The sequence below is a fragment of the Amblyraja radiata genome, chromosome 29 (genome assembly GCF_010909765.2).
Source record: "Amblyraja radiata isolate CabotCenter1 chromosome 29, sAmbRad1.1.pri, whole genome shotgun sequence".
NCBI classification, from domain to species: domain Eukaryota; kingdom Metazoa; phylum Chordata; class Chondrichthyes; order Rajiformes; family Rajidae; genus Amblyraja; species Amblyraja radiata.
Genome location: NC_045984.1, coordinates 29,778,799 through 29,922,977, shown reverse-complemented (window position 1 = coordinate 29,922,977; position 144,179 = coordinate 29,778,799). Strand labels below are relative to the sequence as shown.

Below are 144,179 nucleotides of genomic sequence, written 5' to 3'. Positions count from 1 at the left end.
AGCTCCCGACATCGGTCTCTACCAGAAACTGCGAGCTCCTCGATGGTGAAATCCGCAGGCCGTGGTTGGAGCGTCGATCCCAGGCAAGGGATCGAAGGCTCCGATGGTAAGTCCACGGCCCCGCGATGGGGCTCAAAGGCAGTCCCAAGCAAGGCCTCCAGCTCCATGATGTTAGGCCGCAGGGCGACTGGAGATACTATCAAATTAGAAGATAGACAGACTGTTGGCGAGGCTGCTATCGCTGATGGAGCAAACCCGCTGGTATATAAACAGCATGTCTGATTCTACTTCTGAAATGGAGTGATAAGTCACAAAGTTAAAGAGGTCGAATGAATAGTAAGCAGCTTCCTCTGGAAGTGAATTGAGAGGTCACTCAATGGTTCAGGCATCATCTGTTTTAGTTTAAGAAAGAACTGCAGATGCTGGAAAAATCGAAGGTAGACAAAAATGCTGGAGAAACTCAGCGGGTGAGGCAGCATCTATGGAGCAAAGGAATAGGTGACGTTTCGGGTTGAGACCCTTCTTCAGACTGTTTTAGTTTAGTTTAGAGATACAGCTGGAAACAGGCCCTTCGGCTCACCGGGTCTGCGCCGACCAGCGATCCCCGCATATTAACACTATCCCACACACACACCAGGGACAATTTTTACATTTACCAAGCCAATTAACCTACAGTACATACCTGTACGTCTTTGGAGTGTGTGAGGAAACCGAAGATCTCTGCGAAAACCCACACAGGTCACGGGGAGAACGTACAAACTCCGTTCAGACAGCACCCGTAGTCGAGATCAAACCCGGGTCTCCAGCGCTGCATTTGTTGTAAGGCAGCAACTCTGCCATTGTGCCACCATGACATTTCTACTTTCTTCCTTAATTTCTAATGTTTTATTGCAACAATTCTATAATAACATACAAAGCAAATAGGAAATTCATGTGATGTAACAAAACCAACTTTCACTCTAAATTACCTTTTTTTTACCCGAAATACCACACTGACAAATACTGCATAAATGAATCTTACTGGAGCTTTATTGAACTCTGCTTCACATGGGTAAGAATTGAATTGTTTCTTGTGCACATGGTTTCTTCAGTTCCTCTGTTCTCTTTTGATGTAGAAAAGAATTCACTTTCATTTATTGAAACATCTGCCTTGGACTCAACTAATGTGGAGGAGGCTTTCCAAAATATTTTAACAGGTAAAACCCAAAAGGCATCTGAATAAATGTATCTATGCTGTGAACTAGAAATAGGATAAAATAGGACACTGTAAATCTGAAATCGAAACAGAAAATGTCAGAAGTAAACAGGAGGTCAATTGGTTTGGAGGTTAAAATAGAAAAAGCAAGCTATTCCCTACACTGCTTTGTACCATCAATGTCTCCTTAACCAGATTATTGAGGGTCCATGATGTTGCTGTTGCCAATTTTCTAGATCAAAATTTCAGTCTTAACTTAAATTATCAATCAGCAATGTCTAGAAATTTTGTTTGAAGTCACATCACATCTTTGTGGACCACTCAATCCAATCTCATTGAGAAATTAAGTATAATCGAGAAGCAGGAAGATACTCAAACCCCAAGCATCTCTGTGGGTTACAGCTTGGAACCTCTTGTCTTACTGTCACAATTTAAAACTTTTGCATCACCGCATGTGGTCAAGATGTTCAAGAAACAAACTGATTTTGTTTATTTTCTGTAGATTACCAAAGATTACATAGTGTTATGGAATGAACCGGATTTGATAAAGGAACTTGAGGTTAAGGAGCCATTAGGAGGTAGTGACCATAATATGGTCAGGTTTAATCTACAATTGGAGAGGGAGAAGGATAGATCGGAGGTGGCAGTGTTACAGTTGAATAAAGGGGACTATGGGGCCATGAGGGAGGAGCTGGCCAAAGTTGACTGGAAAGATACCCTAGCAGGGATGACAGTGGACCAACAATGGCAGGTATTTCTATGAATAATACAGAAGGTGCAGGATCAGTTTATTCCGAGGAGGAAGAAAGATTCCAAGGGGAGTAAGGGGCGACCGTGGCTGACAAGGGACGTCAGGGACAGTATAAAAATAAAAGAAGTACAACGTAGCAAAGATGAGCGGGAAGCAAGAGGATTGGGTAATGTTTAAAGAGCAACAGAAGATAACTAAAAAGACAATATGGGGAGAAAAGATGAGGTACGAAGGTAAGCTTGCCAAGAATATAAAGCAGGATAGTAAAAGCTTCTTTAGGTATGTGAAGAGGGAAAAAAAATAGTTAAGACCAAAGTTGGACCTTTGAAGACTGAAAAAGCTGAATTTATTATGGGGAACAAGGAAATGGCAGATGAGTTGAACAGGTACTTTGGATCCGTCTTCACTAAGGAGGACACAAACAATCTTCCTGATATAGTAGTGACCAGAGGATCTGGGGTGACGGAGGAACTGAAGGAAATCCACATTAGGCAGGAAATGGTGTTGGGTAGACTGATGGGACTGAAGGCGGATAAATCCCCAGGGCCTGATGATCTGCATCCCAGGATACTTAAGGAAGTGGCTCTAGAAATCGTGGATGCATTGGTGATAATTTTCTAATGTTCTATAGACTCAGGATCAGTTCCTGTGGATTGGAGGGTAGCTAATGTTATCCCACTTTTTAAGAAAGGCGGGAGAGAGAAAACAGGGAACTATAGACCAGTTAGCCTGACATCGGTGGTGGGGAAGATGCTGGAGCCAATTATAAAAGATTAAATAGCCGCACATTTGGATAGCATTAACAGGATTGGTCTGAGTCAGCATGGATTTACGAAGGGGAAATCATGTAACTAGGAAAATGGACAAGGGAGAGCCAGTGGATGTAGTATACCTGGACTATCAGAAAGCATTTGATAAGGTCCCACATAGGAGATTAGTGGGCAAAATTAGGGCACATGGTATTGGGGGTAGAGTGCTGACATGGATAGAAAATTGGTTGGCAGACAGGAAACAAAGAGTAGGGATTAACAGATCCCTTTCAGAATGACAGGCAGTGACTAGTGGGGTACCGCAAGGCTCGGTGCTGGGACCGCAGCTATTTACAATATACATCAATGATTTGGATGAAGGGATTCAAAGTAACATTAGCAAATTTGCAGATGACACAAAGCTGGGTGGCAGTGTGAACTGTGAGGAGGATGCTATGAGAATGCAGGGTGACTTGGATAGGTTGGGGGAGTGGGCAGATGCATGGCAGATGAAGTTTAATGTGGATAAATGTCAGGTTATCCACTTTGGTATAAAAAAACAGGAAGGCAGATTACTATCTAAATGGCGTCAAGTTGGGAAAAGGGAAAGTACAACAGGATCTGGCGGTCCTTGTTCATCAGTCTATGAAAGTAAGCATGCAGGTACAGCAGGCAGTGAAGAAAGGGAATGGCATGTTGGCCTTTATAACAAGAGGAGTCGACTATAGGAGCAAAGAGGTCCTTCTGCAGTTGTACAGGGCCCTAGTGAAACCACATTGTATTGTGTGCAATTTTGGTCCCCTAATTTGAGGAAGAACATTCTTGCTATTGAGGGAGTGCAGCGTAGGTTTACAAGGTTAATTCCCGGGATGGCGGGACTGTCATATGCTGATAGAATGGAGCGGCTGGGCTTGTACACTCTGGAGTTTAGAAGGATGAGAGGATATCCTATTGAAACATATAAGATTGTTAAGGTTTGGACACGTTAGAGGCAGGAAACATGTTCCCGATGTTGGGGGAGTCCAGAACCAGGGGCCACAGTTTAAGAATAAGGGGTAAGCCATTTAGAACAGAGATGAGGAAACTTTTTCTCACAGAGAGTTGTGAGTCTGTGGAATCCTCTGCCTCTGAGGTCAGTGAAAGCCGGTTCTCTGGATACTTTCAAGAGAGAGCTAGATAGGGCTCTTAAAGATAACAGAGTCAGGGGATATGGGGAGAAGGCAGGAACGGGGTACTGATTGGGGATGATCAGCCATGATCACATTGAATGGCGTTGCTAGCTCGAAGGGCCGAATGGCCTACTCCTGCACCTATTGTCTATTAGTTTACCACCTTCCAGCAGCTGAATGGCAAACTTTGATTGATGTATGTTGGAGATGTCAAGCCAGAAACAAAAAGCAAAGAAAGGAAATGCAGTGAAGTAAAGAATTTTGCATAACCTGCAGACTATTGAGCCCATTAAATTAGTTGGTGGTTTTCCCCACAAAAGCCTATTCACAAGTGCATTCTTGAGCTTTAGCAGATTAGTTAAATCATAAACCAATGAAAAACAGACAATCCCAACAGTGTTAGTGAGGCTACAATGTTCTGTGTTATAGCACAGAGGAGAGGAATTTAAACAATGAACGGGCCTTGTGTGAAAATGTTCTTCACCAGGGAATGTAGTGCCGGGTAGTTTTCTTTACCCTTAGACACAAAATGCTGGAGTAACTCAGCGGGACAGGCAGCATCTCTGGAGAGAAGGAATAGGTGATGTTTCAGATCAAGGCACTTCTTCAGACTTAGAGTCATGGGAGAAGAAAACTAGAGATATGGAAGGGTGACCGTGTAAGGTGTGAAAAGGACAGATCGGAGCAGACGATGTTCAAGGAAATGGACAATGATTCGAGTCTGGGTTAAAATGTGGTTATAGAGCTGGAGAGCAGGCGGGATCGCAGATGGGAAGCAGCGAGAGAGCGTGTTGCAGAATTATACCCTGATCAACTCAGAGTTGATCTTGGCTGGATATATATGGAGGTGTTATAATTGGGCTCAGGATCAGAGAAGTGATAAAAACTGCAGTGATCATGGGATTAAGTTGTGAAAAGAATGGTGTGAATTTGGCTAAAGGGACCAACATTTTGGAAGAGTTAAGTTTCTGTGATGTGAAATGGGAGGTCTGGCTCCATGTGTGAATGTGACTTATTATTATACAGGCACAATTATAAGGTGACAGTATCTTTGGAGGGACCAGAAAATAATTATATGGAGAGTTGGGATCAGTGTAACTTTGATTTATTTATTTTCCAGAAATTTATCGCATTGTTTCTCAGAAACAAATCTCAGACCGGATGGCACATGAGACACCTGGCAGTGACGTAGTTGAGATTGATGTTCCCCCAACAAGTGATGGGCAGAAATCAAGTAAACTGGCATGTTGCCAGAACATGTAACCACCTGATTTTGTTCTGCTGTGATTCTCACCCATGTCTGTCCATTATTTTAAGTGGAATACTTCAGTCCAATGCACTGAATGATTTAACCTTTTGTTGGATTTTTTTTTTTGCTGTTACCATAGGCAGCAAATAATTGCTTAAAACATACAGGTAAAATCACAAGCTCCCTTTGCTCAAGGCCTAAAGACAAGCTGCCACTAATTCAATCCCAGTTTTAACTAACCTCTCATTCTCGGCTGAGAATAAAGACCGAGGCAAACTGATAAGGATATCCTTGGCATTCCAGGGCCTGGGTGATGGAAGGAAAACCTTGCAAATCTGCTGTTTCCAAAGGCCTCGCAGATGTGACCTTCATATAATCTCATTCCAGTTCCAAATAGATCTGAATGCACAGCACAAACCTGCACCAATTTGGGACAAATTCAATTCCAGTCCAAAGTGATTCAAGAGAAAATATTTAACTGGAGATGAAATATTTGTTCTACAAAAGAATACCTGCCATTTTATAGTAAATATAATTAAAAAATAAATGTGGTTAAATTCTAGCAATGTCTTTCAGCCTGTTCCTGTATTTATTTATTAATAAACAACCTGCTTTACGAGAGACTAAATCACGCATTGGGATTATATTTGTACAGGCAGTGTCGTTGTAGGACAACGGGTTTCAAAGTGGAAGAGGACGACTAGGGGCAGCACAGCGGTAGAGTTGCTGCCTCACAGCACCAAAGACCAAGGTTCAATCCTGACTGTGGGTGCTTTCTGCACAGAGTATGCACGTTCTACCTGTGACCATGTGGGTTTCCTCCAGGAGCTCCGGTTGCCTCTCACTTCCCAAAAATTGTGCAGATTTGTAGGTTAATTGGCCTCTGTAGATTGTCCCCAGTGTAGGATTGAACTAGTGTACGGGTTATTGCTGTGTACGGGCATGGACTCGGTGGGCCGAAGGGTTTGTTTCCATGCTGTATCTCCAAGACTAGGAGAGGATGGAAGCACATCTGAAGAGAAGGATGTTTAATTAAAAAAAGATTGGAGAGATATTACAAGACAGGATGTGTAAGAGGGAACTGCAGATGCTGGTTTAAACCAAAGAAAGACTCAAAAGCTGGAGTAACTCAGCAGGACAGGCAGCATCTCGAGAGAAGGAATGGGTGATGTTTCAGGTCGAGACCCTCTGTTGAGTAACAAATTCAGGGAGATTTGTGTGACTATAAAATTGTTACTGGTCATAAGTGGAGTAAAAAGTGGGCTAGTACCAGTGAAGTAGGTGCACAATGATACCCTTGGGAAATGATGGAAACCAGCATGTGCATTAAGCCCAACATTATCTTTCCCCAGCCTCAGAGGCTTTCTCTTATTAAATACTCCACATTTGAATATCTCTATTGCAGAGAAGCCCAGGTTATACTTGCATTGCAAGACGAGTGTGTGAAGGGGAGTAGTTTTGGTTAAAGAGTACCAAGAGAACGAAACCATGAACAATGGTTGGGGTTCAGCAGGCAAGTGCGAAAAAAAAGAGGTATTCCCACCAGTGTTCACCCAGAGATCTCCACTTTCAAACAAACCAGTCTTCAGCCAATTTGATTCACTCTGTGATAAAGAAGTTGATGTGAACAGTAGATACTGCAAAGCCTCTGGGCCCAGGAAACATTCTGGCATCATTATTGAAGACTTGTACTCCATTGTGTGCTGCAAACCATGCTTCTCCAATATTGTTATAATCTACCTGACAATATGGAAAACTACCCAGGTGTGCCCTCCCTAATAAAAAAAGGACAAATCCAATTTGCCGATTACCACCCAATCAATCTCAATCTATTCTGTTCATCACCAAAAATGGACCCAAAAATGATGTCACCAGTCCATTCCGTGCAGCCTGACCAGCTGAGTTCCATCAGCACTTTGTGTTTCCCACAGAATGTTTGCTCTCTGACAGGTGAACCAAATGGGCAGTTTACAAATGCACTCCCAGACAGGCCAAGTAAACAGGAGTCAGTGCCAAACCCAACAATATCTTTTTTTAGAAACGAGGAACTGCAGATGCAGGTTTATACCAAAGATAGAAACAAAGTCCAAGAGTAATTCAACAGGTCTGGCAACATGTCTGGAGAAAAAGGCTGGGTGACGTTTCAGGTCGGGACTGATTAAGGGCCTGACCTTCTAAGTCACTCCAGCACTTTGTGTCTATCCAGCAAATTTTTTGCCAGTTAGTAGCCGCGTGTACTCTATCCAGGCAGAGACAGAACAAATCAGGAGAATTACTCTCACCCAATTCTAATTCAGTTATCTCAGGAATATCCAGCATTTTAACTATTGATCGAGCTGGCAACAATGCATGTCAAGTTTAAAACCACTTTTGGTTTACAGGAGGTAGACAAAAATGCAGGAGAAACTCAGCAGGTGCAGAAGCATCTATGGAGCGAAGGAAATAGGCAACGTTTCGGGCCGAAACCCTTCTTCAGACTGATGCGAGGGTTTACAGGACTTTGTTGTGTACTTTATATATGTTTGTGTAGCTTTAATAACAAAATATATAAATTTGATATATGTTTTAACAAAGTTACAGTAAGAAACTCATCAACAGAATGGTGTCTGGATAAGGTTTATTCAATGTTCTAAATTGAATTGCGAGTACAAGTATCTTATTTATAAAATGGAATGAAGACAAATCAGCCAAAGGTATATAATAATTGAGATAAGAGAATACAATGACTGGATATATATTTACAATATAAAGCAACTGCAAACAAGATAGTTAAAACATTATACATTCAAAGAATAATGACATTAGCAATGTATAGAGCAATTAACTACCATTTGGACAAAAAAAAACACAGGAACTTTACACTCGATGAGGTGTTGAAAACCTCAATCCATTTCCATGCAAAACATCCTTTCAGTAAAGAGCTTGGTACAGTATTTTCAAAAACATAGCTCAAAATCAAACATCTTGAAATAAATGGATGAACCACTATTGCATAAGTTAGTGTGTTGTTATAGTACGTTTTTCCCCCCAACTTTTTCAAGAGATGGTCCAAAGAGGAAGAAACAATTACTGAACAGTTTCAATTCTTAACTGGAATTTACTCCACAATGACAAAATGTTATCCACCACTAAATCAGTACACACAAGAGCTGTTCAAGTCATTTTAGAGTGTCATCATAAAACACTTCAGGTTTAGGGAGGATTTTTAGGCACCCTCCAATTGCCAGTCTTGTTCCTCATACAACGGAACTAACAAAAGCCCACTTAAGTACTGAATTAAAAAATGCCTTCAGTTTCCTAAAATATGACAGGTACTATTTTGATACATCAAAATGATACATACATTATAGAAGAGGGAACTAGTTTGATACATCATAGATTGATATAAGCGGGATTTCTTTCAAGGATTAATGACCAAAACTTTGTATTGGGAGTTAAAATTCAGTGCATCATGGCAATTGGGCTAAAATACAAACAACTCCCCAATGAGAGATTCTAACTAATGATTTCTTCTCTTTGTGCAAATTCAAAGGTGCTTTAAAGGTAAAAGATCTTATTAAAAATTTCACCTCATCAATTATTTCTCTGTGATTTAACTTGCTGTTTGTATAATGTTCTTCCATTTTATTAAATTAGCCATTATTTATTAGACACAAGAGCCCTACAGTGGCTTTTAGTCGATTGTTTGATCATTACATAACTGAGCCAGCCAATGTTTATACTTGTGCAACAGCAGCAGGGACAGTGTTAAGAAGCAAGAAACTCAGTAACTGCTCTTTTTCAATTTAGACATTGAGACTTAAAATGCAGCGCCGCTAGAAGCCGATAACAAAAACAGCAATGCTAGAAACAGTCAGGCAGCATCTGTGGAATGAAAAATGTTTTAGGTCGATAACCCTTTGCCAGTACTGCTGATTGTTCCTAGGCATTTCGGTTTTTATTTCAGGTATTGGCAGTTCTTAATATCGCACAAGTGATCCAGCAAGTGGTGGGACCTAAAGGTCTTGGTTCAGCCAGATGCCGAGTCCTTTTAGAAATAAATCCTATTTTTTGGGATACTAAGAAATTAAAAACATACACAGATAAATCAATTAGGTGCACATAATAGAATTAATTTAGAATCCAAAGTTGCCAAAATAGCACATGGCTCCATTAATCTGTGTTTGTAATCTTGCTCTCGACAACATAGAATATTTTAACAAAGGTATATATAACTGTTGTAAACATGTTACATATCCTATTCTAGTCCTTGGAAATGTCGAGTTTTAAGAAATATTCAAATAGCCAAGTTCACAAAACGGTATCACTTTACAGTACATTATATAACATTCATAAAATTAAATCCAGACCTTCCTCCAATGAGTGAATATTAGCACAGATTAGAGAGGCAAATTGACATATCAAAATAAAGAATCATACCAAGATCAAGAGCGGAAACTGTTTTTTGGATTTTGGATTGACAACCAATCAATAAGTGGAAGTAATCTAGAAAGAGCGAATGGAACAACGGTGTGCATTAATATTACCCATTTAACAGTATAATGACCAGGGGATAAAAGTAGAGTTTTAAAAATAGTGGCATAAACATCTGTGCATCAATTATGCTTTAAATCTTTGAATAAATAATCAAAAAGATATTAGATAAGGAGGATCTTAAAAGTAAAAAGGTTATTTATTTCTGTAAAATTAGAAAAAGTTATGTTCCATTCTCACAAAGAAACTACTTTAGTTTTTAACAACTGTCAGTCTTCTGTTGTTTTTCTCAAATTTATCAACCGAAACTTTGTGCAAAACCTATGACCACATCTCAACCAGATTGCTACAATTTTGAACGTGATTTTTGCCACAAAGCCACTTTGGTCATTAGTTATTACATTTTTGAAATTCTTGATAATTGATCAGAATAGATCAGTTTCTTCAAAGGTTAGTATTTAAACAATGGAAAACTAAACTCTCCCCAACTCTCCTGCGGCTAAACCTGGCTGGGGTAAGGGCTCCAAGCTTGGTGGTCAACCTCTGATGCTATGTCGCACATCTATCTTTCATAAAGTGAATATGAGATTATCTTGTTGTAAGGTTGCACTGTAAAAAAACCCATCTCTTTTTTCACATGAGATATCAATAAATGTGCACTCATCAACAGCAGTCAGGACACACTGATCAGGAGCCTTAATTGAGACCACTTCCTTCTTGGTGTACGATCACTAGCCACCTTTCTAAAAACATTGTTGCTACTTTCATAGTATCAGGGCACAAAATTATTCATCATTTTCACCTTAATTTCCCCACACTGTTACACAGTTCTTACATTTCTGCCAACTTCACTTTCAACCAGTTATATTAAGTCAGACCATCGAACTCACTACACCTCCAAACACAATACAAAAATCAAACTTAATTCATTTGTTAATTCTATGAATAAGAAAGGGAACGAGAACACTGATTCATGCAAATATATATTTTGCAAACTGGCTTTGGACAGGGATTAGCTATTTTTAAAAAGTGCAGATCAAATGTAGATAAACTGCATCTGAAACAAAATTCCTTTCCACTTCTAGGGTTAACAATTAGAAGATTCAATGGGGACCTACATGGTCATATTTTGCAATTTTCTGCATTAAATTTAAAAAAAAGTTTTCCCTCTGTAGTACATATGGATGCAATTTTATAAAAATTATGAAGTAAACCAGGTTTGATCAATTCATAGCAATTACTGAGAAAAGGGAATTAAAGTAAGCAAATTAAAGCACATGGTCGCAAGTGTATCACTAAGTAATGCAATATGTGAAAATAAAAATAAACTCAAGTTAATTCTACAGTTTAAAACAAAGTCTAAACTCAGTCAGATGCTTATAAATAGAGTACCTACAACAAGATAGTCACGTTACACCAGTCAGCAAAATTCATTGAGCCAGCAGGCAAAATAAACAACAGCTTTTCAAGCCTGAAATGTACAAAATAAACCCATTAACAGATTACAATGCTAGGATTCTGTACATGAGCGGAGAAAAGGCTGCTGCACACCACTGCATCTTTCACGGTTGATATTTCATTCAACAGGGCAGGTTTCTACTCATACTTCAAATTCGTTCACAAAACAAAATAATGGATTAGTTCTTTTTCAAAGTTGATAGCTTGATTTTATTCATATATGCTATATTAGTTCAGATTAAAAGGATTAGTTCGAAAAAGCAGAAGATTGCAAAATTCTTACGGAAATATTTAAGACAGGTGTTATATCTCAACTCAAGAGTCAAGTTTAAAGGGTGAAGTATTCCCCAACCCACCCCCCTCCCTAACCCTTGACTTGAATCTACATTCTAGTCTGCCACTTCAAATGCAATACTGACTGAATGCTATACAGTTAGTGGTGTTTTTGCTTAGATGATAAAGTAAATCAAGACTTTAACTATCGGTTCTAGTAGACATAAAAATTTAAAGAAACAGGTAGCATTCACAATCTTTTATCCAATACTTTCTTTTCTATTTCGCCTAAATGCTTGTCTTTTTTTTCCCAGGTTTCTGTTTATACATCCCGTTGAGCAAAATTGCCATTCACTTTGATAATAAGAGTAGTAAATCTCCGCCACAAAAAAATAATCCAATGGTTGTGGCTGTGAAGTGGTTTAGGATAGCAATATAATATGAGAGGACCTACTTTAAAAAATCTTAGTTATCGGGCCAATTAAATTTAATTAGCCACATTTTCTGAAGCTATAAATAGGCGCACAAACAGAAGTTCAAAATCAAAAATCTTTTTTTTTTGTAGGCCCACGTTACATTCTAACATAAACTCTCAAAACAATGACGACCATAGGAACAATACATAATTTGCCAAATTGCATTAAAATAAAAGCAGGCTTGTGTTTTAGATAGGTTGCAAGATTACATGTTAGAAACGTAGTAAGACCATAATGCTAAAAACCTGAAAGTGCATTTTCAACAGCACTGATAGTTTTTCCACTTATTTAATACTTTCTCTTATTTAACACTTTCTCTTGTGCAAGTGCTTTAAGCTGATAGGTTCTTAAATGCATATACTTATATATATTATTTAGGGAGGGTGATCAGCAAGTTGGCTGAGATAACCAGAAGGTGGGATGTGGGGTCTGTAATGAGGATTCACCAGTTCATATAGAATGTGTTTTATGCCGGATGCTTACATGCTGGGCCGAAGACAGTTTACTTTTCTACATGTTGCTCTAAATACAGATAATTCACAAACACAGGAACAAACATGAAATGGGATACACAGAATACAGGTGACTCTCGTGTTTCGCTCATTCACGTTGTGGAAATTAGACCTTGCAGAGTTTACAACTCGCTTCCCAAAAAATTGGGATTTATTTTTGGTGCATGCGCAGATAGCACGGATTCAGGTAACGGAATATTGTGATACAGCCCCTTGCTAGGAATGTTAATAACCTTATCCCACCCCACTGTATTTAAGGGTCGCCTCTATTATGTTGCTGTGCATAAACTAATAGGGTTTACTAGTACGCTGCCATCAATTTCAGTTCCGAGATCAAAGAGAGAATAAATGACATAACTAAATTAATATTTTTCAGTCTCTCCAAATATTTAAACTTTAGATAATTTTGGAATTGCATTAAAATATTCAAAATGTGCATCAAATATTCTATGAAAAACCCACATTAAAATAATAAGTGGTATGTTTGTTAACTTTTTATAGACAAGCCTCTAATAATCATTCATAAACTATATAGTGTTCTTTCGCCATCTGATTCACCATTGTGGAAGAGCATAAGGGAGATGCAGAAAACACGATTATGGCCCGGTTTCAATATACAGAGCACTAAAAAGCCCTGTAGTTCATCCATGAAACAGAAAGGGAAATCAGCGGGTGAAATCTATTTGTTTCCTAACTCATTCTGTACCAAAACCCAAGCCAAATAAAATTAATTTGTAACCCAATGTTCAAATGTTCTATTATACAAAAAGTGTGTCTTGAACAACTGTCCTGCACACCTTCCTCCCTTGAGGCCATTCATGAGTACCGTAGGTCCAAATCTCCACTATGAACTGCTTTACTTCCTCTACTCACATATGGAAAACATTATTCTGCTTGAATATTGCAAAGTTGACCTCAAAAGTTATACCATCAAGTGAGCTTTTCTGCTGATGCACTGTGCCCAAGAGCGTAGGAAGCTGACTGCGTTGTTACTAAATGCATCACAAAATGTGATTTTAAAAACATGCAGATTTTTTTGGTATTCAATAGTGTCATTTGCCAAAGCAAGAAAAAGCTTCCCAAAATCCAATGCCATTTTAGTGTTAATATGCACCAAATCTGTGACATCAGTTCTACACAACTCACTGATGTACAAGATGAGCATTAGATCCTGTATACGTAAAAGAACACTTCACTTTGCATTTTCTTCAGACATGGAAATCTCAAATACATATAATTCACCTTTGCATCTGCATTTAACTTTCCCAATTTCTTCCAGGGCTTGATCACAGTACTGGAGTAACTCAGCAGGACAATTTCCTCCAGGGCTTGGATCACTGCTTTGTCGTTTTATTCATAAACAATTTTTACAAGAAATAGATCTCCAGACCCATGCAGGTTAGTGCTGATCGACCCAATATCTGGTTACTGTGCATTGATGAGGGCACATCTTTTTGTTGCCTCCAGTTCATAACAAATGCAGATCAACACATTTTAACACAAGTCATTTTTATACATGTTACCACAATTGATTGTCGCATTTCAAACTTCAACTGTTCCATTCCATAAATTTTAACCTTACAATGGGATAATAGTTACTGTCCAATTGAGTAGAGATAAAGTCTCTGAACCCTACTCTTCATTGGGATTGCATTTAGATGCTAGGTGCATATATACTGGCTCCTGAGAGTGTCGCAAATTAAATTAGCCTCTTGCATGTATTTGTCTAAATTGAACGTTGTTCTGTCATTCCTTGCCGGAGTTAAGCGCATTTCAAGGACGTGTGGATTTAATGAATTTTCATTTCATTATGGTTCGTTGTGTCGGTGAATTCACACAATTGTTTCACTGGAATCTTTCCTCACAAGCTTTGAAGAGAGGAGAGAGTGTTGAGTGATATTCCTATGGTCTGCAGTCACCAGTTGGACTTTTTGGTTTGTCCTTCGCCATTCTGAGTAAAGCTGGCAATGATAGCGGAATGAAACCTTTGGACAAAAATCAACATGTATCAATCTCACAAATATCGCTTTTGTTTCCCTTTCATGCTCCACTACTCTCCATAGCCTGCACTTTTTCTTCGCAGACACTTCTGCTTTGTATTCTTAGTGCAAATCAGACATTTAGAAATGGTGCACAGACAATGGTTATATCCGTAGGATATTGACAAATATCCCCGAACTCTACCCCTGCTACATTAACGACTGCATTGGTGCTACCTCCTGCACCCATGCAGAACTCACTGACTTTGTCAACCTCACCACTAATTTCTATCATGCACTCAAATTCACTTGGACCATCTCCGACATCTCCCTAACATTTCTAGATCTCACCGTTTCTATCACAGGAAAAATACTATTGACCAACAAACCTACTACTACAAACCTACTGTCTCCCATAGCTATCTTGAGTACACTTCTTCCCACCCTGCTTCCTGTAAAGACTCTATCCCCCATCTCCCAATTCCTCTGTCTACGCCGTATCTGCGCCTAGGATGAAGTGTTCTATACCAGGTCATTGGAGATGTCCTCATTCTTTAGGAAACAGGGGTTCCCCTCTTCCATTATAGATGAGGCTCTCACTAGGGTCTCCTCGATATCCCGCAGCTCAGCTCTTACTCTCTCTCCCTCCCCCCCCCCCCCCCCCCCCCCCCCCCCCCCCCCCCCATTCGTAACAAGGACAGAATCTGAGGAAAGACATTCTTGCCATAGAGGGAGTACAGAGAAGGTTCACCAGACTGATTCCTGGGATGGCAGGACTTTCATATGAAGAAAGACTGGATAGACTTGGCTTGTACACACTAGAATTTAGAAGATTGAGGGGGGATCTTATAGAAACTTACAAAATTCTTAAGGGGTTGGACAGGGTAGATGCAGGAAGATTATTCCCGATGTTGGGGAAGTCCAGAACTAGGGGTCACAGTTTAAGGATAAGAGGGTAGTCTTTTAGGACCGAGATGAGAAAATCATTTTTTATACAGAGAGTGGTGAATCTGTGGAATTCTCTGCCACAGAAGGTAGTTGAGGCCAGTTCATTGGCTATATTTAAGAGGGAGTTAGATGTGGCCCTTGTGGCTAAAGGGATCAGGGGGTATGGAGAGAAGGCAGGGATGGGATACTGAGTTGGATGATCAGCCATGATCATATTGAATGGCGGTGCAGGCTCGAAGGGCCGAATGGCCTACTCCTGCACCTATTTTCTATGTTTCTATGTCCCCCATGTCCTCACCTTCCACCCCATCAGCCGTCGCATACAGCATATAATCCTCCAACATTTTCACCACCTCCAACGGGATCCCACTACTGGCCACATCTTCCCATCTCCACCCCTTTCTGCTTTCCGCAGAGACCGTTCCCTTCCGAAACTCCCTGGTCAACTCGTCCCTTCCCACCCAAACCACCCCTTCCCCAGGTACTTTCCCCTGCAACCGCAGGAGATGCAACACCTACCCCTTTACCTCCCCCCTCGATTCCATCCAAGCACCCAAACAGTCTTTCCAGGTGAGGCAGAGGTTCACTTGCACCTCCTCCAACCTCATCTACTGTATCCGCTGTTCCAGGTGTCAACTTCTCTACATCGGTGAGACCAAGCGCAGGCTCGGCATTCGTTGCACTAAACCCCTCCGCTCAGTCCGTCTTCATCAACCTGATCTCCCGGTGGCTCAGCACTTCAACTCCCCCTCCCATTCCCAATCTGAACTTTCTGCCCTGGGCCTCCTCCATTGTTAGAGTGAGGCCCAGCGCAAATTGGAGGAACAGCATCTTATATTTCGCATGAGTAGTTTACACCCCAGCAGTATGAACATTGACTTCTCTAACTTCAGATAACCCTTGCTTTCTCTTCCCCTTCCCCTTCCCATTCCCAGTTCTCCCACTGGTCTTACTGTCTCCGACTACATTCTATCTTTGTCCCGCCCACTCCCCTGACTTCAGTCTGAAGAAGGGTCTCGACCCGAAACGTCACCCATTCCTTCTCTCCAGAGCTGCCTCACCCGCTGAGTTACTCCAGCATTTTGTGTCTACCTTCGATTTAAACCAGCATCTGCAGCTGTTTCTTACACATGGTTATGCCCGTGATTGTCAACAAGATTAACCCGATTAATTTTATAATTAAAATTTTTGTTTGAATCAATCCATCAAAGGATGCACTTCTAAGTTTGTCTGTGCTGATCTAGATCCATTAGGTTAACATACAAAAATAAATTAGAGATGCTGGAAATCTAAAATAAGAATAAAATGTTGGAAATTCTTTCCTGGTCAGACAGCATCTGAGGATGAAGCAGAGTTAACATTTCAGGTCAATGACCTTTCATTACTTTTCCACGGGTGCTGCCTGATCCACCGAGTATTTTCAGCACTTATCAGCCCGTGTCTGTCAATGTATTTTATGAGTGTCATTAAATATGCACTTTGCTCTCAAGAGTCACCTCAGCAATTTAGAAGTCTCATTTAATTTATAGAATTCAGAAGGGATCACTAAGTTACAGAGAAAGGTTGAACAAGTTAGGGCTTTATTCTTTGGAGCGCAGAAGGTTAAGGGGGGACTTGATAGAGATCTTTAAAATGATGAGAGGAATAGACAGAGTTGATGTGGATAAGCTTTTCCCCCACTGAGAGTAGGGAAGATTCAAACAAGGGGACATGACTTGAGAATTAAGGGACAGAAGTTTAGGGGTAACATGAGGGGGATCTTCTTTACTCAGAGAGTGGTGGCTGTGTGGAATGAGCTTCCAGTGAAGGTGGTGGAGGCAGGTTCGTTTTTATCATTTAAAAATAAATTGGATAGTTATATGGACGGGAAAGGAATGGAGGGTTATGGTCTGAGCGCAGGTATATGAGACTAGGGGAGAATACGTGTTCGGCACGGACTAGAAGGGTCGAGATGGCCTGTTTCCGTGCTGTAATTGTTATATGGTTATATTATATGCCATTAATCCTCACTATCGCAACTATAATTTTATTTTTCCCCTCCCCAAAAATTAGGTTAAAAGAATACTAATATGAAAATCGCTGATTAGGCTTGAAGTGGTGACCCAAGCTAGATTTTCAAAGTAAACATACTGAAAGTAAAGCCGATTCAAGATATAAATTGCTCGTTGAACCGGGTCTACTGCTGCTTGGGTCGTTTCTCAGTGACTGGTGCTGCTTTGTTATTTTTACTCTGCAGCAGATCCTCAATTTAAAAACATGGTGTCATCTTGATTTTCAGATTTCTTCCAGCATATTTCCCAGCTTTCCATCAGATCATTCAGAGACAAATGACCACAGAACGCTTGATCTGATCACAGAGCGGGTGATCTAAGGTCTCCCTGGACTCAGTGGGCTGAAGGGCCCATTTCCATACATTATCTTTCAACGTAGAGGGTAGTGGTCAAGGGTGTTTTTTACTAAATGGATTCTGTAACCAAGAGTGCACCACAGGGATCAGTGCTGGGATCATTGTTGTTTTATCATTCATTTACACAACTTGGATGAGAATGTAGGTAGGCTACTTACTAACTCTGCTGATGACACAAAAATTGGTAGAGTGATAGACAGCAAAGGCATCTGTGAAAGGATGCAGAGGTAGAAAGATCAGTTGGAAAGTTGGGCAGAGTTGTGACAGGTGTGACTTGTCAGGTTATGCACTTTGGAACGTCAGATACGAACAGGACAACTATATAGTAAACAGTTGGTGCTTCAGGAGTGTTGGTTTACAGAGGGAACTTGGGATGCAAGCTCAGAGCCCTCTGAAAATGGCGACTCAGATGGACAGGGTAGCGAAGAGAGCATTTGGCATGGTTAGTCCTTGTAGGCCAAGATACTGACTTGGGATGTCATTTTTAGAGTTTCACAAAACATTAGTCAGGCTGCACGGAGTATTGTTTACAGTTCTGGCTGCCACACTACGGAAAGGATGTCTGGATAGAAGGAATGGGTGACGTTTCGGGCCGAGACCCATTCAGTCTGAAGAAGGGTCTCGGCCCGAAACGTCACCCATTCCTTCTATCCAGAGATGCTGCCTGTCCTGCTGAGTTACTCCGGCATTTTGTTTCTATCTTCGGTGTAAACCAATATCTGCAGTTCCTTTCTACACAGGAAGTAAGTGGTAGCATTAGAAAAAATGCAAAAGTGATTCACCAGGATGTTACCTAGAATTACAAGCAGCGACAGATAGGCTGGGTTTATTCTCAATGGAATATAATAACGGTAACATGGACGTTAGTATGGGGATATGGGTCAAATGCAGGAAAAAGAAGATTTAGCATAGATTGGCATCACAGTCAACATGGACGAGTTGGGCTAACGGGCCAATCTCTGTGCTGTACAACTCGATGGCTCTAAAGAGACTTATATTCTGTCCAACCATTTGGTATTTTTATAGGACACTGCATTTTGAAATGTTGAATTTTTGCAACTGGAATTTATTCTTTAAAAGATTTCCTGTTGATTCTCTCACCAAAATGTGGTACATGGGAAAGGAAAACAGACTTAAAAATATAAACAAAAATGGGCATTAAGTTCAGTAAGAAAGATGTTAAAATAATGAATGAATGATAGTTTATGAATGATACTTCATAATCATAGAAACATATAAAATAGGTGCAGGAGTAGGCCATTCGGCCCTTCGAGCCTGCACCACCATTCAATATGATCATGGCAGATCCTCCAACTCAGTATCCTGTACCTGCCTTCTCTCCATACCCTCTGATCCCTTTAGCCACAAGGGCCACATCTAACTCCCTTTTAAATATAGCCAATGAACTGGTCTCAACTACCTTCTGTGGCAGAGAGTTCCAGAGATTCACCACTCTCTGTGTGAAAAATGTTTTTCTCATCTCGGTCCTAAAGGATTTCCCCTTTATCTTTAAACTGTGACCCCTTGTCCTGGACTTCCCCAACATCGGGAACAATCTTCCTACATCTAGCCTGTCCAACCCCTTAAGAATTTTAGGTTGAGTATTTTGAATAAACACACAAAGCTGAGAAAGGGAGAAATTATTTCCTCTAACCTGGCAGGAGTCTAAAGATTAAAGCGGATGAAATGAAGCGAGCTACTGTGGAATGACTCAGTAATGTTTCACCTTATCTAACTCCTGCTTACCAGTGTCCACAGGACATAGATGGTAAAAAGTGCCACAGTGAGTGCAATAAGGCCAACTGCTTCTAGGCGGCTGTTGAATTGTAGATGATCCTGTGCCCCTCGCAAGCAGAGCCAGCCAGAGATTGCTGCCAACGGAGTGATGAACAGAAAGCAAATCATGTCACAAAATAATGTCCTCTTCTCATTCCTTGGACCTGGATCTCTCAGCCACTGAAAAACACAAGAAAACCATTACCTGTCAAATATGGGTAAACCCAAGTCACATACAAAATTTTTGGTTTGTTAAACACCTTTCATAGAAACATAGAAAATAGGTGCAGGAGTAGGTCATTCGGCCCTTCGAGCCTGCACCACCATTCAATATGATCATGGCTGATCATCCAAAATCAGTACCCAATTCCTACTTTTCCCCCCATATCCCTTTAACCCCAAGAGCTAAATCTAACTCTGTTGAAAACATCCAGTGAATTGGCCCCAATGCCTTCTGTGGGAGAGAATTCCACAGATTCACACCTCTTCGGTCATTACTGACGGCAAAAGCATTTTTCTAATTTTTTTTTAAAAAGCTCTTGGGTAATAATTAGGATGGATGAAGGAAAGCTTCAATGGGTGTTCCGAAAGAAAAACATAAACCTGTTGTTTATGAGTTAATGATTTTGCCATGGGTAAATAGCTGAAGAAGCCTTCTTTGAAATATCTTAAAACTTGTATTACTGATAGCAGGTACACAAAAATGCTGGAGAAACTCAGCGGGTGCAGCAGCATCTATGGAGCAAAGGAAATAGGTGACGTTTCGGGCCGAAACCCTTCTTCAGACTTCAGCCCGAAACGTCACCTATTTCCTTCGCTCCATAGATGCTGCTGCACCCGCTGAGTTTCTCCAGCATTTTTGTGTATCTTCGATCTTCCAGCATCTGCAGTTCCTTCTTGAACATTACTGATAGCAGTCTGCTTTCAATGAACACAATTCATTTTAAAATGAGCATCGTAGCCACATATCTGAAACATGCATTTCAAGAGGACCGAGTAATTTTTCAGTGGTTTAGACAATGTAGTCAAAGTCAAAGTATCCTTTATTGTAAGGAGGAGATAAACGATAGAATTTCAACTTGTCCATGAAACACCCTTGCACCATTTTAATTAAATGTAATGCATACAGATTGCTGTTGTGGACTTATAAAAATTCCTCCACCTCAAGTAGTATTGTTGGAGTAGACTATACATTGGTCCTTTCCCTTTTAGTTTAGTTTATTGTCACGTGTGCTGAGGTACAGTGAAAAGCTTGTGTTGTATGCTATCTAGTCAGCAGAAAGATTATACATGCAATTGAGCCATTTACAGTGTACAGATACATAAGGGAATAACGATTAGTGCAAGGTAAAGCCAACAAAGTCCGATCAAGAATAGTCCGATGATCACCAAAGAGGTAGATAGTAGTTCAGCACTGCTCTCTGGTTGTGGTACGATGATACAGTTTCCATCCAAACAAGATAATTAAATCATCACCTCTAAACTGAGACCTTGCTAATTGAGTTTAATGAGTGGGGAATGTGTTAAACCACTGCCCTACCTGCTACCATCATTTTTATTTAGTCCTTTCAAGTCTGATATACTTCATAAAACCTCTCAAAAATGTAATGTACAATCAAATTTGAATCTGCAGTAAAATCAGCAATAAAAACATTTGAAATGTTGGTACAATAATGCATCATATTATCATTTTCCTACACCTACCTCCCTCAAAGGTCTAGGCTTACGCTCAATCAGAAACTCAGTCTGGCACAGTTCACAGTAGCTGGTATTAGAAGATGAGAGCCATCGTTCCAGGCAGGTTTTGTGAACGGCCCCGAGTGTTCCCGTGCACCCACAAGGTGACAGTAAACATTCCAGGTTGTTGCCCTCATGACATATCCGGCAAATTGGTCCATCACTGAAAGTAAACAGATACATTTCGCTAAGACCTGCTGCATTGCATGCTTTTTATTAAGGCAATTTGTCTTCTAATGCACAAATGGCAGTAATGTACAAAAGAGTTAAGCAAGGGGCGGCATGGTGGTGAAGTGGTAGAGTTGCTGCCTTACAGCACCAGAGACCCGTGTTTGATCCTGACTGGGGGTGCTGTCTGTACAATAGTTTGTACGTTCTCCCCGTGACCACATGGGCTTTCACCGGGTGCTCCGGTTTCCTCCCATACTCCAAAGATGTACAGCTATATAGGTTCATTTGCTTTGGTAAGAACGGTAAATTGTCCCTAGTGTGTAGGATAGTGTTGGTGATCACTGGGTTTTCTCTGGGAGCTCTGGTCCCACACTCCAAAGACGTACAGGTTTTCAGGCTAATTGGCTAGTGTGTAGGATAGTGTTAGTGTACGGGGTGATCACTGATGGGCCGGTGGGCCGAAGGGCCTGTTTCCACACTGTATTTCTAAACTAAAATATAAAATACCTAATACCTGAAACATTCCCATTGTAATGAAAGGTTTTGAACCTCAATATTCACTATTTGTATTCCTTTAATGCTGCCCGACTTGCAGAGTGATTCCAGACTTTTAGCTTTTACTGGACCAAGTGGGACCCGTTGGGCCCCGTCCCCAATGCAATAATCCACCACTCACCCGTTACCCCAACGCAACCAGATTCCACCACTTACCTGTTCCCCCAACGCAATATTTCACCACTCACCCATAGCCTGGTCCCGCAACGCAACCCATCAATGGTGGATTAGACTCAGTGGAATGAATGGCCTCCTCCGTGCCATCACTACTAAATTACCCGTTGAATTTTCAGTAGTGGCTTTTAGTTTAGTGATACAGCACGGAAACTGGCCCTTGGGCCCACCGAGTCCGCGCCAACCAGTGATCACCCCATAACACTATAGAAAACATAGAAAATAGGTGCAGGAGTAGGCCATTCGGCCCTTCGAGCCTGCACCGCCATTCAATATGATCATGGCTGATCATCCAGCTCAGTATCCTGTACCTGCCTTCTCTCCATACCCCCTGATCCCTTTAGCCACAAGGGCCACATCTAACTCCCTCTTAAATACAGCCAATGAACAGGCCTCAACTACCTTCTGTGGCAGAGAGTTCCAGAGATTCACCAAGGATTTCCCCTCTATCCTCAAACTGTGACCCCTTGTCCTGGACTTCCCCAACATCGGGAACAATCTTCCTGCATCTAGCCTGTCCAACCCCTTAAGAATTTTGTAAGTTCTGTATCCTACACACTAGCCAACTAGACTGCAAACCTGTACGTCTTTGGAGTGTGGGAGGAAATCGGAGCTCCCAGAGAAAACCCACATGGTCACGGGGAGAACGTACAAACTCTGTACAGACAGCATCCATAGTTAGGATCAAACTCGGGACTCTGGCGCTGTGAGGCAGCAACTTTACCGCTGCGCCACAATGCCGTCTGTTACACTTTTAATTATAAAAGTGATACAGTTGTTAAATTTGAGTGTGAACGGTTGATCCCCCACTCCATTCAGGGCTCAGTATGAGCTGCAGCAAGTTTGTACAAGCCAAAATAAATTCATGACATTTTCATAAAATTATGCTGTTTAATATTAAACACCTCCCACTAGCCAGCTACAAAATGCACCCGATGGAGACTGAGCCAGTGCCTGTCCAGCGCTTTAATTGGAATGATAACTTCTTAACACACAAATTTTGGTCTTGTTTTACTTACAAAAAAAAAAAACGTGCCTTCTGCAAGGACTCCATTCCATTCTCTCAGTTCTACTCTCTCCATTGTATTTGATCCAACAATGAGGCTTTCCACAAGGGGCCTCTGTAATGTCTTTTTTCCCCCCAAACATCGCTTCCCCCTCAGCCATTGTGCACGGAGGCATTGACCTTATCTTATCTATTTCCTGCCTGTCCTCTCACCCACTGTTCTCATCATCTTCTGTATTCAACAGAACATCCTTTGTAATTTGTCAGCTCCAACAAAGATTCCCCCGCCAGACTTCCTCTCCTGGCCTCTTTTGGCATTTTAATGGAACTGTTCCTTTTGCCACTTTTTGGTACATTATTATCCCCATCAATCACTCCATGTCCAACTGCATTTTCCCCATGCAACCACAGGAGATACAACGCCTGTTCTTTCACCTCCTCCATTCCCGCCATTCAGGCACCCTCAAAGTCTTGTCAGATAAAACAAGTTATTCATTAGTTATTCCACTATTCTAGTGTACCTCTAACTCTTTTTTTTCTTCTATTGAAGATAGACACAAAAACATGGAGTAACTCAGTGGGCCAGGCAGTATCTCTGGAGAAAAGGAATAGATTTCGGGTGAAGGCCCTTCTTCAGATTCGGTTCCAAAGATCTTCAATTTGAAACTTAACTCTATTTTTCCCTTCCACAGACACTGCCTGACCTGTTGAGAGTTTCCAGCATGTTTTGTTTTTATAGCACAGTTATCGGTTTGCCATAAAATCTCAGCAGGCATATTGATGTAAACTGCAGAGAAAGATGTTTTAGGCAGAAAAGGACAATGCCTATGATATCGATAATGCTGCTTCTGTCATGCCTTGAAATGGCAAGAACAAACAGAAATACACTCCCGTTTACTGGCGGCTCACTATCACTTACCTTTGTGTACCGAGGGCCTTCACGACACTTGACAGGAGACGGCCATTTTTTGCTGTCACTTGCGTGATGTACTGAGGCCGACCAGCGTCAGCTGGTGCTACCGTCTTGGAAAAGGCAGAGGTGGCGGTACAATCACAGAGAGATCCAGGGAGATGACAGCAGTCACCTGTTGTCATGGCAACGAGTTAATACTACCAGCGACACAGACTCCCACATTCATGCGTCTGAAAAACAAAAATTGAAAATTGATTGAAGGCACATGCTTCTTACCCCAATCACAAACGTCGTTAGCATTAATAGCGCAGACTTCAATAACAGGTCATCATTACCATTATGAAAATGAAAATAAATCTCTTGGAACATCCATATTGGCCCTGTTGGTTTGAGAGTCTTTTGAGCCCTCCATCTGAGAAAGAGTAAGTGTGTGGCTATTAGAGGCAGAACCACACAAGATAAAACAACTTTTATTTGGAAATACCCTTGGAAATGACTTGACTTCCTTAATGCTGACTGGAGTAGAGGAGAATGTTGTCAATGCATTATTAGATTTGAGTTTTCAATTCTGTCTTATTACTGGGTGGCACAGCGGTAGAGTTGCTGCATTTTGCGCCATAGACCCAGGTTTGATCCTGCCTACTGACGCTCTCTGTACTGAGTATGCACATTCTCTTTGTGACAACACGGGTTTTCTCCAGGTTCCCAAGTTTCCTCCCACATTCTAAAGATGTGTGGGCTTGCACAGTAAATGAATTGACTTCTGTAAATTGTCCCTAGAGTGTAGGATAGAACTAGTGTACTAGTTGGTCGGCGTGGACTTGGTGGGCCAAAGAGCCTGTTTCCACTCTGTATCTCTAAAGTAAACACTGTGTAATCATTAATAAGTCAAAGACTAAATTCCTTTCTCGAATATATGTTCCACTCCACATAACACACTCCCCCACCTACTCACCTGTTCTCATCCTGAGCAACTCCTCTTTTGATTTCTCTCACTTTCTACACTACATTTGCACCAAATTTGTCTACTGTCAAAGGTCAAGCACACCATTCTATTTCTCTCATTCCATTCAATAGCTTTGTTTACCGATATATTAACTGGCAATGATTGTTATCTTTGAAGACGATGAGTTTTCCCCACACACTTTTCCATCTCCTATATTATATTTGTACAGTACACTTACCTAGTCCAGCCTTGAAACCATGTCAAACTCTAGTTCATATTAACAGTACTAAACGTCATTTTAGAATTCAGTTGATCTCCTTTCCTTCAGCACATTATAGACAATAGACGACAGGTGCAGGAGTAGGCCATTCAGCCCTTCGAGCCAGCATCGCCATTCAATATGATCATGGATGATCATCCACAATCAGTACCCCATTCCTGCCTTTTCACCATATCCCCTGACTTCGCCAGCTTTAAGAGCTCTATCTAACTCTCTTTTGAAAGCATCCAGAGAATTGGCCTCCACTGCCTTCTGAGGCAGAGAACATTAAATATTGTAAATCCGTATCTTGCTATAAAGGCAAATATAAAATTGACTGATGGAAAGTTAAATTTCAACAATCTTCTAAAATTGATTAGATTAAACAAGAGTTCAATGAGGGCAATGCAATATTATTAGGAGAATGAAAGGTTTTAACATTGTTATATTCTGAAACACTAAAGTGGCAAGAGTAATAAAATGCACAAGATTCTTCTAGAAAAATGTGTCAAAGATCACCGAGGAACAACTATTTTAGATCTTGTCCTGTGTAGCAAGACAGTGTTAATAAATCATGTTAAAAGATCATTTTAAAATAAGCAATCAGAATTTCACAGAGTGTCATAAAGTTTCAAGAGCATTGTTACTGGGTCTTAAATTAAAACATTTAAATAGGAGCAAGACGACCGAGGTGAATTGGGAAATTAGAATAAAAGGCAGGACTCCAATAATTACATTAAAAAATTAATCATAAACTGGAGACTAGACTTCTGTTTAAATTGCGTGTATGTAAGTTTTATATATACAAGTTGCTCCAGTTTCTATCCACAAGAATGTGGAATTTGGCTTTATTTTTAATTATTTATGGGATATAAGGCACCAGTTACAAGACCTACATTTATTGCCCCTCCTGACAGTGCACTAAACTAAATGCCTTGCTAGCCTATTTTGGTCAGCAGTTAAGAGTCAACCGTAATGCTGTTGGGTCTGCAACACACGGACCAGACAGGGGAAGGATGGCCAAAATGTTCTCCCTAGGAGATTAATGAACCAGATGTGTGTTTATACTAATACGCAGCTTTATAATTACTATTACAGATATTGGGTTTTTTTTATCTAGATTTTATTGAATGAACCGAATTAAATTTCCATGATTGCCATTGTGGGTTTTGAACTCTCGTTCTTCTGATTACTAGCAGAGTACCTTTTTTCAGTTTATAATTTGCCAGAAAATGTATAACTACTAATGAATCTGACTGAAATGAATAGTTCTTCATTTCCTTGCCGTATACATATCTGATGCATTACAAATCCTTTAGGTAATCAGAGGGGCAAACTTTGTATGAGCAACACTGAGGAAGACTGTGATTATCTGTTAGGCATAGGGAACAAATATACACATAGGACACTGATTCTTAAGTCTTTCAACACAGTGCCTCATGTGGCCTCATGATTGGAAAGTCCACAAATACGTGGCTGATTTAACAATGACTTTAACATCTGTGTAGAGATATACTCCCAGACAGAGGAGGAATGAGACAAGATTGCCAATGATTACTCAATGCCCGAAAATTCCAATCACATTGCAAGTTCCTGCCAGCATGAGTCATCCAGAGTTGGAAACATCACACATGTGAAGTTGAAGATGTAATCCTCGTTTTTCAGCAGATTGACCAAGCAAATTCAGTGACCTTATGCAAAACTCACCAGGTGTTGCTCACTCATAAACGTTTAATGTAACGCTTTTTGCTGCACAACGTACAGAGCAACTCACTCTCACCTGCAACTGTTGCACTCTGCTGCGGCTCACTTTGCAAGGTGGATGTTCATTCTATTACTAATCATCGCAGATTTCTCTCTGGATCTCCACTGCCATTTCAGAATTTTGAAACTCTTTTTAATGAACACAGTAACGCATTGCCTCTACCTCAGTCTACAGGGAAACCACATGAACATGACAATGGTGCAGTTAGTAAGTCTGCTGCTTCACGGTGTGAGAGATTCGGCCTCAATTTTGACTTTGAGTGTCGTCTGTGAGGAGCTTGCAGGTTCTCCCTGCGCGCATGAACATTGAATTTCCCAATTTTGTTAGCCCTTGCTCTCTCCTCCCCTTCCTCAGCCCTCGAGCTGTCTCCTCCTCCTTTTTCCTTCCTTCTCCCCGCCACCCCCTATCAGTCTGAAGAAGGGTTTCGGCCCGAAACGTTGCCTATTTCCTTCGCTCCATAGATGCTGCTGCACCCGCTGAGTTTTTCCAGCATTTTTGTGTACCTCCCTGTGATTATGTTAGTTTTCTCTGGTTTCTCAGGTTCCTGTCACATGCCAAAAGATGGTAGGTTATTTCACCACTGTACCTTGGCCCTAGCATGTGGGCGAGTCTGGGGAGAATGAATGTGTGGTAAAATGAAACATGGAATTAATGTAGGACTTGGGTAAATGTATGATTAATGGTCAGACGGACTAAGTGGGCAAAAGATCTGTTTCTCTTGTGCATGTCTTTATGACTAACCTTTGCTGATCTTTTTCTTTTTCAACTGGATATGAAAGCTCTTTCAATCTGCATTTGTGTTTCTTGCAATATTATTGCTGTAATCTACTTCTCCTTTCCTTACCACTTTCATGGTCCACTTTTGCTGAATTCTGAAATTTATGTTCTCAAATTTATTACACTTCTTGGAAACAGTGTGACACAATCTTTAACTTTTCTTGTTACGCAGTTGAACCACTTTTTTCAAATAGGCTTGTGCTTTAAAGGGATATGTAGTTGTTGCCAACTATGCAAATATTACATAAGTGTTGGTCATTGCTTCTCTACTCTTGCATTTGTTAATATAAATGTCCTAATCCATCTTCCCCAATGGCATTTTAATTACATAGAACATATAACAGCACATTAATAAGCCCTTCTGCCCATGTCTATGCTGACCATGATATCAAATTTAATTAATACCCATCTAGCTACATATAATCCACATCCCTCCATTCCTTGCACTTTCATATGCATGTCTAAATGCCCATTAAATGTCACTATCATATCTGCTCCCACCACCACAACTGACCAGTAAGTTCCAGGTGTATAAAGTTTATCTACTACCCCGAGTAAATAAACTTGCCTCATACATCTCTTTTAAACTTTTCCTCTCTCACCTATTAGCCATGCAATCTAACATTTGACATTTCTACTCTGGGGAAAAAGGACTGACTATCTACCGTACATCTGCCATAATTTTTATAAACATCTATCACTTCTCCCCTTGGGCTCCGATGATCCACAGAAAACAATCCAAGTTTGTTCAACCTCTCCTTATAACGAATACTCTCACACCAGGCAACATCTTGGTGAACCACTACTGCACCCTCTCCAAAGCACCACATCCTTCCTGTAACACAACACCAGAATTGCATACAGTATTCAAAGTGTGGCTTAACCAACATTTTATACAGCTCCAACTGGGCAAAATAATGAATGTGTCCTTTTTTTTTTTTAAGTACAATGCTATATAATCAGATAGTCCATTTACCATTTGATTCCTCAACATACCACATGGTTTTCTGGATCGGTACAAGTCTACAAATTGTTCTTCACACTGGAGAACACCAGCAGAATAACTCCCCAATTCCAGACCGCAAGGTCGAGATGCCCCATGAATTGAGATCCATTACTCCAATCTAACTATTTGCCATGCATTCAACACTTTAATGTTACTACCTCTGTCAGTTTGGAAATGGCTCCCTGTTGCTTTAGGACTCCTGTACCACAGGATAAGCAACATAATAATAATAATAATAATAAATTTTATTTATGGGCGCCTTTCAAGAGTCTCAAGGACACCTTACAAAAATTGAGCATGGAGAGGAAAAACATGTAAGGGGAATGAAATAAATAGTAGAGACATGACTAGTACACAAAGTAAAGGCAGAATTCAATACAAAACACAGTATGAGACAATTAATGCACAGATGAAAAGGGACGGGGATGTGGGGCTAAGGATAGGCAGAGGTGAAGAGATGGGTCTTGAGGCGGGACTGGAAGATGGTGAGGGACACGGAATTGCGGATCAGACTTCTGCCAACATGACCCAGACTGTACCGGATCAGACTTCTGCCAACTCCAATAAACAATTCACGCAAAACAGCTGTCTGCTCACATGACAGCAATCGAGCCATCTCTCTCCATTGTAGAACAGCAATCTGCTTGTACTGGAGATTGACCTGCAACTGGATTACTGATCGCAGAGCTATGATGACCTCAAGCCTGTGCTTGCATGGAAGCGAAAACCAAGTACTTTTAGTTTAGAGATACAGCGCGGAATAGGCCTTTCAGTCCACCGCGTCCGTGCCGACCAGCAATCCCCACACACTAGGGACAATTTACAAACTTACCAAAGCTAATTAACCTGAGGGGGCTGTCCCACTGTACGAGCTAATTCAAGAGTTCTCCCTAGTTTCTACTGATTCGAACTCTGAGAATTACGGTAATAGCTGCTCGTAGGTACTCGGGGCTCTTGTGGACATTTTTCAACATGTTAAAAAATCTTCACGAGTCTTCACGAGCTTACCGTGTTTCCCGCGTACCTGCCGTTTGCGTTACGAGCCGCTAAGAGGCGTCCCGCTAGGTACATTCTACGTGCTTACCACGAGTTTGATTTTATTTTAAACTCGGGAGAGCTCTTGAATTAGCTCGTACAGTGGGACAGCCCCTTAAAAACCCGTAACTCTTTGGAATGTAGGAGGCAACCGGAGCACCCTGGGAAAACCCATGTGGTCAAGGGCAAAGATCCTATAGGATCTTTGGTCAAGGGGAGAACTTACAAACTCCATTCAGACGGCACCTGTAGTCAGGATCGAACCTGGGTCTCTGGCGCTGTAAGGCAGCAACTCTACCTCTGCGCCACCATGCCATCCTTGAGTACGTATATATCTGCTGTAATATCAATGAAGGCTGGTGCACCTCAACTCCAGTGCAAAAATGATGACCTCCTGCAAGATGTAAAAGGGTTGAATTCTACCATGTCTTTAATAATCATAAATATTTGCTCTGACAGGCTGGAAGATCTCTAAGCATTTCACTGTACAAACCTCAAAACAGTGCCATACATCTCTCCTCGAAAACTACCTTCTGCCTTCATTGTATCCGAGCTGCACTTACCATGGATTGAAGCAATAAGCAGGGTGCCCTTTTGACACCACATCATCCAGAGGCTCATCATTTTTAAGCTCCTGCTCCTCCACAGCATTTATTTCTTATTGTCGTGGTGGTGATCTTCCCTCTAGGGAACCTACAAAGGTAACGCCAAAAAGAAAAGCATATCAATAATAACTATACAAATCCTTTGTAGAAAATGTCCAGCTCATATGCAGAATCATTTAGAGAATGATTTCAAGAAGGGAATCAGAGAAGTGGAAGGACAGGAGGATACTTGCATACCACAAATATTGCATATCTTCTCAGGTGATCTTGGTGCGTCAGTTTACCACCCAATACCTTTCAGGCAGGTGAGCCTTGCATGTTTGTAGGTTAATTGTCTTGGTAAATGGAAAAAATTGTCCATAGTGGGTGTTGGATAGTGTTAATGTGCAGGGATCGCTGGTCGGCGCGGACCCGGTGAGCAGACGGGCCTGTTTCCGTGCTGTATCTCTAAACTAAACTCAACTAAATAGGCAGTGTCTGGGCCCAAGAGGATCCCTACTCTCTGGAGGGATGGGTACCATTTCCTTGCAATCTTGGCTTGCGAGATAAAGTTAGTAAGGTGGACTCCTGGCATGGTTGGCTTACAATAAATATCCAGGTCTTTGAGAGTGTAGGAATATGTATATAGAACATGGAACAGTACAGCACAAGGACGTGACGCCGAGCCTAATTCTTACACATAATCAATATCCTTTCAATCCCTACATTATCCAAAATTTCCTGAAATCCTATCATATCTGCCAAAATCACTAGCCAGGTAGCATTTTCCAGGCACTCACCTGCCCTGCACATCTCCTTTAAACTTTGCTCCTCTCCCCTTAAAGCCATGCCCTTTAGTATTTGATTTTTCCATCCTGGGAAATAGGTTCTGCCTCTCATAATTTTATCTACTTTATTAGGTCTCCCCGCAACCCCTGGCTTTCCAGAGAAAACAATCCAAGTCTGTCCAAACGTTCCCTGTTGTCAATACTCCCTAATCCAGGCATCATTCTGGTAAACCTCCTCTGCAACCTTTCCAAAGCCTCCACATCCTTCCTGTAATTGGATAATCAGAACTGCACGTAATACTCCAGATGTGGCCCAACCAAGGTTCTATAAAGCTTCATAACTTCCTGACTCTTAAACTCAATGCTCTGACCTATGAAGGCAAGCATACCAAATCCTTTGTTTACCACTATATACTTGCTTTGCCACTATCAGGGAGTTTTGGACTTGGGTCCTGAGATCCCTCTTTACATCAATGTTGATACAGGTAATACCATTAATTGTATATATTCTCTTTACATTTGATCTCCCACATGGCAATACCTCAGCTGGGATTAAACTCCATCTGCGATTTCTCTGCCCATTTCTGTAGCCAACCCATATTCTCCTGTATACATTGACAGCCTTCCCCACAGTCCATGGCCTCAGCATTCTTGGTATCATCTGCACCAATCACTCCAGCCTGGATGTTGTCCTTCCACCTTATCCCTCTGTCTTCTATAAGTAAGCCAGTTCTGAATCCATTCAACCATGTCACTGTTAATCCCGTGCATCTTAATCTTCTGGATCAGCCTACCATGGGGGACTTCATTAAATGCCTTACTGAAATCCATGTAGACAACATCCACATTGATCACATTTGTCACCTCCTCAAAAAACTAAATCAAATTAGTGAGACACAACCTGGCGTATGCAAAGCCATGCCGACTATCCTTAATTGACCTCCTCCGTTCAAATGCGAGTAGACCTAATGTTCAAGAATCTCTGCATATTAGTATTCTCCATGCCAATCTCACTGTCCTCCATGTTGTTTTCCTTGGTGAAAACAGTTACAAAAATACTAATTTAGTGCTTCTCACCTTTCAAAATGGCTGCTCACAAACTCTCTGCTCGACTTTTCAAGATCTATGAAAACCAGGGAGGAGGAGAAAGAGTGGAGATGGAGCGGAAAAAAAATAGGTGTGTCTCTTAAGTGTGTGTATGAGTGTTATGGAATCTCAGTGAACATAGCGCTGCAAAAGACGACATCGTCTCTTATTAGTGAGCAGAAGCTGTCGAGCGCTTAACTTCATAGTATTTCTTTCTGCATTGCTCCATATTTCAATCTGGAATTGAGCTCAACGTGCATCTGGCTGTAGCTTGAGATGCCTTTTGGGCACTCCCAGCAAAAAACACCTCACCTCCTCAATCTCCTCATCTACAATCTTTAGATTGTGAGCAATAAGGGGAGGAAATAGTTCTATAACTAACCTACCTCCCCATATACTTTTGCATAAATGACCAACCCTGTACCTTTTTGCTTGAGCTGTGCATGCAAATGACACAGGCTCCTTCAAAGGTTTACGTTCTAATGCCGCAGCTGAGTGACTCAGTGCCAAGAGCTGTGCAAAATCCAATACGCCTTTTACTTTGGGTTCACCACTTCTCATAAAAGGAAGAATTTGGAAAAACAAATGTCTCCTCTTTTTTGCTGAGCCAATAGCCGACATTTAGGAGCAAATGATTTTCAAGGCCAGTCTCAGTTTGTTAAATTACACCTGCATCCTACACATGGTTGAGAGTCCCCAAGCTCTCCAAGTTTAGACAAATGGGTTATTTCCAATTTTGTATCCAGCATTTCAAAGCTCTGCATACATTTATCAGCAGCTTAGTCTGGCACTACCTCGATATAATCACAACAGTCGGCCAAAAAAAATTTCACAAATATTGCATTCTGCTCAGATCCAACTAATTGTCAGTCATTCTAGGCCAAGATTTTAACAACCCTAAAGCAATACAAACCAATCACTTGGTATGTGATAACATCCATACTGAATTTATGTTCCAATTCATCTCATCTTTAAGATTACCAGAGACATTAATTTCTCCAGATGCCAACCTGATATTTTTTTTGCGACTGTTATATAAACTAACATTACAACAAGGGACTTTTTAAAAACCAAAACAGATTTCATCTGGAATCTTGAACAATAGCAGAGTGCTGGCATCATAAAGAGAACTTTACACTGGGGAAAACACCCAGTTGGATACTGTGGATAAATTGTTCAGCCACTTACACATATGGAGGAGATTGCAATACATGCTTAAAAAGCCCAGAGAGGGATTTTGAAAAAGTCAACTCAACATCAGTGTAATCTGTGTGAACAATGGCATGTAGGCTTCTCAAAAGTGAGGAGTTACTACAGCATTGGAGGCAGAATGGAAAACTTAAAAAATAGCTGCATTTTATACTACATCGTAGGTGCTGATGCATAATTAAGAAGTCAGCTGTACTTACACTATCTACTTAGTGTGGCTGTGATCCAGCCTCACTACCAATTCAACTTAATCTCTTTCAAGCAATGAGGGGTGACCTTGTAGAGGTGTGTACAATCATGAGGAGAATAGTTAGGCTGAATGCACAGAATCTTTTACCCAGAGTACGAGTTGGAGAAATCAACCAGAGGACATTGGTGTAGGTGAGAAGGTAAAGATTTAATGGGAACCTGAGGGGCAACTGTTTCACACAGAGGGTGATGGGTATATGGAAAAGCTGCCAGTGGAGGTAGTTGAAGCAGGTACTAGAACATTTAAAAGACATTTGGACAGATACATAAATAGATTGTGGGCAGTTGGGACTTAAACAGTGTTTTTTCCAATTTCTCTGCATCGGTCGCATGGACTAGTTGGCCTGAAGGGCCTGTTTCTTTGCCGTATGACTATGACTCATTTCATTTCTATCGCTGCTTGAAACTCCATCATCTGCGAGAAATCAAGTCCAAATTTTTCTCTGGAACTTTCATCTATTCCGTCTTCCCACAGTTCTTCATATTTGTTATTTTGATCTTATCCTATTCTGATTTCCCACTCTTCTGAATTCAGTCTTTCTAATCTCTGCTCATAAAGCCCTACTTACATTTGTGGTTGACCTCTTAACATTCGCTTCTACGTCTTATGATTCTGATCTGTCTCTGACCAGTCACATCATCAAAACCTACTTACATGCCGATAGAACTTCCTTTCATTACAACTTCATTCAAATTCCAGCTGATCAGCCTTTTGCCAGAATACATCCAAAATTGAATAATTCATGGTACATGAATAGTCAGAATTTACTGGTTTTCCACAAAGGCCCTGAACACAAGTGGCTTGCTTGGTCATTCAGGGTCAGTTACAAGTCAACCACATTGCAATGGTTTCAGAGTCACAAATAGCTAGATCTAATAAAAATTCACAATTTATTTTCTTGAAAGATGTTAGTAAACTAAATGAGATTTTTAAACAAAGCAGATGTTTCTTAGTCGCCATTATTATAAGGTGCTTGTTAAATCAACCATTTAAATTTTAGGATTGTTGGCAGAAAAACCAGATCAATTTCTCAAGACATGGATACCCTTCACCGAATTCTTACAAGGATAGTATAGCGCAACACAAATCTAAATTTAAATCCGATTCTGGGTTGGGTGAGGTGGGCGGGGGGGGTGGGAGGGGGGGGGGGGGGGGGGGGGGGGGGTCGAGGGCCAGGTATATATCCACTTTACTTTTTTCTTTTTCTTTTCTCTCTTATATCTTTATTCACTTTTGGCCACACTACGTTGGTCAAAGATCTTATAGCAGAGCTCCGCTATAAGATCTTTGACGTTGGTAGTCTAGGGGTCTTTTCTATCTGCTTTTTCGAACTATCTTTTCACTTCTCACTTTTTCCCTCTCTTGTTCTCTTTTCTTTTCTCTCATTTTCAGGTTAAAAGGTTAAAATTGAAGCTGTACAATAATTGTATAATTTTAGATGCCGAATGTTTTATCCTTGTACAATTGCTTTTAATAAAAATAATAATAATAATTTTATTTTTTTAAATTAAAATTTTGGGATTGGCAATCATTTTGTCAGATCAAAAGTTCTAATCCGTGGGGACATATCCAGTATGCTTATTTGCTCAATTGCTATCCAATTTCCATGCACAATCTCTTCACTCACAGCAAAACTTCACTGTATCTGGTCACTATCCTCTCTGCCCGCCTCCCACCTAGATCCCTCATCTATGGAGCACAAAGTTAAAATTCCTGCCATGCTTCAATTCTTTAATGATTCCACCACGATATTGAACCTCCTCCAGCCTCAATTTCCATCACTACCACCACAAAATAAATATCAGCCCTTTTCCTTCAACCACTCACTAGGTTTTCTAATAACTTGGCTGCAATTCTGTGGAAATTTCTTGCTAAGCAGATGTTTTTTCCATTTTCTCCACCTCCCTTATTAAACATACTGTTTCTGATTTAGTCAAAATTCAATAAACTCCATTCCTGCTTGATTTGGACATTTTAAACCATCTCTGAAAACATATTTACACCAGCCCCTATTCAAAAACCAGTGATCTGGAACTTAAACTTTCTCTTTGGCTCTTCAGTATCAATCCACAGTCACAATAAAAAAGGAGAAAATATATCAATAATCAAACTATGAATCCTGTTTAAAAAAACAAATATGCATTCATCTGACTGGCCAGCAGGTTATTTTTTTAACTTTACCATCTCAAAAAATGACTGATTCTTTACAGCCTCATCAGTGAGTAATAGTAAATGATTCATTCATGGGATGCCATCCACTCTATGGTCTTTGCATCTGACTGTATTCTTATCCCTCCAAACAAAGAAAAGCAGACTTGCACCAGGAGACGCAGAATAATAATCAAAAAGATGAAGCTGGGCAATCTCATGACAGACAAAGAAAAACTGCGGCACATTATCTGTGTCTGAAAGTATCTGATTCAAAGACCAATGAATAAACTGATCTATCTGGTACCACAGTGCAACTCAGAAAACACCCACTCCATTTATTTTAAAAAAAGCAATAAACATATACAGGTTTATTTATTTGATCAAATGTGTGCTCATATTCAACCAGTATTCATCACAAAGAAAATCTAGGAGCAACCTTCTTCTAGAATGTTAATAATTCACTTGAAGATACATTGATCTTATTTAAAAAGACTGGAAATGTCAGACGCGAGTTCCTAAGATTAGGGAACAGAACACATGACTGCTCCCTGTCGACTGTTTGATATTCTACTTATGTTTATTTTTGTTGTCATTTGAACGTTATTTTCTTCTACACTGTACTCCCTGAACATTTAGCACATCACCATACACTGGTAGTTAACCATACCTTTTCCGCTGTGTATTAATTCAAAAAAGGGGGCAAAACCCCCTCCTCCCTCCTTCCCCACAAAAATATATAAATAATTGAAGAACAATGCCAGATATCAATAGCTCAGTAGCTAAATTTCTTCAGATTCCTTTAAGGTATTTATTGAACCCTCTGATCCCCAAATGAGATCAGATGCAATAGGTTTAAGGCGTAATTGAAATGTGCACAGATTAGTATAAATTATTCATTGTAAATTACTGTACTAAAATTATACCACATCCACTTTGCCAAGCACAGTATTGCCTGATAGAAACCACAGTTGCAGGCATATAGTGGTCTTAAAACATTAGATTGAAAAAGCTGTACCACAATTCAGGTAAATATATTCTACTCACATATTTATTTAAACATAACCACAATCTATGGCAGATATTTGTAGAACCTTCATCCTGAATCATAAAATCCATGGATTAAACCCATTGGATTTATGCTCTGATTTCTGGGTTTGTCTGCAGTTCATTGTTAATGGGCATTACCCCCCTCCCCTCATTGCATTGTCCACAGATCCCTCTCAATAGATCAGGGATACTATCATATTGATTAGGATAAAGACATCTAATCATGAAAGCTGCTGTCACATTCATCTGCTTAATCATATTGTAAAGCCTTCAATTACTTCATACTATTTCTCAAAATGATTCATTTGAAGATATGAAAATACCAGTTAAGTTTGGTATCCTGAACTTACCAAACACATCACATTTTAACACATCTTCTCAGGCTTCATCCAGAAATTGCAAATAACAATTTTGATGCCCAGAGTAATTGCTGAGAACAGTGACTCACGCAAGAAAACATGCACTGTTCTCCACCCAAAACTTGGTAAGTTGCTGTCTTTTATTTTCCATGATTCTGTTGGTGCTTGTGTGTAGTAGTTACTTATCAGGAGTACGAGTTGTTTTGATCTGCTGGCCTGGAGCACATATTCCAATCGGTTGAGCTCCTGTAGGACTGCCAGCATTTGTCAATAGTGATGGAAAATGTTGGGACTACTGCATGAACATAGATGTCCCACACTTACTGGTTGGGCACTGCCAGACAAGGAGTCCAACTAAGAACAAGACCTTGCTGGGATTCCCCACTCCATTTACATTTTGGAATCCGCCTTGGATTTTGCACCAAGGCTCATCTTAGATGGTGCTGAATCCTAGAGTCAACCAAGTTCCTTGTGAACTGTTTTGAGACTAACTCGAAATAAGTAATAAAAACACAACATAAAACAGTTCCAAAATCAAAGTGTTTAAGAAGGAACTGCAGATGCTGGAAAATCGAAGGTACACAAAAAAGCTGGAGTAACTCAGCGGGTGCAGTAGTCTGAAGAAGGGTTTCGGCCCGAAACGTTGCCTATTTCCTTCGCTCCATAGATGCTGCTGCACCCGCTGAGTTTCTCCAGCTTTTTTGTGTACCTTCCAAAATCATAGATTGGGGATTCAAGTTATATATCTCCTCCCACCCTCCCTCTCTCTTCCCACCACCCTCAACCAATCTGAAAACTGCGCAACTCAAGTTTATTTTGCATACATTTAAATTTGCATGCAATTGCAACATCCTAACTGACTGTGCGAGAGAGAAAAACTACTACCATCATTACACAGGAAGTTATTGTGTCAGAATAAGTCATATCACAAATCCTGCGTGACATAACAAATTCTGCTTGCATTACATCTTGGACATACTTATCCTATAAACAGAATCATTTATTTAAAAATAATTAATTTTAAATAATAGGACAACTGAAGTCAAAAGATAATTCAGAGACCAAAATAGGAACTACTTGATGGATAGAATGGTAGTCTATGATACCACCAGTGGGCACTGCACAATGGCTGCCTCGCCAACGGTCTGTCTTTGTCTTTGTCATTCTTAGTGTTTTTAGTTTGTTGTAAAATGAATGTTTTATAGTTTATCTTTAGTATTTTGTATTTGTATGGGAGGTTTATAATCTCTTTCCTCGACGGAGTTGCAACTTTCTCCGTGTCGTATCTCCGTCTGCAATGCGGCCTAACATCGTGGAGTTGATGGCTTCCTGTTTGAGACTTCTAGAACTCCAAAACCGCGGAGCCTGCTGACTTTAATATCTTGGAGCGATCGATCCCTTTGCCAGGGGTCGGCCTTTGGTGCTCCAACCAGCGGGAGCTGCGGACTTTAACATCGTGAAGCTCGCGCGCGGTCCCTGGTTAGGGACCGATTTCGGGAACTCCAAGCCGCAGGGGTTTCGACCGTCCCGATATGGGAGCTTAGACCCCCCCCCCCCCCCACCGACATGGTAGCTCGAACGCCGGCAGCGGGTGGTTCGACTCCCCCGACCGTGGGAGGAAAGGAGGAAAGAAGATAAGACTTTATTGCCTTCCATCACAGTGGGGAATGTGGAGGAGCTGCTGTGGTGGATGTTTATGTCAGATTTTTATGCAGTTTTGTGTCTTGTTGCTATTTTGGTATGACTGTATGGTAAATCAAATTCCTCGTATGTTGCAAAACATACTTGGCTAATAACTTACGATTATGATTCTATTATTTATATTATGCATTGTCCTCACAGCAGACCAAATCCGGATGGTACGAATACTTGAAATGTAATCTTTCCAGAAATCTATATATCTACTTTACATTTTCAATACTATGTTTGTACTCTACATTCTTTATCCTTTGACAGTTTATTCTGATCACATCTACTGATTTCCTCCTTTTGGCAAAGAGATATGCAGACAGCAGTTTCCTACACACCTAAGAGATGATGAGAGAGACTGTAGGATTCTGCTGGGTTGTAAACATAAAGAGCTATTTCTACCAATCCCCAGCAATGGCCTGAACATGTCATGCCTGCCCAGATGCAGCCCTAAACCCCATTTCTCAGCACCCTTATTGCAATATATACAATACCCTCAGAGTCAGGTCTTGCACATGGCTTTCGAGGTTCACTCTACATCAAATCACAGTGAAACGATCACTTTAACAATAGGAACAGACATAAATTGCTGGAGTAACTCAGCAGGCCAGGCAGCATCTCTGGAGAACAAGGGTAGGTGACGTTTCGAGTCGGGATCCTTCTTTGGGCTATTTAACAATGTCGTTTCAACGTTAACAATATAGTTCTTGCAGGAGCGGCAGCAGAGAACAGTGCTTCTACCAGGGTCTTGGCACAATAGAACTGCCAATAACTCATCTCGCTTTTCATGCACCATCCCATAATGATCTCTTTTAGTGCCAATTCCATTAGCATTCCAGTTCCAGGGTACACAAACTGAATACTAAGAGAGTCGAGGCCTCAGAGTATTCTTTGAAAGTGATATCAGAATTTTAGAAAATCCTCCAATGCAAATACAACTGAACTGGAGAAAACATTGTCCAAACTAACACAATTTTGGTATCTAATGCCAATATTCCGTTTTATGTTAGTATACAAATACCTGTAGTGCTAAAAATATCACCACTATTTTTGACAAATAGAGGCTTACTTCGTTCATTTCATAGTTTAAATATAGAACCCTTCCCAAAAACAGATCAGATCTTTCTCGTCAACGCCCTTGTTTTCTTTTGCAAAAATTAAAAAAATACACCAAGATCAAAAACAGATGAGCATGGAACTATATTAAACAACAATTGAAAGAGAAAAGCAAATTATTTTTTGTCATCGTGTGGAAGGAATTACTGTTTTATTGTCAATAGTTTGGACTTGGAATGATGAAGGAAAATACATTTAACAAGATTAAAATTGAGAAATCATATTATTTTTCAGCTAAGTCTTGACATTCTAATCTAGGGAATCCAGTGGAGTTGCTATGAGCCATGTGTTTAGTGAAAGTAGTCATCTGTCCTTAAATTCTGCTTACAACAGCAATTTTCTCCAGAGCTCCAAATATTGCTGACATCCAATCCCTGCTTCGAAGAGTCCATCCATTACAAACAAGTGTCTCCAACCACCTCACACAATAGAAATAAATCAAAGTTGTGAATGTGGCTGAAGAAGAGTCTCGACCCGAAATGTCACCTGTTCCTTCTCTCCAGAGATGCTGCCTGTCCCAGCTTTTTGTGCCTATCTTCGGTTTAAATCAGCATCTGCAGTTTCTTCCTACACACTTTTATACAAGTCAAAGTTTTTCTTTGTTCTTTCCATTTCCCAAAAGCTGAATGTGGGGGAAAAAATAAAATATGCACCAATATTTTGACCATACTTGTGACATTCACGGTGCACCTATCGTATTAATAAGAGATCAACCATCATTTGTGTCATATTTCTTCAGAATAGAGTTGAGGAAGAAATTAGACACAAGTATCCCCTTGTTCCCACCAAAATAATATAAAAATATGTACAATTAAAGATGGCAAGTTTTTAAATATGTAGCTTATTCATGGTCACATAGTTTTTTTAAAAAGAGGTGACAAAGAGGTTTCCGAGGGCAGAGCGGTAGAGATGTTTTCTTCATGGATTTTAGCAAGATCTTGGTGGATAGCCTGGAAGGTTAATCACATGGCATCTAGGGCAAGCGAGGCAACTGGAATCAAAACTGGCTTGGTGGAAGGAGTGAGGGTAGAGGGTTGTTATTCAGATTGAAACCAGTCACCAGTGGTGTGCTGCACAGATCAGTGCTGGGACAACGATTGTTTGTCATCTACCCTAAAATTAGTGGTGAAGAAGTTTATAATAGAATCTAGATGAACTAGGGAAGTGGTCCAAGGAATGGCAGTTGGAATTTAATTTGGACAAATGCGAGGTATTGCTCTTGGCAAGATAAACCAGGGTTTAGAGGAATATGGGGCTAATGCACGCAAATGGGAACACAGCTCGGATGGACATCTTGGTATGCATGGACAGGTTGGGCCAAAGGGCTTGTTCCATGCTGTATAACCCTAAGACTATCATGAAATTGACATTCTGGATTTATTTGACTGTTAAGTAATTGTTTGAAGCAAACTAGTTACATTTTTCTGATCATTTAAGTTGCAGTTACGATAAGCACCACAGCCTTTACTTGCAATATTGGATGCAATTTCACTGTACCTTAATTGGTACAGGTGACAATAAACTGACCTTGAAACCTTAACCTTGAAAAGTTAAGTAAAAAGTACATTTCCGTATCCCTTCCCTGGTGCAACTCACTCATTTTATTACATTAGGCTTACCAAAGGCAAAATATGGGGAAACAATGCAGGCTTGCTGGTAATGCAACATTTTTTGTTTAGACACAAAATGCTGGAGCAACTCAGCAGGACAGGCAGCATCTCTGGAGAGAAGGAATAGGTGATGTTTCAGGTCGAGACCCTTCTGAAAACATCACTTATTCCTTCTCTCCAGAAATGCGCCTGTCCAGCAGAGTTACTCCAGCATTTGTTTTCCTTCGATTTAAACAAGCATCTGCAGTTCTTTCCTACACAATTTTTTATTTAGAGTTAGGCCAAGAATCGACACACATTCCAGGATTCACTCTAGATAAAACCCCGGAATGGTCGCAACAAAAAATATAAATTTTATCCAACTAAAAGCCCATTTGTATAGAGCAGCCAGGGACAGCGGGTTTAAGGCTAATATCAGTTCATGCCAAAGTCGCATTTGGGAAAGAATACTGAACAATGACAAATCTTGAGATTTTAAATATGCATTAAAATTACCAATTAAGAAACATCCATATTCAACAAAAGAAAATAATAATTGAGATTTGTGGTGAGTTACAACTCCTCAATTGTGTGAGGTTAATTTGTTATTATGCTTGTACATTCTGGTCATTATATAAATCTTAAACAATGCACAGATTTTTTAATTTGAAAGCTAAACCGGTTTCCGAGATTATGTATCCTTTTTATTTTTCCACAAAACACCTACTTGGTAAGAACCAAATAATTATTGCCACAACTTTAAGGCTTACAGTGTGTGTTTCTCCACAAGTACAAATAGCAAATGTGGTTATTCTTAAAGTTAGGAATTTTAGAAAAAAAATAATTTCCTTTAAAAAGAAATCACAACACAAAATTGGCAAAAATTCTATTTCATTTTGCATTAATTGAAGCAGTCATTGGTATTTTAATTATAAACTACACCTCTAGGACTGTAACATTTTCTTCTATTTGTAAGTTTAATAAAGCAGAACTGTTTTGTTCTAACTTTCAAAAAATAATATTTTTAATCAGGAATGATTTTGAAGTTTATCATACGAAATAATTATAGAATTTAATCATAGAATTCTAAAGAATAGAGGCAGTTAGTTATTTGGCCCACTATACTCCTTTTTTTGTTTTAATTTCTCCGATTGCCTCGTTCTCTCTCTTTCGGCTCTGCTAATTATTTCCTTTTCCAAGTCTGTTTAATTCTTTCACAATTCACAAGTCACAATTCTTTCACCACTTCTCCGGCAATGCATTTCAGATATTTCTCATCTCCACATTTGTTCTACTAATTCTCTTAAATGTATTTCCTCTAGTTACTAATGGAAAAATGTGTCCTTGATTACTATTCAACTTGTTTTAAGAAGCCACCAAATCTTATTTCTTATCGTATAAGAAAGATAAAGTATATTTTATAGTCCTACAAGCATTAAACAAATATTACACGTGAAGTTCCAAAGGCTTTTCTTTCATGACATTGCCAAGTCATAAAAAAAATCTCATGATAATTAATGCACAGCAGATGAGTAACTGAGTGCACAGCAGCCACAAGTTCTTCAGCCACTCATTAACTATTAATAAATTTTAGTGGAATTTATTAATTTTAATAAATCAATTATCCTTTTAATCTATGAATATATTTCAGTGACGTATTTACTCACTTTCTAATTCTCCATAACACTTTAAAAGTCAACCCTTTTGCTAAACCAAAATCAAAGGAAAAAGTTGCATATTTCATTACCTAATTATATAGCTATATTCTCTTGAAAACTCAGAAAAGGTCCATAAATCAAACGATCCTTCCCAGTAAAAGGAAAGTATGCAACAAGAGACTAACAAATCCAGACCAAGTACTAAAAAGGAAAAGCAAAACAAAGTAGCTTACAAATCCTATTTAACCAAGTACATTTTTATACATACATTATTATATATAAAAATACAGAAATTATACTTTCAAAAAGCAAATAAATGATATCCTTATCTTACCCACTTGCCAGAAAATTATTTGCAAAATATGTCCATGAACTTCATCAATATATTACAAGAGCAAACCTTATAACTGTCATTCACGGTCCTCAATTATGAAGTGAAGACAAGTCATTCCAAATTTCTCTCTCCACAGATTCTGCTTTAACTGGCCAGTATTTCCACTACTTTCTGCTTTCATAGATTTGAGCAACTACAGTTTCTGGCGTTTTTTATTTTGTGATGAGCTTAAGATGCAGTAGCAAAATTAGGCCATTCGGCCCATCAAGGCTGCTCCACAAGGCTGTTCCACATGGTTGATCTATTTTTCCTATCTCAACCCCATAAATTCATAAATCATCGGAACAGAATTAGGCCAGTCAATCAATGGAGTCTCCTCCACCATTCAATCGTGGCGGAATTACCTTTCTCTCTCAACCACATTCTCCTGCCTTCTTCTTCTTATGTACATGTTCGAGTTACAATCGCATAAGGTAGTGAGTAAAATAATAGAAAATCTTATCTTGTCTCAGAAGTGATCAACCACGAACAAAGAAAAAAAACAAGTCACGGCGATACCATTACTCACTTCTGGTAGACTTTCCAGTCAGATATTAATCCAGGAGCGTTTAGTCAAAGTGAACTTTGACACTACGTTGGGTCAGTTGGTTTTCACAGTCAACAAGCCTGTCTCTTACCCAGAGATTTCAGATTTGACAACTCACCTGGAACATTATTCGAGGCGCACAGACTTTTGTCAGAAAACAGATTTATATTGGAGTTTATCAATTATTCAAACCACTGAAGAATTTGGCTAGTTTCCCTCCCTCCCCCGAGTTGTCACAGGAGGATCCTTGCAGAAGTGTCGGGCTGCAAACCGTCTGACAGTTCACAGGGAGGCCCGATTAAATGACCGTTTGAGGAGACATTTTAACCACCAAATAATCCCAATCCCGTGATTATGACGCACGCCGCCGTACCGTGCCGTGCCACCGTAGGCACAGTATTTATTTTTAAAATACGATTGCCGACCATTTGTTTTGCGTTACCTCAGAGTTAGCGCCTTCTTCGGTGGGGGGGTGGATGCCCGGGGAGCGGCTCAGTCTTTCATTTGGCCCTACACGACCATCCGCGATGCGCACGACTCGTCCTGACTGAGGGGAGGGGGCGGGGCAAATCCGCGCCGGAAGGGGTTTGCCGGGACGGTGACCGCGAATGACAGGCGAGCTACACAATCAGTGACTAGATTCGCCCCAATTGATAGGTGGGACGACCAATCATTTGGAGTGAATGTGATAGAAGGCGGGACCACGGGTTGATCTCGACCAATCAAACACGGGTGTGGTCAATAGAGCGATGGCCGGTTGCGATGAGACGTTCTCTGATTGGTCTCTCGCGCTGCCACTCACCGCGGCGGTGGGCGGGCTGAGCTAGACTTCCGGCTGTCCGCTGAGGGGTTGGGCTTGAGCCTCGGCAGAAAAAAAGGAAGGGGGTTTTTTTTTTGCGGTTGTTGCAGGCTTTTTTTTGCTTTGGTGGAAGGTGGTTAAATTGACGCTAACATGGGAACTAGAGATGATGAGTACGATTACCTGTTTAAAGGTAAGTGAATGAATGGATTTTAAAATATACGGACTGTTTTACTCGCAATTAGAGGTAGGCCTCGGGCTTTGAGCCTTCAATTTGGGCAAAAGGTACCAAAAAGCTCCTTCATAGTGGACGACTTTTTAAATTTCTCAGTGGGGGTTGTTAACTTGCCATCAGAAAGGAATGAGGAACTGCTGGCAGCAGGATCTGTAACCTAGAGAAAAGATCCCTCTCCAACCAAAAAGTCGAAGTCTGCAACAAATAATGAACTATTGGCAGCTGATTTATCATCTGCAGATGTAATCCAGTTTTGACTTCATTGCAGTTTAATTACGGAATAACATTGTGTGGAATTAATGTGCACTTTTTTTTTTACAAATTAAGATGTTATTTTCTGTGGGTGTAAGACTTGGAAATGGTTTCATGTATCTTCTGCGTAAGTATGGATTTGTAACTTTTTTCATCATGCACTCATTACACGACTCCCTGCCCCGCACTCTGTGGCTATATGACGTTGAAGTAGGAATTCTGTAAAACATGATGGTGGTGTGAACTCTGGGAAAACTTATCAGCTACGTGAGGACGAAGTATTATAATTCAGATGAATGTAAGGCTGCAACTGTCACTTGGCAAATGTAGCATGAAATACTCTGTCCTGTTACAGGATCAAGACAGTTTTTTCAAAATGCAACATTGATGCCAATAAGCGAGTTTGGTATTCCGACTGCGCATGCCCAGGTCATAGGTCACTCGCTATAAACATTCTCGGCAGCTGTGGTGCTGCGTTGTGTGCAGGCCTGCGTTTCGACCAAAGATGGTTTCGTCTGTGGTCAGGGACGTGCCCGGGTCTCCGGCGCTGCGGGCGCTGTTGAGTTGCTGCTGAGCCGTCCCCATCCTCTCCCGGGTGTCCCGGCAGGGCAGTGGTGGCCCCAGATTTGCAGATGACGCGGGGGGGGGGGGGGGGAAGAGACGCTGGCTCCAACTCTGCTCTGCCTGTCCAGCTGGGGCACAGGCCTGGAGCGGTGGCGGCCCAGGACTTGCAGCCAGCGCTGGGATGAGGCGCTGGCTCCAGCTGTCGATTGGCCCGGCGTGGAAGGAGGAGTTGAGCTGGGGTTGGCGCTTCTCCGAGCTGGCTATGGGCCTGAGAATTTATACACAGTTTATACAGTCAGCGCTTTGTTCGCTTTTTCTTTATAACGAGTGACCTTTGACAAATCCCATGATTCCTTGCGTTTTTCGGAATACCGAACTCGCTTATACATGAAGCATGCAAGATGACATCAGTTGACTTCCATGTAACTGATTTGTTTTTTGCTTGTTATTTCAAAATTTCTTTTTCAGCTTTTTTTCTGTTTTACTACATCACCTTTCTCTTTACTTTGCACCCTAACAAAAATCAACTCTTTTTGTATGTGTGTTCTTTCTCGTGGCCTTGCGTCCTCAATTGGGATAGAAATGGTTTAACTCTCTGACAATTTAAAATCTGATCTCTATTTTGATATCTTGCATTTATGTTAAGTAGGTTCAGTGTTTTAAATATGCCAAAAATAATGTTTTGCCATTTTAACTAAGACTTTTAACTATTACTAGACCGAGTGGGACCCGGTGGGTGGGGGCGCAGCATCACACAGGTGGACTGGTCCCTGAACGCGGCGTCGGCGCTCACCCCCAACGTAAGAGTTGTGCTTGAGAACCAAATGCATCTCTGAAGGCAAGCTATTCTAGTATAGTTACATTACAGGTTTCCTCCCACACTCCAATGACGTACGGGTTTGTAGGTTAATTTTCTTTGGAAAAATTGTAAATAGTCCCAAGTGTAGGGTAGTTCTAGTGTATGGGGTGATCGCAGGTCAGCAACGACTTGGTTGGCTGAAGTGCCTATTTCCACTTGTATCTCTAAAGTCTAATGTTGAATATCTCAAACACCACAACCTGTTTTTATGCGAGCCATTTCTGACACCAGTGCATTTTCATGATATTCTCTTGAGAAAAGGCAATTTGGAATTCCTGACATAGTTGTGCTTGGCAGTATGAGTTTCCAGTTACACGAGGATCCTTGATAGTTTTGCAAACTTTGTAACCATTTTTTATGCTATCAATTTGAAGTCCACCTATTGGAATTTGGCATCCCACATTCAAGCACATTTACAGGTTGAGTGGAACAGCATGAACTAGTAATATTTTCCTTGTCAAATATATACTTGTATTGTTTTCATTCATACCATCCCAGCATCTTCATTTTTGAAAACAGCTTTCAACATTCTTACCAGCCAAGTCCTTGCAGTGCTTTCATGATCCAAATCCTGCTCCCCAATCGGACACCAAAGTAGGTTAAATCTGGAATCCAAAAATAGATCGTGTAAACCAAGAACTATTCATTTTATTTGGGTTTTTCAACACTTCAAAGGATTTCCCTTACACAATTTAAAATGTTTCATTTTTCTTTTAATATGTAGGATCATACAGTATTGCAGTAAAAAGCCATTCTCCAACATATTCGTATTTCATAATCAGAATCACACTTTATTCGCCAAGTATGTTTTGCAATATACGAAGAATTTCATTGGCCGGGTCAGTCATACAATTAAAAGAAACCGATCACTCAAAAACACATTTTAACATGAACATCCACCACAGTGACTCCTACACATTCCTCACTGTGATGGAAGGCGAAATAAAGTTCAAATCCTTCCCTTAGTTCTTCCTCGGTCGTGGGCCTCGAGCCCCCGTTGCCGGGGCGATATTGACTGCCATAGCCGGCGGCGTTCGGGCCCTCCGCGTCGAGGCGATCAAGCTCCCGCATCGGGGGGATGTCAGCTCCCCTGTGCTGGACGATCGAACCTCGGGTTGGGGCTGGTCGAACCTTCTGCGATGTTGGAACTCCCGACTCGGCCTTTCTCGAGATTGCGAGCCCTTGGTGGTCGTGGTGGGAGCGATCCCAGACAAGGGGTCCGCTCCGATGTTAAGTCCACTCCCCGCGGTGGGGCTCACGACAGTCCAAGGTGGCTTCCTGCTCCAGCGATGGTAGGCCGCAGACCTCGGAGAATGTGATCCGAAAATTGATCACATCTCCGGGAAGGTAGGAACCTAAAAAAAAAGTTCCCCTCGATCCCCTCCCCCCTCCACCCACATAAAACAAAACTTTTAACAAACTAAAAAATAACAAAAAGAGAGAAAAAACGAACAGACTGCTGGCAGGACAGCCATCTACCCGGTGCCCCTGGTGGTCTTTTGATGAAGATTGGTTGAAGTAATGAGCTGACACCAATATTCACTACAGAACTGAGGGGATAAATACTAGTTTTATTTGACCAATTTAAAATGTGCTGTAACATCAATAAGAGCACTTAAAAATTGAGATGCTGAGCTTGTTGATACATTTCACGCTTTTTAAAATACTGGGAAAAGAACAAAGAAATTGGTGCAGGTACTTTGTTTCAGTATAGATTTAGAAAGGAGGAAAATGACATTGTATTTAATTTGTTGTGGTGGAACCGATCTTTCAGTTGCTATTTTCTCCTGAGGATATGGAGTTGACAAAGGAAAGTAATGCTGAGGAAAATAATCTGCCGTGATCTTGAATGCTGGTGCTCTGGGGATTAGACCAATTCCTGCTATTTCATATTTTCTTATAACCAAGAAAATACTTGGAATTTCTGCAGCGACAAATCTGCTTTAGATGTGACACTTGTTAAAAATATAGTGGACTAACTGATTCAAAACAGACTGGGCTCATATGATGTGTGCAGATAAAGTCCCGGCCCTGACAGAGTTTCTCCAGCATTTTTGTCTACCTTTGATTTTTCCAGCATCTGCAGTTCTTTCTTAAACACTTGTCATAATAGTATGATTTTGTGCTGTGCTAAAACCAGTATGTAGTTTTGATTATAAATATACACTAAATATTGATCAGTAAAACTTCATTATTGAAATCATATTTAACTTCAAATGTGGAGGCATTTCTAGCAAACTATACAGATTAGACTAGTAATTGTAAACTTTGCATAACTTTAGGTTTTCTGCTGCATTATATGTTTATTTTTATTAAGTGCACATTAATTTTTGCCACAATCCAGACTATTGCAGGCTATATCCTGTTTTCCTTGTTCTGAATACATCAATGACCTCATCAGTATTGTGCTGGACTACATTTTCATACCCCATTCAAAAATGACTTCAGTCATAGTCATACAGCACTGAAATAGGCCCTTTGGCCCATGGCGACCAAGAATTCCCCACTTACTCTAAACTTTTCCTATTCATGTACCTGTCCAAATGTCTTTTAAATGTTGTTATAGTACCTGCCTCAAACAGCTCCTCTGGCAGCTCGTTGTATATACTGTACCTACCACCCTCTGTGGAAAAAGTTGCAAATGTTGAATGTTAATTTGTAAAGCATTTCATATTTCAATTTTTGAGGATGTGGAATAAACAAAGATCCATACTATTAATTAAAACTAGTTATGTATAAGATTGTTCTGCAGAGATATTTTCCTACCTTTGGCCTCGGGTGAAGTTCAGACAGACAGAAGGGTGGCTAATGTACTGTTATTTAAGAAGGGCAGCAACAATAAGCCAGGGTACTACAGCCCTGTGAGCCTTATCAGTCAATTGGTTTCAAATTTTGGCTTGGAGGAAGGAGTGGAGGGGGTATTTGTCTGATTGGCAGGTTGTTTTCTGATTGGCCTGTTACCAGCTGTTTGCTATATACATTAATAATCTATACCCGTGGCATAGTGTGGTAAAGAAAGTGTATGGTATACTTGCCTTCATTGGTCAGGGCATTGAGTATAAGGTGTCAGGCTTTGGAGAGGGTGCAGAAGAGGCTTATCAGAATGATGCCTGGTTTCAGGAGAGGCTGGACAGACTTGGATTGTTTTATCTGGAGCACTAGTGTTTGAGGGGAGACCTTCAAGAAATGTATAAAAATGAGAAGCATTGATATTGTTGACTTTTACAATCTTTTTAGACGTAGACATAGAAAATAGATGGAGGAGGAAGCCATTTGGCCCTTCGAGGCAGCACCGCCATTCATTATGATCATGGCTGATCGACCCCAATCAATAACCCGTGCCTCCCTTCTCCCCATATCCCTTGATTCCACTAGCCCTTGGAGCTCCATCTAACTCTCTCTTAAATCCATCCAGTGATTTGGCCTCCACTGCCCTCTGTGGCAGGGAATCCCACAAATTCACAATTCTCTGGGTGAAAAAGTTTTTTCTCACCTCGGTCTTAAATGGCCTCCCCTTTATTCTAAGACTGTGGCCCCTGGTTCTGGGCCACAGTTCCCAACATTGGGAACATTTTTAATGCATCTAGCTTGTCCAGTCCTTTTATAATTTTATATGTTTCTATAAGATATCCCCTCATCCTTCTAAACTCCAGTGAATACAAGCCTAGTCTTTTCAATCTTTCCTCATATGACAGTCCCGCCATCTCAGGGATCAATCTCGTGAACCTACGCTGCACTACCTCAATCACAAGAGTGGTGAGTCAGTGGACAGTGTGGTGAAAACATTTGGTACAATTCATTGAGAAGGGTGACACAAACTGCTGGAGTAACTCAGTGGGACAGGCAGCATCTCTGGATAGAAGGAATGCGTGACGTTTAGACTTCAGTCTGAAGAAGGGTCTCGACCCGAAACGTCACCCATTCCTTCTATTCAGAGATGCTGCCTGTCCCGCTGAGTTATTCCAGCATGTTGTGTCTATCTTCGGTTTAAACCAGCATCTGCAGTTCCTTCCTACAATCATTGGGAAGGGGATTGCGAACAAAAATGGCGACGTCAGGATGCAGCTGTACCAGTTGTTGTGGGATCACACTTGAAGTACTGTTTGCAGTTCTGGTCACCCAGCTGTAGGAAGAATGTCATTAAGTTGGAAAGGGGGCATTCACTATTCGGAGATAAGAGTATGTTCCTTGGGATTGTAGACTTAAGTATTGGGGGTAGGTTGGATAAGCACGGATATTTTTCCTTGGCGCATAGAGGCTGACTGGGTTACATTTTGAGATATACCAGATCATGAAGGGCATGGATAGATTGAAAGATCAGTATTTTTCCCAGGGTAGAGGATTCAAAAACTAGAAGGCGTGGGCTTAAGGTGAGAGTTAAGGGGGGCCGCAGGCAACCTTTTCTCTCGGATGGTGGTCCGTATTTGGAATGAGCTGCCAGAGGAATATATAGTAATGAATGCAATTATGACTTTTAATCAACATTTGTAGAGTTATGTGGATAGGAAGAGTTTCGAGGGATATGGGCCAAATCCAGGCAAGAGGTACTAGTCCAGTATGGAAAACTTGGTTGGCATGGACAAGGTGGGCTGAACGGCCTGTTTCCATGCTGTACAGACCTGGTTGTAAGAATGTTTTGATTTATGGAGACAACAGACTGCAGATGTTCTATTCTGAGCAACATCAAAACCATGGAGGAACCTGGCAGGTCAGGCAGCATCTGTGGAGGCAATCGTCTTTAAACTTCAGCAAACATTTTGGTTGGGAAGTGTGAATACATGACCGTAATGTCAGAAGCAGTGAAGATATTGCTCAGTCACTCTTGCCCTTAACTGCTTGCTTAAATGTGATTTGCAGGCTTCACCATTTTGGATTCGGGACAAATACTGAGTGAAAGAAAATTCAACATGTCAGGATGTGTAACATACTGGGACGAATAGCCTTTTCCTTACTGAATACAGCAGCTAAATGTTTAATATGCTCTCTCTCTCTCTCTTCCAGTTGTGTTGATTGGTGATTCTGGGGTTGGAAAGAGCAACCTCTTGTCAAGGTTCACACGTAATGAGTTTAATCTGGAAAGTAAAAGCACCATTGGAGTGGAGTTTGCCACCAGGAGTATCCAGGTAGATGCAAAGACAATTAAAGCACAGATCTGGGACACGGCAGGGCAGGAGCGATACCGTGCTATCACTTCAGCGTAAGCATTTCATTTCTAAATATAGCTAATTAATAGCAATTATAAAGTAACCAGACTGCATGCACATTTTAAGAACAGGTTGAGGTGTGTATAATTTTCTGGTACTGAGAAATAATGGATCAGTCAAGGTCTGACTGATATACTTGCCTCTATCAAGAATTAGTAAATGATTTTGTTAGCCACCAAATGTGTTATTTAGAAAGCTGATGGAAATACAAATCATTTGTTCAACCTCTTTTTATAGTCATTATCCACCAATTCAAACAACATTCTGATAAACCTCTTCTACACCCTCTCCAAAACCTGCACATCCTTTCCATAATGGGGTGACCAGATCTGCACTCAATGCTCCAAAGGGGGCCTAACCAAAGTTTCTTGCAGCATGACTTCCAGGCTCTTAAATTCCAAAGCGTAGTTTTACCATTTGCACCTTTGCCACTTTACTCGTGTTTTCAGGGATCTGTGGGATTGATATATAGATCCTGATATGACAGCTTTCCTCAATGACCACAATTCCTCCAGTTTTTATGTCTGCTAACTTGCTGGCCAACTCATCTACATTTACATCTAAGATATATTTGGTTCTGCAAAACATCACTGGTCTCAGACCTTTAGCCAGAATTTATTTCATCTGACATGCCAATAACATTTTATGGCCCCTTTTGGCCCTTCTAATGGTCTACTTGAGTTTTTTCCTGTTTGCTTTATTTTTCAAAGGCCTTGTCTGATTTCATATTCCTTAATCTTGCATAAGCCTTTAAATTGTTTTTGACCAAATTTAGAACCTTTGGTCATCCCCAGAATTAAGTGCAAGTTGATAGACAAATGGGAAAGGATTTGACTAACATTGCTAAAGCTGTTTTTTGCACCACGGAAAAGTTGCTTGGCGTCTGTGACTTCTCTCTTGAATATGACCTGCATCAAACCTAAGTGCAAACTTCAAGAACAGTTTCTCTTTCCTACTTTTCCATGCACCCTCCTGTGTCCATCATACCACCATCAATGAGTCTCATCAACAAGAGCTTTCTTATCATCGATGCTGACTACACATAGAATTCACCATATGCCACAGAATGCAAGGGTGCTGTCTACATCGGGTGAGCATAAATGACTGATACTATCTGGGGTGCGTGTGTGTGTGTTCTCAGGTACTACCGTGGAGCTGTAGGTGCCCTGTTGGTGTACGATATTGCCAAACATCTAACGTACGAGAATGTCGAGCGGTGGTTGAAGGAATTACGTGACCATGCTGACAACAATATTGTCATCATGCTGGTTGGGAACAAGAGCGACCTACGTCATCTCCGAGCTGTGCCCACGGATGAGGCACGGGCCTTTGCAGGTAGGTGTCAGACATGACCATAACACGCTTTGCTATTTATGTGATGTGTTTTATTTAATTCAAAGTACATTAATTATGAATTTGGGAGGATAATTTTAAGTTCATTGTAGTAGGTTAACACTGAAATACGATGCCACTTCTTGCCCAGAGGTTAAAATAATAGAATCTGGGTTCATCATCTTTGTCCAATGATGCCTACATGGATGAATGTTTTCAAGGTGAAGTAAGCTGCCGCAGCTGGGTAATGACACAGAACTGCTGAGGTTGGTTTATGCCAAAGACACAAAATGCTGGAGTAACTCAGCGGGTCAGGCAGAAGAGATGCTTGAAGAACTTACAGCGCATTCAGAAAGTATTCAGACTTTTTCCACATTTTGTTACGTTCCTGCCTTACTCTAAAATTGATTAAATTCAGTTTTTTTAAATCATCAATCTACACACAATACCCCATAATAAAAAAGCAAAAACAGGTGTTTAGAAATATCACATTTTCATAAGTATTCAGACCCTTTACTCAGCACTTTGTTGATACACCTTTGGCAGAGATTACAGCCTCAAGTCTCCTTGGGTATGACGCCACAAGCTTGGCACATCTGTATTTGGGTAATTTCTCCCATTCTTCCCTGCAGATCCTCTCAAGCTCTGTCAGGTTGGATGGGGAGCGTTGATGCACAGCTATTTTCAGGTCCCTCCAGAGATGTTCGATTGTCACGAAGCCACTCCTGCGTGTCTTGGCTGTGTGCTTAGGGTCGTTGTCCTGTTGGAAGGTGAACCTCCACCTAAGTCTGAGGTCCAGAACGCTCTGGAGCACGTTTTCATCGAGGATCCCTCTGTACTTTGCTCCGTTCATCTTTCCCTCAATCCTGACGAGTCTTCCAGTTCCTGCTGCTGAAAAACATCCCCACAACATGATGCTGCCACCGCCTTGCTTTACTGTGGGTATGGTATTGGCCAGGTGATGAGTGGTGCCTGGTTTCCTCCAGACGTGACGCTTAGCATTTAGGCCAAAGAGTTCAATCTTGGTTTAATCAGACCAGAGAATCTTGTTTCTCATGGTCTGAGAGTCCTTTAGGTGCCTTTTGGCAAACTCCAAGCGTGCTGTCATGTGCCTTTTACTGAGGAATGGCTTCCGAGTGGCCACTGTACCATAAAGGCCTGATTGATGGAGTGCTGCAGGTATATTTGTCCTTCTGGAAGGTTCTCCCATCTCCATAGAGTAACTCTGGAGCTCTGTCAGAGTGACCATCGGGTTCTTGGTCACCTCCCTGACCAAGGCCCTTCTCCCCCGATTGCTCAGTTTGACCAGGCGACCAGCTCTATGAAGAGTCCTGGTGATTCCAAAGTTCTTCCATTTAAGAATGACGGAGGCCACTATGTTCTTCCGGACCTGCAATGCTGCAGAAATTGTTTTATACCCTTCCCCAGATCTGTGTCTCGACACAATCTTGTCTTGGAGGTCTAAAGACAATTTTGAGTGTTTTAGCAAAAGGTCTGAATACTTATGTAAATGTGATATTTCAATTTTTATTTTTAACACTTGTTTTTGCTTCTTCATTCTGAAGTATTGTATGTGGATTGATGATTAAAAAAAAAAAGAATTTGATCCATTTTAAAATAAGGCTGTAACGTAACAAAATGTGGAAAAAGTGAAGGGGCCTGAATATTTTCTGAATGCACTGTACACTATGTTGCTGTGCCAATGCAGAACCAACATTTCTGGAGTTGTATTCCAGTGTCAATTTGTCTTCATGGGAGAAAGGGGGCTCAACAATCGAGACCCAATGATAGCTAATGATTTATTTTTTTTAAAGCAATATCATTGTTCAATTTCTAATGCTAATCCATTAACAATTTAGCATCTGTTTGATAGTGTAACTTAAATTTTTATGAATAGAATAATAAAGTGGCAATTAATGCACAGCCAGCTAGTGTAGTTTCAAAAAGAACCACTAATCACTGATTAGATCCCTGGGATTTATTCAGCATTTACAGAGCGCATTTACAACTTTAGGTATGATTTTTGAATCATTCAGCATTCACAATGCTGTTTTGCACAATGCACAATAGAATCTCTGATGTACAATTAAGGATTCCATTAGGATAAGGTATTTTGATTTTAAATAGTATTACAAAAATGGTTAAACACCACATTTCTATACTGTGTTGATCTAGTTGCTAGCAACATGTTAATTCAAGTTTTAAAACACCTTTTCCACACAGCATGATTGTTATAATGATTGCTCTAACCTTGGTCTCCTGAATGCCCATGATCTTTAGATATTAGTGTCAGTTTATGGTAGTCTTTTTCAAATGTAATGTCGTGCTGGTGAGTTAGGCTAGTTTATCTTGAGCTGCAGTTCAGATTAAAGTAATGCTCATCATGACATTGTCTCTGTCAGGAGCTGGCTGAAGTTAAGTGTTTGCGGGTGATATAAAACAGGGCAAGTTTATAAGTAAGGATGAGAATATTGGGCATCAAGGTGACGATTAAAAATGGGGAGAATTGGCAGATGTTCAGTGGAGATGTAAAATGTGTGGGAGGCTAGAATGGAACATTATCAGTCTGCTGTGAAACCGTTTTGAAAAGTGAAGTTATGCTTCTTCTTTGGCCCCCTTCAGTCATGGCTGATCATGGGTGTCTCCAGGGTGCTATTCCCTATATGGAGGACGCCTGTGCGTGACTTTGTTTAATGTGGGGAGAATGGTGCACAGACAGCCACCCCAGGATCCTTGACAGATCTTTTCTGCTGCAGCCTTCATCCGCCTTCCCAGCCGTTGTGCGCTCCACTAAGGTCAGCCATCATCTTCTGCCTGTTCCACCGTTGAGGTCTTGGTTGGATTGATCTTTGTCAGAGACCTCCCCCTCAACCTTACCACCATGGATGACCCTACCAGGAGCATAGCTCCAGATGGCATCGCTCTCAGGTCCACTCAAACTTCTCCACCATGTCAAGGTGGCAATCCACGGAGAAGTTATGCAGAGGCTCCTTAAATTAAAAAATCCGTTAATATGCAGCTGAAGCTATTTCAAAATGTATATGCTTTCCTAGATTTCTATCGGGTGACATAAACAGTAGTGAAAGCTGATTTCTTAAATTATTTTAAGAGACTAGGCAGTGACTTCAGAATCGGAATCATAATCAGATTTTATTCGCCAAGTATGTTTTGCAACATACGAGGAATTTCGAAATGAGGAATTGAGGTGTTATGAATGACAAAGTTGAGGACTGGCTATTATTATTATTATTATTATTAGATTGGGTACAACAAGCTGAAAGGTTTATTTAGAGAATTTTAATGAAAATCACCCAAGGATGTCCAAATTGCTGCTCCAAATCTACCATTGAAAATTCTCTGTCTGTTGGTCACAAAATAAATATTTCTTTTTTTTTTTAGAGAAGAACAATCTTTCTTTTATTGAAACATCTGCACTGGATTCAACAAATGTAGAGGAAGCATTTAAAAATATTCTTACAGGTAATATAATAAGCCTCTTTAAACCTTGGCCTGCTGTTCTTGGCAGTATCATTTTAGATTTCCATCACATTTCCACAAGCTAAAGTAAAATAAATTCAAAGTTCTCTGAGCTATACTTGTAATGGCTCAGCGTTCACTCATTAACTATAGAACAATGATAGCACTAAATGAATACAAAATATCTTGCATTTTGTCTAATTATGCAGATTTCCTGACTCTCCCTACTTTACTACAATTCACTCTTCAGTAAAAAACTTCAACTCATAGTAATTTGGTCTGTCCAAGAGTTCAAGAGAAGTATTTGTGTGTGTGTGAGTCTCTACAATACCATATCTTGCCCCCGACACGTACCCCACTCCTTTAGGTTACAAATCGTGTCCCAATTCAAACTGTATCTGCCTTCGTTTTATTCTAGTTCTAAGCACGGCTTACTGCACAATGAACCTCTGCCATGTTCTACACCAAAGAATACAAATTGTAACATTAGCCCTATAGATATAATTAATTAAAATCTACATGTATCATAAGACAATTATATTTGTGGGAAAAGCGCTTCAATAAAATGGGGCTTTGCTCACATGTGACTGAGGTTTATTCTTTGCTTTTCACAGCAATTGTATGGTAGAAAGGGCAGAGTTTTATAACTAGGGTATGTTACATGGACTCGACAGGTATACATTTCTATGCGGATCTATGTATTTAGTTGCATTTGTGTTTTCTCTAAATTTCAGCAAAGTAAATCTCTTAAGGCTTGAGATATCAAGAGCAGATTATGACTAAGAAAATAAGTACTTCAACTTTTGACTTCAACTAAATATCTTGATTATAAAGTTACCTTTTCTCTTTTTTACGCCAGAAATTTACCGCATAGTTTCACAGAAGCAGATTTCTGATCGATCGGCTCACGATGAATCGCCTGGTAACAACGTCGTAGATATCAGTGTACCACCAACAACTGATGGGCAGAAATCTAATAAACTGCAGTGTTGCCAGAATATGTGACTTGCTTAAGCTATGTCCCTCCCCAAATCCCAACTCTTTCTTGGCTGTGCATTGCAGTGTTGTAATTGCTTCTGTCTTGTCCTGTGATTGATGAAATCCTGTCCAAAAGTTATAACCGTAGAATTCACATTCCTTTTTGCAGACAGAATATCCCTTTTAATGTGACTACATTGCATGTGCATCTATTCTTTGCTTGTAATTATGAAAACATTCAAGACTATGTTGAGCAATACTTTATGTACATATTTTTTTTTAAGATAAAAGAAACACATGCCCCTTTTACATATTTCTTTTGCAAGTTTGAGCTTGCGCATATTTATGCTTCTGTCATTGAGAGTTTCGGTATCAAAAGATCCAGACATGTTCAAACTGTGGAACACTTTTTTTATAGCTATGGAGGCCTTTATATCCTGTCAAAGTATTTATATCTTCTGCTTTGAATCTTCACAAAGGAAAACTCTTTTCCTATTCCATACAACTATTGGTAACGAGATCTATTAATTATAACAAAATTGTAGTCTATCTGCTGCATCTTAATGTAGCTACACAACCTTGAGTGCTGCTTTGTCCTGATTAGTTAGTAGCGGAGTACATTAAAAACTGACATTCCTGAAGCATGTAAATATCCACAAAGCCTGTCACCAATCCCAGCTTGCATTGCCTGGTCAAGTGTGGAGAAATTAAACTTGTTGACATTGGGATTGAATGAGAAGTTTCTTGTTTGCGAAGAAAGCAGTTTCCAGTTGGATTTGGAGTTTCAAATCATGCACATCTTTCATATTTGGTTGATTTTTGGTTTGTCTTCGGTTGTATCTAAAAAGAATACTCGATTGACCATATTGATTCCCTAGCAGTGCTGTTTGCAATGGCATTGCATATTATTAAGGCGACTTCCCTTAAAGGACTACCATGGTGGTGTTTCCGGACATTAAAATGTCACCAGTGTGGTGAATGCTGGCCATTTCAATACCACCTCCCCATTGCCCCTTACCTTTATCCCCAGCCTGAGAGAAAGTTGCCTGTGACTGACACATTGGAACAAATGATTCTTACTGATTTGGAGGACACCATTACTTCCACGGCATTAATAGGCCCTGTATTCTGTTAAGTACAACCATTTTGTAAATATGTATTGTCACTTGATTGTGCATGGTTATTATGTATGTGGATAAACATGTTGCCAAACTTTTCTGTGAGTGTCTTTGTTACTGCACCATGAATTAGACTGAGTTTAAATTAATTCAAGGGCATAACTGAAGTCATTTGAGAACCTACTGCAATTCTTCATCCTGTTTTTTGAAAGAGCAGTTCTCCCAAAAAGGGCTTGTACTTGTTCAGAGTTTGAAATGCGGGTTGGAAAAATTTCCACTTAAAGCATTAACTTTGATAACCCTGGCATGCTGGTGCCAGCAAAATGCAATAAAGTGACTTGAGTATGTGCCAATATAGGGAGTACTTTTCATGTTTTGTATTGTCATGGAAACACACAACTGAGCACTTGGTGCCGATGAGTCCACAGCGATTGAAGCAATGTGCATTACACTATGGCAAACAATGGGGTTGAGGAATAAAATGTAATCTGTTCCCAACTTTGTGGCTTCCACTTTCTATGGTTAGGCCTCTGAAGGCCAGAATCTCAAAGAAATTTAATGCTTCATAGAAAATTTCGAACCAATAGTTTTCTTTTGTAGGAAGCCTGAGCGGTTTGGACACTTGTTGTCCATTAATATTTCAAGTGGTTTCAGTTCTTTTAACAAAAGCAAAATACTGCTTTAAACTATTGAATGGTGATTTTTACATTTCATAATCAGTGGGGGTAACTGAGATGGAGCTCTTCGGGATAGCCTACACAAGCTTGGAATATCTACAACCCAAAACAATAAATACAAGATCAATATGGAAATGAAAGTAGGTGAAGCAAGTCGAACAAACCTCTTGATACGCTTTAAGCACCGATTCCCTACAGTGCATCATAAATCACAAGCGTCTAACCTGGAGGCAGAACACTGCTCTACAACACTCCCCAGGTCCCACCCATTCACTGTAAAGGTCCTGTCCTGACTTCATGTTGCAACACTTCACTTATCTGAATTAAAATTCATTTGGCATTCCTCTTGCCCAGCTGATCAAGAACCCTCTTAATAACCATCTCCACTCTTAAGTTTTGTCAAGCATGTTACCTTCTTCCACTCCTAATTGGGCAGTACAGCAGTAGAGTTGCTGCCTTACAGCGCCAGGCAGAGATCCAGGATTGATACCAATTGTAGGTGCTGTTTGTACATCCCGTACCCTGCATGTGTTTTCTCAGTTGCTCTGGTTTCCTCCCATACTCCAAAGATGCAATTGGCTTAGATAGAAATTGTCCCCAGTGTGTGGCAGGATAGAATTAGTGCATGGGGATCACTGGTCGGCATGGATTGTTACTGCATAGCCTATAAATGGAACTCTAAAATTCTATATAGTACAGCCACATGATTAAGTTGTAAGATGTGCACCTGCCAAGGATTCAGTCAGGACAAATGTTGAATATTTGAGTAAAATAATTAGGACAGCAATTAAAAAGCAAAGCAATTATTGCATTTTTAACCATCTAATTTAGGCAAATCAAATTGCAAATTAATTTTGGAATAAGTACATTAAGCATTTTATTTCAGTCATGGTCAAAACCAGTAAAATGTGAGAAATTACAGCATGTATCTTTGCCAGATTTGTTTTAATTCAATAACTAAATCAATGCAAATTTAATGACAAACCTCCTCCCCCCCCCCCATACCTTATTAATTAACATCCTGCAAGAGACCTTGTCAGTATCCTCCTCTGACACCCCAAAACATTTCCACATCTACAAAGAGATGAATACATTTTACCCCAAAAGGTATTTGAGGAGGGCATAGGTTCATCCAGGAAATGGAATAAACCTATAAATGCACTGGCCAATAGCATAGTTAAGACAGATTCTCTCAACCATTTAATATCCAATCACTTGAATCACCATGGTATAGAAGGTGAATGGGATTAATATAATTATGTAGAATCATCAAGAACTGCAGATGCTGATTTATACCAAAGGTAGACACAAAGTGCTGGAGTAATTCAATGGGTCAGGCAGCATCTCTGGAGAAAAGGATGGGTGGCTTTTGGGGTCAGCACCCTTCTTCAGACATTTACTTGGTCCATGGTGGATCAAAAAGACATTTGTGCTATATGACTCTAACATGTCCCAAAGAATAGTGTTGTTCTCCAAGTCCAGTAAACATTCTTAAAACTGGAATGTTTCAACCTATCAATGCAAGCCTCAAGCCAAGACATTGCCACCAAGTCAAACATTAAACAAACTTCTTCTGCATTAAAAATAAAGTGCCAGAGATGAAACACAAACCCATGTCCAAAAGTAGAACTCCAAAACTATTATTCCAAAAGGTAAATGCATCACATCAACAATTTGATGACTTATTCTCAGTCTTCCCAGTCAAAAATCCCCATGCTACAGAATCTCTAATCATTTAAACCATTAATGGAATCCAAATTTCAAGAGTGTGCAAGAATTCCCCGGTATGAAAATGAAATGTTATTTGTATTTACATGTTTACTGCCATGTGCTTGGTCTATTCCAATGTATCACTTTAAAATGCAAACAAAGTAGTAACAGGAACATACAAGTTATCATATGGTGAAATAAAAGCAGGAAAAGTCCAGGACACCGAGAGACCCAATTTCCAACTTTGCACCCATCAATATTAAATATTCCAATGCAATCCTTTGAGAATATCACTATATGGCAGCACTAAAAGTCCAAATTAAAGGCTCAAATTAGACTTCAATGATCTTTTGACTCCCAAGAGTTGAGATCAACCATTAAGCCAGGTTGAAAATTAAGCAGTAGTTTTTTTTAAATCCACATGTGGTGCTGGAGCAACTCAGTGGGTCAGACAGCATATGAAGGTCTCGACCCGTTCTTTCTCTCCAGAGATGCAGTCTGTCTCGCTGAGTTACTCCAGCATTTTGTTTCTATCTCTGTAGAACATGGATGTGACATTTTGGGCCAGGACACTTCTTCAGAGTGGCATGAAGCTGGATCCCGACCCAAAATGTCACCTATCCATGTTCTCCAGAGATGCTGCCTGACCCAAGTTACTCCAGCACTGTCTTTTTTGTAAACCAGAATCTGCAGTTCCTTGTTTCTAGTTAAGAAAACCCTCTTATAATGCAGTGAAAGGAGTACGTTCAACCTAAAAACTGATTCCGCCACCTTCAAAATAACCTCAACAGTCCTTGCCAACACGTCACAGGTATTCATGCTTATAGAAACTCATACAAGAAAAACAAACATGCTTTAAACCAATTTAATATGTAAAACCATATTTATTGAATGTTCATAAAATTTCCAGTTATAAAATGTTTACAAGTTACAGAACTTTTGTTTTTTGGCATCATCTCCATACAGCAAAACACCTCGGTGATAGTGTCTAGCTTCTTAGCGTATCCAAGAATGTTTACATTCGCCAACTCAATAGATATCAAATGTAAATGTATTTTTATGGACAATCAAAATATTTGTACTACATGGGCAAGATGAAGTTTGTTCAGATCTTTAAAACAAAGATTATAATTCGATAGATTATGTTCAGTACATACTTTCTATGGAGCCATAGGTCATTGAAAGTAGTTCATACTTTCATGCCTCTTTCCAGAAACAGCGTCAGGTCCTGATGCAAATGGTGAAGCCAAAGTAGTAGTATCATAAATGCATAAATGAAACTAATCACCTCCACAAATTACTATATCACCAGCTACATACAATCTGATCATGTGATAATTACAGGCAGAAATGGCTTTGTTCACATTATTTTATTTCATTGCTCAAAAATTAAAATTAATAATACAGTTGAATTATGTCATTCAACATCCTCTCCAAACAAGGACTAGTAGTAAGTTTAGGCTTTACATTTTCAATGGTGGCAAATAAGTTCCTTTAGAATCTTAATTTCCTTGCTCTTCTGCAGCTTTCTTATCCAAGTCATTGATATTAGTCTGATGTTAAAAGTTACTAGGAATTTTAGTTTTATAGGGGGCACCAAATGAGAGGTAGGGTGTGGACATGCATACACCAGTGGAAGAGAGCAATGATTTAGTTTGCTTTAATGAAAACCCCAAAATTAAAACAAACTGAGAATTCACATTTGCTTTGTGGATTTATTTTTAATCAGTGGAAAGTGTTTGATTTTACAAGGGAAACACCAGAAACCTTGTAACGCAACCTTTTAAAAAGATTAAAGGAAAATAATCACAGCAATGTATATCATGATTTTACCAGTAAATTGATCATTTAAGAAACAGTCAACGTGCACATGATTTTTAGGACCATCCGCTATGGTTCAAATAAGTTTAATATAAAAGCAAAAGTATCTTTTTAAACATTGTTTCCCAGGCTATATTCTGCTCACTTTTATTGGAGGACAATTTCACATTACATAATTCTAATTAATGACAAATTTAGGAAGCTTAACCAAATAAAACGTATGGATTCAAAAGGAATTCCATTATTCCAATCTCAATATTCCTTATTATTAGGTGTTCAATTTACTTAAAAATCTGAGAAACAATTTTAAAAGTTGATAAACATAGAAGCATAACATTTGTTATTTAACCATATATATGATACATAAAATCAAAAGGGCAATATAAGCAACATGATTATTATTTTAACTGCTCCCCACTCTAAAAAACACATATTTAACAGTGATACAAGGATGAATATTGAAGAGTTGGCTGCAGATCTCTTTAGCGTAGTTTTATTGCTGGAGATTTCCACGTAATTTCTTTTTGAAAACCTCAGTTATGAAGGAACAGGGGAAATGTGTCATGTTATGAAAATCCCATTCTGATAGTATTTTACATTGACTAATTATGTCAGATGATTAAAGCTGAAATTAAACAGAGCAAATTAAGGCAGCTACTGCAACTGCTGGGTAAACTGTCCTCAAGTTCAATTTTAATTTGTTCCAGTGCTGCAAAACATGTTCCCAAGCCCACTTACTTTTACCTAAAGGTCAATCTAAACAAGCCTCTAAAACAAGCAAGCTACTACAAATCACTGTCAGTTCTGTCCTAAACCGCCATCAGCGACAAAGAAAAATCAACCTTCCATAAGCCACCATCCAAAATATTGATATACCACCCAGTAAATACACTCAATAGCATTAGCAAAGTGGGAATCCAAATACTAACTTAAATAATGGGATTTTGACACCAAGTACAGTTTAAAAAAGCAAAAAATATTACATGATGAATGAATTTTTTGTTAAAAAAAGCTTGGTATATTCTGTTGTTTTTCATGCAATATTTACAATTTCATTCAATAAACACACGATTGTGTAATTCACCCAATTAAAATTAATGTGTCTCCCATTGCCTGTTCAATGAATGCAACGCCCAAAAAGGTCAGTCTCCTTTCCATTACACAAATTTTACAATCGCATGCAGCAGTTTTGTACAGAATAGCCAAACACAGTATTTTAGGGCAGAATCAAAGAAAAAATCTTTATAGCCCATTTCTTCAAAACACCTGAGACTTCTGCATTAGAGTTCAGAGTACTCCATCTGCAGTTATGAAGGAGTTTCGTACCACTAACAATAATTTTGTTTGGGTACGAGGTTAACACCAATTTGGTGGAGTTTTTACAACAACCCTTTGGGTTTGAAAAACTGCAGAATAACCAAATTCTGATTAACACAGGCCGTGATGCAGTGCTACGGCTAAGCCCTAGATATACTGAACCCAATTCTCAATCTATACACAACTAATATAGACTGAGGCCATTTGGATAAGTTGTTTATAGTCTCCCTCCCTGTCCACATAAAATTGATAATGTCTCTTGACCACCACTTTGCAGTGTTAAGTGACCTTTAAAAACCCCTTCAGAACTCAGGTTTACAAAATAAAACAATGGATTAAAATGCTAAAACTGCATGATCTCAAATGTTTAAAGAAAATATTGCGTACAAAAATATTTCTCAGTGGCTCTGGACAAAGTAAATCAGGGTAAAATAATCCCTCCTCCGGGAAGAAAAAGGTATATTTATGATGATCACATCACTGCACATTGACGAGATGTGGTCCTTGGGTCACCCTGAAATAAAACAAAGTGGTCATTTTTTCCCCCATTACAATCATTAAAACCTCTTCAAACAATTTCTCGCGCCTAGCCAGTAATTCACGTACAGGTCCACCACCGCTTATTCGCAAACACCTTTAATCCAGACAAAATTATGAGCGCATGCTTGAAATCCCCCCCCCCCCCCCTCGAGAAGGCATGGTGCAGCGGGGCAGCCAATTGAGAGTGGCCATGTTGGGCCATGCTAGCGAGGGTATCAAACGGTAGATGCACAGATGAGCACATGGTTGAGGATTTTTGGACCTTTGGGATCTCTTCTGGGGCAACGGTGACCTGTACAAGCGGGATAGGTTGCACCTGAACTGGAGGGGAACCAATATTCTGGCACAAAATGCTGGAGAAACTCAGCAGGTGAGGCAGCATTGGTGGAGAGAAGGAATGGGTGATGTTTTGGGTCGAGACCCTTCTTCAGACTGCAGGCAGGTCTGCTAGTGCTTTGCAGGTGTGTTTAAACTAGATTGGCAGGAGGCAGTTGGGGGGGAAAGAGAGAATTCAATGCTGGACTGAGGCAGGTGAGAGGCTGGTGGTCAATATGGAAGGCAATGATAAAGTTCAGTGTACATAATAGGCAGGAGCACGGCAGGGGGCAGGTGCGTTTAGTTCAATACATGAGGATGCAGATGGGACGTTGTAGCCTTTACGGTGTGCAGATGGGACGTTGTAGCCTTTATGGAAAGCGGGTTTAGAGGCGGACAGGGCTGGCAGATTAATGTTCCAGGGTACAGGTGTTACAGGAGAGATGGGGGGGGGGGGGGGGTAGTAAAAGAAGCAGCATGTGTTGCTTTATTGTAACAGCAGTAGGTGGAGATTACATTATTGATGGATGTCCAATTAAGCAATATGGTGGAACTGAGAATTAACTAAAAGGGACACCTTGTTGGGAGTGTATTATAGTCAACAGGAGTTAGAACAACAATGATGTCACAAGATTGCAGACGGCTACAAGATTAACATGGTTGTCCGAGTAGGGGATTTTAACCATTCTAGTATAGACTGGGACCCATCGTAGTGCCAAGGGGTTGTGAAGGGTGACATTTATTAAGTGTGTACAGAAAGCTTCCTCGGGCAATATGTGGAGGGCCCTAAAGGGAGAAGGCAAAGTCCGATCTACTCTTAGGATATTGGGAAAGGCAAATACGGGCAGATGGGTCTAGAATAGATGGGGCATCTTGGCCAGCATGGGTAAGTTGGGCCAAAGGGCCAGTTTCAGCAGCATCCCTGGATGCTATTGTTGAAGTTAGTGACAAACCTCAGACAAGCACCATTCATAAATACTTCCGACAGTAAAGCATTAATGTCAAAACAAAGAATTCATACTGTACCTGTTGATGGAAAAGGTCTTCCTCGCCATACTCTGGTTCCTCCTCCACCTCCTCATAGAAAGGTTTTTGGAGACTTCTCACTGCAACTTCCTGTTTAAGACACATTAATTAGTACCCAAAATATTTTTAAAGAAAGGTTAAAATTAACAATACATTTTTGCAGATAATGCCTTCATGAGTAGTTTAGGTGGTGCATCCACTCAACATTCTTAAAAACTCAATGACTTTGAGCCATTTTAGATCGGAAATGTGTATACCATACAATGTTCGAAACATGATTTCCACCACGCCATTTTAGTGATGAAATGCGACAAACCCCAAGCCTTTACACATTCCACAAATTTCAACTTCCTTTAATTTTCAAAAGATAGCAATACGTCTCATCTATTCTGACAAAGATTAAACTGAAATCCTAATCATCTATCCATAGATGCTACCATTCAGGCATTGTTTTCTAATATTGACACTTAATTATATGCATTATCAGTCAAGCTACTTATAACAAAACACCCTCTCTTTTGCCAGTTTTAAATGAAGGCCATCAACCCAAAATGTCAGCTGTTTTTCTCCTCGTGACCTGCAATGGTATTTCCAGCATTGTTTTTAAAATCTTAAAAAAAGAAAATGGATTGTATTCCCCAAAATATTTAATTATATGTACCCTAGTTTTGCAATGCGAGCTGACATACCTAGAGCTAAAAATGTATTTTACTGGTCCATTTAGATTGGCAACTTGTTTGAAATTACTGCTTGCAGTTTATCACGGTGAACAGAGTGAAAGTATTTGTGCAATAATCAGTCAGGAAAACCCAATGGAATATAACCTGAGAATTTTCATTTTGAATCAAGCCACGGGAAGATTAGAAATCATATTTAGAAATTGGTTGGGAGACAAGAAACATTTAAGGGAACAGCAGACCCAGGCATCCTAAGATTGAAGATAGACACAAAATGCCGGAGTAACTCAGCAGGACAGGCAGCATCTCTGGAGAGAAGGAATGGGTGACGTTTTGGGTCAAGATCCTTTTTCAAATTGAAGGGTCTGAAGAAGGGTCTCAATACTCCATTAGGTTTTCCCGACTGATTTATTGCAAGAATACTTTCACTGTGTTCAGTGACAAAATGCAAGCAGGAATTTCAAATAAGTTGACACAAATCTGAAGAAGGGTTTCAACCCGAAACGTCACCCATTCCTTCTCTCCAGAGATGCTGCCTGTCCCACTGAGTTACTCCAGCATTTTGTGTCTACCTTAGATTTAAACCAGCATCCACAGTTCTTTCCTACACATCCTAATATTGATATTGTTCAAGAGACATTGGGATTGAAGTTCCACAAGTCTAAAGTTATGTTATTAGGCAAATTATAAGAAATTTGAATCACCCCATTGTAGGTGGGAAACTCAAATTCAATTTGTTGAATAGCCAGTAAAACAACCATACTAAATGAGCACAATACTTCAATTTTGGCAAAGGTCATATGCGATTCAATAATAGACTTACAGAAGAAAATCTGAAGGCTTCACTGATGAAACCCTGAAGGACTTGGCTGCTGAACTAGTCAACATTGTGATAAACCTAGACTTTTCCTCACTAGCCCTGTGCAGATGCACTGATCCCATCAAAGCATGGGGGCCAACCTTGGTTCATTAACAGTTCTGGTGAAAAACATGCCGGAGCAATGAGGATTTTCCATGGGGCTACAACCTAGTGATTGCATAATATGCCAATAAAACATTGTACAACAGAATCAAACAATTCCACAACCAATGGATCAGATGAGATTAAATTAAGTTAAAGGAAACTGGTAGTTGATATCTGGGATGGACTCAGTGGGCTGTTTCCATGCTGAATCTCTCTATGATTCTATTCGTTTTATTTAGTGTGGTGAGTGATAAACCAGCTGTGATGGTGCTGGGAGCAGTCAGTGGCCGACACAGGTAAAACAAGGAAGTGTTAGATGCTGCAGCTAATGACTATGTTACCTTTTTTTAAAAAAACATAATTTATTCCTGCAAAACCTAAAATTCTCTGTCTTCCCTATAACAGGAAAAACATTTCTGTAAACCGTGACCACTTCACAATTTACCAATGTTAGATACTATGAATTTAAACCATACCTCTCCATCAGAGTTGACAAGGACAGTCTTGATATTGTCCCCAGTGCCCCAACTCTGACTCTTCCACAGAAGGTCAGTAGGAGGGCCGTGGGCTTTGCCAGCATCTGCACTCCAAATCTAGACAAAAAAAGTACAGCAAAGAAGATAATTCACCCTGTGCCCTGACATATTTGGTAAGACCCTTCAGTATTCAGTGACTGGGCAATTAAATTACCACCAATAGCAAGATCATTAGTTAAGCAAACTGCAGAAGTAATGCGCTCAGTTAGATGAGCAAACATTGTCCAAACCCCCAACTCCAGCACAAGTCCCAACTTCAATTATTTGTCATCAGCCAAAGGGTTCAGCTGTGCAGTAGAAACAATTCCTAAAGAGATTCATTTAACATACTTTGGTATTGCCATTATCATTCCATAGCAGCTCAAAATTAACAATAATGCCAAGATCCAACTCAACTTGCAGAAGCTTTTTAAACTGTCTCAATGGCATATGTAAAAGTGGCCACATACTGAAATACAAGCTGGAGGCTCTTAAAAACCAAACACTGATTATAATCTTTTCTCTACAGTCCATCCAAAGCTCAACTTTGACTTGCAAAACATGTCAGACCAAAAATGACACGTGTAAAAAGAGGCAATCAATCCCAGTGAATCAGTCAGGATTGGTAATGCACAATGTGTAACTCACTTTGACTTTCTGTCCAGCCTTCAGAGTGTATTTGGGGGTGAACTTGTAGACTATTTCCTCCCCATCTCCAATTTGCCTCTTCAGTCGCCATCCTCCAAGTGGCTGATCCTACAGGCAAAAGCGATAACTTAGAGAACACCCATCAAGACATTTTCTAAAGAGCTTGCTCGGGTGATAAAAAAATAAAAACACCCTCTAATAATAAACAACTTTACACCCAGTGACAAAAGATATGATAATGATTTTTCCAGCTTTCAAATGGCCACAAGTCCTCAGACAGATCACCAGAAATTCAAGACTCCAGTTGATGTTACACAATTCAAATAAACTTTGGTGCCAACTCAAAGGAAGACAAATTGAACATAACGATGCATGCACATTTTCTGGGTCCTCACCTTCTCAGAATCATTGCTGAGACAAACAAAATTTCCCTCAAGATCAATTGGCTCAATACTGATAAAACCACTGCATGAGTGTGTTTGCATCACTTGACTGCTTTCTCTGTGCTCTTCTATTTCTACACGCTTTCGTTTGGTACGAGATGTATGAACAGCGCTGCTAGATGTAGCACGGGACACAGTAACCTTGGAGGAAGGACTTGGAGACAGCTTCAACCTAGGAACAAAAATAAAGCATTCATTTTCCTCAAATGGATCGTGTTATTTATATGTACTTTTTCCTTCATCTTGGGGTCCTTTTTTCCAGCTCAAGCACACTGTTACAAACACCATTTATTTGCGTTTTTGCTCTCCTTCCATGGAATAATAATATTCAGCAATGTACCACCGTTAATATAAAAGACACAAACAAGATGCAACAACATCACTGCCTCCGCATTCTATCATTAAAAACCTGGGTCATAATATGTTAGTAAAAGCATGATTGGGAAAGCACAATTCCTAAAAAAAACAAATTTTCTCCAACTCCTGATTCCAGTTGGGGACCAGCCTCAATCCACTCAATGCATCCGAGATTCTGCTGGTGGGTCACAAAACCTGCCCCCATAGCAGTTATTATTATAAATGTTATTAATCATGACGTTTGGCCTTGGTTCACGCTATGCCCTTATCTAACCACGCTAAGTCAACCTCCTTAGTCAACTACCACCCTGAACATAATCTTCACCTGCCCCTTTCTCTTGAATTCATTGCCCTCCCTAAACCAAACAATACACTCCAATTTATATTCTTCAATTTCATTTCTGGTGGCTGTGATCACTTTTAAATGCCCAACATGTATTGTCCTCACTAGACCCACCCTTCAATATATTGGAAACCAATTCCTTTCTGATCACACTGTAAAGATTTTTCTTACAAAGCCCTTATGAATCTCCTTTCGAAACACAAATCAACTAGTCAGCTTCTTGTTATTTTACTGGTGTCTCTACCAATTTTGTTAACTACTTTTACCTGTATCTCTAATTATTTTTGTTGTGACTCGTGCAATGCCAGCTACCTGACTACTACCATCATGTCCAAGGAGCTAATAATGACCTGTGGCAACCAAATATGGCTGGATCACATTTTACCCATGTAAAGTTTAAAATTAGATGTTTTTGAAAGATAAGAACCCTCATTGCTAAGCGGTTCTTTCTGCTTGTCAACATGTGATGTTGGCAGCAAAGATTTTCGGTACAAAAGTGTATTGTATAAATTAGCAGCTTTCTTCTTGACATCTATACAACATCCTTAATGGCCTAGGTTATACCAAAGCAAGCATTGTCATTATTGTAATGTAGGAAAATTGGCACCCCAAGGTACTCACAGTTCAACAAACAAAAGCTAGACTGTGACCAATTGTGTTAGCCATATTGATAGAGATCTGAATATGGACCACAAGAGCAAAGACAACCCCTATGAACTGTCTCATGGGAACATTTGCATTCAGCCAAATTTCTTCTACAGAACCTACCGTAGAGACAGGGCATAGAAACAGTCTTCAGCATATCGTGTCCACCTAACAGTCAAATTCCCATTGATACTAATCTCATTTACCTGTACTTGGTTCATAATCTATACTTTCAAGCAATTCAAGTACTTATCTAGATACCAAAGCGTTGAAATTCTCTACCTCCATTACATTCTCCAGCAGCGTGACTTGCATCAATCACAATTCCCTTCTAGCCAATCTACACCTGGTGATTTGCAACACAAAGATATATTTTTAACCAGAGATATAACAATACACAATTCCCATCTAAACACTAAAGAAAATCACTTCCAATGTGTATCAACTTCATTTGTGTACCCTCATTGATTAAGGTCTTATTATAATAGCATGGAAAGCAGTTATCATTTCAAATCGCCCTTCACCAGATCTTCAATTTGAAACATCAATTCAGGTTCAATTCAAGTCAATTACAGGTCAGAGGGAGATTTGAAAAGGAAGCCCATTTATTGGTTGGAACATCCAAATTGGCTAATTGAGCAGCTAATTAAAGGAAGGGTGTAGCAGAGCAGCTGTGTTATGTGGAGGGTAAATTTGAGTCTTTAGCGAGGAGTCTGAGGAGGGGGTAAGTAAGAAGTAACAGTACAGTCTGTTGTATTTGTTGCACAGCCTGTTCTGATGATTGTTGTGCTTTTCAGTCATAAAACATGGAAGCAGCCCTTCGGCCCAACTTCCCCAATTCGTGCCACCCGTGGACATTTATTATGGCAATACCTTCAGCAGTTTAGACATCATATTTTTAAAATCTTTCCCAAGCACCTTTGCATCTTCCCACCACCCTATTTAAACTTCATTTCTAATCAAATACTGATTTTCTTCTTGCTCACACCCTTACCCTCTCAATTGCATCCAAATTACACCAGAGCTCTTTTGAAGCTCTTTAGAATACATTCTTACTAAAACTCACTTCTTCAGATCTTGCCTTCACCAGCTTCAACACTTATGTTTACCAGCTTATATCAGTTATTTTGTAAACAACCAGTAGCTGCTTTTTAATATAGTAAATCATAAATACAAAAATCTAAACTCTACAAGGGGAAGAAAAAAACTTCCAAATAAGATTTGATCAGTGACGTGTAATTTAATGAACAGTAACAAGCCGCATGAAAGAATAATTTAGCTGCAGCATACCTGTCTTCTTCACTTTCCAAAAGTTTGCGATAGGCTTGAATTTCCAGGTCAAGGGCCAGTTTGACATCAAGGAGGTCCTCGTATTCCTGCAGCTGCATCTCCATGCGATCCCTCAGCTCAGCCATTTCCTGCTCTTTTCCCTCCAGCATCTTACGGAACTTATCACGGTCACTTGCAAGCAGATCTTCTAGCTCCCGAACTCTGGCCTCAGAAGCAGCAGACTACGATGGAAGGTGATTAGGGTCATAAAAACATCATACTGAACGTAATTATCACAAGACTGCTACAAAATGCTCGCCTTCCAATAGCATCAAACAGACAAGTAATTATGGATCAATTAGTCAACCAACAGAAATATGTAAGATTCACTGGTAATGCATTCGACGAGACCTTGAATAGGGTGAAATATTTAGGGGTACATTGTCCAGGTTGGGATGCACAATACTTTAATTTAACATTGCACAACTGAGTGCTTAGAATAGGATTTAAAGCCAGTTAAATTACTCAGAAGAGTCTACTACCTTCTGAGGGATGGGCAATAAATGAAACCTTTTCAGAATAAACCAAATGACAAACACACACAACATTCGAAAATATGGTCACAGTGCAAGTGGGTAAAATGATTACCTGTTTCTGCAGGACTCCAAGTTGATAATTGAGACTTTCAATCCTATGATATGCCTCCTGCAACTCTTCCCGTGCTGTTCCAATAGCTTTGTCATTTCTATCAGATGCTAATTTAGCATTCTCCAACTATAAAAGTTTAAGAAAATGCAGAAAGAAAATCAACAATTAACCTGTAAATATTACTATTTGTGCAGCTAAAGTAGTTCTCGGTTCAATGATCCAACTGTTAACATTCAATTTCATTTCAACATATACTGTTACCTTGGCTTGGAAAGTGTGTTCCATGTCATCTTTGTACTGTTTCACTTGACCTTCATGCTGCTGTCGCAGGTCCTGAAGAGCATCTGCCAGTTTGGATTCATAGTCGATTCTTCGCCCAGAATCCACCTCCACAACTCGACGGCCTTGTCTCTTCCTAGTCTCACGCACTTCCTACATTAAAAAGATTAATGATAATATTGCCTGGGCTCATACTCAATATAATGTGAACCGAAGGGTGTATAATATAAGAAATCAATTGGGATTTTAGTTTTATACAATTACACATGCTGCTAATCTGGCCAAATTCTGATAACCCACAGGAAAACCTGATGGTTCAGCACCCGACACCAAATAATGATCACTGCTCTCCCCATCCATTTTCTGGGCCCTTGGTTGCCGCACTCCCCTTAAAAACTCACCTGGGTCGCTGGGCGCGATCCCTTTATATTTATCAAGGCCACTAGAAAATATATTATTCTACTACTGTTTAACATCAGATTAAAGAGTATTAGAGCATTATGTGGAACAACAACCAATAGATTAGATTAACTGAGTGTTACTGCTCCATGGAAATTAGTTGAATTGATATTCAATAGGTGAAAACACATTGGTTAGAAGGGACAACAAATTCTGTTCAGTGGCTGCACACAAGGAAGAATGTAAGCTTCCAGTCATCTATTTCTACTTCCACATTGGTTTTGAAGTGCAGCATTATTTTCGCAGTAGGTCAATTCAAAATATTTCAACCTTTGTTTATTTATTGTCATAGAAACATAGAAATTAGGTGCAGGAGTAGGCCATTCGGCCCTTCGAGCCTGCACCGCCATTCAATATGATCATGGCTGATCATCCAACTCAGTATCCCGTACCTGCCTTCTCTCCATACCCTCTGATCCCCTTAGCCACATCTAACTCCCTCTTAAATATAGCCAATGAACTGGCCTCGACTACCCTCTGTGGCAGAGAGTTTCAGAGATTCACCACTCTGTGTGAAAAAAGTTCTTCTCATCTCGGTTTTAAAGGATTTCCCCCTTATCCTGGACTTCCCCAACATCGGGAGCAATCTTCCTGCATCTAGCCTGTCCAACCCCTTAAGAATTTTATGTTTCTATAAGATCCCCTCTCAATCTCCTAAATTCTAGAGAGTATAAACCAAGTCTATCCAGTCTTTCTTCATAAGACAGTCCTGACATCCCAGGAATCAGTCTGGTGAACCTTCTCTGCACTCCCTCTATGGCAATAATGTCCTTCCTCAGATTTGGAGACCAAAACTGTACGCAATACTCCAGGTGTGGTCTCACCAAGACCCTGTACAACTGCAGTAGAACCTCCCTGCTCCTATACTCAAATCCGTTTGCTATGAAAGCTAACATACCATTCGCTTTCTTCACTGCCTGTTGCACCTACATGCCTACTTTCAATGACTGGTGTACCATGACACCCAGGTCTCGCTGCATCTCCCCTTTTCCTAGTCGGCTACCATTTAGATAATAGTCTGCTTTCCTGTTTTTGCCACCAAAATGGATAACCTCACATTTATCCACATTATACTGCATCTGCCAAACATTTGCCCACTCACCCAGCCTATCCAAGTCACCTTGCAGTCTCCTAGCATCCTCCTCACAGCTAACACTGCCCCCCAGCTTAGTGTCATCCACAAACTTGGAGATATTGCCTTCAATTCCCTCATCCAGATCATTAATATATATTGTAAATAGCTGGGGTCCCAGCACTGAGCCTTGCGGTACCCCACTAGTCACTGCCTGCCATTGTGAAAAGGACCCATGTGTACCGATGTACAGTGAAAAGATTTTGTTGTGTGCTAACCAGTCACAGTATTGAAATTTCAGGATATTGGAAAAATAAGTAATTTCTACTGCACGATGTGCAAATTCTAACATGGAAGGAACGGCTTCCTACGGGTGAATTTACTTTAATACTATAGATTTGCAGAATGCAATATTTGATATTTTGGAAAACGTTATCGTATTAGCAATTAAAAAAGAAACAACCCAAATGATCATACCTCTTCAAACACATTTTTCCTGAATGCCAGTTCCTCATTTAAGCTCTGACACTGATTCTCCAGATCAATTCGCATCAGCGTCTCTCCTTCCAATTGTTTTTGGGCAGCAGCCAGAGAGCTTTCAACCTACATTATTAATACAAGAAAAATAAGGGTCTGCTGTACCTACTGTTAAATGTGCACAAAATAAATTCCCGATGTGATTATTATATCATGCAATTAGCTTCAAATATGATAAAGAGTATTCCAAAACATGTTGAAGGAAAAAAATTGCACTGTGCTCTTTCAATCATCCAAGCTGCTACACTGGAAAGTCAATGCAAGACTTTAACCCGACTTAAAATCGTTTTTCATCATTATTAAGTACACTTATTAGGTTTGAAAAGGAAAAAAAAATAGAGCAAGAGGAGATTAGTGCGCCCTTGCAATATTTAATGAGGGATAACATGGAAAGGTGGAGCTCTTTATACGCCCAAACTAACTTTCACCACTACATATCTAACAAGCACATATAGATGAAAACTAATTGCAGATGACACCCATCTTTTGTAAATAGGGAAGCATATCTAAACCACAGCCGAAAGTTAGGGGGGAAATGTGCACAGAATTCAAATACCATATCTTATTTCATGGTACATTCAAAACATATCTGGAAAACGATCTCTCAAATGTTTCTATAACTCAACCATGATTCTTTACCTTAGCAAGCTGTGACCGCAAGTCTTCCATCTCTGCTTCCAAACGATTGTTTTCACTAAGAGCAGAGTTAAGTGCAGCTTCATTTTTGTGATAGGTCAATTGAAAATCTTTCAACCGTGCAAGAGCCGATATCAGGTCACTATCTTTCTTCTTGTAACTGAAGGGAAACAAACCAATTTCAACATAAATACAACCAGTCTTGAATACTGAAAATATTGGTCACAAATAGAATGCAACATTTTATTCTTAAAATGAATGCATGCAAACACTCCAATTTTAATCTAGATTCACATCCAAATTCGGTTTATGCAAATTTCAACCATCTATACAGAAGCAATGTTTGTTAATGCAATAGCAACCCATTCAATTTTTAATGAGGACGAATTTCAAACCACCAATTAAGATGTGCAATTTTTAACTATTGGGCACAAGTTGAACTTTTCAGAAATATTTAAATCTCAATATTTTCAGAATGAAAGATACAATCATAATGAAATAATTACAAATACTCCAAATGATAAGTAAAGAAATTCATAAATCAGGCCAGAGTACAAAGTAATTGGTGTTAGACTGGTTTCTTCCAGTAGGGGTCATGCAAGTCACATTTCCCTAACTGGGATTTGCAATGCTGGTTCATCTAAACTAAATAAACTAGAAATCGCTAAAGAATCAGGTTCCAACAAAAATAAAGCAAATTATCCTCCTCTTCGCTTCCCTTCCCCCTCCCCCCCCATATCCATCCTGTACTGAACAATAACAAGATCACAAATTATATCCATATTCATAACCAGAACATAGGTTTATGGCGAAGATGGACACAATGCTGGTGTAACTCAGCGAGACATGCAGCATCTCTGGATAGAAGGAATGGGGGACGTTTCGGGTCGAGACCCTTTTTCAAATTGAAGGGTTTCGACCCGAAACGTCACCCATTCCTTCTATCCATAGATGCTGCCTGTCCCGCTGAGTTATTCCAGCATTTTGTGTCTATCTTCAGTTTAAATCAGCATCTGCAGTTCCCCCCTGCAACATTGGTTTATGGTGGACACAAAATACTGGAGAGAAGGAATGGGTGACGTTTCAGGTCGAGACCCTTCTTCAGATTGATGTCTGGGGAGGGGGCGGGACAAAGATAGAATGTAATCGGAGACAGTAATGGCCCTGTCCCACGATGCAAGCTCATTCAAGAGCTCTCCCGAGTTTAAAAGCAAAATCAAACTTGTGGTAAGCACGGAGAATGAACGTAGCGGGTACGTCGGAGCTCGGGGACGTCTCTTAGCAGCTCGTAACGCTAACGGCAGGTACTCGGGAAGACTCGTGAAGATTTTTCAACATGTTGAAAAATGTCCACGAGAGCCCCGAGTACCGACGAACGTCTATTACTGTAAATCTCCACGTTCTAATCAGGGCAAACTCGGGAGAACTCTTTGAATGAACTCGTACAGTGGGATAGGGCTTAAAGACTAGTGGGGGAACTGGGAAGAGGGAGGGGATGGAGAGAGAAAGCAAGGGCTATCTGAAGTTAGAAGTCAATGTTCATAGCGCTAGAGTAAACTACACAAGCGAAATATGAGGTGCTGTTCCTCCAATTTGCGCTGGGCCTCACTGACAAATGGGGAGGCCCAGGACAGAAAGGTCAGATTGGGAATGGGAGGGGGAGTTGAAGTGCTGAGCCACTGTGAGGTTTATGGTGACAGGACAACAATTTAAAACTGTAGAGGACAAAACATGGAAGCAGTGAATAGACAGACAACACATTTTGAGAATGCTGTCCAAATTTTGAAATCAGTTCTCCCCATGACCGCGTGGATTTTCTGCGAGACCTTTGGTTTCCTCCCACACTCCAAAGGCATACAGGTTTGTAGGTTAATTAGCTTGGTATAAGTGTAAATTGTCCCTAGTGTGTGTAGGAGTGTTAATGTGCTGGGATCGCTGGGCCGAAGGGCCCGATTCCACGCTGCATCTCTAAACTAAAGTACAAGGAGGAGCAATAATACAAAAAGTTTAAAAGAGAGCCTTACAAACTACATGTAGGAACAAATGTCAAATTTCCAGGTTGATTGACAATATTGAACTAAGTGAAATGCAAGTACAGAGAAAAATTATGGAAGCTTCGAGGGCATAGCGACACAGTCAATTCATGGGCAAGAATGTGGCAAATGAAATATAACATGCGAGTGCATCAAACAATAATGAAGGAAAAAAAGACTTTGAATGCAGTAATAAGTAAGTTTCACTGCAATTGTTCAGATGAGATGGCACCAGTAGCAAGTAGTTTTGGTCTCCTTACTCCAAAAAGGAAGAAAATAATTGTTTGATAGTTTCCAAGTAATAGCTAGATTTACCAAAGCACAAGTAGACTGGGACTTCTCCAAATGAGAAATAGATTTCATTTTTTTCCAATCAATACTAATAAAGCAATATAAAATTTGCTGAATGCCTTGAATAGACCAGTTGCAGTGAAGACATTTTCTCCTCCCTGTCAAGGGGGGAATGATTAGGGGACACCGCTGTTGATCAAGTAGACAGTTTAGGACTGAAGAGAAGTTTTACTGAAAGGACAATGAACCTTTCAAATTCCTTCAGTGAGGGCTGTCGTATCAGTCATCATGTTCATTCAGATTCGAGATCGTCGAGTCAAGGGAATCAAAGGACATAGGGAGATAGGCTGGAACATGGCACTGAAGTAGAGGATCTGCCATAATCTTAGATTTTACGGCAGACTAGATTTTAAATGTTATTGTTTTTAAAAACACTGCTGGTGGGCTGGGTGGAGAATCTCTAGATAGCATTTACAAAATGGACACAAAAGTGTTAACTAGCAACAGCCAGCAAATCCATTAAACCAGTGTCCCAATTGCTTTTATGTACAGAGCAGGCACGTGCCGTCAGGGTAGGCACTGCCTACCCCGACTAAAATTATAAAGTGGTAATTATTAAATATAAATAGTAACAGCAACAGCATGGGAGAATTATGCCTATCTAAGAGATCGATCTCTTAGGTAGGCACAATTCTCCGTGCCTTTCATGCGCAGTACTTGCATCACGCGAAAGTCTGTGCAGCTGACGTGCCGTCGGCGCTGCTTCAAGCCGTCAATTTTCAAGAGGAGCTGAAGGCAGCTGAAATTCTGACTTTGCAGTACTGTGCATGTGCAGCGCAAGTTTCTTGGCGGGTTTTTCAAATATGGATTGTCATTATCTTAAAAGTATCTTAGGAAACAAAGAGGGAAGAATGGAGTTCGTGTTCCAATAATGTGGTAGGTAAATCTCTTGGTGCTATATGTTTATAAATACCATATTTCACAGCGTTTGGGGAGGGGGAGAAAGAGCTCCTTTCACAGCGTTTGGGGAGTCTGGCCCGGGGTAAAGTTGCGCGGAGAGCAGGAACGTTGTGAAGGAGGGGATCGGGGATCATGCCAGTAACCCACTTGGGACGCTCCGGGCACGGAGCCACCGCATTGTTGCCGGGGAGTCAATTAGCTCGGGTGGCTGCAAGCGGCCGCCGGGACCGGACAGCTCCTTCTGCCGACAGCGCGATCAAGGGACCAATTGAGGTTATTCGGCTGTCGGAATTTAAGGATTTGTGGGAAGCGGCTGACATGAGCAAAGCCGGCAAGCGGCAGGTGAGAGATGTTCAGGCGGAGAGCACTGCCAGAGTTAAGTGGGCCGGCAGAAAGCGCTGAGGCCCCAGCGGCCGCTCGCAGCCACCCGAGCTGCTTCCCTCCCCGGCCACAATGCGGTGGCTCCCAGCCCAGACCGCAGAGGCAGCATTGAGTGAGTTACTGGCAAGATCCCCGACCGCCTCCTTCTCAACACTCCTGCGCTCCCCGCACCTTTAACCCCTGGCAAAACTCTCCACACGTTGTGAAAGGAACTCTCCCCCCAATTGGTCCCTTGAACTAGTATTCAATAAGATCTCATTAACTCATTCAATAAGATCACAACTAATTCAACTTGCCCGGTGTGCTCCCGTTTTCCCCACCATCTCTCCACCTGCCGTCATCCTCCCCCCCCACCCCCCCCCCCACCCCTTCAGTAAATCAAAATGAAGGAGATTTAGAAGCCTTGGGCAAATTGAATTGTAACTTCTTTTTATTTTTCGGAGAGAACAATCTGCGCATGCGCGGTTTAAGATCTATTTATTTATTTATTTTTTAAAAAGCCGACTGGCTGCCTACCCCGAGTAATTACTCACGGCGCGTGCCTGGTACAGAGTATATATACAGGTTGGGCAATGCATGATGGGATAAGTAGATGTGTGGTGGATATAATAAGAAACAGAGCACAACAGGAGAAATCAAATTAGTAAACGTTACAGATCAATGATTTCTAGTCAAAGGCCACCGACTGAAAACATTACCATTAAACCATTACCCTCATCTGAAACATTGACGTGGGTTTGAAAGATGGACCCCCGAATGTTAATTCTTTCAAAGCTGTGGACTGTAATTCACGGTAGGATTTTAGGGACAAACCCAAAATATTGGCTTTGCTAATATCTTGCATCAAAATGTTCCATCAGGCCAACTTCTTCGGCAATCAAGTTTTGGTGACTCCCAAGTTACTAAAATAAACGCTGCTGGAGAGCAGACAAATTTGTGGGATTTTGACAACCTCGCATCCCACCCAGGCATCCTAACAACCTTCCAAGTAATGCCGGGTGCCATCTTAATAATTAATTATTGCAAAAAAAACATTCCTGTTACAAAGGATCATAGACCTGGAGTTAAGCAGGTTTAGAACAAACTTAGTGCTAGGCATTGTGCCAAAACTGACATCATTGCTAGTTTTGCTTAGCTTATTGTTGTAGATATACAGTGCCCTCCATAATGTTTGGGACAAGACCCGTCATTTATTTATTTGCCTCTGTACTCCACAATTTGAGATTTGTAATATATACATCTTTGTAATATATCCCCCCCCCCCCCCCCCCCCCCCGCCCCGCGCGTTTAGTGTACTGTTTAGTATTTTATTGCATATCCTTTGCACGCAATGACTGTTCACAATTGCTGGGTGTCTTCTCTGGTGATGCTCTGCCAGGCCTGTATTGCAGCCATCTTTAGCTTATGCTTGTTTTGGGGGCTAGTCCCCTTCAGTTTTCTCTTCAGCATATAAAAGGCATGTATACATTTGTGTTCAGATCAGGTGATTGACTTGGCCACTCAAGAATTTACCATTTTTTATGCTTTGAAAAAACTCCTTTGTTGCTCTAGCAGTATGTTTGGGATCATTGTCTTGCTGTAGAATGAACTGCCGGCCAATGAGTTTTTTGTTTGCATTTGTTTGAACTTGAGCAGATAGGGTGTGTCTATACACTTCAGAATTTATTATGCTACCATCAGCAGTTGTATCATCAATGAAGATAAGTGAGCCAGTACCTTCAGCAGCCATACATGCCCTGGCCATAGCACCCCCACCACCGTGTTTCAAAGATGAGATGGTATGCTTTGGATCGTGATCAGTTCCTTCTCTCCTCCATACTTTGCTCTTTCCATCACTCTGATACAAGTCAATCTTCATCTCATCTGTCCACGAGACCGTTTTCCAGAACTGTGATTGCTCTTTTAAGTACTTCTTGGCAAACTGTAGCCTGGCTATCCTATTTTTGTGGCTAACCAGTGGTTTGCATCTTGCAGTGCAACCTCTGTATTTCTGTTCATGAAGTCTTCTGCGGACAGTGGTCATTGACAAATCCACACCCGACTCCTGAAGAGTGTTTCTGATCTGTCAGATAAGTGTTTGGGGCTTTTTCTTTACTATAGAGAGAATTCTTCTGTCATCAGCTATGGAGGTCTTCCATGGTATGCCAGTTCCTTTGCGATTAGTAAGCTCACCAGTGCTTTCTTTCTCCTTAATGATGTTCCAAACAGTTGATTTTGGTAAGCCTAAGGTTTGGCTGATGTCTCTAACAGTTTTATTCTTGTTTCTCAGTCTCATAATGGCATCTTTGACTTTCATTGGCACAACTTTGGTCCTCATGTTGATAAACAACAAAAAAAGTTTCCAAAGGTGAAGGAAAGACTAGGTGCTGAGAGCTCTTTCACACCTGCATTGAGGCAATTAAACACGCCTGAGCCATTACAAACGCCTGTGAAGCCTCGTGTCCCAAACATTACGGTGCCCTGAAATGGGAGGGGACTATGTATAAACACAGCTGTAATTTCTACATGGTGAAACCAAAATGTATAAAAAACTGCCTGTAATAAAATCTGACAAGATGCACTTTAACCACATGTGATTTTTTAAATTACAAATCTCAAGTTGTGGAGTACAGAGGCAAATAACTAAATGATGGGCCTTTGTCCCAAATATTATGGAGGGCACATATACAAGCTTCATTAAATGCACCCAAAATCTTTTAGTTCATGTGGATTAAAGACTTGTTTTGCAGATTCTTCATTTCCAATAAAAAATGATATGTTTAAAAAACACCATCTGAACTTGCATGTCCCAAAACCCTGTTTTTTTGAACACCGATAAAAACAAATCACCAACTTTTAGGGCTAAATCAAGAGCATGCAGTGAGTACAGCAGCTTGCACCCAAATCTGGTAACCTAATGACTAGCCAAATTTAGCTGAAATTTATAAACCAGACATCAGTAAAGTGTCTGAAATTTATAAACCAGACACCAGTAAGAATCACATTCCCTCCCTTCTCGTTCAAACTATCCAGTCTCATCACTACTCGCAGATCAGTACCCTCCCTTTCGAAGAAACCAACGGCAGGAAAGTGAATACATCTGCTTATTGGCTGGTCCTCCAAAGCTCGTAACTCAAAAAACATGTGGAACAGCTCCAATTAATCGAACGTGCTCTGCATTGCAATTCGGGTTCGAAGCGCAGTTAACAGATGCAATCCTATTTTTCTTTAAAACTTTTTACTCTGAGCACATTCGTATCCTGACGATCAAGTACTAACATTTTGTACAGGTACTTCCATCGCACCCCATCCACCAAATCAGAAAAAGCAAGGCGGAGCCGCATTTCACCTCGCTTCCTGAAATAGCGTGATCTCCCTGACATCATAACCACAAACCAGTCAAAGCACAGATGGCATTTAAAATGGGTATATTCAAAAGGAAATGGGTTTCATATGTACAGTGGGATCTCTTCGAAATGCAAGGTGGACGTTTTAAGGAAACCATGCAACGTACGAAGTTATTATTTTGGCTAAACTGATCTAGCCTTACCAATCGTGTCTTGCATTCACATTTCAAAATAAGAATCCCGATCGATGGGCGCGGCAATTTTATTTTTCTAAAAACATCGTCGTAATCGAACGCAAAACCAGCATACAGCTTTATGATGGAACTCCAGTAAGGTTCCGTGAATTTGACTCAACTGGTCACGATAAAATCGAGTGTAAAAACAGTTTAAGTCGTGAACCCGAGTTGTCCATTGTTCAATCCAGCGCGTAAATTTTGGGTGGGATCAATCGTTACTCAGCGTCAGATCTGGAGCACAAAGAATAAGGCGTCGACGAATACACATTAAGATCGAACCCCAGCCTAGTTGTGAGAAATGAAGGGATGCGTCTGGGTGTCCAAAGAGCCATAGAAACAAAGAGTTTTTACAACATTTGACAATAAAACAACTACTCAATCTCCAAATGTGAATGGTATTCTCATATGGTGAAATGAAATCCAGGCATTCGAGCAGAACAGATGTGCCTCAACAATGGAAATGAAATTATACCGCCATTTTGAGTAATAATCCACCGAAGCAGATTCCACAAATCCCACCAATAACTACAGCATCGAAGGAACTATAACTTCATAAAGTATTATTCCATGTATAAGACAAATACAATTAAATCATTCTACAAAAAAATGAAATCGCACAGGGTTTAACACCCATTATTTTTATTGATTAGAAATATGAGATTAATTCGTTTGCGAATAACACCTTATAATAATTTATCCTTCCAAGTACATTCAGGCCTCCTTGTGGATTACTGTACCATTAAGAGGATAGACAAATATTTGGGTTTCCGCACAAAGACGGCAATATTTGTCAGTACTTGGGCTACATTTTATCAATCCAAATTTCTCTTTTCTCCAGGAGGAATTTTAAATGCATCTGCCATTGGAACACAAGTTATATTTTTAGCAATGTAAGCGCATGAATTTACAGGGGGGGAAATCCCGGATTTACAGCCCAAAACTGGATCACCATGCAAAATAAACCATACATTTTGTTCTCTTTGCCAAATTCAACTTTTGTTAATTCCGAGTTTCTAGCCACACCCCAAGAGTCCGCCTTTTAATTTTGGAGTCATGTCGCCAAAAAAAAAAATCATGTGAAGCTATATAGACAACTTTTTAAAATATTAGCAAAAACACCAATTAGAATCACAAGCCAAAACCATGACATTCAACCAAACTACACGTCGTTTTGATGTTATGCGTTCTCTTAAAAGCATTGTGAAGATTTGGATATCCCATTTGATCGTGGTATCACCTTGGCCACAACAAATCCGAATATTAGAATAGCCAGAGAAAATGATTGTTTAAAATAGTTGACTTTAGCTTAACACCACAAACCACAAGGACAAAAAAATACACCAAAATACACCAAGCCAAAAATCAATTTCACGTGTTCAGAAGCAATCACTAATTTGCTTGGGGAATCAACTTCAGTACACCACCTCTAGCATGACATGAAATACCAGAATTCAACACATCGCCTTATACACTAACAGGCAGAAAAAAATCTGCTTATCCTCTAAACATTTGTCCATGAACTGTAACAATTTAACACAGCAAAAAAAAACAACCTGCTAACCTTTGACCCCCCCCCATCCCCGTTTTACAGGCTTTGTACCAAAAGGCACTCCTTCACTACAGCCCAAGTACTGACCAAATGCAATTAAAAAAGTCAAAATGAAACGCTGTTTGATAAAGTGACTTTACAAGACTAGTCCAGCGTAATAACAGACGGTTTCATCGCTTGCGCATCCTATAAATAAGCGTTCATTGTAATACTGTTGCATTCCAGAAATATTTTTCTTCATTGCAAAATATTCGAGTATACTGTGTGATAGATACTATGCCTCCCCACTAAATATTAATTGACAGAAAAGATATTCACGCTTGAGTGAATATCTGAGTTTGTGTTGCACGCTTGACTTTTCACTGAACTTTTTAACCATGATCAGAATTGCAGAATGATTTGCAAGTGGCCATTCGTACTATATTCTCACGGATACTTAAGAAATAATATTACATGCAGAGGCAACCGGCAGGTAGCTCGACACAGGGCTAAAGATCAGCCACTTAAGGCGGCTGTGAATGGAAGGGGGGGGGGGGGGGAGATTGTGCCGAGCCGCAACTTCTGGAGACAAAATTAAAGCTCTGGTTAAAGGCAGGAAACCTAGTTAATCACCTACGAAACAAAGTAGCATAGATAATTGTCTAATGGAGAAATTGCAATCAAGCATTAAGGGCAACTAGCCAAATTTGTCACTCGATTCACGGTACACAGATACGAGAAAATAAAAACATTACACACTTGACCAAGCAGATAAAAGTAGATCAACAAACACTTGGGTAAAGTGTTACAAATTATACCACAACTGGTAAAACATTACTGCCGGATTGGGGGGAAAACTATGTTTGATGACTGAATTTACTCAAGACGATTAGATCCCACATGTTAAACCAATAACGTAAACAGCGTTTCTTTTAAGGCAAAAAGGGGCCGCTCATTCCTAAAATAATTGGAAACAGGTGAAAATGGAAGAGAGTCCTCGAAAAATGCACAGGCAATTAAACAACTATACACTTATTAAAGTTGGACATTATCCACCCCACTCGCCGTACTATCTAGTCTAAATACGGCAAAGATGTATATATTTTTACATGCACACGTGGATTAATTGTACAAGCTGTCAGCCCAATGAACAAAGTACTTTACTTTTTGGTCAGCTCATCCAGTTCTGTTTTGGTCTTGCCCAACTCAATCTGTAGCTTCGCCTTTTCGCGGGCCGTCTCGTCCAGCAACCTCCTGGCGTCCGCCAACTCCGTCTCGTAAATGGACTTAATGCCGGTCAACTCCCTGGTTGTTACCTCTTCCTTCTCGGAGATCTTCAGCTGCAGCACGCTATTCTCGCACTCGAGCGAGCGCACTTTGTCGATGTAGGTAGCCAGGCGGTCATTGAGGTTCTTCAGCTCCTCTTTCTCCTGAATGCGAGTGATCCGAGTCGGGCTCAGAGGCGTTTGGGCCGCGCTGGCCCGGGACGGTTTCTGGGCCGGAGTAGCTGACATGGCAACAAAAATTCTGGGTTTTTTTCCTCTCCCCCTTACAAATCGCCGGTATTTGCCAATTTAATTACAAGCTCGGACGCGTACCGGTCAGCAACTCCAACCGCCACCAACCCCCTTTTATTCAATGAACTAGAAAATGGCGCCGCTCTCATGCGGGCCTCGCCGAGTGAAACACAGTGCCTGCCGGGACTTGTAGTCCTACTCATCCCGCCTTTATAAATATTTCATCAGGGGGTGAGCAATCGGTTTCCTACACCACGGTGCACGGAGGCAGACTTATAAATAAAGCCATACCAAGTGCATTTGTTCGTTACGGTATATTCTTTAATACATTGTGTCGAAAGGTTGGAGAGTTTGTGGACTACAAACGCCAGCACCCTTTGTCCGGGGACTTGGCGCCGCTCCTGTTGCCCGCCAACAGAGCCGATTGGCCCAGTGGCCAACGGTTATCTGTCAGTCACGTGCGGCCCCGCCTCCGGGCGGCGGTTCCGCGCGTTTTTTAAATTTTGGCGCCGCCCGAGGAACCAAAGATCTTTGCGAGGAACTGCGATCTGGTATTTTTTTCTGAGAACAGTCTGAGGGAGGGAAGCCGTCAACGTCAACAAGAGAGACCAGTTGGCAAAAGACATTATCAGATTAGGAAACGAAACCAAGTATGGAGAGAAAAAAAAAACAATCATACCCCTGGAGAAAATGTTATTGACTGCAAACATGTGCCGCCACCTCGTTGTCACACAGAGTTTTCACTTTTAAATTCGTACATTTCGAACATCTCCTTTCCTACGCAGAGACAAAATTCATTTTAACGCCAGGTACTATTATATATTTCTTCCAAATTCGCCTTACTACGTTTAGTTCTCCATCATGGTACTTAATAATACTGGAAACACTTTTTCCTCACAGAGAGTTGTGAGTCTGGAATTCTCTGCCTCAGAGGGCGGTGGCCGGTTCTCTGGATACTTTCAAGAGAGAGTTAGATAGGGCTCTTAAATATAGCGTAGTCAGGGGGGATGGGAGAAGTAAATAAGTTTTATTTATATAGCACGTTTTAAGTCAACTCGCATTGACACCAAAGTGCTTTACATAAAATAGATAATGTTTCCATACAAACCATAGAAAAAGGTTTTTTAAAAAAAGGCAGGAACGGGTACTGATTAGGGATTATCACATTGAATGGCGGTGCTGGCTCGAAGGACCGAATGGCCTACTCCTGCACCTATTGTCTATTGTACTTGATTTATAATCGCAGATCTAAAAATAAATATTCTGTGCGCCACAGGCATCTCGCTAAATGCAGACAACATCTGTACTGGTTGGAGGATATGAGTAGGACTACAAGAAAAATAGGCATTCAATCGTTCTCATTTAATATATATTGTATAGTTTAAGGTTGCTTTAGCTCGCTTTATTTTTTAAACAAACATGTTTTTCTGTAAAGAAATATAAAAGCATTAAGAAATTAACCGACAGTTAACTCAAATTAAATTTTCCTCCTGGGTTGCGATATTTCCATGTGTCTAATTCCTCCTTTGCACAGAACTTCCTCACAATTCCAATTTCGTCTTATTATTGTCCAATACACAAGGATAATTTAAATTAGCCCACCGTTTCTAGCCAATCTACCCAGACACAAGAGCCTGCTGCAGATTTACCAAAACACCTAAACTCACTCCATTGTAATTTAATGAAGAAGGGATAATATATTTCCCAAACCAGAATAATGACGACGAAGCAGAAACTGCAGATCAAGGTGTGTCTCAGTGCCTGCCATTTCTCTCCTTGGCTGTAGAAATTAGAGGATTTAAAGGTGTTGTAAAAAAAATATCTTGTTGATGGTAAACACCATGCACTTGCAGTTGATCAAGTGGCTACTTTATTCTGTGTTGTTGGAGCTGCACCCAGGCAGGCACAAGGACACCCGGCAAAGGGATCCTTCCAATGGCCATACAGATGGCAGGACATCAAGGTTTAATTGTCATATATACTGACAACGAACAATGAAATTCTTACTTGCAACAGCTTAAATGCAATACACACAGATAAATATATATTACATTACAGTCGCTTGACACTTGCTTTTACTCCTAACTGCACAGCATTAAAATGGGGCAGGAGATGGCTGATACGGTGGGCAAGTGAATAGGTAGTTTACACGGCATGTCTGTGTTTCCAATGTATAGCCTTGATGTTTTCAATTCCAATAACTTGAAATAAGAATTTCATTGTTCGTTGTCAGTATATATGACAATTAAACCTTGATGTCCTGCCATCTGTACGGCCATTGGAAGGATGTGATCGTCTGGTTCAGGAGGCCTGTGTAAGGCTTATGAATAAAGTGATCTACCCAACATGTAATCATGTAGAACATGAAACATATAAGATTGTTAAGGGCTTGGACACACTAGAGGCAGGAAACATGTTCCCGATGTTGGCGGAGTCCAGAACCAGGGGCCACAGTTTAAGAATAAGGAGTAAGCCATTTAGAACGGAGACAAGGAAACACTTTTTCTCACAAAGAATGGTGAGTCTGTGGAATTCTCTGCCTGTGGAGGCAGGTTCTCTGGATGCTTTCAAGAGAGAGCTAGATAGGGCTCTTAAAAATAGTGGAGTGAGGGGATATGGGGAGAAGGCAGGAACGGGGTACTGATTGGGGATGATCAGCCATGATCACATTGAATGGCAGTGCTGGCACGAAGGGCCAAATGGCCTACTCCTGCACCTATTGTCTATTGTCTATTAACATAACTGAGTGAAAATAATTAGGACCGGCATAACTGTTAGTCCATTAAGGATAGAGGTATTTGACAATCCAGTCCGAAGACATGGCTCTGGTCTGGAGGGTAGAAATGACTGCTCTCCTCTAGTAAACCCCTCAGACTTGGACAACCTATAGCAGGCATCTCATGGCACTGGAAAAAAAAACCACCAATGTCTCTGCAATATCCTCCAAATTCACTGGTAGGACATTTGCCAACCAATGCCAATGTCACGCAACATGGATGGGGGAAAATATCATGGTTAACTGAAATGCTGCGAAATGGAATAAAATAGAAAAGGCTGAAAATACACAATGTCAGGCAGTATCTGTAGAAAGATGAACAGAGCTAACATGTTGGGTTGACTCATTGTAAGACACACTGAATGTTTCTAGCATTTTCTGATTTATTTTATAACCTTAAAACAAAATTAACGTTGTACTCAAAGCTTCTTTAAAGAATTGCAGTAACCCCACTGACTACTTGGAATTCTGGAATAAACTTTTCAGGCATTTGAATTGGCAAGTAAATGGAACATCCGGAGAGGCTCTACGAAATTAAAGATGAGATAGCGCCCCAGGTGCCCAAAGAAGTGAGGGAAGTCCAAAGTGACATCATGAGAGTAGGTAGCTGAATGGATGGTGAAAATCAGCTGATTTGTAGCTTTCCAAATTAGAGCAAGGGTTAAATAAAATCTGCATTGTTCGTTTACAATATTTAAACTTTATTTTACTTTAAGATAGAAAACAGGGGAAGTTAGATCAGCAAAGTACATTAGATGCTGGGCTTCACCGATAGAGGCAAAATAGTATTAGGAAAGGGGCCATGTTGAACCTTTGGAAAATACTACTTAAGCCATAAGCATAGTACTGTATCCAATTCTGTTCTTCACTTCAAGATCCTAGAGGTTGTAGAGAAAATTCATCCCAACCAGAATGTATCCAGAGATGAAAGATTTCAGTTACAGTTTAGAAACTGTGTTTGTTCTCCTTGGATAAAAAGAACGAGAGGGTTTTTTTAATGTTGATGTTTAAGTACATGGTTGATTTACACATGCCCACATAGTAGAAGCTGTCAATGTTACTGTGTGATTTGATGACAAGGGACACACATTTAAAGTAATAGACCAAAGATGCTCAGAGAAAGAGTAATAATGATCAGGGACTCACTGTAATTGAAACCAAGTCAATAGGGTTTTAAAAAAAAGGAATTAAATGGATACTTCGTGCAAATAATTTGCAGAGTAGCAGGGAAAGGGAACAACCAAATCTCAGTTCTGACAGAGTCTCTGCCCTGAAATGTTGACTCTTTTTTCTCATCCCACAGATGTGGCCTGACGTTCCCACAGATGTGGCCTGACTTGCTGAGTCCATCGTTCTTTGTTTTTGTTTTAGATTTCCACTATCTTTTATTTTTGAATGGCTGGATTGTTCTACACAGACTTGATAGGTTAAATGGCTGCCTTCACTGAGCTGTGATAAAATTAGGCCAGAATAATTATTGTTGAGTGACTTCCTCCCCGACTCTAGTAATCTATGTAGGGTTTTTATGGCAATATTGTATCTAATTCATCCTCATTGAGAATATCTTTTCAAATTCCAGAATGACCAATTAATTTAAATAATAAATTATTGCCTGCTAAATGAATTAAGTTCTCCATCTGGCATGTTGGGATTGGAACATATACAGGCCTCTAGCACCTATCGTGTAAAGTGATAATGACTCGATGGAAAAACAAGCTCAAAATTAAGCAATTAAATGTTGAGATTGTTTTTAATGCAAATACATTACCAGTCGTTTTGTGTAATTTTGAATTATGAATCAGATGTGGGCATACAGGAAATGAATAATATCTTCCTGGACTCTGTCCCAAATTATAGACGTTTTACAAAAGCTATCGAAGTGAACTAGGTGCTCCAGTTCAGATGCAAAATGGTACAAATCTCACAACATATTAGGAAGGAACTGCAGATGCTAGTTTAAACCGAAGATAGACACAAAAAGCTGGAGTAACTCAGCAGTTCAGAAAGCATTTAAGAAGGAACTGCAGATGCTGGAAAATTGAAGGTAGACTAAGAATCGAAGGTAGTTCAGAAAGCATCTATGGAGAAAAGGAATAGGTGACGATCTGAGGAAGGGGCCTTGTCCCGAAACATCACCTATTACTTTTCTCCAGAGATGCTGCCTCACCCACTGAGTTTCTCCAGCATTTTTATCTACCTTCAATATATTGAAGTTTGCATCACTGATGTGCTAGATTGAGCAGAGATTAAATAATCATATCAAATAGAATCTTCACCACAAATACTACATTCTGTGAGTATTTCCTTCACATCCATGCTCTTGTCCTTTTATCCTAGTTTTAACAGGACCTTCTAATACGGAAATGGGAATACTTTTCAACCGATGAGCATTGCAGGGTTTAAAGTGCACGGGATTACATTCTCATTGTAAGGTTGCTGTAGTGTCTTGTTTTTTTGTTGCTACCAGCATTAGTAAAGTAGCTCTAAAACAAGTTTTAAAAAGTAGCCTGCACATAAATCACTACTTTCATTTTCTGTTTTATTTTAAGTTAGTTTAATAGTAATTTAGTTCATTAGTTAATTGGACTGCTTATTCCTGTGATGTATTGGACTGCGAGTGATGAATTAAATGTAATAAATGTTGTGTTGATTCTTGTTTCTTCGCTCCTGTACAGCTCAGTCCCATTATCAGTCTAGATAAAAAGTAATCAAGGAAAAAATGCTACATAAAGAGCCACCCTGACATTGAATGATCAAATTATTGAGTAACACTGAACTAAATCATGCATGCAAACCACAATTTAACAATGTGTTACATCTTTGTGGGTGAAAAGTACTTTTGTCAGCTCTTCACTGAGAAACTCTGATTTTTGAATAGACTGTGAGTTTGAAAACAAAATGGACATGTTTTTTGCACTTCTTGATGTTTCACAGAAGGTTTTTAATCTAGAATTTAAATCTAGAGGCCACATGTCATTTCTCAGATACTTGTATCTCCCTCTGAACTATGATCAAACTGCTGAACATCAAACTCTTCAAACTGTATTTTATGGGGTAAATTTGTTTCAATTCTCTTCTCTCTTTCCCCAACGTCCATGCACACAGCACCCCACGGTAACAATTCTATGCCCCTGGATCTGTGAAATAGCAGCACTGATCACAATGTCACCGTGCTGCCCATTCTATATTGCCATGGTGCACTTCACTTCCAAGAGGTTTTCCATTGGAAAAAACTGGGAGGATTAAATGAGACGCTGTTCAACCTACATTACAGGAACCAATTCAGTCATTGAGCTGAAATGTAGGTGCCTTTCGCACACATTCTCAGGCTGAACTCCAAGCTTCATTGATGTGTTCACTGATTTAAAAAACAACATGAGGAAGGGGATTGGTTTCCTTGCAACCTCCCTGTAGTAATCAGACACCATTGTCGTTTAAGAACACAGCTGCTACTTTAACCTGAGGTGTTCATAGAAATTGACAGGCAATCACTCCTTTTGACACTTGTGTAATGATACTCTTAAACAATACTGCTTTTGAGCTTGCTGTAATAAAATCAACTTATTGCTTTTGAAGGTAGACAAAAATGCTGGAGAAACTCAGCGGGTGAGGCAGCATCTATGGAACGAAGGAATAGGTGACGTTTCGGGTCGAGACCTTTCTTCAGACTGAAAAGACATTTACTTTTGAAAATCCTGCAGAAAAAGTAATTTTGTTATTGTGAGTTAAAAACTCTAAACCCTTAACCCCTTCCCCCCATTGACACAATTGTTTTTATAATGCGATTTTCTATGAGGAAGTTCATATGAAAGCAACTTGCGTTTTAGCAGAACTATTTGTCCCCTAGTTATTGACTTATTTAGTTATTGTTTTCTTTAAAAGGTCCTTTCCCTTTTACTGTTTATACCTAGTTTATATCTATAAACAGTTAACTGCAATTAACTTCCCACTCCCCTCCTTCCCACTTAGTCTTTGTACCAAATCTCTACCCTTCTCGGTATTTAGATTCAAATGTGAAGGAGCCACTGGATCCCGGAACTCCCGTGCGGCAGCAAGGTTTAACTCTTTTCACTGAGGTGGAGTGAAAATAATGAGAGGAAAAGATAGAAAAAAAATGTAGGATTATATAAACATTCATGTCAAACGGTATTTCAAGTGTGATGCATTTAATTTGCAGCAACAACTCACTTTGATTTTAAATCATTAAATCTTTGAAAATGGTGACCTTGGTGAATTCCAAAGTCTGTTTGTCAGTTTCTCCTAAAAAGGGAATGTTTATTGAAGAGATTCTTTCGTCTGCATAAAGTGTGCTTGTCATCCGCTTGTGGGCAGATTACACATTTTCTGTGTCAGTTGGACACGACCTGGCAAAAAGTTGCAAATTATATTTGTCAAAAGATATCATATCATATGGAAATTGTGTAAATCTACGAAATAATTTGTTTACAGTTTCTAATTTTTGGGTCGGGTGAACCTTCCTGTTACATGTTACCTGTTCCTGTTACAAAAATGTTAACATCACTTGCATTTGACATGGTTATAATAAAGTATTATATTTTTCCTTGCTTGACTTCCTTTGCTGAAATTGTTCATCTTTAGTTTGACAAAATTAAATGGTTTCTTAATAATAAAGAAAGATTCAATATTCCTCGTCTCTAGTTTTACCATTAGAGGTCTATAGTATAAAATAGTGCATCTCATTTCCAAAAAAGAGTTCGGTGACAATAAAGTATTTTGGAATTTCCTGAAGCCATGAAAAGCCAAACACCTCAAGATTCAAGATTCAAGAGATTCAAGAGAGCTTATTGTCATGTGTCCCAGATAGGACAATGAAATTTTTGCTTTGCTTCAGCACAACAGAATATAGTAGGCATGAATACAGAACAGATCAGTGTGTCCATATACCATTATATAAATATATACACACATGAATAAATAAAACAGATAAAGTGCAAATAAACAGATAATGGGCTATTCATGTTCAGAGTTTTGTTTGAGTTGAGTTTAATAGCCTGATGGCTGTGGGGAAGTAGCTATTCCTGGACCTGAATGTTGCACTCTTCAGGCTCCTGTACGTTCTATCTGAAGGTAGCAGAGAGATGAGTGTGTGGCCAGGATGGTGTGAGCCCTTGATGATGCTGCCAGACTTTTTGAGGCAGCGACTGCGATATATCCCCTCGATGGTAGGGAGGTCAGAGCCGATGATGGACAGGGCAGTGTTTACTACATTTTGTAGTCTTTTCTGCTCCTGGGCGCTCAAGTTGCCGAACCAAGCCACAATGCAACCGGTCAGCATGCTCTCTACTGTGCATCTGTAGAAGTTAGAGAGAGTCCTTCTTGACATACTGACTCTCCGTAATCTCAGGAAGTAGAGGCGCTGATGTGCTTTCTTTATAATTGCATCAGTGCTCTCGGACCAGGAGAGATCTTCAGAGATGTGCACGCCCAGGAATTTGAAGCTCTTGACCCTTTCCACCATTGACCAGTTGATATAAACGGGACTGTGGGTCCCCATCCTACCTCTTCCAAAGTCCACAATCAGTTCCTTGGTTTTGCTGGTGTTGAGTGCCAGGTTATTGTGCTGGCACCATTTGGTCAGTCGGTCGATCTCTCTTCTATACTCTGACTCGTCCCCATCAGTGATACGTCCCACAACAGTGGTGTCGTCAGCGAAATTGATGATGGAGTTTGCACTATGACCAGCTACGCAGTCATGAGTATAGAGTGAGTACAGCAGGGGGCTGAGCACACAGCCTTGAGGTGCTCCCGTGCTGATTGTTATCGAGGCTGACACCTGTCTACCAATTCGAACAGTCTATGGTCTGTGAATGAGGAAGTCGAGGATCCAATTGCAGAGGGATGCGCAGACACCAAGTTCTGCGAGTTTGGTAACCCGCTTGGAGGGCACGATTGTATTAAATGCTGAGCTGTAATCAATGAATAACAGTCTGACATATGAGATTTTGTTGTCCAAGTGATCCAGAGCGGAGTGGAGAGTCAGCGAGATTGCGCCTATACACGTTCTTAACTAATATTGTTTGGCTAGAAGAATCAAGAAGCATCATGATCCAAAGCTGCTGTACATCCATGTTGGCAGAAACATGGTGACTGATCACTGAGGCTACTTTTGGTGTTAGAGAAATTTCAGGAATTCTAGAATTAGGTAGATATAAGATATTCATTAAAGCAAGAACTAGTCTTCAAAATGGGATTTAAAAAAAACCTGTTCACAATGTACTGGCAATGATAATGTCAGGCCATTAAAAACAATCATCAAGTGTGGGTCATTCTAATTATGTACAATTCTAAAAAATGCTGGGAAGACAGTAGATGAATGTTTATGTTAATTGGCCATTTTTTAAACCATGATGAGATCAGGGAAGATATTAGAGAAAACGGTTTAAAGAAGGGTCAGACTTGTTTCTTTCCTCAGATGCGACCTGATCTGCTGAGGTGGTCATGCTAGTAACTATCCATGTCTTGGGCTGGTCTTATGGATTTCTGTATATTGGGGCACTATTGAAAGTACCAAAATGTACTTTTTCTGGGTAAGTGGAGGAGTTAGATTCAGTCAGAAGCTGAGAATGATGGCTTGGAGTTGGTTGGGTGAACAAGTTATCAAGGATTGGTAAGAGGCGTCGTTCTACAAGAAGGATTGGGCTACAAGAAAGGTTGGGAGAATGAAGGCAGTGGGGAATGCGGAGATCGTGACTTCTTTTGAAGGGAGGCCAGGGTCAGATGCAAAATCAGTAAAATGGGAAGTTATTCGTGCCATATGAATATGGCACAAATAGACTTTAGGAGAGCTCCCCCTCCCCTCCCCCCCCCCCCCCCACTCACCATCAACAACACCACAGTCACATCTGTGGAGTATTTTAAGTTCCTTGGAACCATAATCTCCAAGGACCTGAAGTGGGAGGCCTCCATCGACTCCACAGTCAAAAAGCCCCAACATAGAAACATAGAAAATAGGTGCAGGAGTAGGCCATTCGGCCCTTCGAGCCTGCACCGCCATTCAATATGATCATGGCTGATCATCTAACTCAGTATCCCATCCCTGCCTTCTCTCCATACCCCCTGATCCCTTTAGCCACAAGGGCCACATCTAACTCCCTCTTAAATATAGCCAATGAACTGGCCTCAACTACCTTCTGTGGCAGAGAATTTCAACAAAGGATGTACTTCCTGCGGCAGCTGAGAAAACACAATCTGCCACAGGCAATGATGGTCCAATTCTATACTGCCATCGTAGAGTCTGTCCTCACCTTCTCCATCATGGTCTGGTTTGGCTCAGCCACCAAGCATGACATCTGGAGGCTGCAGCGAATCGTCCAATCAGCTGAGAAGGTTGTTGGCTGCAACTTTCCCCCCCCTCCCCCCCATTGACAAACTGTACACTGCAAGGGTCAGGAAGCGAGCGGATAAGATCATTTCTGACCCCCTCTCACCCTGGCCACAAACTCTTTGAAGTACTTCCCTCTGGAAGGCAACTCAGGCCTGTCAAAGCTGCCACAGCCAGACATAAAACAACTTTTTTCCACGAGAAGTAGCTCTACTCAATAACCAAAAGTCCGTAGCCTTCTTGTATTCTGGTATTTTATTTCATTCACATATTTAAACTAATGTTTTATTATAAATGTTTAATATTTTATGTGTCATTCTTAATTGTTACTGTATGTTGTGTTGATACTTGCAAGCGGAGCACCAAGGCAAATTCCTTGTATGTGTAAATACTTAGCCAATAAACTTATTCATTCATTCATGATGAGTAACTAAAGTTTCAAAAATAAGCCTGGGGGCCAGTCCAGTGTTATTACAATCCAATTACCCTGAAAATACCTAACAAGGGCGGTCTCTGAGCAACTCGATCTGATATCCCCTACAATGTCCTAAAAGGAATGCATGGGTAATGACTTCATTCTATGCATGCCTGAACATCCCCAGCTATATATTTTTATCATGACTTGATAATATATTGCCAGTTCTTCATTATCATTGGGTCCGTACTGGAGCTCCCTTCCCAGCAGCATTTTGAGAGAACAGTACCGTCACCAGAAGGTTGTAACATTTGTAACAGCTCACCGACCCCTTTTCAAAGGCAGTTAGCGGTGGCCTTGCCATTGATGCCCAGATATCCACAATTATTTTTTTTAAAGACTAGACGGCCTTCTGAACTGCTCTGCCATTATATTGCTCAATCCACAATTATTCTCATTTACCTGGCATGTTACAACATATTTGGCAAAGGTGTAAATTTCAGTAAAAGGTAAAGATTAAGCTACAGAGCAAATATGGCACACCCACAGATTGGAATGACTCACTACATTTTATTCCGTTCTGCAGAGACATATAATATGATATTAGCGCAATCATTAATACATTATTTAGAAAATGTATTACATGAGAAACAGATCATGGTTGATCTACCTCAAAACCAACTGCTACTACATCCCCATGTATTTCTTTAATATCCAGAAGTTCATCAACCTCTATTTTTAATGCAATCAATGATGCAGTCACCACAGAAATCTGGAGTAGAAAGTTCTGAAGATTCACCATCATTATTCAGCAATGATCCATGTTTGGAGCACTATTCCTGTTGTATTTTTGTGCCTTAAAGGAATACATTTGTTGCAAATTATGTGAGCTAGTATCTGTCCATTAAAGCCTTGACTTTTGTCTCCTAACAACAAGCCAATTTTGGATCCAATTTACCAAATTGCTCTAGATCATTGGGCGCATTAATCTATATATACACTTTTCAATTTAAGGTATGAGGACTAGACTGTTACTCATATTTTAATTAAAATAGAAAATGCTGGAAACAGTAGGTTAGGTAGCATATGAGAAAAAATAAATGTTTTAGTAGAAGACCCTTTATCCAACTTCTTCAAAGTTGGCATTACTGGAAAAGAAGTAACAGTAAATTCATACCTTTGTCATTTCCTTAGTTTAGACAGAACTACTTAATATTCAAACAATGTAAAATGCTACAAGATTATGGTCCCGCTCTCTCATCTTGCTATCACCATCCGGAAGAAGGTACAATTAAATTCTTGGAGACGCCAGGAATTGCAGATGCAGGTTTACCAAAAAAAAAGTACAGGAATAACTCAGCAGGTCTGGAGAACATGGATAGACGGGGCCCTTCTTCCTTCAGAGGAAGGAAAGTAGATGGAAGGGGGGAAAGGGGAGAGGAGAAGGTGTAAATCCAGGTAGTGCACTGGGAAGAAGAAAGAAGGGGGAGGTTGTTAGGAAGTATGTTGCATTAAGTTGTACAATGTACTTTGGCTTGCACTATTATGGTCTGGTTACCTAGTATAACTGATGATTTATTGTTGATTGCACATTTATTTGGTGAGGTGATGCATTAATATGCTTGCAAGGCTGCGTTGTTCTAGTGAGGCCACATTTAGAGTGTTGTGTTCAGTTCTGGGCACCATGTTATAGGAAAGATGTTGTCAAGCTGGAAAGGGTATAGAAAAGATTTACAAGGATGTTGCCTGAACTAGAGGGTCTGAGCTATAGGGAGAGGTTGAGCAGGCTGGGACTCTTCCCTGGAGTGCAGGAGGATGAGGGGTGATCTTATAGAGGTGTATAAAATCGTGAGAGGAATAGATCGGTAGATGTACAGTCTCTTGCCCAGAGAAAGTGAATCGATGACCAGAGCACATAGGTTTAAGCTGAAGGGGAAAATATTTAATAGGAATCTGAGGCTAACTTTTTCACACAAAGGGTGGTGGATGTATGGAATAAGCTGCCAGGGAAGGTAGTTGAGGCTGACTCTCCCAACGTTTAAGAAACAGCTAGACAGGTACATGTTTGGATGGATAGAGACTAAGTGCAGGCAGGTGGGACTAGTGTAACTGGGGCATGTTGGCCAGTATGGGCAAGTTGGGCCGAAGGGCCTGTTTCAACGTTCATTAATAATAATAATAATAATATCTTTTATTGTCATTGCACATCAGTGCAACGAGATTTAGTATGCAGCTTCCAACCGATGTAAAGAAAAGTAAAATAAATAAATAAGCTGTGTGACGTGACCATCCGAGGGAGACAGTCCAGGGGTGGTGGGGGGCACTCAGCAGGGCCGGTTCAGAGCCGCTATAGCTCTGGGAATAAAGCTGTTTCTGAGTCTGGAGGCTCGGGCGTAGAAGGCCTTGTAACGTCTGCTGGAGGGAAGTAGTTCGAACAGTCCGTTACAAGGGTGTGAGGAGTCTTTATGGATGCTGACGGCCTTCCTGAGGCACATCAGTAGGAATGGACAATAAAATGTGTGAAAATAGATGCAGGATTGAATAAAGTGGCATTTTTATTGTTGATATATATATATATGCGAGATATAAAGGTTAAAGGTCAAAGGTTATTTATTAGTCACATACACCTAGGTGTAGTGAAATGCTTCTTGCCATAAATATAAAGCACCAAAACGAAGAGTATTTTTTTCAAACAGAGCATTAGAGAAAACTCATGACATTAAGTGGAGAGCAAGCGCCAAGATGGCGGCTGCGGCTGCGGTTCCACCCGGCCCGGCCCGGCCCGGCCGCTAGAGGGCGTAAGCCTCGACGTCCCAGCATCCCGCTTTGCCGCAGTCCTTCCGGTGTGGACGCCATTATCCGCAAGTAGGTAAAGAGATGGATGGGAGTGCGATCGGGTTTTTATCCGCGCCATCCTCGGGCCGGGCGGCTCTTGCTGGGTGGGGATGGGGAGAGCAGCCTTGTAGCCGGTGTCTGGGGAGACTATTGGGTGCATGAGCGATGTATTGGAGCTGTAATTACGAGCGGAGCCGCCGCTGCTTCGTTCCCCTCTCCCATCTTCAGATCGACGAGGCAGTCAGTTCATGACTTTACCTCAGTTCCCCAGACCGTTGCCTGCTCTTCTATCTAGGCACCAGGTGATTTGCCCCGGGCCTCGGGGACGGCCTTGAGTGCGGGTTCTGCATCTGTAGTGTGTCTCACTCACTCACGCTCCAGTAAAACTGCCCCCAAACCGCTGGTCGTTGTACCCGGGGAGAAGCTGTTAGACAAGTGACCAGCCGGCTCTGTGGTTATAATATAAAAACATAGAAAATAGGTGCAGGAGTAGGCCATTCGGCCCTTCGAGCCTGCACCGCCATTCAATATAATAATGGCTGATCATCCAACTCAGTATCCTGTACCTGCCTTCTCTCCATACCCCCTGATCCCTTTAGCCACAAGGGCCACATCTAACTCCCTCTTAAATATAGCCAATGAACTGTGGCCTCAACTACCTTCTGTGGCAGAGAATTCCACAGATTCACCACTCTCTGTGTAAAAAAAGATTTTCTCATCTCGGTCCTAAAAGACTTCCCTCTTATCCTTAAACTGTGACCCCTAGTTCTGGATTTTCCCAACTTCGAGAATAATCTTCCTGCATCTAGCCTGTCCCCTTAAGACTAGAGATCAATCATGATTGAATGGCAGAGTAGACTCGATGGGCTGAATGGCCCAATTCTACTACAAAGACTTGTGTGAAAATGCTGGAGTAACTCAGCGGGACAGACTGGTGCAAAGGAATAGGTGACTGAAACGTTTCAGGTCTGAAGAAGGGTCTCGAACCGAAACGTCACCTGTTACATGGAGTTGCAGCTGGAGTGATGCTGTAGAATCTATATACAGTACCCGCTGACTCCCGTCAGAGCGCCTTCAAGCAATGAATGAAATTTCCAAAAGCCAATGTAGTTTTTCATTGAAGCTTTACCAAAGGGTCATGAGATCTAAAACAATAACAATGACTTTCTGTCTCAAAATAAGGGCCTTCTAAGAACTGCAATTGTTTTTCAAGAGTCTAGTGAATCTATTTTTTAGTTCTGGCAGACCTGAATGCTGAAGTGCCTTAGTTGCTGTGTTTTACATGTATTCATAACCCTCTGTGGGAAGATAGTTGTCTGAGACTATTGTTCATTGTTCCAAGATTCTCCTGTCAACCAAAATTACCTCTTAGCTCATCTACCATTGTTACCATCTTACGAGTGTAATGTTTTGATGTTATCTCTTTATTAAACTTCAGAACATATTGGAGCACCCCTTAAATTGCAGTGGTTTCCTCAGTTTTAGTAATACAAGATAATTAGACAGTACAATGAACAATGACACAAAAAGGTTGCATTAATAATGTTCTAAATGTTTAAAATAAAGATTAGAATGTTATTAATTCTGCCATGTTTACTTAAGAGACAATGTTGGCATTTTGCTAGTGTGGTTGATGTAGAAATATTATTCCATCAGTGTTTTGAATCTTTGAAAAGGGAATGTGAGACATGTAAGCATTTAGAATATTGACTTTATGGGCTTAATGCTCATTTCATAAATTTGTAAATCATTGTGGTGCATGAAGTTAAATGTAAAAGTGGGATATATTTTGATGTGAAGAATGGGAAACTGGTTCATGCTTGGTACAATTTTAAAATAAGTCTAAGAAGAAATAGACAATTTATGCTTCCATTTTTAAGTTAGGCAGATATGGTTTGGGTATTAGTTAATTGGAAATATATGGAGAGTTTGTATTGCATATTTGCCAGCAAATCAGCTATACATTAATAAAATGGAGAAATGGTTGCTTCCTTATGGAAAGAAGATATTTAAGAGATCAGACAGGCATTTTAAATCATTGATTTCCATGTAAACCAACTTCCTTTCATGAAATTTCCAGGACACAGCTAATGTGTCACTAAAATTGAAGTAGAACTTGTCAGCTTTATGCAATCATTTTTCTTGACTTGAAAAAAATGTCTATTTCTATACAGAAATGGCAATCAGGTATCCTATGGCAGTTGGCCTGCACAAAGGCCACCCTATCACCAAGAATGAGAGAATCCCAAGGCAGTGTCGCAGACGTGGGGTGAGTAACCACTTGTTACAGTAGCTGCATGTTTTATTTCAATGCCCAATGCTTCACTTGACGGATGTGTTGAGAACTGCACAGTGGCACAACGGTAGAGCAGCTGCCATACAACAAAAGATACCGGGTTCGATCCTGACGGTGGGTGCTGTCTGTACGAAGTTTGAACGTTCTCCCTGTGGCCGCATGGGTTTTCTCCGGTTTCCTCCCACATTCCACAGGTTTGTAGGTTAATTGGCTTCTGTAAATTGCCCCTAGTGTGTGGGATAGAACCATGTCGGTGTTTGTTGGTCGCCGCGGTTTCGGCGGGCCAAAGGGTCTGTTTCCATGCTGTGTCTCTAAATGACAGACTAGTCTTATAATAAGGGTCCTCTAAGAACTACATTTGTTTTTTAAGGGGCTAGTGAATCTATGTACAGTACAGTGCTTTATGGTTCTTCAGTTTACTCCAAAATGGCTGATGTGAATTTTTTGGATTTGATACCCATTCTTCTGCCTTATCTCTAGTGATTAATTCTGTAGTTCTCCACAATTGCACTAAGACCAAAGAAGACCCTGCCTTACCTTGCTGTTACTCTCTGCTCAGCCTCCTCGCCGAAGCCTCATGAGCCAAAGCCCCACCACTTGCCTTCACATACGACACGCGCTTCAACACAAGCTCTCCCAAAATGGCCGCTCCACTTGTACCTTCTGCATTCTACACCACTTGGCACAGTCAATAGGTTTCAGAAACCCAGATATAATACATTCAATGGTTTCCCCTTTATCTACCCGGTTAGATACTCTCCGTAAATTAAATATATATTTTAAAGTGGTGCAAAAACCAAACTGCTGGAGGAACTCAGTGGGTCCAGCAGCATCTGTGGAGGAAATTAGACTGATGTTGTTTTGGGTTGGAACCCTTCAGTTCCTCAAACAGTTTGCTTCTTGATCATGATTCTAGCATCTGCAGTGTTTTGTCTCTTTAAATGTGGCTTTCCTTTTCATATAACCCAAGATAAAATCATGATCAAAAATGCTGCACAGTCTACCTGTTGAATTAGCAGGAATATCTCCACTAAAGAGACTGATAACTCGTGGGTTTGGAATTGAATGTGTTCCGTGAATTGTCTTTTTCAGCGGCTGACCAAGCACACCAAGTTTATCCGAGATCTGATCCGTGAGGTCTGCGGTTTTGCCCCTTACGAGAAACGTGCAATGGAATTGCTGAAGGTCTCTAAAGATAAGCGTGCACTCAAATTCATTAAAAAGAGGGTAAGTAACAACATGCCAAATATTTAATTTTCCGACCTTATGCATAATCTTAAATCTTAATTCCGGTCCTGTTACATATATAACTCTTATCTGAATATTCCCTTAACCTGTTTGAATGCACTTCATTGATATCATCAAACAATTCTTGCAGTATTTACCCTTTCTGTACTCAGTTAAATCATTCATCAACAGCTTGCATTTACTATTAAACCTACTAATACTGAAATAAGAAAATATTAAATATACTTTAGTGTCTTTCTATTGCCGACATTCAACAATCTGACGAAAGGCACGGTAGCATTCGGAGAAAGTTTGGCGTTTGTTTTGTGCTGCATTATTCATAATTCACAAAATAGGAGTGTCCCACAGATAGCAACTCGAGTGAATTGTGGCTGTAAATTACATGTATGTTGCATGCTAGGTAAGTGTGTGAAATCTGGATAATTTGTGAGGGGTGTTGTTTGAAACTTACCCCAAGAGAACTGCACAGGTCGAGTTGCCTATGGATAAATTAGGCTTACAAGATGCAGCATTGTTTATGTGGGTAAATGTAATGCTGTCAGTACTCAAAACATCAAATATATTACAGATTCTGGAAGTCTGAAATAAAAGCAGAAAATGTTCAGCAGGCTGGGTAACTAGAGCATTGACCATAATAAGTGGTCATGTTAACTTAAATTGTGTGTTAGAGGATCTGGCAGGATGCAGCTTTTGTTCATGTCTGCAGTGTAAACATTCATTGAAACGTGTTCATTCCTTTTAGGTTGGGACTCATATTCGGGCCAAGAGGAAGAGGGAAGAACTCAGCAATGTATTGGCAGCAATGAGAAAGGCAGCAGCAAAGAAAGATTAATCTGTACCAAGTTGTTATCAATAAAATCCATTTGTAAAGTTAACTTGTGAATAACCAGCTTTACATTTGCAGTTGGACTATTTTTTCATGAAATAATTTCTTGTATTTTATGTAGCCTTTTCATATTCATATTACCTTTTACAAGTTAATGTGGCCCCTTTAATCTATACAGCTCACCATGTACTCCACCCTAACAAATTTCCCTTACATTTCCATAAATTCTAGAACTGTCTACGTTCGGGGCATTCATCAGCAAGACAAGGTTACAATGTGCTCGTACATATAGAAATAAGGAAAGCACAAATGCATTGCTGGATAAATAATACAGAAAGGGGGGGGGGGGGGGGGGGGGGGGGTTATTCCTAGGACATTTGGATTGACTGGAGGAGGTGGGACCCATAAATACCAGCCCTTGTATGTTAGTGTGGGGACTAGTGACTAGAGGGATGTTTTGCTAGAAATGGGGCACTGATACAATTTATGAAAATGGTTAGGAGATAAAAATAGACAAGTCTAGCCAAGAAATCTTAATAGTATGGGATAGGTTCAGATAAATCTAGTGTAAACACTACAATCATTAAAACAAGGTTTTGCATGCTGCAAATTACAATGAGGTGATAACAGACCAATTTAAAAAAATTGCACTGGCTACAAAATGTTCAAAAAAGAATGGAAGAATATGCTGTTGAGAATTATAGTATCAAGGACACAATCTGTTCAGTACTGGAACTAATCTGTATGCTGACTTGGGAAAAAGACAATGATCAGATTTGAGATGCCCAAATGCCACAGTGATGGTGGGTGGGATTCCAACTATGCAAATTAGACAATAGAATAGAAATGAGAATTGAGGTTTTTTTTTAGTATGTTTAAAACACAATGGGATAGGTGGCATAGCTGGAGATGGTTTTAGAAAACGTGCCAAGCCAAGTGGAACAACAATCAATGGGAGAAGAACTAAGAGGAGGCAACTGGACGTTTGGAACAGCTATGAAAAATACAGTGCAAATTTTCAAGTCACAAGGTCATAAGTGATAGAAGCAGAATTAGGCCATTCGACCCATCACGTCTACCAGACCATTCAATCATGGCTGATCGAGCTCTCCCTCTAGATTCCTCCCAACCCCATTCTCCTGCCTTCTCCCCATGACCCTTGATACGCATGGCCAATGAGAGAATGGCTAATATTATTGGGTTAAAATACTTGTGGGTTTGGGGAAACTAAAATCACAGCTTGGATTGATCAAAGAGAACTGTATGCAATTGAAGCTCGAGCTCTTGTATGTCCACATTACAGCACAGCAGGAAATGGTCAGCTTATTAATCAGACTGATTAAAGAAACATGTCAGTGAGGAAGGAATGAGGAGACAAGTTAAGGGAATTAAAAAATATATTTTAGACATGTGAACTTGGGTTTTGAAAGACATCGGGGCAACCAGAAACATAGCAGGAGACCATTGAGTTCTTTGTGTCCACTTTTTCCATGCATCAAGATCATAGCTGACATTTCTCATAGCTCTCAGTTCACTTAATACCTAGACCAAAACAAATAGATCACAGTAGGGGTGAGGTAATGCTGAGGTCTGGTTGAGATTCTGAATGGGGTAAAAATTAAGAGGCAGTAATGAATAATGCTAATTGTACTTGGTGGGGTTTGATCTCTATGAGGTTGTTGACAGTGGGGGAAAATTGCAGAGGCCTTGGCTATAACCCTTGAAACATGGCATAATGGTACTGAAGTTCAGAACATTGGAAATGTTACACCCTAGTTCAAAGGTGCAGGGTCAGACCAAATAACTCACTGCTGAGGTTAAACAAAATAGTTACGTCCCAAAACAACCAGGGAAAGAATTAGCAGCCAATAGTCCTGCAGGAATTAGAAAATACCAGCATTGATGTGGTTGAGACAAATTTGTCAAGGAAAATGCAGTTAGTGATACAAATAGAATTCCAAAAAGGTAATATACGCAAAGCTGGGAAGTAATTTGAAAAATATTTAATATGTGTAAACAGAGAGAAACTAAATGACTGACAAGAGGATACAGAATAGGGTGATCAAGACAGTTTAAAAAAGCAGAGAATGGGTCTGGCATGCACTTAGTGAGTAGTGGAAGCACATCCATTTATAATATTCAACAGTGAGATGGAGACTATCTGGAAGGAAAGTGCAGATTTTAGTGAGGAATTATTTGGATTGCTCTTTAGAACTATACTACAGATGATATGGTTGAAAAGCCTCCTTCCACCCTGTAACCTCTGATAGAAGCTGTTTAAAATCAGACAAATTGGTGCAAATCTCCCCTTCCCTAGGCCTTCGCCCTGTGGCTTCCAAGACAGAAAGATTCCTTACTAAATAGAAGTGGCTAAGCTCTAGCATTGGCTTCATCTCGGTGTTTACAATGAGATTCAGCAGCAAAGCTCATCGATTTTCAATTGACAACTCCATAAATCTTTAATTTCACATACCTGGAAATACAAAGTTAATACTTAAGTATAATGACCAGTAATATACTGAAGATTGACCATTAAGACCACAAAATTATTCACAACAGTTTGTGGTTTAAAACGAAGCACCAAATTCCTCAGCAAAGTATTGTAACAATAGTAGAGGTGTATTATCTTAAAGCTGCCATTATTTACTACTTGATAATCATTTCCCCTCGTACGAGTGGAAGTCATATTTATCCAGAATATCGACACAAGTTGTTTTTTTTGGAAAATGAAATAGTTGAACTTACAATATACAATTACGGTCGATATGATCGATAAATCATGCCAATTTGCATTCTTCTGAACGATGAAGATAATTTAAAGTTAAACAACCATATCTTTAAATTGGAGGCCAATTAAATTAATGAATGCAAGACAAAGTTAAAGTTACTGAAACCAAATGCACAGAGATTCTAATGTGCCTTATTCTCAGACATAGAAAGATGTCTATAAGGTAATGATGTCAATTGTATAGATCAAGCAACATTGCAGAACACTAAATTGATAGCATCTAAGTAAAAAGTAAAAACGTGTAAACCATTCAGAATGTTTATATCTGGAATGGATCACATGCCAGACACATTGACTGAAAGGACCAGTGAATATTAAAACACATTTTGATTAGGATATCATACATGATAGTGCTTTACATGAGGCAGCACTATCACAGCTCTTTGCAGATGGGGAACCCTGTTGAAATGTTCTCAACCATCCAGTGATACCAAGATACAAACTTAGCACACATAAAGAGATAATGTGAAACCTTCCTCATAAATGTGGCTATTGCAACCCACTGATGCCAATTGCCCCAAAATCATTATTTCAAAATTAATGAATAATTCTGGAAACGTTTATTAAATCAAATCTCTTAATAAAATTAATGACATTACAATGCCAAGATTGGTTACAATACTTTAAGTAAAATAACTACATATATCTTCATGCCCAATTTGTTTTGCCGTCTTAAGTTCTCCATCAGTGTAATGGGACCAGCACACAACATCTGACTGTATTCCTACAAAGAAGGGCAATTCACAGAAATGTCTTGCAGTCAGTTCAATCAACTGTTCAATGGTCAGTAATCTTATTGATTTGGAAAGGCGGTATGGTACAGGTCCTGATAATGTTCAGCATAGTGCACCTCCAGTCCCTCTGTAATAAACGTCGGTAGATCGCAAAAGTCTTTTTTGTTTTCCATTGGCAAAATGATGCAATTTACACCAGCTCGCTTTGCCTAAAAGAAAAATAAAACACATTTTAGTGTCAGTCACATCTCTGGATTACTTGTATGAACATTTATTACCGTTAAAATGTTAAGATCCATTTGCAAACACTGATCTATATCAAGAAAATCATCATAGAACGTAGTCGTACAGTACTTTGGCCCAACTTGTTCATGCCAAGCAAGATGCTGATCTATGCTTGTCCCAGTTGTCAGTTTTTGTCCCATGTCCCCCTAAACATTTGTCCATGTACCTGACCAAATGTCTTAAATGCAGTTATTGGTGTGGATGTTTGAGATTCACAATCAGACAAATACTAAAGTAGAATTTAAATTGATTACAAAGAGCTTCAGCTAATTAACAGAAATTATTAATTTATAAGACAGTTAATGTGCATTAACTGGACAATTCTGACTTCAATCCTAGGGTGTTGGTTCCAATTGTATGAAGGAATAGCTCAGTTTTATTGATTGCAGTTTTGTTTGCAGAACTGAACCATTCTATCAACTAGAGAGCGGTCCTGAGCTACTATCTACTCATTGAAGACCCTTGGGCAATCTTTAATCGGGCTTTACCTTGCACTACATGCAATTCCCTTTATCATGTATCTGTACACTGTGGATGACTCGATTGTAATCATGTATTTCCACTGACTGGTTAGTATGCAGCAATATCTTTTCACTGTACCTCGGTGCAAATGACAATAAAGTAAACTCAAATTTAATTGCAACTTACAGCGATGGTCTTCTCCTTGATACCACCAACAGGCAAGATTTTTCCAGTTAATGACAATTCTCCAGTCATGGCTAAATCTTGTCTTGCAGGTTGATCCATTGCCAGAGAAAGCAACGCGGTTACAATTGTACAACCTGCACTTGGACCATCCTTGGGGGTGGCACCCTGGAGAAACAAACAATTCAGTAATCAGAAACAAGGTTTAATCAGTGTCACAGATACTAAATGAATTAATGAACTAAACTCATTCATCATATACAATACCATGTACACGTACTGTACAACTCTGAAAATCTGCTAGCCAGCAATCCCGATGGTTTAGCATTTGGCTCATCATATTCCCTGATCATTCACACTATAACCACACTGGGTTCTGTTACCTTAAAACCCACTGCGTTTACTGCAATATTATCGTGTAACATTTGAAACAAAGTAAATATAGAGTGCGGTGGAGTATTAATATAACAGCAGCCGATAGTCTGGGGGTAAAATAAATCATCTAGTCCAGCACCAAAGTCCCAGGCGAGCTGGATTACAGGGGTTTTACTGTAGGCTGCATGTAGGACTATGTAGAAACATAGAAAATAGGCGCAGGAGATAGGCCATTCGGCCCTTCGAGCCAGCACTGCCATTCAATACGATCATGGCTGATCATCCAAAATCAGTATGTTCAAGAAGGAACTGCAGATGCTGGAAGATCGAAGGTACACAAAAATGCTGGAGAAACTCAGCGGGTGCAGCAGCATATATGGAGCGAAGGAAAGGTTTCGGCCCGAAGCGTCGCCTATTTCCTTCGCTCCATAGATGCTGCTGCACCCGCTGATTTTCTCCAGCATTTTTGTGTACATCCAAAATCAGTATCCCATTTTGGCTTTTTCCACATATCCCTTGATTCCCTTAGCCCCAAGAGCTAAATCGATCTATCTCTTGAACACATCCAGTGAATTGGCCTCCACTGCCTTCTTTCTGTTCATATTAAGCCGGTTATTTTGTTTATCCAAATATAAAGACAACTGTTTGTTCAATTTATGCATGTTAAAATTAATTAATATGGATCACTGATAGCTTTTATTGCATAAATTAATAGTATACTCAGCTAACTGTAAATGCTGGAAAAGTATGAAGATAAATGTTTTCAATATTTTCTTCATGCCACTTGTATATAATCACTTCCTAACATCTGTAATACTTCATCCCAACAGTGGAACACAACTTCATATTTCAAAGATAACATGTGACAAATAGGATGATTTTTTTTAACGATATAAAATAATTACGAGTAATTGTAACTTGCTAAATGCAAGTAAACTTGAGGGACGATGCCTACAACCACACTTGGCAATCACTGGCTGTCTTGTTAAACCAGCTCAGTCGTAAATAATGCAAAAGTTTACATTTTCTAATAGCTTTAGTTTTCATGGTCATTACTGCGATATGAATATTGTCGCCGATCAGCTGCCATGGCTTTGCAATAATTGGAAAAGCAAAACTACATTGGTTCCACCCAAAACACTGCTGTTTTGTGTGAAAGTAGTGACCAATTGATTTAATATAGAGATGCAGTATGGTGTATTTAGCCAATGCAGTCATTTGGTGTACAGTAAATATCATCAATAAAATGTACACAAGAACTGCAGATGCTGGTTTACAAAATATAACAGGGTGCTGGAGTAACTAAGCAGGTCATACAGCATCTCTGGAGAAAATAGATAGGTGATGTTTCGGGTCGGGACCCTTCTTCGCCAGTCCATGTCTCCAAGAGTTACTCCAGCATTTTCTACTCAATAGAAAATGGCTTGTTAGCAGTTGTGTATATTTAGTTGTTGTAATGACACTGTGGTAGCTATTCGTTGGAAATATTACATAATTAAAACCATACAAGAATGATCCATTTAATGCAATTGGGACCACTTTTATGCAATGAAATGCTCGTGCAAACTAAACAATGACAACTGGTTCATTAAAGATTGCCAAACACTTACTTCAGGCACGTGGAGATGAATATGGGAGTAAGTCAGGAAATCATTGGTAGGATCTTTCTGCATGAGGAAGGACCTGGCATACGTATAGGCAATTTTGGCACTTTCCTTCATCACATCCCCCAGCTGACCAGTCATTTCAAGTGAACCACCTTTACTTTCTTTGTCTCTTGGTCGACAAAGAGACGTTTCCACAAAGAGAGTAGAACCACCTGATTGAAGATTATGAAGTACAATTAAGTTAAGAAGTTTCTTTTTATATTTTCTCCCTAGATCCTCTTGACTAATTATGTAAAGATAGGCCAGACGGCATCAGTTCCAATGAAAGGTTGTTACCTGTTCCTCTTTCCATCTACACTACCGAACCTGCTGAGTAGTTCTTGCATTTTCTGTTATTGTATTAGAAATGAATAAACTTTATAGGTGTGATTCCTACGGTTTCAACATCTTCATGTATTAATTCAATATTTGTGCCTGTGAAATGGAGGCGTCAATTCCCTAATCCACCTCCTCCTGCTAGGATCAAGAACAACTTGCTTCCTCTCAGGCTATATGGGTTCTGAGCTTCTGACTGCAGGAATTGTGATCTTTCTATCGCTTACACAGAGCTTCCAGTGTTCCCAGAAACGGCTCAGTACCATCTGGAATGACCTTTGTCCACTTGGGGAGGACATGGGACAGATATCTTGGAACCAATGGAGACCTACGTGGGGTTTTCCCCGGGAGCTCCGGATTCCTCTCACACTCCAAAGACGTACAGGTTTGTATGTTAATTGGCTTGGTAAAATTGGAAATTGTCCCTAGTGTGTGTAGGATAGTGTTAGTGTGAGGGAATCGCTGATCGGCGCAGACTCAGTAGGCTGAAGGGCCTGTTTCCATGCTGTATTTCTAAACTAAACTAAACTTTGAGGTCCGGATCTTCAAACACTTTTTCCCTTGTCAAGCAAACAATAGATGTACTGGGACATAGAAAGGAGTGGTGAATTTTATCATCCACGTATGCCTTTGTTGAGAGATGGTTCCCCAGATATGCAGTGATCCACATTTACAGAGTCTCTGATTAGAGAAATAGGAATGGTCAGACCATGGTTGAAAATTACCAAGATGAAAGACACAAAATGCTAGAGTTTGCATCCCTGGAGAACATGAATAGGTGACATTTCAGGTCAATAAAATAAATCTTCAAAAAATTGTAGGTAGCCCAGCAACCATTTTCATTTAGACAGCCCATCAAGTCTACTCCGTCATTCAATCATGGCTGATCTATCTCTTCCTCCTAACCTAATTTTCCTGCCTTCTCCCCATAACCTGACACCCATACTAATCAACTATCCATCTATGCCATACAAATATGTATTAACTTGGCCTCTACAGCCTTCTGTGGCTAAGAATTCCACAGATCCACCACCCCCTTACTGAAGACATTCCTACTCATCTCCTCTATCTCAGCATAGAGATTTCGAAATAATTTAGTGAGTTTTGGACTGGCTCAGATTTGTGTATTGTGCGAAATAGACAGGATAGGAGAAACACAAGCTTAGTGAGTTCTGGAGGTAATAAGTGTGTACAGTGGTATCTCAGAAAAAGGGATGAAGCAAGGGTAAAGACAAACAACATTGACGATATGAGAATTAGCAGGAATATGTTATGCCCTCGTTACGAATGATTTCCAAATTGCAAAGCTCATCCACTTACCCATAGCTGTCCAAGCTAAACCCATTACAACTCCTGATGGGGTGACATCATACATCCGCTCCACTGTGAAGATGGGTTTTCCAACAAAATCCTGGAGGTTCTCTGGTGTTGCCACTACCTTGTCCATCTCTTTGTGTACGATCTTATACGCAGCCTTGCGGAGTACCTGCAGAAGAGTAATACTGTCATTTGTACCTGCAGAGATCCACCAAAATTATTAAAATGGAAAATAAAATGCAAGTGATTGCAAGCAATGCACGAAAACCTTTAAAAACTTGGAGAATCTCATGTAAAATCACACTAATTGAACAGAGCAAAGGACAGCAACATGGTCACGGTTTTATTTCCATTAGTTGTCAACGTGAAGAGCAGGATACAAAATTCAGATGTTGAAGTTGGTCATAGAAATAGGAATGGGAAAGACCATGGTTGAAATTACTGCTGGAGAAACCTATGTTTATCGACTTGTATTTGCATTTATGGAGAGATGCATTTTAACTTCCTGTGCAGGAAAGAACTGCAGATACTGTTTTAAATCGAAGGCAGACACAAAATGCTGGAGTAACTCATCGGGACAGGCAGCATCTCTGGAGAGATGAATTGGGTGACGTTTAGGATCGAGACCCTTGAAGGGGTCCCGCTGAGTTACTCCAGCATTTTGTGTCGACCTTCATTTTAACTTTCTGCTACAGCTGGATCACCGTAGTAGTCATGAAAACACAAACCTCCTCTTTTATATCTTAGTTAATACAGGATAACAAATAGAGGAAATATAATATGTCTAAAAATAATGTCTAATCCTATGTCCTATCTAGCATGGTTGAAAATAAGATAGCAAAATGTTTACAATTCAGATTTTTGTTTATTTAATAATTCTTGGTCCTCCAAAATATTCCAAATGGAATTTAAACTGGAGGTGGTACCTCATGGTGGGACCCCATCTCCCCCCTCCCCCACACCTCTCCTCCTCCCCCTCCCATCTCTCCCTCCGCCCCCTTCCCCCTACTGCTCGGTCCCTCTTCCACCTCTCCCCCTACCCCTCCCTCCCCATTCTTCCACTTACCCCACCCCTCTCCCTTCCCCCTCCCTCCCCTCTCAACCCCCACCCCTTCCCCTCTGTCCCTCTTCCACCACTCCCCCTACCCCTCCCTCCCCACTCTTCCACTTCTCTCCCCCCTCCCACTCTCCCTCCACCTCTCTCCCCCATCCCCCTCTCCATCTCCTCTCCCTCTCCCTGCCTGCAGTCATACACAATAATAAATAATAAAACATACAATAAACACAAATTAACATCCACCACAGTGAGTTCACCAAGCACCTCCTCACTGTGATGGAGGCAAAAGTCTTAGTCTCTGTCTCTTCCCTCCTTGTTCTCCCTCTGCGCTGAGGCGATCCAGGCCGAAGATGCCGCCCTCCAGTCCAGCGGACCTCCGAAGTGATGTCGCCACAGCCTCAGCTCGGATTCGGGCCGCTGCCGAAAGTCGGAATGCCGTCTCCGCTCCGAGTCATTAATTTCATTGATATTTTTATGACATAAGACAATTTTAATCACGGTTGGGGTTACTTTGCATGTACGTACAAGTACAATGTCATCTTTTGGCTCTCCTCCATGTTGGAATGTTTATATCACTCATCATAATGCACTTACCTTTTCCACTTGTTTTTGCAGATTGCGAACCCCACTCTCCCTGCAGTACTGTTTGATCAGAATCGTTAGTGCTTCAGAGGTGATATGTGCCTTCTCATTATCCAGCCCACAGCTAGTCATCGCTTGAGGAACAAGATAGCGCTGCAATAAGAATCCAGGTTTATCATCTTAAAGCCATGCATCTGTGTAGTACCGTATGTGATCAGGATGTTTCAAAGAGCAAAAGACAACAGCACAGTCAGTTTTATTTCATGTAGACATAACACAGAAATTAATCTGTGCACAGCAAGGAAGCATTAATAGCTGAAATATGGAAGTAGGATTCTAACTTATGAATCTGTACCACAGAAGCTAAAAGAATGTAATACAATAGTTAAAATGTGAACACAGATGAAATCTGTTTAGTTTAGTTTAGAGATACTGAGTGGAAACGGGCCCTTTGGCACAGAGTCCGCGCGACCAGCGATCCCTGCACACTTACACTATCCTACACACACTAAGGAAAATTTACAAATATACCAAGCCAATTTAACCTACAAACCTGTTCACCTTTGGAGTGTGTGAAGAAAATCGGAGATCCCTGAGAAAATCCATGCAGGTCACAGGGAGAATGTATCCGGTAGGCGGCGCGACTCTCGTCTGCAGCGGCCTCTGCAGTCCGTCTGCGTTTTTATTATTTTATGTCTATGTTTTTATGTAGTTTTTGTTATTTTTGTTGGGGTATGTGTGTGGGGGGGTGGGGGTGGTGTGGGGGGGTTGGGGGTAACTTTTAAATCTCTCCCTGCACGGGAGACCCAACCTTTTCTTTGTCGGGTCTCCATTGTCGTTGGGGCTGCAACGAGGAGCGGCCTCCAACAGGAAGACCGGGGACTCTGGTGCCAACTACTCACCTCACCGTCGCGGAGCTGGCCGAGTCCAGAGCGGGTGGAGCTGTGGTGGACGCTGCTGCGGCCCGACCCCCGGAGATTCGGTGGCTGCAACTGCGGGTTTGGCGGACGGTAACACCGGGAGCCCGCGGGTACCTGGAGGGAGACCGCTTTTCAGGGCTCCCGCAACGGCGACTTCTCCCGCCCGAGTTGTGGGGTTGAAGAGCTCCTGGAGCGGGGCCTTACAGCACCGCCCCGCGCGGCTTGGAATGGGGGCTCTAACACCAAGACCCGGTGTGCGACCTTGCATCACCCGGCGTGGCTAATGGCCACGGGACAATCGCCATCGCCCGCCGGGGGCTTTGACTTTGACTCTGACATCGGGGGGGGGGGGGGGGGGGGGGTGCAGTGGAGAGAAAAGTTTTTTGGCCTTCCATCACAGCAATGTGATGGATGTTTATGTAAAATATGTTGTGTCTTGGGTCTATTTGTTTGTAATGTATGGCTGCAGAAACGGCATTTCGTTTGGACCTCAAGGGGTCCAAATGACAATAAATTGAATTGTATTGTATTGTATTGTATAAACATCTTCACTTATATTCCACGTAAAGTGGGTACCATTAACATTTGGACTTCCTGTGTCCACAGTTCAATGCAAATTCTTGAATTATGACCTCATTTTTATAGAAACATGTAACTTTTTTTTTCCCTCTTGCTATCTAAAAATTGATCAGATTTACCTCAGCGATTGCAAGCTTCTCTTGTGCTACATAGCCAGAAATATTAATCATCTCCATTCGATCCCGGAGTGGTTCAGGAATTGTTTCAGTCACGTTAGCAGTACAAATGAATAGCACCTATCAAATATAAGAGACACACCGTTAGAACGGAGACGAGGAAACACTTTTTCTCTCAGAGAGTTGTGAGTCTGTGGAATTCTCTGCCTCAGAGGGCGGTGGAGGCAGGTTCTCTGGATGCTTTCATGAGAGAGCTAGATCGGGCTCTTAAAATTAGCGGAGTCAGGGGATATGGGGAGAAGGCAGGATTGGGGATGATCAGCCATGATCACATTGAATGGCGGTGCTGGCTCAAAGGGCCAAATGGCCTACTCCTGCACCTATTGTCTATTGAAAGAACACATAAATATATTTTCTTCCTCCAATCCCAAGAGACTCAATTCTCGCTGAACACTGCATTACAGGAGTGAGCTAGTCGGAGACAAACGCGTGTCACTTTAACCCTGGGCGACAACTGCCCGATCCCTGTGAATCCCAGACAAATATGTCTTGGTGCCTAGCACGTGGACTGGATGCAGCCTGCAGCGTCACAGAGTAGGAGGCTTCATTAGGCCAGACCAGGCACTTTGCATTTATTCCCATTTTTCCAGCTAGTACAGTATTTTGTCTCTGGAATTGCAAGGCTGAAACAGCAAGGAAACCTAAAACCTACCTTCGACAAATCGACTGGCACGTCAAGGTAATGGTCCAAAAAGTTAAAATTCTGCTCTGGATCGAGAAGTTCCAGGAGAGCTGACGATGGATCCCCTTGATAACCATGACCAATTTTATCAATCTGTAGAAAATGTGGATAAATGATTGGTGTGATCAGAAATGTAACATCTCTTCACACTACTTAACTAGCTATAGTACTGTCCCGTCATGAAAATATTGCTTTTGCAACTGAAAATTAACAAAAAACAATTGAATAATTGGAAATTCTGAATACAGATGAAAAGGAATTTATACCCGGAAGTTGCAATGAATTTTTGATTGCCACTGGTTTAAAACTTTCAAATGTTGAGTCTCAGAATTCATTACAACCATTCTAGGGAATATTACCTCATCAATAAGAACCAATGGATTTTCAGTCTTTGTTTTCTTTAGACACTGAATGATTTTTCCAGGCATAGCTCCAACGTATGTCCTCCTGTATGAGAAATACAAAAAGGTTATGAAAACCATTAATATTTTCCAATATAACTGTGAACCACATACTGATTCCAATTAAAGAATTAAATAGGGGTAAAAATGAATTATGCTACAGATAGAATATGATTGCTCTGAAATAGATTTAATGGGTCAAAATGGCCTCCTTCAATTGGGTGGCACAGTGGTAGATTTGCTGCATTAGAGCACTGGTATTCCTCTTGCTCAAAATGATTGGTTGGCTTATTTGTGTTGGAATTTTTAAAGGAGTTTAATTTGCAGCCTGTCGTTATAAGTGCATAATATAGCACCATATGGGCGGCACGGTGGCGTACCAGTAGAGTTACTGCCTTAGCTCCAGAGACCTGGGTTCAATCCTGACTACGGGTGCTGTCTGTACGGAGTTTGTACGTTCTCCCCATGACCTGCATGTATTTTCGCCAGGATCTCGGGTTTCCTCCCAGACTCCAAAGACGTACAGGTTTGTAGGTTAATTGGCTTGGTATAATTGTAAATTGTCCCTAATGTGGGTGGGATAGTGGAAGTGTGCGGGGATTGCTGGTCGGCGGGGACTTGGTGGGCCGAAGGGCCTGTTTCCGTGCTGTATCTCTAAACTAAACTAGAGACCCGGGTTTGATCCTGACTACAGGTGCTGTCTGTACGGAGTTCGTACATTCTCCCCGTGATCTGCGTGGGTTTTCTCTGGGATTCTCAGTTTTCTCACACACTCCAAAGACGTGCAGGCTTGTAGATTAATCAGCTTCAGTAAAAATTGCAAATTGTCCCTAGTGTGCAGGATAGTGTGCGTGTGCAGGGATCGCTGGTCGGCGTGGACTCAGTGGGCTGAAGGGCCTGTTTCCGCGTGGTAAACTAAATACGTGTAGGATGCTGAAGGCGGCTTTTGGCATGCTTGCCTTCATTGGAGGGTATTGTGTACAGAGCTTGGGATCTTAAGTTATCACTACAAGACATTGGTAAGCCCACATAAGGAGGACTATATACAGTTCTGATCACCCTGCTCTAGGAAGGATGTCCTTCAACTGGAAAGGGTACAAAAGTGATTTTCCAGGATGTTACGGATCTGAAGGGTTTGAGTTACAAGGAGAGGCGGGATAGGCCTTGGCTATTTTCTTGGATTGTTTGAGTCTGTGGGTGACCGGGTAAAGGTATATAAAATCACGAGGGGCATAGACAAGGTGAATAGCCACAGTCCTTGATGGATAGCACATCAAGGTGGCTATATTTATCTACATTTATTAGCTTTTCATGTTTTTTCTTTCCTTGTTCTCTCATTTCCCCTTGCTCCCTATCTTTCTCACTCATCTAACCTGTCTACATATAGATAACACTACCACCTGGACTGTCTCGTTCTTGGGCAAGTTATGTTATCCTTTCATCCAAATCGTTCACATAAATTGTAACTGAGGAGAAACCAGTTCAAATCTCGGAGGCCTCTATTATCAGCCATTAGATTCCAATGAAAGGCCATTATCCTGTACTGTTGACTTTTTTTTCTCTCACTGCAGATGCTGCCTGATCTGTTAACACTTAGATCTTGATATAAGTTGTCTTCTTGGTTCTAGGACATAATTTTTGGAATTCTATCCTGAACACAGAAGAAATTCACTACCTTTCCGACATGTAAACCACTTAATTTAATCTACTTAGAAATTAAAATCCACCATTAAGTCATGCAGTCATTGCAAGCTTGGATGATCAGCCATGATCATATTGAATGGCGGTGCGGGCTCAAAGGGCCGAATGGCCTACTCCTGCACCTATTTTCTGTGTTTCTAAGCTTGTTTATTTACTGCATTAATAAATTCTACCACCAGTAATAATCTTAAGAAAAACTATTTTGCTGCATCAACCCTTACCATAAAAGGTAACAATCTTAAAATGCTAATTCTACTCCTCCACCATCAGTTTCCATATCCCATAATGTGATATATTCAGTTCTTATTTTGAATGAGTTTGCAGTTTCTGCCACCATGTTGTCCTCTTAAACAATTACAGGTTATAGAAACATAGAAACATAGAAATTAGGTGCAGGAGTAGGCCATTCGGCCCTTCGAGCCTGCACCGCCATTCAATATGATCATGGCTGATCATCCAACTCAGTATCCCGTACCTGCCTTCTCTCCATACCATCTGATCCCCTTAGCCACAAGGGCCACATCTAACTCCCTCTTAAATATAGCCAATGAACTGGCCTCGACTACCCTCTGTGGCAGGGAGTTCCAGAGATTCACCACTCTCTGTGTGAAAAAAGTTCTTCTCATCTCGGTTTTAAAGGATTTCCCCCTTATCCTTAAGCTGTGACCCCTTGTCCTGGACTTCCCCAACATCGGGAGCAATCTTCCTGCATCTAGCCTGTCCAACCCCTTAAGAATTTTGTAAGTTTCTATAAGATCCCCTCTCAATCTCCTAAATTCTAGAGAGTATAAACCAAGTCTATCCAGTCTTTCTTCATAAGACAGTCCTGACATCCCAGGAATCAGTCTGGTGAACCTTCTCTACACTCCCTCTATGGCAATAATGTCCTTCCTCAGATTTGGAGACCAAAACTGTACGCAATACTCCAGGTGTGGTCTCACCAAGACCCTGTACAACTGCAGTAGAACCTCCCTGCTCCTATACTCAAATCCTTTTGCTATGAAAGCTTATATTTCATTCATATAGCACTAGTGAACTAGATTTGATGGATAGAATCCATTTTTGCATCCACAAGTAACTCAGATGTAAAACACTGTTTTGTTGTGGTTAAAAGACTTGCTAGTACTTTAAGAAGTCCACTAGAATGGCATTCAAATCCAAATTAAGTCTACTCAAGATTGAACACTAATCACAAAAACAGCTGTCATCAATTAGAAGTATTTTCAGAGCAGTAATTGCATGGCTGATGTGCAGTCTGGTGCCAAAAGTACCTGTGACCCTTGATTTCTGCCACGTCGGTCATTCCTCCAACACTGAATCGAAAATATTCTCTGTTCAATGCTTTAGCTATAGATCGAGCAATGCTGGTTTTACCAACACCAGGAGGACCATAGAAGCACAAAATCTTCCCTTGTGTAGTACCACGCAGTTGGCTAACTGCAATAAACTCCTGGAATCACAGAAAATATGAAAGTTACAAAATCAAGCAAAAGATATGCCACAGCCAAATGGGATCCCAATGAAAGTTTTTTTTAAAGCATTGTTAAAGACATCCATATTTAGCAACTTCTGCAACAAGATCACATGGCTTCCACTACAAGTTCAGCATCAGGATTAAAGTATTACCCAGACTAAAACCAGAAGAGGCAAGGCTACTTTAAAAAGGCATCAGTAGGCAATAGGTGAAGGAGTAGGCCATTCAGCCCTTCAAGCCAGCACCGCCATTCAATGTGATCATGGCTGATCATCCCCAATTAGTACCCCGTTCCTGCCTTCCCCCCATATCCCCCGACTCCGCTATCTTTAAGAGACCTATCTAGCTCTCTTGAAAGTTTCCAGAGAACCGGCCTCCACTGCCCTCTGAGGCAGAGAATTCCACAGCCTCACAACTCACTGTGGGAAAAAGTGTTTCCTCATCTCCATTCTAAATGGCTTACGCCTTACTCTTAAACTGTTGCCCCTGGTTCTGGACTCCCCCCAACATTGGGAACATGTTTCCTGCCTCTAGCATGTCCAAACCCTTAATGATCTTATGTTTCAATAAGATCCCTTATCATCCTAAATTCCAGAGTATACAAGCCCAGCCTCTCCATTCTCTCAGCATATGACAGTCCCGCCATCCCGGGAATTAACCTTGTGAACCTACGCTGCACTCCCTCAATAGCAAGAATGTCCTTCCTCAAATTTGGAGACCACAATTGCACACAATACTCCAGGTGTGGTCTCACTAGGGCCCTGTACAACTGCAGAAGGACCTCTTTGCTCCTATGCTCAACTCCTCTTGTTATGAGCCATTAATTATGCGCCATTGCTATACGCCATTAATCATTGACAATACATGATGGACATGATGAAGCTTGTGTGGACCTGAGAACCTGGGAGCAATGCTGTCTGGAGCTATGCTCCTGGTGGGGCCACCCATGGCAGTAAGGTTGAGGGGAGGACTCTGACAAAGAGCAATCCAACCAAGACCTCAATAGTGGAGCAGGCGGAGGACGATGGCTGACCTTAGTGGAGCGTTACAATGGCTGGGAAGGCTACAAATCTGTAAGTAATTTACATATAGATGGTCGACCCCTAAATATGGTCGATCAGCAAACCTGTAGAGTTCTCATACCAGGATGCGTTTTTTGACCTCTTCCATGCCATAATGATCTTCTTCCAGCACCTCCCGTGCACGTTTCAGACCCACATTTTCTTCACTGCATTTTCCCCAAGGCATTGTTGTCAACCAGTCCAAGTAATTTCGAGTCACACTGAAGCAGATGAAATTAAAACAGAATGTCAGCAAGGGCACAAATAATCTTTTAATTGTTTGATTCTGATTATACGACAAGATATTTATGATTTTTTTTTTTTAAGTTGCTTGTTGAATTGAATATTGCATTGATTTGTAATAATTGAAGCCTCATACAGCATAATGTACAGCAGAAATCCAATTGTAGTAAAATTAAGCCTGGTGTCACCAAGGCTTTAAGCTGTAATTGCAAATCTAAAGTTTGCAAACTGACATCTAGAAATTTTTCCAGCATTCTACAGTGCATCAAAAGTGTTAAATGGGTTACATAAGATGAAAACAACACTTCTGCAAGCTTCCAGCAAGCAGATTTATATTACAGCGCAATGAAGATTCAAATTGACAAGCAATATTAATTTGCATTTGTAACTGATCTAATGTCATGATTAATAGTAAATTTCAACTGCCTATCAATACAGTTACAATGCAAAACCAGTATAGCTGCAAGCAGACTAAATGCCATAATATAATCTTGAAAGAATGATCTGGTCACTATCGAATCACATTCAGCCACCCATGTGTATATTTTTTATTTCCCTACAAAGTACATTTCCATTACTATCTTTCACTTCAGTGTCCAGGAATTGGTAAATAGGACCATCAATTAAACAGCATACTGGATCTCTCAGAATTTGAGTGAGGGTGGTCAAGGAATTCCTAGCAATCTTAATGTTATGAGATCAACCTGACATAGCAATGTGATTTAAATGAAATGGTAAACAATTTACCAACTAGTTCACACAACTTCAGAAATCTCCTTTAAACTTTCTCCCTCTCCTACCATGGGTGGCGTAGTGATAGAACTACTGCCTCACAGCGCCAGGGACCCAGGTTCAATCCTGACTACGGGTGCTTGTCTGTACAGAGTTTGTACATTCTCCCCGTGACCTGCGTGGGTTTTCTCCGAGAACTTTGGTTTTCTCCTACACTCCAAACACGTACAGGTTAATTAGCTTGGTATAAATGTAAATTTGTCTTTAGTGTGTATAGGATAGTGTTAGTGTGTGGAGATCACTGGTCAGTGTGGACTTGGTGGGCTGAAGGGCCTGTTTCCACGCTGTAAACTCTCACCATAAACCTTTACCCGTTAGTATTTGGCAGTTCCACCCTGAGAAAAAGACTGACCATCATTTTATACACTTTTATCAGGTCACCCCCTCAATCCTCCTACACTCTAGAGAAAACAATTCAATCTGTCCTTAACTCTCTAATCCAGTTAACATCCTGGTGAACCTCTTTTGCACTCCCTCTCAGCCTCCACATCCTTCCTATAAAGCAAAGTTTAATACAGCAGCAACATGACTTGACACTTTTTCTACATTTGCAACTTTTATACTCCATGACCGATAAAGGCCAGTATGCCGTGCAGCTTCTTTATCACCCTATCTATTTGTGTTGAACCTTTAGGTAAATTTTGGTCTTGCACTCCAGGATCACTCTGGACATCAACACTTTCATTTTCAAATTCAACATTTTCAAATTTCAAATTTCCTTTCAAACAATACAAAGCTCAAGAAATGCAGTTTTCCTACTTAAAGGGCCCATTTGATATCTGATCCTGGAAAAGATGAATTTGCAAAATTCTGCAGGAATCTCACTTGAACTCCGAGGAATGATTATCGAGCAAGCCAAGTTTGTTCAGCTCCTCGTCAATTACATCCATCACGTGCTTTGGAATAATCAGTTCCTTTAGCCTTTCTCGAAACTTCTCCTCAATGGCATCTTTATCTTCTTTCTCCAGCCCCAGCTCTTTTTTAATAATCTTCAGCTGCTCTTGTAGCAAATATTTACGATGAGTCTGCTTGATTTTCTCTTCTACCTAAGAGTAAACAAATCCACTAAATTTTATACAAACGCTCAGCTTTGCAGCCAAATACAGTCATTACACCCACCAGGTAATTTATATATTTTAACATAACAATGTTATAAAAGTTTTCAAAAACAGAGGGGTTCCAGGAAAGTCACATTTTATTATCTCCAGCCTTAACCGAATTCCATGATTTTATCCAAAGAAAACGAATTTAAGGTTTCCGAGCAAGGAACAGATAGATCCAGTTTGAAAATTATTGGGAAAGGACTACACAAATGAGGCTTGTGATATTTCAGGGCCTAATAGTTAGTGATTCGTATAGAAATAAGGTCCGCTTTGTTAAGGACTAGATAACGCAAGTTGGCTGAAACCTGGCAAGAATCCACAATAGATTAGATTAGAGAGCAGAGAATCAGAAGAACAAATAATATGTCTAATTACCTCTCTTCCAAGACGTTGCTGCAATTTGCTCAATTCATACTCTTTTTTCAACAGAGACAATGCCTTGTAGAGTCGTTTTGGAATCTAAACAGAGACACAAGAGAGATAACACCCAAACACATTATTTTTTACATATAGAAACAAGGAATTGCAGATGCTGGTTTACAAAAGAACACATAGAATGCTAGAGTAACTCGTCGGGTCAGGCAGCATCTCAGGAGAGCATGGATAGGTGACGTTTCAGGTCGGGACCCTTCTTTAGACATTTATATTTTTATATAGTGGGCTTCAGAAATAAATCCTTCACAACAACATTATCTGAAATGACACTAAGTTATACAATATGCTCTGGGACTTGGAGGTATTGAATTAGTGGCAGCATAGGAACAAGGGCGTAGGAACAGCATAGAAGCAAAATAAATAAAAACAAAAGCCAAATGTGTCATTGAGATTCAGGAAATGTCGAAATGTTTTTGAAAAGGTAAAGTAGTAGAAAGGACTGAATATGGAGAGAAGCCCAGAGGTAAAGTTCAGGTTTAGGAAGAACATGGGACGACTAAAGAGTGCAGGAGAGCCTAGATCTAGAAAGAATGTAAAGATGGACACCTTAAGGATACACATTAACGTGAATTTGAAAATATGAAATTTAAATTCAAGGTATATTAAGCATGGGATAAAAAAAATCGATAGAAGCCAATAGCTCTGAAGGGGTAAACAGGCGGCATGGTGTCGCAGCAGTAGAGTAGCTGCCTTACAGTGCCAGATACCCGGGTTCGATCCAAACTACAGGTGCTGTCTGTACGGAGTTTGTACGTTCGCCCCGTGACCTGCGTAGGTTTTGTCCGAGATCTTCAAATTCCTCCCACACTCCAAAGACGTACAGATTTCTAAGTTAATTGGCTTGATATAAATATAAATTGTCCCTAGTGTGTGTAGGATAGTGTTAATGTGCGGAGATGGCTGGTTGGTGCCGGATCAGTGGGCCGAGGGGCCTGTTTCCGTGCTGTATCTCTAAACTAAACTAAAATTAAACCAAAAACAGGACAGGATGTATGTTAGTTTATTAACAACCATGGTCAATCATTTCTTTTTAGGTAGATCAGCCAGAAAGGTTCATAATGATCAACAAATCACAAGGCCTTAAAGCTTACAGGGTAGAAATAACTGAAATAGTTTTACTGTGCGGGAGAATGAAGTACCCAGTTTAATTGTCAGGCTCCCTGAACAATAAGCATTAAGGAAAAAAATGGCAATATTGCAGGGGAAGTGGGCAAATGGACAGCCATGGAATTAATTAAACATATTGCCAAGAACTCCAGTCTTGAGCCTAAACCTGAAATGGGAGGCCGTGGTTTATGTTTTGCAAAGAACACCATTCCAAGAGACAGTGAGAAAGCCACTGGAATTTACAATGTACTCGGTGAATTTGTCCAATGCATTATTGGTAGTGATAAAAATAATATGAGAGAAGGCAAACTGGGTTTGTTTTAAATATTAGGTCAACCTGAATTGACAACTTACGTTGGTCTCCTCCAGAACCTCCTGTAGCTCATGTGATTCTGCACCTGTGAGGGCAGCTCCCATGTCACTCAAATAAATCGGGTTGTCCACTACCCTTTGTCCTGCCTGCATCATCTGAAGCACCGACTCTCTACAAACAGAAAATAAATTGCATTTATAGTGTCAAACAACAATATTAAAACTATTTTAAACAAACTCAGACAAATATTTCTGTCAGAACATAAAGAGAGGCAAGAGTAAACCGATCAGGCCTTTGAACCTGCTCCACCATTCAAGATGGGTAGGAAGGAACTAGAAGCAAGACGCTGGAGTAACTCAGCGGGACAGGAAGCATCTCTTCTCTTCAGCTGTCCCGCTGAGTTACTCCAGCTTTTTGTATCTACCCACCATTCAAAATGATCATGACTGATCCAATCTTGCCCTCAGCATCACCTTCCTGGTTTTACCCCCATAATCCTCAATTCCCCTGTTGTTAAAAAATCTGCCAACCACCACTTTGAATATATGGAACAACTCTGCAATTACAGTTTCAAAGTAGGGATTTCGAAATGACTGGTGATCCTCAGTGGGGGAAAAAATCCCTCCATATCTCCATCCTAAGTGTGTGACTTCATATTTTGAAACTATGTTCTTCGTTCTGGAAAGCCTCCATCCTGCCAATCCCAGACATAATCATCTATGTTTCAATAAGATCACCAGTCATTCTCCATACTCCAATGAGCATAGACCCAACTGCCTCAATCTTTCTTCATACATCAACTCCTTCATTCCAGAACTCTATTGCTGAATCTTTCACTGTATTGCCTCCAATGTAATCCGCATCCAAACTCTATGCAGTACCTTAAGCAGGGTCTCTTTACTGCCCTACTTACAAACTCCTATTCCAATAACAGGTAACATAGAATAGAATAGTTTCTTTATTGTCATTGTAACATGAACCATGTACAACGAAACATTCCATTAACCTTCTAATTTCTTAGTGTCTGCACGCTTACTTTTTATTTTTCAAGTATTATAACGCCATATCAATATTTACTACAACATATTGCAGTGTCATACCATTGAAAATATTTTTCCATCCATCCTTTCAGTGGATGACCATCAATTTTCTCACAAGAAACTCCATCAACCAACTACTTATCCACTAATTCCATCCATCTATATCCTCCAAAACCCAGTGAACGTGGGGAGGAACAAAATTGTCTCCTTATACTTGGTCTATAACCACAACTATTCCCACTAACAATGACAAGATAGCTAAGTACCTAATGTTAAAGTCACTGATTAATTTCTGCTGCTGAATATCCAATGAAGCATATTTTCCTACAAAATATATTTACAGCAAGGAATTAAATAAATACCAGATTTCAGTATCCACGTTGAAAACGCCACCACATAATGGGACCGAGATACAACAAGCTCCCCTTTTCCGGAATTAAACTTTAAGTTGTCTATAAGTAATCCAATTAAAGCTTATCCTATTATAACACCCTTTGCAATTGACAGGCAAATCAAGTTCACTGCTGCTCATACCGTCATATTATTTCTCTAAACCTCCTTAGAACGATTACATCCTGTATAGAGCATGGAACACACAGACTTTTCTATTGATATCTTCAACTTTGTTAATTCAAACCAGGGTAGAACTTGCACAGTAAATGGTAGAGCCATTATTTTGAAATTATGGTGTTCAGCAAGAACACAGAGAATGTTCAAGCAATTACCTGTAAAGTGGATTCAGGGCAATGATATCACGTATAGTTTTCACAATTTCTGCTGTAAGCGCCTGTTTGATAAAAAGCCAGTTAATTTTTGCTCGTCGTTACGAAATGTTTTTCAAACCATTTACCAAAAGTTTAAAAATTGTACATTTAAAAAACAATATTTTAAACAACATAGCTCGTCCCCTGTTTTACCCCATCATTCTCCTCCCAGATCCACTCTGCAGCTTAACAAGCTGCTTTTGTGTCCTTCCCAATTATGAAAAAACAATTTGAACTGAAACGTTGACTTTGTTTCTTTTCCCATGGCTGTAGCTTCACCATCTGAGTATTTCCAGCATTTTCTACGTTTACGTTAAGTGAACATATCTGAAGAAAATGCAACAAAATTATTTTGAGAATATGACACTTCAACTTTTCCCTTTAAACTTACTTTGACCTCTTCTGTGACCTGAAAGTGTTCATGAACAATATTTTCCACCTCTACCATTAAAAGTTCACCCGTTGGTGGCAGATGGGGCTCCAAATTTATTGCCAACTCTGAACTTTGGCAATTGGCTTCATCTTTCTTCTCAAGTTTTTGTTTGCTCTGAACTTTGTGCGGATTCTGCTCAAAGTCCCCAGGTACTGATTCATCGGCTTCTACTTCCAGCTGCCTGGTTAACTGGATTCTGGGGAATAAAGTTAACAAACGTTTTAGATTCAATCCAGGGTAACAAAAACAGTCTACGGAGTAAAATAAAAAAACACAATAACAGAGTAAACAAAAAAAACATAAAAGTCTAGAACCAATCAACAAAATGCAGCGAACTTAATTCAGTGGGATTAGTTTCCTCCATGTCAAAATCCCAATGACAATACTTTAACAGTGGTTTGTTGATTTTAATGAGTTTCACATTATAATTATCAATGACTCTATATTTAAGTTCCTTGTGAATACCTGTCTGGGATTATGAGCTCAAATGAAACAGTAAAAGGAGAATTATTGGGAGCTGCATAAATGTAGAGATGGGACTAAAGGGTAACAAATGATAATAGGAACTTTAAATGTTTCAAAATAGGGAATGTTTTTAGATATTACCTGACTTGGATGTACTGCTTTTATTTCAGCTTTTAATCTTCCGGCTGAAACTTTAAATTTATATTGTAATGTGTTACAGCTACATATTACAGAGGCAAGAAACTAAATTATTACTGATCACGAAATCTATACAAGTTGGTTTAATGAATCGAAGAACATTACAAATTCTAATATGACTCACATGCTTGACCTTGGCTATTACAAAGACTATGCAAAATACAAACCTTAAATTTATTTTGCAGTAAGAAATCAAGTAACTCAACGCAATGTCCAACTTACCTTCTGTGTCCCATTACAATCATGCGCAATCTGTCCCCTAAATCCTGCATCTCATGGATCTGAACAAATGTTCCTCTCTGGTAAATCTCATCCAAGCTTTCAACTACATCAGATTCATTGCTGCAAATAAAGTTTGTAGAAATAAATAAAAATACATCACTCTAACAGATTACTATATTTTGTACCATCTTTAAAGGCCTAAAAGGCAATAAACATTTAAGAATAAAAGTAATATCTTCTCTATGTTTAAAATTGCATTCATCTTAAATCGAGAGATGGAAACTGAGTGAAATAGGAATAAGGTAAGCAACTATTTTCTTTGCCAAATTTCTTTCATCTCCTGAAGTTGTGACGGTGGCTACACGTGTTGGATGGTGGGGATTAAACATGTTTCCATCACATTCTCACTTCATAGAAACATAGAAACATAGAAATTAGGTGCAGGAGTAGGCCATTCGGCCCTTCGAGCCTGCACCGCCATTCAATATGATCATGGCTGATCATCCAACTCAGTATCCCGTACCTGCCTTCTCTCCATACCCTCTGATCCCCTTAGCCACAAGGGCCACATCTAACTCCCTCTTAAATATAGCCAATGAACTGGCCTCGACTACCCTCTGTGGCAGAGAGTTCCAGAGATTCACCATTCACTGTCCATCTATAGTGAAGCCTTTCTAGGAGGAATTACTTGAAGAGCAGGAATGTACGGTCAAACTGATTATTTTCACTTCTGATGACAGATCACTTTAACCAATTCTCTCTCCGTAAATGTTAACTAACCCATTGAGCAATTCCAGCATTTTTTTATTTTTTATTTCTGCCTATCTAGTCCAAGGCATTTAAGTCATTTATATAGTCATCTGAACACAAGTCAGTGGGCAAATAGGAGTCCTTACAATCTATCTAGCTGTTAAACTGTCCGAGCCTCTGGGGAGTCAAGTGCAGTGAAAAACACGGCAATGGCTACAATATTTTTGGCAGCAAATTACGTTTCCCAGCTCCTGGCGCAAAGTTTAGGCAGAGAATAAGAGGAGAGAAAAAAATGATCTACTTTGCGGAAGAAAGATAATACGTCTTCTGCAAACACTTCTATATCTATTCACAAGGCCGACCGTAAAACATTTTGGACATCACTGCTCACTCGTACTGACCTTCTGGGCTCAGAAATTTATGGTGCTGCGCGAATGGCCATGACTTATTTTTTATATTTTAGGTTCCTTTGAAGAGTTTTACAATCATATAGCACACAAAAGTCATTAACCCCACGAAGTGTGTAGATATGTGAAAGAACTTCCCCATTAATTTTATTCGCTCGCTTTCCCCCCCCCCCCCCCCCCCCCCCACAAAGCCCTACAGTTTCAGTGCCAGTCTACTAGAACTGTTACATCGCTTACTTGTCATCTTTTTTAAGAAATACACCCGCATATGGCTGAGCCAAACGCACTTTCCTTCGAAGGAGTTCCATTAATCTTTTGTTTTTGACCTAAAAAAGGAGCGAACTCATATTATTCTGATAGGAATTTTTCTTTCAATACTAATAACCAAGACCTTAAAATTAAACCCAAAAGGAAAAAAATATTTTTTTAATTTTACTGATATAAACTTGAATAATACTTACGAGGTCATAAAAAAAAGATAGGTATGTGGATCAGTTTCAACTATAGAGGCATTTGTCACACTCCTTGCTCCACAAAATCAATTTCAGAAGAAATTCTAACCAGTCCAAATCCCCCATTTCCTTCCAAAGTGTGTGAGTGTGTGAGCGTGTGCGCGCGCGTGTGTGTGTGCGCGCGCGCGCGCGCGCGTGTGTGTCTCTCTCTCTCCCCCTCGAGCCCAATGCATTGCCAGGTGGCAATACATTATGCTGTCCGATCCTCCTCCAGAAGCGATCAAGAGCACTCAGGTCAGGGACACCACACAGATCAAAGATCAAATCAGTATGTTATTACACTGGGTAATATTTACCTGCATAGCTGTCTTGATCTATGATATCTGAGTACAGCATCATCACTGCTCATTTAATCGAGTCAAATCAAGTTATCTGCATGTTCTTGCATTCCTGAATTCTGTGCATTTCCTATTATACAAGCAGCATTTTATACACATCAGCTTCCATTTATTTGCCTCATGGTTTTACCAGAAGGACAGTAATCAGCTTGAAAGCAAACAAGAACTGTTCATTTAAGTATACAGGCTAACCTCTTCTAGCTTTACAGCAAATAGCAAAGTAAACGGATTATGAAGATCCTTGAATGAGTCATCCAGTCAACAGCAAGTGGGCTGCAGGGAGAATAAGTTTTCGTATGCTAAAGTCCTCAGAATATTTTAATCGGCTAGTACAGTATTTCCACAAAAGGTCTTTCACTCAAATTAATTCTGAACATTCAATCAATTCCCAAAGATTCTTGTTAATGGCACAGTTGATGCAATTTCCTGCAAGTTCCAACCTTGTATTGCATCAGACTGTCAACATCAGTGACACAGCCAGAAATACTCTAGTCACATGAATATCTTCACAGTGAATGACTAATCAACAATGAATCCCCAGGGCCTTGCTACCATCTAAAATACACCCAAGGAGTGTAGTGAAATATTCGCCACACACTTGAACAACGAGCTTCAACAACACTTGAGAAACAAAATATATGTGTAGGAAGGAACTGCAGGTGCTGGTTTAAACCAAAGATAGACAAAATTCTGGAGTAACTCAGCGGGACAGGCAGCATCTCTGGAGAGAAGGAATAGGTGACATTTCAACTGAATATACCCCTGGACAAGACAGCCTATTTGATTAGCACCTAATTCACCAATCTATCTCTACCAACCGAACCAGATGACCAACTAAACCGTCATCCAATAATCAATGTTCTTGCCAAAATCCTGAAAAGCGAGGGCCACTTCCAATGTTTCAGATGCTATCTTTCAGTGAAAGCAAATGTCAATGCTGAAATTCCTTCAATGCACAAGCACAACGACAGAGAACCTCAGGGATCAGGAACACAGGGAAGTCATGAATAAGTAGCAGGGGGAGTGGACCACTTTACTATGTTCTGCCTCATTTGTTGAAGAGTCACATTAGACAATAGGTGCAGGAGTCGAGCCATTCAATGTGATCATGGCTGATCATCCCTAATCAGTACCCTGTTCCTGCCTTCTCCCCATATCTCCTGACTCCGCTATCTTTAAGAGCCCTATCTAGCTCTCTCTTGAAAGTATCCAGAGAACCGGCCTCTAAGGCAGAGAATTCCACAGACTCACAACTTTCTGTGAGAAAAAGTGTTTCCTCGTCTCCGTTCTAAATGGCTTATCCCTTATTCTTAAACTGTGGCCCCTGGTTCTGGACTCCCCCAACATCGGGAACATGTTTCCTGCCTCTAGCGTGTCCAAACCCTTAACAATCTTATATGTTTCAATAAGATTGCCCCTCATCCTTCTAAACTCCAGAGTGTGCAAGCCCAGCCGCTCCATTCTCTCAGCATATGCCCGTCCCGCCATCCCGGGAATTAACCTTGTAAACCTACGCTGCACTCCCTCAATAGCAAGAATGTCCTTCCTCAAATTAGGGGACCAAAATGGCACACAATACTCCAGGTGTGGTCTCACTAGGGCCCTGTACAACTGCAGAAGGACCTCTTTGCTCCTATACTTGACTCCTCTTGTTATAAAGGCCAACATGCCATTCACTTTCTTCACTGCCTGCTGTACCTGCATGCTTACTTTCATAGTCAACACAGCACCCACCAAACCAGAGCGGATTAAGTTTAAGGTATTGCCCAAGAAGCCAATCCCATCTACGACTGTCTGTGATGTTTACCATCCACAACTTGCTTTACAACACTCTCCCAAGTCTCCGTCAACAGTTTCTTCTAAACCAAAATCCTCTCTCAGAAGCATAAGAACTGAAGAGTCTGAAAAAGGGTCTAGACCCATAATCAGAATCTCCCAAAGTTGTGTATCTGTTCATTTCCCCCCAAAGCAATATGCATGCCAATTGTGCTTTGTTCCAATTCCTACTCCCAGGGGATGAAGGGGGTCGATATACAAGGAGTGGAGTATGAAGGGTCTTGACACGAAACGTCACCCATTCCTTCTCTCTAGATATACTGCCTGTCCCACTGAGTGTTTTTTGAGTATGTGTGTATGTGTATATGGGTATGTTGTGAGTATATACTCACTGAGTTTTTCTTTTCTCTCTCTCGTTGTCATATCATACTATGTTTGCATATTCTGTTGTGTTGCAGCAAGTAAGAATGTCATTGTTCTATGGGACATGTGACAATAAAACACTCTTGACCCTTGAGATACACCAACATCTTGTGTCTACCTGCTTGTATTTCGTAAACGCGTGCTACTTTATTCTGAATAGCCTGCCACCGGTTTCTTACCTCAATAATTTTAATGAATCTGGGAAACACGGGATTCCTGCTGACTGCGATCAAGGGGACGTTGGGGAAAACATCGGGCACGATCATAGGAGAAAGCGCTGTCATGGTAGGGGCCATGACCGTGGCCCCTTCCCCTTCCCCTTCCCCTTCCCCACCATCTCCAGCTCCGCCTTCCACACCATCGTCCCCAGAGTTAACCGAATCACCGCCGTTCCTCTCACTGAAGTCCTGGAAGGTTCTTGTCTGTTGGAACCGAGTAGCAGCAGGGGGGTTGGGGTTGCCCCTGCCGCGGGCCGCGCTGGTCGCCCTGGTTACCGTCCAGCACCCAGTGCAGCCCAGTAACCGCTCGGCCGCAGCTGAATGCAACCGCCTGGTTAAACAAGTAGCAGCCGCCGCCTCCCCGGGCTTGTTCCCAACTGGAGCATGGTTGGGGACTGCCACGAAGGGGCGATACCGAGACCTAACGGCTCGACCGCACAAGCGACTGAAGGAGCCGAGCCGCATGTACGCTGCCATCTTGGAAGCCCATTCAACCCCCACAATGCGTTGCGGCAACATAACCAGCGGCACTTCCGGCGAGCGCCACTAACCAATCAGGGTTGACCAGTGTAGTCTTCTTGAATGAACACTGAATGAATGAATGGATACTGATCTGGTGAGAAGGATGGGTGAGGGTTTCTGGCACATTGGCACACCATTTTATAAATAGGACTACAAATACTGGAAAATACAGACATATTCGACAGCAGATGGGCACACAATGCTGGAGTAACAAGAGGGAAAGGCAGCATCTCTGGAGAAGGAATGGGTGACGTTTCGGATCAAGACCCTTGACTCTTGAATGGACCTCTCATATGCTAAGGATGAATTCCTGATCTTCCAATCTACATTGCTCTTGCACCTTTAAAAAAATTCTGCACTTTCTCTGTAGTTGTAACCAATTTCCCTCCGGGGATAAATAAAGTTCTGTCGTATCGTAACACTATATTCAGAAGAAGTGTCTCGACCCGATTTTGTGTCTATGGTGTAAACCAGGGTCTACTGTTCCTTCCTAGACATGTTCTGCAGATCAGGTAGTATCTTGGGAGAATGAAAGGTTCCAGGTTTATTACTTTCCAGGTTTAAAAAGCTGGAATAACTCAGCGGGACAGGCAGCATCTCTGGAAGGAATGGATGACGTTTTGCGTCGTGACCCTTCCTCAGACTTCTCCAGGTTTATAATTGTCACAAACACAAAGACACTGAAAAACTTTGTTTTGCATGTTATGCATTCAAGTCATACCATGTGTGAGCAGAAGAGGGAAGTTTTCATGAAACGATTCCAGAGTTATGGTCCATGGTAACTGGAGGGTACAAGGAGAAACTATGTTATATTTCAAAATCCTGTTATTCTCTCCCTTCTCCCATCAGGCAGCAACTTGAAGTCAGGTACCACCAGGTTCAAGAACACTATGTCATCAGACTCTTGGACGGACCTCCCAGATACTAAGGATGGATTCCTGATCTCCCAAACTACCTTGTTCTGCCCATGAATCTTTTTTTTTTTAAATCTGCACTTTCTCTGTAGTTGTAACTCTATATTCAGGTCTTTGTTTTTTTTTGTACTTCCTGATTTTTTCTGATGTGGAATGATTTGCTTGAATAGCACGCAAAATAGTTTTTCCAAGTATCTCAGTACACATGATAATAATAAACCAATAAATCCTTGCACCTCTTTTATGCAGAGCCTTGAGATTTAGGATGATTTGCTTCTGTATTTGTGAGTTCTGAGATGACCAACTCCTTCAACAGAACCCCTTCCCCTATTGGTCCATCTCCTTCCCCATCTCATGCTCTCATCCCACTTCCTACACATATTCCCTTCCTCAAACTCTCCCCTTCCCCTCCACCATCCTGTTACTACTTACTTGCTCCACTTATTCAATTCCATCCTATCTTCCTTCTTCCCACTTCCTCCATCCTTACAGTCTCCATTCTCTCTGCCCCATTCCCTCCTCTCCCACAAACTCTACTATCCTTTATCCTCACTCCCTTCTTCTCACTCCACCTCCACTGTCAACTCTCACTCCATTGATCTTCTCCTCCGCCCACACCGTGCCCCCATTTCTCCCTCCATTTACCTCTAGCCGCCTTCTAGACTCCATCTCCATCTTCCATCCCTTCTTCTCAGTCGACCTCGACTGCACTTGTAAAACTACTCAGCTCCTCTGTCCACCCCAACCCTCCCTCTACCCCAAACCTCACTCCACCCCAGCTGTGGGCCCTCCTCTTCCCCATCTACTATCTACATTTCCTCTACCACCACCTCAGCCCCATCACCCCTACCCTCCCTCCAACCCTACCACCCCAGTCCCTACCCTCCATCTGACATTACCCCTACGACCTCACCCTCCCTATCATCTCACTCCAAACTTACCCTTCATTTGACCTCACCGCTTAACCATATCCTCCCTCTAATCTCACTCCCTAACCCTACCCTCCCTCTTACCTCACCCTTAACACTATTCTCCCTCTAATCTCACTCCCTACTCTCCCTCTAACCTCACTCACTATCGACACTTTCCCTTTAACCTCATCCCTTATCTTCCTTCTAACCTCATTCCCTAATCCTACCCTCCCTATAAGATCACTCCATACCCCTACCCTCCCTCTGACATCACCCCTTAACTCATATCTTCCCTCTAACCTCACTCCCTAACCCTATCCTCCCTCCCCTCCCCTCCCCTCCCATCTCACCCGCTAGTCTCCCTCTACTCTGCATATATAGAGGGTACCCTACCTGCATCACTACCCTGCATATCTCCCTCTTCCCTCCATACCCCTCTCCCCTCCAACCCCTCTCCCCTCCAACCCCTCTCCCCTCCACCTCTCCATACCCCTCTCCCTCTCCCCTCCATACCCCTCTCCCTTCCACCTCCCCCTTCCACCTCCCCCCTCCACCTCCCCCCTCCATACCCCTCCACCCTCCATACCCCTCCCCCTCCCCCTCCATCTCCCCCCTTCATACCCCTCCCCCCTCCACACCCCTCCCCCCTCCACACCCCCTCCCCCCTCCACACCCCTCCCCCCTCCACACCCCTCCCCCCTCCACACCCCTCCCCCCTCCATACCCCTCTCCCTCACGCGGGCGCGGGCGCCCCGGTTGCGCGCCAAGCCAGAGCGGTTATGGCGGTTGGGAGCAGCGGGCGACCAACAAACACTCTCTAATTTAGATGAGTGAAGTAATCGCGACGGTTTCTCAATCCCCGTGGCGGTTACTCTTCTAAACGGGCCAGCGTGTGCGGTTAATGCAGAGCTCTGACAAGTAACGGGAGGCGCAGGGTGTCCGATCAATAGTTTACCGTTCGAAAACTGTTTTGTGACACGAGTATGGCCTTAATAACGCTTCTAATTTTAGCTCAGATGCTTCATTTAAGCATTTCCTTCATGAACAACGCGTGTAGGTAGGGAACAGTCCTATTTCTTCCCCCTATGTAATGTTTAAGAGATTTAGTTATATAGTGTATTTCACTTGGTTTATGACCAGCCTGGATTTACAATGAACCCCTTACATACTTGCTTCAAATGAAAACACAGTTTCCTTTTATTTTTTTGTCACGTGTACCGAGGTACAGTGAAAAGCTTTTTTGTTGCGTGCTAACCAGTCAGTGGAAAGACTATACATGATTACAATTAAGCCATCCACAGTGTATAGATAAAGGGTATAAGGGTGCAAGATAAAGTCCAAAAAAGTCAGATTAAAGATTGATCGATTTCAGATCGAAAGCTGATTTACACTGGGGTATCTGGATCGGTGCCCTTCTGGCCACTGATTTCATATCGATATCTGACTTTATTTAACTATAGATTAAGACCAAAACCTTTGAGTTTATTTATTTTGTTTTCAATCAGGTTGCTCTATGTACCACTGGACATCAGTGCCAATTAGGTCTTTCTCTCACTCATCATTCCTTTTAAGATGCTGTTGGTACCCCTGCTGCTTCCTGCCGTTCTATTCCTCTGCTCTGATCTTTTGGGAAATTCGGCGTGTTATATCAATGTTATACGAGACAAGTAACTATCCTTTAGGATGGAGGACGTACTATGCGATATAACCGTTGATAGCCCTACATACACCTGTTCATTCACTCCCCCACCCCAAACATGGATGCTAATTGTGCTTTGTTCCAATTCCCATTCCCAGGGGATGAAGGGGGTGGATATATATGGAGTGGTTGAAGAATGGTCTTGACCCGAAACGTCACCCATTCCTTCTCTCCTGCTGAAGTTACTCCAGCATTCTGCATCTATCTACAATGTCAGGTCTACCTGACAGAAATGTGAAAAGCGCTTTGGATGACAATAGATTAGTATACCATCTGTTTGACTCACTGAAAGTTCCTTTGGTATTAGTGGGCATGGTGTTTGTAGATGGTTTATGCATGCAACCTATAATGTAGCTACCTCATCACCACTAACCACGCCCCATCATATTAGTATAACTGTAGTATCCTCCCTTTGTTCCTCCCACTAGGTCCCAGTACGCCTGAAGGCTGGATGCAGTCAGTGCTGGGACGTGTGTGCCATGTGCTATATTAAACTCCTAGTAAAGGTTACAGTGTGTCAGCTATCACTCCTTTACATGGTGTCAGAAGGTTAAACTCGCGTTTCCCGTTTACCGGTTTTATTTTATTTGTCCCCGTTAGTGCCCAGTGTTGGGCTTCCTTTGACATGGCATCCTCATGCTGAAAGCCATCTCCCCTTGTCTTCGACGCTGACATTGCGGAACGATGGTCGACTTTTGTGATGGACTACACTCACTACGTCAATATCGCGCACCGGAACGACCCAGCCGTGGTCAAAGCCTCGCTCCTGCTCAACCTGGCCGGTCCCGACGCAATGAAGAGAGCTCAGGCCTTCGTCTACGAACCAGCAGTCCTGGATGACAACGACCAGCCGGTCGAGCCAGCTGAATCGGCCGACGACCCGGTATGTCTTTTGCGCAAGTTCGCGGAGATATGCGACCTGCCCTCCAACCGTATACTGGAGCGGGCCAGGTTCTTCTCATGAAAGCAACAGCCGGATGAACCTGTTGAGTGTTTCATCGCTGACCTGCGCCACCTTGCCCAGCGGTGCCGATTTGAAACCATGCGCGACCAGTTAACCAGGGACATTCTCGTCACTGGCATGATTGACCAGAAGCTACGTGCCGACCTGCTGCAACGGCCTGACCTAACCCTGACTCAAGCAATGCATGTGTGCCGCATTGCCGAAGTGGTCACCCCTCTGCATGGGCAGAGGGGGTCTGACAGCCGAGCCATAAATCTGACTGGTGTTGCTGGACAACGACGTATGCAGGAAAACTTTCGCCCTTCACCGCGGGCCGTTCGTACATCCCGGGTCCCGCGATCTCAAAAATGTCCAAACTGTAATTATGTGCATCCTACGGAATCACAGTGCCCAGCCCTCGGGAAGACCTGCAATTTCTGCAGAAAAATGAACCATTTTGCAGCTGCCTGTCGGTCCCGTGGGAAAGTGCCCTCAGCTCCTAGACAACTCCTAAACAACCTTCTGCAAGTTGATAGCGAGATGGATTCTCAGTCCTCTGTTGACACTGCCCCCAGCTCTGAGAACAGCTATTCCATGGGAGATGCAAGTGTTTACACTCTCCTCCACAGCCGATCTCGCCTCCCCGATCCTTCTGTGAACATTACTGTAAACAATAAGTCCTTCTCTGCTAAGCTTGACACGGGGGCAAAAGTGAACGTAATGTCAACAACGCTGTTCCACAGGATAAGGAATAATGAGCTGCTGACTGCAGATCGCTCTGTTTTGCGTGCCTATGGGGGAGAGGAACTAACACCTGTGGGGAGGGCGACCTTCCACTGCGTGCTACAGAAATCTTCCCGTGACCTGTCGTTCTTTATTTTGGACTGCGACTGTGTAACGTTGCTGAGCAATCAGGCCTGCCAGGATCTTGGTCTGGTGTCCTTTGACCGTATGGTCCACGAGGTGCAAGCAGTGATGGATCCACTATCCGAGTACCCGGACCTGTTTGACGACAAGTTGGGGAAGCTGCTGCTGGTGTACAAAATCGTAACTGACCCATCTGTGGTGCCTGTGATCCGTCCACCCCATAGAGTGTCGTTCGCCATGAAGGGCAAGGTGGAGAGCATGCTGAAAGACATGGTCAACATGGGAGTGCTGGAAGCTGTCAGCGATCCAACCGAATGGGTCTCCACCATGGTCGCCACGATGAAGAAAGGAAAAAATGAAATACGGGTATGCATCAACCCTAAGGACTTGAATATGGCGATTAAACGGCCCCACTACCCCATGAGGACTGTCGAGGATGTTGCCGCCCAGGTTGGACAAGCCACAGTGTTCTCCGTCCTCGATGCCAGAAGTTCGTTTTGGCAAATACCCCTGGACAAACGTTCCACGGACCTGACCACGTTCAGCACGCCCTTCGGCAGGTTTAAGTTTTTGCGGATGCCGTTCGGCATTAACTCCGCCAGCGAGGTATTCCAGCGTTCAATGGAACAATTGTTTGCAGGTCTGCCCTGTGCGATTATTGTGGACGACATTCTGGTCTATGGGAGGGATGTGGCCGAACATGACCGCAACCTCCGACGGATTCTGGACCGTGCTCGGCAGATAAATTTGAAGCTTAACCGGTCAAAATGCAAGTTCCGGGTGCCTGAGGTCACATATGTTGGCCACATTTTTACGGCCCAAGGGTTGAAGCCGGACCCGCAAAATGCCAGCACCATCTCAGAGCTGCCCGCCCCGACAGACGTTGTCAGTCTACAGTGTTTCCTGGGTATGGTCAACTACCTGGGAAAGTTTATCCCTGACCTCAGCGAGTTGAGCGCACCCCTGAGACAACTCACAAAAAAGGACATTGCCTGGGCATGGTTTCCACACCACCAGCAGGCGTTTGATCTGCTAAAGACGAGGCTGGTCAGCACACCTACTCTGAAGTTCTTTGATCAACTGCGTCCGGTCGTGGTCACTTGCGACGCTTCTCGCTTTGGACTGGGTGCTGCCTGCCTGCAACCCCACGCTGGTGACTCGCTGCTGCCCATCTCTTATGCCTCCAGGACCATGACGGACACAGAGCAGCGCTATGCGCAGATAGAGAAGGAGCTGCTGGCGGTGGTTTTCGCGTGTTCGAAGTTTAAGGACTTCCTATTTGGCACCATGTTCACCGTTGAGACGGATCACCAGCCACTGGTAACGATACTTAACAAGCCCATACACTGTGCTCCAGCCAGGCTACAGCGGATGATGCTGCAGCTACAGCGCTTTGACTTTAAAATCATATATAAGAGGGGCACCGAGATGCATGTGGCTGATGCGCTGTCCCGGGCCCCCCGGACCTGCTGCGACCAGCACCCCTTCGAGCAGGCGGACTTACAGGTACTGAACGTTAACTTCGTCCCTTCTGCGCAACTCCAGTGCTTGGTTGAACATACCGCCAACGACCCTGACCTGCAACAGCTTGCTGCTGTCATCAAGCGCGGGTGGCCCACCAAACGGACTTCGTTGCCTGCCAGCGTCCACCCCTATTTTCTAGTCCGCGATGAGTTGGTCCTCCGGGACGGCATTATTATCAAGGGACACAAAGTGGTCGTCCCTGCCTCGCTGCATGGTTTGTACTTTGACGCCGCCCACATGGGGCATCCCGGGGCAGATGCCACTATCTCGCATGCCCAGGAACAGTACTACTGGCCGGGCATGGCAAAGTACATCAAGGCCAGGGTGGATTCCTGTCCGGACTGTAACTCTCTTGCCCCGCATCAGCAAAGACAGCCGCTTTTACAACAGCCTGCCCCTGACATGCCCTGGTCTTCACTGGCTGCCGATATTTTCGACTGGCGTGGGAAGCAGTACCTTGTGCTAGTGGACTCTTACTCAAATTGGTTCGAGGTGGACCTCCTCCCTGCCATCACCTCCGAGATGGTGATCAGCAAACTACGACGTCACTTTGCCACATTTGGTTCCCCTGTTCGGCTGCAGACAGACAACAGACGGCAGTTTACTAGCGCCGAATTTCGAGCATTTGCTGCAAAGTGGAACTTTAATCATTTCACCAGCAGCCCGGAGTACCCGCAGAGCAATGGACTAGCTGAACGGGCGGTCCGCAGCGCCAAGCACTTGCTTGAACAATCCCGCCTCTCCAACGGGGATTTCTATCAGGGTCTCCTGAACCTTCGGAACATTTACAGAGACAGTACTATGCGATCCCCTGCCCAGCGACTCATGTCCCGAGTTATTCGCCCTCCGATGCCTATCGCACAGCAGTCCCTGATGCCCAAAGTCCTGCAGCCTGCTGATGTCCAGCAACGAATTGCCCAGAAGCACGAAATCCAGAGCCGCTCGCACGACAAATCCTGCCGCCCCTTATCGCCACTGATGCCTGGACAGGTCGTCCGTTTGCAGACGCCCACCGGCTATTCCCGACTTGCCACCATCGTCGGGTTCGACAGCGCGCCACGGTCCTACCTGGTGGATTTCGAGGGGACTGTATACCGACGCAGCCGCCAGCACCTGTCGGCGGTCAACGAGCCCAAACCATCTCCTGCGATTCCGTATACCCCTCCATCGCGTGTCGAGCCTTCCTCAACTAACTTACCCTCTGCTCCCTGCATGCCACGGTCGGTCCGTTTGCCTCGGGTACCTACCCCTGCTCTTCCCGGTTTTGCTCCCCAGGCTCTGTTGTCCCCAGCAAGGTCTTCTCTTTCTTCCACTTCTGCTCATTCTACCCCTTCTGTTTCACCTGGCTCACCTGTGCCTCTCCGTTCCCCCTCCAAGCTGGGTTCTCCACCCACCTTCTCTCCCCCTCCTGTTTCTGTTCCTGTCCCTCCTCCTCTTCTTTCGGGTGGGGAGGGTGAGGGTGCTGTGCGCACTCGCTCGGGTCGGATTGTAAAACCTCCGGCTCGATATGGAGAGTTTGCTTAACTTTGCAGGTACTGTATAACCAACCTGCCATTGCTGTAACTTGTTTAAATTGTAAGGGGAAGGATGTAGATGGTTTATGCATGCAACCTATAATGTAGCTACCTCATCACCACTAACCACGCCCCATCATATTAGTATAACTGTAGTATCCTCCCTTTGTTCCTCCCACTAGGTCCCAGTACGCCTGAAGGCTGGATGCAGTCAGTGCTGGGACGTGTGTGCCATGTGCTATATTAAACTCCTAGTAAAGGTTACAGTGTGTCAGCTATCACTCCTTTACAGTGTTGTTACAACTCAGGAAATCAACTCAACCTCCACTTCTGCATCACACCCAACCCTTATTTGCCACTCCTTCGATCTTGAATCCCTCAAGTTCTTTCCCATTGTTTACGCACCCAACCCTTTTTCTCCCTCCTTTCTCTCTCTATCTCCCCCTCTCTCCTTACCCAGTCATCCTTTTCACTGCTTCCACACTCAAACCCTAATGGTCCAGTTGCTAACCCCTCATCTTCATTGTGTTTCCCTTCTCAATCTCCTGCTGTCCTTTTCCATTTCCCCATATTTATTCAATGATTCAAAATTAACCCATTTTAAAATGAGCTGACAATCATTTCAATTCAATTATCCACTAAAGCAAGACACATGGTTACCAATTAACAGCAGATTTTCAACTGCTGGAATATTCACAAAATATATATTATTTTGTTTTGTGTATCGTTGACAGAAATGCCAAATAGAAAGTGCTATTTCACTGGTTGTATAGGACATCAAAATAATTAATTAATTCTCCAAAGGTGATAAACTATCTTGCTTTGGATTGTCAAATCCATAGTTGTTAAATTGTTATTGATTTATGTGCTTTCTTAATAGTGGCTTGAATCTCATTTATTCTCTAAACATTGAAGTACGGCCATTCCCAGATGATTATGTAAGTAAATTTACTAAGATTTGTTACTAAGCAAGTTTTAAGATGCAGTGAAAGAGGAAGGGGAAGAGAGAACAAAATGGAGTGCCTGTGGTAGAGCAGCAGGTAGGAGGATCTAAATGGCTTAATTAACGATAACACCTCATGAAAGGTACCAAGAATAAGGGAATGAAAGGTCAATTGGGGGGAGGAATGGCACAATAATAGAATAGATGAAGATGCTTTGGTGCTGATATCACTTTGGGATTCCTATAAAGGCACCACAAATACTTGCAGCAACAGTCCTATCATTTAGTTATGCAGCCATACAATGACATACAGAATGTATATACCATCACAATTTATAGGCCACAGACATTGAAAGGAAGAAGAGAATAGACTTATACTAAACATCACTATTTATTTAAAATATTTGCTATGAATGGATTAGTAATCCAAGACCGGAACTAATGATCCCAAAACATGACTTTGAATCACATGATGAGGACTTGGGATATTTAATAAACCTGTAACAACACCAAAATAATATTGAATTTGCAACTACAGACTGTTGTATAAACATATTTGGTTTGCTTGCGACCTTGAAGGAAGGAAGTCCTCCCTCATTTAATCTGACCCATCATATTGTGGCTGACTCTTAACTGTAATCCGACTGATTACCACTGACAGTCCCTCCTCAGCTAATGAATCAACACTCATCAATGTGTAGGAAGGAACTGTAGATGCTGGTTTAAACCGAAGATAGACACAAAAAGCCGGAGTAACTCAGCGGGTCAGGCAGCATCTCTGGAGACTAGGAAGAGGTGATGTTTCTTCAGACTGAAGAAGGGTCTTGTCACAAAACATCACCTATTCCGTTTCTCCAGAGATGCTGCTTGACCCGCTGAGTTACTCCAGCTTTTTGTGTCCATACTCTTCAATGTTGAGCATCACCAGAAATGAGTATGGAAATAAGGACTAAACTTACCTCTAAAGGATATATTTTACTTGCATTACCAAGAGTGTCTCGATAGCACTATCTCTTAACAAAGCTGGCTTAATCCTGAAGGACACAACTTTCATCTGTGTCTGCTGCAGGAAGTGAGGAAACCAACAAAGTGGATTCATGAGAATAATCTGTCAACTGTGAAGACGTCTGCTGTGAATTTCTCGCAATTTCTGTTTTTATTTTAGATTTCCAGTACCTATAGCTTTTAGATACCTGTGCACACAATTCCTTGGTCGTGGAGTGTTTTTTTAAATAACATCAGCAGCACGAGAATTATATTCCACCACAATATGATCGATGATGCTGCTACAAGCAAGATTTTTCGTTGTACCTGTAAGAGTTTTATTGTCATGTGTCCCAGATAGAACAATGAAATTCTTACTTGCTGCAGCACAACAGAATATGTAAACATAATACAAAACGGAAGATAAAAGTTCAGTGTGTCAATAGACCATAGACCATATAAACACAATAAATAAACAGATATAGTGCAATAATAATAATAGACTGTTATTGTTCTGAGCCTATTTGATGTTGTGTCTAATAGCCTGATGGCTGTGGGGAAGAAGCTGTTCCTGAACCTGGATGTTACAGATTTCAGGCTCCTGTACCTTCTTCCCGATGGCAACGGTGAAATGAGTGTGTAACCAGGATGGTGTGGGTCTTGGATGATGTTGGCAGCCCTTTTGAGGCAGTGACTGCGATAGATCCCTTCGATGGTGGGGAGGTCAAGAGCCGGTGATGGACTTGGCAGTGGTCACAACTTTCTGCTGTCTTTTCCGCTCTTGGACGTTCAAGTTGCTGAACCAGACCACGAGGCAACCAGTCAGTATGCTCTCTACTGTGCACCTGTAGACGTTTGAGAGAATCCTCCTTGACATACCGACTCCTCTCACTTCTATACTCTGACTCATCACCATCTGTGATTCGTCCCACAATAGTGGTGTCGTCGGCGAACTTGATGATGGAGTTCGCACTATGTCCGGCTACGCAGTCATGAGTATAGAGTGAGTACAGCATCGCTGAGCACGCAGCCTTGAGGGCTCCCATGCTGATTGTTATAGAGGCTGACATATTTCCACCAATACGAACAGACTGTGGTCTGTGATTGAGGAAGTCGAGAATCCAATTAC

The 144,179-nt window shown here is 41.2% G+C and overlaps 6 protein-coding genes and 1 long non-coding RNA gene across 11 annotated transcripts in view; 4 read left to right on the top strand and 3 right to left on the bottom strand.

Moving 5' to 3' along the window:
• LOC116989587 (ras-related protein Rab-11B-like) overlaps positions 1-5,737 on the top strand; it is an 18,985-nt gene extending 13,248 nt beyond the window's left edge. Inside the window, exons 4-5 of the mRNA XM_033047113.1 lie at positions 1,116-1,196; positions 4,985-5,737. Of these exons, the coding sequence (XP_032903004.1) occupies positions 1,116-1,196; positions 4,985-5,127 (224 nt within the window). The 3' untranslated portion in view covers positions 5,128-5,737. The remainder of the gene's footprint in view (positions 1-1,115; positions 1,197-4,984) is intronic.
• Positions 5,738-7,713: 1,976 nt separating this feature from the next.
• marchf2 (membrane associated ring-CH-type finger 2) lies at positions 7,714-44,770 on the bottom strand. Of its 4 annotated transcripts, none has more exons than XM_033047108.1 (7): positions 44,648-44,763; positions 30,323-30,452; positions 23,978-24,201; positions 21,120-21,315; positions 19,386-19,595; positions 17,798-17,848; positions 7,714-14,290 (listed from the first exon to the last, which is right to left on the bottom strand). In XM_033047108.1, exons 3-7 carry the CDS (start codon positions 24,151-24,153, stop codon positions 14,138-14,140), a joined length of 786 nt encoding a protein of 261 aa, XP_032902999.1. In that variant the 5' UTR covers positions 24,154-24,201; positions 30,323-30,452; positions 44,648-44,763; the 3' UTR covers positions 7,714-14,137. The 4 variants fall into 4 exon arrangements, with proteins under 4 accessions (XP_032902999.1, XP_032903000.1, XP_032903001.1 ...); XM_033047109.1 differs by lacking the exon at positions 44,648-44,763 and adding an exon at positions 44,324-44,545; XM_033047110.1 differs by lacking the exon at positions 17,798-17,848 and having other exon boundaries at positions 44,648-44,770.
• A 244-nt stretch (positions 44,771-45,014) lies between these two features.
• On the top strand, positions 45,015-59,516 carry LOC116989585 (ras-related protein Rab-11B). Its single transcript, XM_033047107.1, has 5 exons — positions 45,015-45,197; positions 51,916-52,111; positions 53,260-53,453; positions 56,850-56,930; positions 57,787-59,516. The coding sequence occupies exons 1-5, from the start codon at positions 45,158-45,160 to the stop codon at positions 57,930-57,932; spliced, it is 657 nt and encodes a 218-aa protein (XP_032902998.1). The 5' UTR covers positions 45,015-45,157; the 3' UTR covers positions 57,933-59,516.
• Positions 59,517-62,274: 2,758 nt separating this feature from the next.
• On the bottom strand, positions 62,275-86,357 carry lmnb2 (lamin B2). The gene is made up of 11 exons (XM_033047106.1): positions 85,841-86,357; positions 75,925-76,081; positions 75,226-75,351; positions 73,200-73,370; positions 72,939-73,064; positions 72,312-72,532; positions 69,629-69,848; positions 69,234-69,341; positions 68,547-68,663; positions 66,430-66,519; positions 62,275-65,062 (listed from the first exon to the last, which is right to left on the bottom strand). Exons 1-11 carry the CDS (start codon positions 86,188-86,190, stop codon positions 65,021-65,023), a joined length of 1,728 nt encoding a protein of 575 aa, XP_032902997.1. The 5' UTR covers positions 86,191-86,357; the 3' UTR covers positions 62,275-65,020.
• Positions 86,358-86,419: 62 nt separating this feature from the next.
• On the top strand, positions 86,420-93,614 carry LOC116989583. Its single transcript, XR_004416267.1, has 2 exons — positions 86,420-87,002; positions 92,546-93,614. It is a non-coding gene; the product is annotated as an uncharacterized LOC116989583 (long non-coding RNA).
• Positions 93,615-99,439: 5,825 nt separating this feature from the next.
• Positions 99,440-103,980, top strand: rpl36 (ribosomal protein L36). Its single transcript, XM_033047105.1, has 4 exons — positions 99,440-99,591; positions 101,736-101,830; positions 102,950-103,084; positions 103,848-103,980. Exons 2-4 carry the CDS (start codon positions 101,738-101,740, stop codon positions 103,935-103,937), a joined length of 318 nt encoding a protein of 105 aa, XP_032902996.1. The 5' UTR covers positions 99,440-99,591; positions 101,736-101,737; the 3' UTR covers positions 103,938-103,980.
• A 2,382-nt stretch (positions 103,981-106,362) lies between these two features.
• On the bottom strand, positions 106,363-132,743 carry lonp1 (lon peptidase 1, mitochondrial). Of its 2 annotated transcripts, XM_033047104.1 has the most exons (19): positions 132,336-132,743; positions 132,191-132,305; positions 129,200-129,288; positions 127,806-127,925; positions 126,879-127,116; positions 126,449-126,510; positions 124,725-124,854; positions 123,204-123,287; positions 122,551-122,771; positions 120,773-120,911; positions 119,427-119,605; positions 116,413-116,500; positions 116,024-116,146; positions 115,315-115,431; positions 113,709-113,849; positions 112,061-112,226; positions 110,369-110,577; positions 108,387-108,551; positions 106,363-107,662 (listed from the first exon to the last, which is right to left on the bottom strand). In XM_033047104.1, the coding sequence occupies exons 1-19, from the start codon at positions 132,704-132,706 to the stop codon at positions 107,513-107,515; spliced, it is 2,907 nt and encodes a 968-aa protein (XP_032902995.1). In that variant the 5' UTR covers positions 132,707-132,743; the 3' UTR covers positions 106,363-107,512. The 2 variants fall into 2 exon arrangements, with proteins under 2 accessions (XP_032902995.1, XP_032902994.1); XM_033047103.1 differs by having other exon boundaries at positions 132,191-132,743.
• Between the last annotated feature and the right edge of the window lie 11,436 nt (positions 132,744-144,179).

What these genes read in the sequence shown, in the direction of transcription:
- LOC116989585 (XM_033047107.1), top strand. Translation starts at nt 45,158, where the DNA reads ATGGGAACTAGAGATGATGAGTACGATTACCTGTTTAAAG. An exon ending in TACCGTGCTATCACTTCAGC is followed by an intron (nt 52,112 to 53,259) that starts GTAAGCATTTCA and finishes GTGTGTTCTCAG; the next exon opens with GTACTACCGTGGAGCTGTAG. An exon ending in ATTTAAAAATATTCTTACAG is followed by an intron (nt 56,931 to 57,786) that starts GTAATATAATAA and finishes TTTTTACGCCAG; the next exon opens with AAATTTACCGCATAGTTTCA.
- rpl36 (XM_033047105.1), top strand. Translation starts at nt 101,738, where the DNA reads ATGGCAATCAGGTATCCTATGGCAGTTGGCCTGCACAAAGGCCACCCT. An exon ending in GGCAGTGTCGCAGACGTGGG is followed by an intron (nt 101,831 to 102,949) that starts GTGAGTAACCAC and finishes TGTCTTTTTCAG; the next exon opens with CGGCTGACCAAGCACACCAA. An exon ending in TCAAATTCATTAAAAAGAGG is followed by an intron (nt 103,085 to 103,847) that starts GTAAGTAACAAC and finishes CATTCCTTTTAG; the next exon opens with GTTGGGACTCATATTCGGGC.
- lonp1 (XM_033047103.1), bottom strand. Translation starts at nt 132,706, where the DNA reads ATGGCAGCGTACATGCGGCTCGGCTCCTTCAGTCGCTTGTGCGGTCGA. An exon ending in AGGTCAAAAAACGCATCCTG is followed by an intron (nt 119,606 to 120,772) that starts GTATGAGAACTC and finishes CTGTGATTCCAG; the next exon opens with GAGTTTATTGCAGTTAGCCA. An exon ending in TGCCAGTCGATTTGTCGAAG is followed by an intron (nt 115,432 to 116,023) that starts GTAGGTTTTAGG and finishes TATATTTGATAG; the next exon opens with GTGCTATTCATTTGTACTGC.
- marchf2 (XM_033047108.1), bottom strand. Translation starts at nt 24,153, where the DNA reads ATGACAACAGGTGACTGCTGTCATCTCCCTGGATCTCTCTGTGATTGT. An exon ending in AAGGCCCTCGGTACACAAAG is followed by an intron (nt 21,316 to 23,977) that starts GTAAGTGATAGT and finishes GTTTACTTTCAG; the next exon opens with TGATGGACCAATTTGCCGGA. An exon ending in TCTATGTCCTGTGGACACTG is followed by an intron (nt 17,849 to 19,385) that starts GTAAGCAGGAGT and finishes ATCCTTTCACAG; the next exon opens with ATGCCTTTGCTGTCTATCAC.
- lmnb2 (XM_033047106.1), bottom strand. Translation starts at nt 86,190, where the DNA reads ATGTCAGCTACTCCGGCCCAGAAACCGTCCCGGGCCAGCGCGGCCCAA. An exon ending in TTGGAGTCCTGCAGAAACAG is followed by an intron (nt 72,533 to 72,938) that starts GTAATCATTTTA and finishes CTTCCATCGTAG; the next exon opens with TCTGCTGCTTCTGAGGCCAG. An exon ending in AAGACCTTTTCCATCAACAG is followed by an intron (nt 65,063 to 66,429) that starts GTACAGTATGAA and finishes GTTTTATTTCAG; the next exon opens with GGTGACCCAAGGACCACATC.